Genomic DNA, 132,468 nt, shown 5'->3' on the forward strand with positions numbered 1-132,468 from the left:
TCTTGGGTAAAATATTCCGGAGGTAAAATAGTCCCCCATTCGGATCTCCGGGCAGGGACTACTCAAGAGGGTGTCTTAATCAGGAGAAAGAAAACTGGCGTTCTACGGATCGTAGCGTGGAATATCAGATCCCTTAATCGGGCAGGTAGGTTAGAAAATTTAAAAAGTGAAATGGATGGGTTGAAGTTAGATATAGTTGGAATTAGTGAAATTCGGTGGCAGGAGGAACAAGACTTTTGGTCAGGTGATTACAGGGTTATAAATACAAAATCAAATAGGGGTAATGCAGGAGTAGCTTTAATAATAAATAGGAAAATAGGAATGCGGGTAAGCTACTACAAACAGCATAGTGAACGCATTATTGTGGCCAAGATAGATACGAAGCCCATACCTACTACAGTGGTACAAGTTTATATGCCAACTACCGCTGCAGATGATGAAGAAATTCAAGAAATGTATGATGAAATAAAAGAAATTATTCAGATTGTGAAGGGAAACGAAAATTTAATAGTCATGTGTGACTGGAATTCGAGTGTAGGGAAAGGGAGAGATAGTAACATAGTGGGTGAATATGGATTGGGGCTAAGAAATGAAAGAGGAAGCCGCGTGGTAGAATTTTGCACAGAGCACAACTTAATCATAGCTAACACTTGGTTTAAGAATCATGAAAGAAGGTTGTATACATGGAAGAACCCTGGAGATACTAAAAGGTATCAGATCGATTATATAATGGTAAGACAGAGATTTAGGACTCAGGTTTTAAGTTGTAAGACATGTCCAGGGGCAGATGTGGACTCTGACCACAATCTATTGGTTAAGACCTGTAGATTAAAACTGAAGAAACTGCAAAAAGGTGGGAATTTAAGGAGATGGGACCTGGATAAACTAAAAGAACCAGAGGTTGTACAGAGATTCAGGGAGAGCATAAGGGCACAATTGACAGGAATGGGGGAAAGAAATACAGTAGAAGAAGAATGGGTAGCTTTGAGGGATGAAGTAGTGAAGGCAGCAGAGGATCATGTAGGTAAAGAGATGAGGGCTAGTAGAAATCCTTGGGTAGCAGAAGAAATATTGAATTTAAATGATGAAAGGAGAAAATATAAAAATACAGTAAATGAAACAGGCAAAAAGGAATACAAACGTCTCAAAAATGAGATCGACAGGAAGTGCAAAATGGCTAAGCAGGGATGGCTAGAGGACAAATGTAAGGATGTAGAGGCCCATCTCACTAGGGGTAAGATAGATACTGCCTACAGGAAAATTAAAGAGACCTTTGGAGAAAAGAGAACCACTTGTATGAATATCAAGAGCTCAGATGGAAACCCAGTTCTAAGCAAAGAAGGGAAAGCAGAAAGGTGGAAGGAGTATATAGAGGGTCTATACAAGGGCGATGTACTTGAGGACAATATTATGGAGATGGAAGAGGATGAAGATGAAATGGGAGATATGATACTGCGTGAAGAGTTTGACAGAGCACCGAAAGACCTGAGTCGAAACAAGGCCCCCGGAGTAGACAACATTCCATTGGAACTACTGACGGCCGTGGGAGAGCCGATCCTGACAAAACTCTACCATCTGGTGAGCAAGATGTATGAAACAGGCGAAATACCCTCAGACTTCAAGAAGAATATAATAATTCCAATCCCAAAGAAAGCAGGTGTTGACAGATGTGAAAATTACCGAACTATCAGCTTAATAAGTCACAGCTGCAAAATACTAATACGAATTCTTTACAGATGAATGGAAAAACTAGTAGAAGCCAACCTCGGGAAAGGTCAGTTTGGATTCCGTAGAAACACTGGAGCACGTGAGGCAGCACTGACCTTACGACTTATCTTAGAAGAAAGGTTAAGGAAAGGCAAACCTACGTTTCTAGCATTTGCAGACTTAGAGAAAGCTTTTGGCAATATTGACTGGAATACTCTCTTTCAAATTCTAAAGGAGGCAGGGGTAAAATACAGGGAGCGAAAGGCTATTTATAATTTGTACAGAAACCAGACGTCAGTTATAATAGTCTAGGGTTATGAAAGGGAAGCAGTGTTTGGGAAGGGAGTAAGACAGGTTTGTAGCCTCTCCCCGATGTTGTTCAATCTGTATATTGTGCAAGCAGTAAAGAAAACAAAAGAAACATTCGGAGTAGGTATTAAAATTCATGGAGAAGAAATAAAAACTTTGAGGTTCACCAATGACATTGTAATTCTGTCAGAGACAGCAAAGGACTTGGAAGAGCAGTTAAATGGAATGGACAGTGTCTTGAAAGGAGGATATAAGATGAACATCAACAAAAGCAAAACATGGATAATGGAATGTAGTCTAATTAAGTCGGGTGATGCTGAGGGAATTAGATTAGGAAATGAGGCACTTAAAGTTGTAAAGGAGTTTTGCTATTTGGGGAGCAAAATAACTAATGATGGTCGAAGTAGAGAGGATATAAAATGTAGGCTGGCAATGGCAAGGAAAGCGTTTCTGAAGAAGAGAAATTTGTTAACATCCAGTATTGATTTAAGTGTCAGGAAGTCATTTCTGAAAGTATTCGTATGGAGTGTAGCCATGTAGGGAAGTGAAACATGGACGATAAATAGTTTGGACAAAAAGAGAATAGAAGCTTTCGAAATGTGGTGCTACAGAAGAATGCTGAAGATTAGATGGGTAGATCACATAACTAATGAGGAGGTGTTGAATAGGATTGGGGAGAAGAGAAGTTTGTGGCACAACTTCACCAGAAGAAGGGATCGGTTGGTAGGACATGTTCTGAGGCATCAAGGGATCACCAATTTAGTATTGGAGGGTAAAAATCGTAGAGGGAGACCAAGAGATGAATACACTAAGCAGATTCAGAAGGATGTAGGTTGCAGTAGGTACTGGGAGATGAAAAAGCTTGCACAGGATAGAGTAGCATGGAGAGCTGCATCAAACCAGTCTCTGGACTGAAGACCACACCAACCAACCACCGTGATCAAGAAAGTACTATAATGTAACGTATTGTTGTGCTATTGAAAAGGCTGTCTCATTGTAGCTATACCACAAAAGTTACTACTGAAACATGTTTTACTTTCCAGAATAATACATAAAACTGTGCAGACATAAAACAGAAACACCACAAAAGCAACATTGTAAATTGTCACTCATTAGTAGTGTCGTGAGAAAATCGTTTAGCTGTCACATAAACTAACCACTGTGCCATCTGGTATCTCACAGAAAGTACTTTAAATCCAGAATGTATTTTCAAGTAAACCAAAATGTTGCATTAAAGTCTCATTAGCAGCACCAGTATATGTTCTATGTATGTAAGCCTTATAGTCGTTACGTAATCGTGCAACTAACAAGCAAGAATGTACACACACAATAACGCTGTATCGTCTGTTCACCATAACAATGCATTCGTAATTTCTGTTTAAATATGTTCTCTTGGTTCTTGACTGGATATTTAACTTCAAACACTGTTGCATGTTAACAGTTTCTTAAGTCTAACAAAGCATACTAGAAATGTGAAGTGAAAAATTTTATGGCAAAGACTAAATTAAAAAAAAATAGATTATCTCTCAATAAACGGTTTTACATGTGAAATGTGGGGCAAGCCTTTACTCTTACTACTATGCAGAGCTCCAGCTTCAACGGAATCATCGTGTGGTATATGTCGGTAAAGAATACTGGAATTTTTTTCAAGGTTAGCATCTATGTTATTTTTCTCTGAGCCAGCTGGCGCACGTGGCTGCCTGCGGTGCAAGTCATTGTCTGTTTCCTTGTTGGCGCGCGTCGTTATTTGGATTAGGAGACCTAACTTCTACAAATTCACCTTGTCGAGAGTGCCCTGCTCTGTTTGAATCCCGCCAGTTCTGATAAAATTCAGGTCTGTCGTTATGATTATATCGCCTGTCGTCATGTCGGTAGATTCCACAGTTTCTTTCTTGTCGGTCACGTGGTGGAGAATTTCTCCCTGAATCGTAACTGCGCGCTGAACTGTTTCGTCTGAAATTATTTTGTCTCCCTTGATAATAACAGTTCTGGTTAGCATATTGTCTGTTTCTATGATTGTCTCTGTCATATTCATTACTACGGAAATTCGAACTTTCTCTGTAACTATTACTCTGCCAGTGGTTGTCATATGGGTGGTGTCTGTTTTGGTCACGATTTGTGTTGTGAGAATAGCCTTGTCGTGTCCAGTTATTATTTCTTTCATCGCGGAATCGTGACGGATGTGACCTGTAATTGTTGTTTTCCTGTTTTCGCGTCCCTCGATTGTCAATGTCAATTTCTAATTCTTGTAAGAGTCCCTGAAAAGCTTCAATGTCGTCTTTGCAACGTCCTGCCAAAATAATATGTTGTAAACGTTCAGGTAATTTGATAAAGCAAATGCGGATGAGTTCTGAGGGGCTGTATGGGTTTGACAGGTACTGATTCTTGTGCAACATGTCTTCAAAATATTTCACAAGACTGGAGAATTCAGATTGTTCGAAATGTTTCATCATTATGATGCTATGTTTTACTCGGTCTTGTGTAGCTTGAGACCAATATGCTGAGAGGAAGGCATGATAAAATTCTCCTTCACTGTGACAATCGTGAATGACCGATTGCATTCTTACAGCTGGTTCATTCTCTAAGTAGCCACACATAAATTCTAATCTGTGCTGCAATGACCAGTTGGAAGGAAAACAATGAGAGAATTGATGAAGCCATGCTCGTGGATGAATGTTGTTGCCAGAATTCTTAAATGTTTTGAATTTACGTGTAGTAATGAACAGCTTATAGTCAACATCATCATGTCGGCGAGTAGCATATCGGTCATTGTTATGTGGTGTCGGCGGTTCCATCTCAAAATTCAGTGCACCTTGCCAATTTCTTTCATAGTTTCCGAAATGCCCTGTGTTATTATTTTGTGACTTTTCCGTATTTCCAAGCCCCTCTTCCCGTACTGGAGCGCGAGTGTCCTCTGAAGTATGTAATTCTTGTATTACTTGTGCCAACTGATCTTGCACTCCCCGGATTTCTCTTTTGCACTGTGTATTGATTTGATTTTGATTTTGTTTGAATTTCCTAATTTGTTCGCTCTCTTCTGCGTCATTAAAGACTACCGGTTTTGTGTCATTCAGAGTATCATCTACCTTCGTAGATAAATTATTTAGCTGATCCGAAAGTTCAACTACTTTCTCTGATAATGAACTAATTTCCTCCATGTGCCTTTCTCAACCAATTTTCAGAGTATCTACTGTGTCCTTTAAGTTTTCTTGAGTTTTTGCAAGTTGCATAACCGAATTGGTAGATGCAACTGAGTCAATTTTAGCTTGCAGGGTCTTATGATTTTGATGAACAATAGTTTGCAGTTCTTTTATGGCTGCTTCGTGATTCTGTAATGCATTTTCATGCCGTGAAAAAATAGGTTGAAAATGCTCACAAATTTGTGTTTTTACGTCATTACAGACTTTTTTACATTTCGATTCAATGTTATGTAACTCAGTAGTTAAATCTTCACGTGTTTGTTCAAGCATGGTGTCTAACTTTTGAAGATTTTGTTCCATTGTGTCTAACTTTTTAAGATTTTGTTCCACTGTGTCTAACTGTTGCTGTGTTTGTCTCTGGTGTTGTTCCATTGTGTCGAACTTTTGAAGATTTTGTTCGATTGTGTCTAACTTTTGAAGATTTTGTCCTATTTGTTTCTGATTTTGTTCACGTGTTGTGTCTAACTTTTGTAGCCTTTGTCCCATTTGTTGCATTAACTGTAATAACAGTGCACTGGTGTCTGAAACATGTTCCCCAGTGCTATTCGGCAGCGCATTTGAACCGGAAATATTCGCATTCTGAGAAGCAGAAAATGTGTCTTGATTTATTTGAGAAAACGGTGAGGACGCAAAACCTGAATCTACAGTATTTGCAAGATTGTGTCTTGTCATTGCGGAATCCTGAGGCGAGCTGTTGCCGACCGATCGATCGATAATGCTTCCTTGTTCACTAATTGTTTCACTGCCTACACCATTGTTTGACGCCCGCTCCATTTCCCTATGCACAGTTACTAAATTACTACTTTGAATATTTGTTAATTCATTACATGGTGGCGTTAACACACTGCTTTCGTCTTCACTGTTATTTCTCAGTTTACTTTGGAGCCTAGTATTACGTTTTTCACACGCCATTATTGTCACAATATTTCACACGACAACACAGAAAAACACAATTTGAAGAGCAAAAATAAGAGAACACATTAACACAGCACTGAAAATAATATCTAGTTAATTGTAAGCTGCGAAATACTTGGTGCAAATTTACATGCATGCCACAACTGTGTACAACAATGAAAAACTACAACTACAAAGGAAATTCTCTCTATAATTACGCGCTAGCATAAACAAAAGCTACTTTAATTACACAAACTACAAGAAAAACATCAGAAGATTCCAGTGAGGTATCCTAGGCTAAGGGTCGACATATGAAACGTCCCTTTTTAAAAATTATACAGGACTGTGCTTAACCTGACACACAATATTTTTAGCGCAACGCAATCTGACTTTCAAAAATCCCTACAAAAGAATGGCCCTGACTAACATTAACCTATACCTTTCACAAATCACTTACCTCAAAAAAAATCTTCGTTACTCGAACTACTGCACTACAGCGAGCGCCACTACTGCCAGCTAAATAAAAGATTCAAACTACGGAAGGCACTAACTACTGATAGGCATAGTTAGCAAATGAAAGATTTTAATAGAGAACAAACAATGTATTTACCTTAATAATCATAATATATATATCAGTTCATAACAAATTTCAAAACTCCGCCATCTCTCTCCCCACATCCACCACTGTTGGCGGCACACCTCCAACTGCGCCACGCAACGTGCTGTTAACATCCAGCTGCCCAACACTACAATGGCAGACAACAATGCAAACTAGCCATAGACTGCACACAGTACAGCCAGTGATTTTCATACAGAGTGCTACGTGGCGTTACCAATATAAAAACCTAAACAGCCTACTTACAAAAGTACGATTGTATATTTTGTTGGTTCTTGGGTCACCTACGTCAGTCAGCATTTTCAACGATGAACATAATGAAACTTAATGTACAAATAAACTGACTGATCCTCACCTTTCAGACTGCGTAAGGATGGTTCCGACCATTTATTCACCAAATTACAATAAACTTTGCAGTGATATGTAAACCCAAATATCTCACTGAACGTTTTTCAACATTCATGATGGTGTACGTTGTAATTTTTTCAAGTGTGTAATATTTGGAAAATCGAGTAGTAGGCCTACAATCTTTAACAGACAGAAAACTCCCCTTTACGTTTTTCGTGTAGTTAAACCTTTTAATTTTGGCTATGGTGTTGTTTTATGCTCAGACCTTTACGAATTTTCAAGTCAGCAGGTTTCTAAATGGACTAAGTTGTGTGCTATACGGCTGATGCCTAAAAAGGCTGAGCAGCATTGATTTAGTCAATGTGGCGATCTGCCTAAAAACCCACTCCAGATTGGCCCGCACAACAGCCCTCGTCGTTAATCCAACAAGCGAATTCGATCCGGGGACGGCGCATTTCTCAGAATACTGATTTGGCCGTGATAAAGTGTGTGGCTATCCGGCGTGTTGCTTTTGAATTGCATTCGTTGTATGTAATATCTTTTATAGAGAAGGTAGCAATTTACTATCAAGTGACTTTCTAAGCCGAAAACGATTGCCTAATATAAATTATGGCTTCAAAAATTCCTTTCTATACTCTTTATTGACAGGTAGCGTAATTTAATAAGCAACGAATTACAACCTTCATAACGTACGTATCGCTCCAGTGACCTCAGATACCAACGTATCAGTCATTGCCACTATGACCTTTGTTATCAGCTGTTTAGTTGCGTGTTATTCAATTATCACATCGCAAGTTGAGTGACCCAGCCTTCGGATGCAAGTAAGTTCTGTGCTTGCGCTGCTTTGCCATTGGTCAGTATCGTATCTGCAAGACATGTCTCAGTATCAAGTTATAAAGGCAACAACGAGGAAACAGATCTCAGCTTTCCTCATATTAAAGCGGAGGATTATCTGTTTATCAACCACATAACCAGAGGAGGTATACTTCTACGCAATAAGTAAATGAAATAGTTATGTTCAACTCATATCTACGCGAAAGAAAGGACATAGAAAGGTATCTTTTCAAAGTACAATGGTCAATCTATGAATAATGTTCCACAATTTCTTTTTTCAGAATACATTTGCTCGTAAGTGTCAGCGTTTCATGCCAGTATTAAGTGTACTGTTTTTCTACATAGTCACCATGATGTTCACCAACCTTATGCTAGCATTATGTAAGAGTATGTGTTGGCCTTTGTTAAACTCTCTTGATCTCTTTTCATTGCTTTAGTTACTCTGTGGATAGCTTCAAACTTTGCCTCATGTAGAGGATCCTGCAAAAAAAAAAATAGCATCCATGTTTCTCATGGTGCCAGGAGCATTGTCTATGAAGGTATTCCGAACGTGGCTGATGACCGAGCTGTCCTTCTGACACTTTAAGCCTTGTTATTCATCGCTCAATAGTGCAGTCAACTGTAATTACATACACTGGGCACCAACGTTTGTGGGTGCACTCCACGGTTTCTTTTTCAGTAATAAAGAATTCAGTTACAGCATTTTGCTTATAAAAATTGTCTTGCGCTGACGCTACTTCCACGGTACACCACAGTAATGCCATCCGACGAAACGGTTCATAACTTCGCACACATGCAGAAGAGATACAAAATTTGCAGCATTTAAAGGTTTTCTTTAAAGTTATCAGTCTTTTGATAGGTTTGACGTTGTCCGTCACCAGTTTCTCTCCGAAGTCAACATTCCTCTGCAGCATTACATTTCACATGTTTCTATTCTCTCCTATTTTGGTTTTCTCACAGTCCATGTCTCTCTGCCATACAATGCGGTCATCCAAACGTATAGTCCCAGAAAGTTCCTCCTTGAATGAAGACCTACGTTTTGTACTAGTAGACTTCTCTCAGCCACGAATGCCCTTGTTTGCTTTTTATGTACTCCCTGCTACGTCTCTCAAGTATTATTTAGCTGCCTAGATCGAATAATTTCCTTAATTTTACCTACTTTGTGATCACCAGTTACGCAGTTAACTTTTTCACTGTTCTTGTTTTTGCTACATCTCATTACTTCCTTCTTTCTTCCATTTACTGTCAGTCCTTATTCTGTGCTGAGGAAAGCAATTTCATCAGCGACTCTTATTATTGATATCCTTTCACCTTGAATTTTAATCCCACTCGTGAATCTATCTTTTATTTTAGTCATTGCTTCTTCGACATATAAACTGAAAAGCAAAGGCGGAAACTACATCCCAGCCTTACACCCTTCTTAACCCATGAACTTCGTACTTGTTCTTCCAGTCGTACTCATCCCTCTTGTTCTTGTACATATTGAATATTACCTGTGCTTCCCTACACTTCCTTTTTAGCTCATTCCTATGTGATTCGTTAATGAGTATTCGTGAACTTCCCTGAACATTTTTGCACTCCTTCTTTCATCGATCAACCGAAGTGCTTTTTCTGATACCTATGATTTCTTCGCCAAGACCTCCTTGTACCGAAGTGTTTCTCTCCAACTTTAGGGACGTCCGTTTCTCTTCAACTGAAATGCCTACCGGACTACTTAATATCGCAGTATCTATAGCCTCAGAGAACTTCAAGCGAATTTCTTCATTCTTTCTACTTTAATGTAGCACTTTTTCCGCATTATTTCTTATACTCACTAATAGTTCAGGCTAAAGTTCATCATTACCAACTTGTGATCTGAGTCTATATCTCTCCCTGGGTGATATTTACAGTGCAGTATCTCATTCTGGAATCTCTGCCTGACCAGGAGGTAATTTAACTTAAACCTTCTTCTGTCTCCTGGCTTTTCCCAAGTGAGTACTAGGTCACGCCAGTATCAGAATGTTTTGTTAATGCAGGCTGCATACAGCTTTTGATTGACAGGTCCCTAATCTATTGTTCTGCTAAGCGGATTATGGCCCTTTAGGGTTAATCTGTCCTTCTGAGATATCTTCCCTCCACCCCTCACCCTCCACCTTCTCCCCCTCCCCCTCATCCACCCCAACCCTCTGGCATTTCCCCTCGCTGATGCAACCACACCTTGACTTTTTATTGATCGACTAATCAAATAAGCTGATCAATTAATTAACCTATCCCCCTCTGGGAAACACTAGCTCTTCCCCTCTCCTCGCCCATCTGGAAACCTGCAGGAAAAAGGCTCAGTTGATTGGCTGTTGGTAGGGAATCGATTGCATTGTATGGAATATTGTTTACACAATTACTGATAGACAATGCAATACGTGGAATATTGTTTACATCAATGATTTATTGGATACAAGGTGGTGTATGGAACGTAGTTTATCCATTTATTTACAGAAAGTGCCGGGAAACTGTTTGCAATGCATGGAATATTCTTTGAACTATTTCTGGTAGGCAAGGTAATGTGTGGAATGACCTTTACCTAAACAATTTGTTGGATACAAGGCACATTTTGGAATACAGTGTATATAGTCATTTAAAAAAATGCAGGCAAATTGAATACAGAATGTGGAATACTGATTATTTAAATATTTTGAGGTTCGCAATGCAGTATGAAATATTTAAAAAATTTAGGCACTTTTTTTGTCCTGTTCATGCAAGGAATACTATCGAAATAACTCATTGCATGTAATTATCTGTTGATAACCTTTTGATAGCAAAGTACACATAATTTTCCATCAGCCGAGCAGGGTATAGTACCCTACTACTTCTGGTTAGTTGCAAATTAAATCTAGGACAGTGTTGCATGGTGGGCTGGTCAAAGACAGTATGGGGAGATTTTTAATCTCCGAATTTATCCTAAGAATGCGAGTATGCTGTGTGACTCCCATCCATATAGGGAAAGATGGGAAATCGTAATCGTAAATTACGCACTATGATCGAAGTGCTAGAAATGTGTAGATAACGTAACTGCATCGATAGAGGGCATCGTCTGGCATACTTAGGCGTATTTGTTTTTAGAATTAACCATAAATGGACGTACTGCACAATCATCTATCTACTTCAGCAACCTAGTATACAGTATACCGAAAGTAATGAAGGGATGGTTTAATGGTGGTACAGCCACTGGAAACCATGCTGTTATGTCACTGGTAAGCGTTGAAATCATGGAAAAAATGGTAAAATTGCTAAAATTGATAGCACGATCAACATTGGTGCCTATTGCAGTGCTGTTGATTACTACATGATGACTGAGTTATACCACTTCTCTGAGATGGAAGCAGTCTGGTGGGAGCAACATCTTCTGGTGATGGCCTGTATGATAAAGTGATTGCGCACATGACTGCCATATGAGTAACCAACCGAAGTGGAACACCTAGACATCTGCTACATGTCACTGTGAAAGATGAGATTAAATGTAGACCTTCAGGCAGCTGTTTGGAAACGCTTCAAAATTCCACAAACTCTTCCAGTTTCCATATGTTCTGATGCATTTCGCATTTTTTGTCGATAAGAAACATCGCCTCTGACTTTTGTTTCAACCATCTTGTGTGTTGTGGAAGCAGCGTAGTTTACACCATCGATGTCCAGCTTTTTATTAGAGCCAGTGGACTGGAATACGTTAATGTCAGTTTAGCACCTGAAACGGACCGCAAAATCATAATGGGGAAAAAATGGCAGTGTGAAAAACTGGATGTGTTATTGTGTCAAACTGCGTGTCAAAGAACAACACAGGGACCCCGTCATGCGACTGATAGTCTGTGGAATATGGTACTCCTACAACATGGGTGATGAAACTTTACACTGGTCTGTGCAAGCGATTATTATTATTGGCCACCTGCTCTAGTGGACCAATACCTGTGTATTTTACACGATCGCCACATATGTTTGATGTCAGCATGCAGGTGGTGTTTGTTTTCGATACATCAGAAGAGATGACTTCAATTTTATCAAGTGACAATAGCATAGTATTTATAGCTTTTAGTTTTTCACTGTTAGATGCTATAAAATAACAGGAATAGAAGGAACATTTGGGTGACAGACATGAATGCATCAGATGGATGCAGATGTACTTTGAGCTCCAGTTAGGTTAGATTAGTGTTGTTTAACGTCCCGTCGACAACGAGGTCATTAGAGACGGAGCGCTAGCTCGGGTTAGGGAAAGATGGGGAAGGAAATCGGCCGTGCCCTTTGAAAGGAACCATCCCAGCATTTGCCTGAAACGATTTAGGGAAATCACAGAAAACCTAAATCAGGATGGCTGGAGACGGGATGGGCTTCTGTACTTTTATGTAATTTGGAAATCCACCTCAATGCACTAGCTAAATCCTCGCCCTACTCCCAGTTCCAGTATGATGTGGTGTGGTCCTAATTCTCTTGATAAGAGACACCAGTGTCACTGCTCGAAATGTCTTATCTACTACCTTGTATTGTAGCAGAAAGACTCGACAGCCGCAGACCTTACACTTTGTACACAGTTTGTGGAGCTGCGACAGCATATTCCCATTCCGATCCTAATTTCTACCACTCTGATAATCCCCGGATGCCCTCCTTCGCTGGTAGTTGGTGCTCTCTCACATACACTGCGACAACTAGCACTGTGTGACACACTGTGCTGGGTTGCCGTGTCATGACATGGGTCATGAGTGCATGGCATGTACGGATGTTTCAGCGATATCCAACATCTATCGGTGACAACTACTCCTATGGGCTGGGTCGTGGCTTAAGTGTGCCGTGTTTAGTACTTGCCAATACACCTCGGTGGACTCTGTCTTGCGGCGGTATTCACTATTGTCTCTGCCCCATCGCACACCAGACCCTTCCTCCTCCTCCTCCTCATCCGTAGCCTTCCTACTCCTCATTCGTCGCCTCCTCCTTCTCCTCCACCCAAATGTAGTGGAGAGAATCAATTTAGGAATTCTATGGTGTTTTAAAAACCCGATCATAAATTCACTGCCGATTGGATCATGTTCCAAGTGTGTCACGTTTTTTTTTTGTCCATCAGTCTACTGACTGGTTTGATGCGGCCCGCCACGAATTCGTTTCCTGTGCTAACCTCTTCATCTCAGAGTAGCACTTGCAACCTACGTCCTCAATTATTTGCTTGACGTATTTCATTCTGTCTGCCTCTACAATTTTTGCCCTCTACAGCTCCCTCTAGTACCATGGAAGTCATTCCCTCATGTCTTAGCAGATGTCCTATCATCCTGTCCCTTCTCCTTATCAGTGTTTTCCACATATTCCTTTCCTCTCCGATTCTGCGTAGAACCTCCTCATTCCTTACCTTATCAGTCCACCTAATTTTCAACATTAGTCTATAGCACCACATCTCAAATGCTTCGATTCTCTTCTGTTCCGGTTTTCCCACAGTCCATGTTTCACTACCATACAATGCTGTACTCCAGACGTACATCATCAGAAATTTCTTCCTCAAATTAAGGCCAGTATTTGATATCAGTAGACTTCTCTTGGCCAGAAATGCCTTTTTTGCCATAGCGAGTCTGCTTTTGATGTCCTCCTTGCTCCGTCCGTCTTTGGTTATTTTACTGCCTATGTAGCAGAATCCCTTAACTTCATTGACTTCGTGACCATCAATCCTGATGTTAAGTTTCTCGCTGTTCTCATTTCTACTACTTCCCATTACCTTCGTCTTTCTCCGATTTACTATCAAACCATACTGTGTACTCATTAGACTGTTCATTTCGTTCAGCAGATCATTTAATTCCTCTTCACTTTCACTCAGGATAGCAAAGTCATCAGCGAATCGAATCATTGATATCCTTTCACCTTGTATTTTAATTCCACTCCTGAACCTTTCTTTTATTTCCATCATTGCTTCCTCGATGTACAGATTGAAGAGTAGGGGCGAAATGCTACAACCTTGTCTTACACCCTTCTTAATACGAGCACTTCGTTCTTGATCGTCCACTCTTATTATTCCCTCTTGGTTGTTGTACATATTGTATATGACCCGTCTCTCCCTATAGCTTACCCCAACATTTTTCAGAATCTCGAACAGCTTGCTCCATTTTATATTGTCGAACGCTTTTTCCAGGTCGACAAATCCTATGAAAGTGTCTTGATTTTTCTTTAGCCTTGCTTCCATTATTAGCCGTAACGTCAGAATTGCCTCTCTCGTCCCTTTACTTTTCCTCAAGCCAAACTGATCGTCACCTAGCGCATTCTCAATTTTCTTTTCCATTCTTCTTTATATTATTCTTGTAAGCAGCTCTGATGCATGAGCTGTTAAGCTGATTGTCCGATAATTATCGCACTTGTCAGCTCTTGCCGTCTTCGGAATTGTGTGGATGATGCTTTTCCGAAAGTCAAATGGTATGTCACCAGACTCATATATTCTACACACCAACGTGAATAGTCGTTTTGTGCCACTTCCCCCAATGATTTTAGAAATTCTGATGGAATGTTATCTATCCCTTCTGCCTTATTTGACCGTAACTCCTCCAAAGCCCTTTTAAATTCCGATTCTAATACTGGATCCCCTATCTCTTCTAAATCGACTCCTGTTTCTTCTTCTATCACATCAGACAAATCTTCACCCTCATAGAGGCTTTAAATGTATTCTTTCCACCTATCTGCTCTCTCCTCTGCATTTAACAGTGGAATTCCCGTTGCACTCTTAATGTTACCGCCGTTGCTTTTAATGTCACCAAAGGTTTTTTGACTTTCCTGGTTGCTGAGCCTGTCCTTCAGACAATCATATCGTTTTCGATGTCTTCACATTTTTCCTGTAGCCATATCTTCTTAGCTTCTCTGCACTTCCTATTTATTTCGTTCCTCAGCGACTTATACTTCTGTATTCCTGATTTTCCCGGAACATATTTGTACTTCCTCCTTTCATCAATGAACTGAAGTATTTCTTCTGTTACCCATGGTTTCTTCGCAGCTACCTTCTTTGTATCTATGTTTTCCTTCCCAACTTCTGTGATGGCCCTTTTTAGAGATTTCCATTCCTTTTCAACTGTACTGCCTACTGCGCTATTCCTTATTGCTGTATCTATAGCGTTAGAGAACTTCAAACGTATCTCGTCATTCCTTAGTACTTCCGTATCCCACTTCTTTGCGTATTGATTCTTCCTGACTAATGTCTTGAACTTCAGCCTACTCTTCATCACTACTATATTGTGATCTGAGTCTATATCTGCTCCTGGGTACGCCTTACAATCCAGTATCTGATTTCGGAATCTCTGTCTGACCATGATGTAATCTAATTGAAATTTTGCCGTATCTCCCGGCCTTTTCCAAGTATACCTCCTCCTCTTGTGATTCTTGAACAGGGTATTCGCTATTACTTGCTGAAACTTGTTACAGAACTCAATTAGTCTTTCTCCTCTATCATTCCTTGTCCCAAGCCCATATTCTCCTGTAACCTTTTCTTCTACTCCTTCCCCTACAACTGCATTCCAGTCGCCCATGACTATTAGATTTTCGTCCCCCTTTACATACTGCATTACGCTTTCAATATCCTCATACACTTTCTCCATCTGTTCATCTTCAGCATGTGACGTCGGCATGTATACCTGAACTATCGTTGTCGGTGTTGGTCTGCTGTCGATTCTGATTAGAACAACCCGGTCACTGAACTGTTCACAGTAACACACCCTCTGCCCTACCTTCCTATTCATAACGAATCCTACACCTGTTATACCATTTTCTCCTGCTGTTGATAATACCAGACACTCATCTGACCAGTAATCCTTGTCTTACTTCCACTTCACGTTTAGTGCTTCTCAATAAATCGCAGTGGACTTTATCTTGGAGAGGTAACAGTTGTTAAGATTGTCTCTATCTTACCATTCACTATACCCTTCCTCCTGCTTCTACTCCTATTCCTCCTCCTACTCCTCCTACAACTTAGGTGTTATAGAGTGCCTTAAAGACCCAATTACCACATCAGTTTCGCATGTCGTGTGGGTATGTTCCATCTATGCAACTAATTGAAGGCAGTTTCTTTATTGCCATACGTGTTTCGCTTCTTTTATTTATGAAGATTCTTCAGTGGTCTGTAAAGTAGGTTTATTTTTATACATACAATGAACGTATTATGTGTTGCTTACTGTATGCTACTGTGTTACATGCTGCCATGTTTTTCTCTTATTTTTTAGGTTAGCATCAACACCCGTAGCACAAATTTCGTCAAGTGAAATTATTGTTCGGTGTTGCGATTTCCAGCGCTGTTAGCCCATGTGTGTAGTCATCGAGACTTGTTCCATGGTCCAGTTAGCAGATTTCCCTGGTTCTTTCAGTCACGTTTGATTCAACACACCGCATACGTAACTTGCACTTTACCCTTTGTGTTCAGCATGTCTGTGTTTTCGGCGTGTAGTGTTGCTAACTGTCGTTGTGTGTTTGTATCTCGTCTTTTGATTGTGTTGTGTGTCTGGTCTTGTATTTGTGTGTGTTTGTGTGTGTGTGTGTGTGTGTGTTTGTATGACTGCGTGTATTTTGTTGTGAGTCAATGTGTTGTTCTGGGTGAGAGCGTGATATTTTTTAATGGATATGTGTATGTGTGTGTGTGTGAGAAAGAGAGGGGGAGAGAGAGAGAGAGAGAGAGAGAGAGAGAGAGAGAGAGAGAGAGAGAGAAAGAGAGACAGAGCGAGAGAAATGGCTGGCTCTGAGCACTAGGGGACTTAACTTCTGAAGTCATGAGTCCCCTAGAACTTAAAACTACTTAAACCCAACTAACCTAAGGACATCACACACATCTATGCCCGAGGCAGAATTCGAACCTGTGACCGTAGTAGTCACGCGGTTCCAGACTGTAGCGCCTACAACCGCTTGGCCACTCCTGCCGGCGGAGCGAGAGAGAGAGAGAGAGAGAGAGAGAGAGAAAGAGAAGGGGAGAGGATGTTTGAAAGTTTCGTAAATTGTTTATTCTTGTTATGTTTTGGATCTCTGACATTATATATGTGGTTAACATGTTTAGAGACTTGTTGCTTATATGAATTTGGACACTGAGTACATTTTGTTTTATAGCAAAGGCTCTATGTATGTGAAAGTTTTCCTGCAATATGAGGACCTTTTGTTGTGATTATTCACTCTAATAACTGTCATGTCATTTTCCATGTTGGATGGTTCATGTCTATGATTTATCAGGTTTTAGGCTATTTTCATATTTCTAATTCTCTGTGTGTTTTGTACATCTAGCTTTGAAGCTCCTGTTTCTCATCCCTAGATATACTGATTTATATTCTTGGCATTCTAACTGGAATATATCTGCTCCTTGATATTTATCTGGCTTGTCTGTTTGTATTTATTTATTTATTTATTTATTTCGAGTCAAAAACATTACAACAATATTTGTAAATGTGTTGCAAATGTGATTGGAGTGTGTTTCTTGTCCTGTAAGCAATAAGTCATCCCTGTTTTTTTAATATATTTACTATCTTGTGAGTGGCTTTGTGTTCGTATAACAAAGTGTACCATTATTTCTGTTATTCATATCATGACTGTTACAGTTCTGTGTTTTCGTGACTGGTGTAGTGTCTGTGCGGTTTTTTCGGTGTTTGCTACTTGATCTCATTGTTATTTAGTCGTTTTCTAACTATTTGGTTGAGTTTTTTTACTATGTGGGTGTTGTAATCATTGTTCGTGGCTGTTACTTGTATTGCTTATAATTATTTTACATACAATAATGGCCATTAAAATTGCTACACCAAGAAGAAATGCAGATGATAAATGGATATTCATTGACAAATATATTATACTAGAACTGACATGTGATTACATTTTTACGCAATTTGGGTGCACAGATCCTGAGAAATCAGGATGCAGAACAACCATCTCTGGCCGTAATAACAGCCCTGATACGCCTGGGCATGCGAGTAAGATGCCTGTCATCTTGACAGCTAATGATACGAGGCCCATGGGATCTAGCACGGCGTTCGGTATTGCCCTCCTGAACCCACCGATTATATATCCTGCTAATAGTCATCGGATCTTGACCAACGCGGGCAGCAATGTCGCGATACGATAAACCGCAATCGCGATACGCTACAATCCGACCTTTATCAAAGTCGGAAACGTGATGGTACGCTTTTCTCCTCTCTCTCTCTCTCTCTCTCTTTCTCTTCTTCTCTCCCACTCTCTCTCTCTCCCTCTCTCTCTCACAAACACACACACACACACACACACACACACACACACACACACACACACCGAAAATACACTCATGTTGAACACAATATGTAAAGTGCAATTGATGTATGTGCTGTGCTGAATGGAATGTGGCTGAAAAAACACCTGAAATCAAACAACTAGGACATGGCGACTAATGAATACATCTCCAAGAACACACACATGGGCTAACAGCACTGGAAATCGTAAGTAATATCAAACGATAATTTCACATCACGACATTTGTGCTACAAAAGTTAAGTGTAACCTAAGAAACAAGAGTAAAACATGACAAAATGTAACATAGTAGGATATTATAACTACCACATAATACATTTGTTATGTGTATAAATATGAAGATATACTACAAGCCACTGAAGATGCTTCACAAATAAAAGAAGCAAAACAAGCACGGCAATAAACAAACTCTCTTCCATTAATTGCATAGATGGAACATATGTCCACGAATTATGAAGCAACCAAGGAACGAGGGAAAACAGAAAAAATTATGATCAGTTCCCCAGTTGAACAATTTATTGTTTCTGACAATGGAATTTCAAGCACACGTACCAGTCCATCACCTCCACAGATTGTTTACAGACATATCATGCAATTCAGCTGATTTTGGAATTTTCATCTATTTCCTACCAAATGACCTATCAGTGCCACTATGCATCAATAGGAGGCCAGGGAAAAGGAAAATCTAGAGTTTAGAAACCAGGTGGCTGTAGAATCTAATCCCACCAGATACTCCAGTCCTTGTATCCACCAATATGATGCATGGAAAAAGTGGCCACACAAAGGGTGACGATGTAATTAATTACTCAATAAATCTGATACAGTGATGGAACATTTCCTGTGGCATCCTTGTTCACAGTACAAGCAGCCCTTAGTGGCTCTCCATCTCATAACTATTAATGATGTCGCCTTTCCAGCTTAGATCTTTTTTAATATGTTACTTGTACGTACTGCTTCTTACTCCAGTCAGTGCAAACTTTAATTTTATTAATGTATTTTATACCTAATATGTTTTAGAACAGTTAGTCTAATCCTGAATACGACGCTCGTAGTAGCGTCGAAACCTGGTCAATTTTGACTTAATATTTGTGGCCGAGGTCTTATTTGTTCTAATACATTTCCAAGATGTCCACGACTGAGGTTTACATGGTAAACGCTGCTTTGGTTACAGACGAATAAGATGGTGACCGATGGTGTGTGAAAGTCCAGCAATGGCACAATACAGGATGTGGTCCCTTGAGAGAGAGAGGGAAGCTGTTTTGACAGGAAGTTGTCAGCTAAGAAATATTAAAAGCTTGTCACAGCCTGAAACTTTTTTTGGGGATTAGAGTGACTTCAGCTCTACTAGGCTTGGAGCACAAGTCGGTGTAGTGCGGCTGTCCATGCGGGAAAATGCGATGCAGCCCTCTTGGCCGATGGAAGACTGTGCCTGCAACACGATCAAAAGATTTTGTACAGTTTAATTACGTGTGATGAGCTACATTGACGGCATTCCTAGCATGATTGGGACAAAAGTAGCTCCCCAATTGTTTAAATATTTTATACTGCCTCGTCATTGTGTTCCATACGTTGCATTTAACTTCGTAGCAAATTCTTTAGACAAGCAAGTAAACTGATTCAAAACACTTCCTTGTATTCAGTAAGTTTTTTATAATAAGCGATATAAGGGAGTGGGGGAGGTTTCTCAGAAGGAAAGATTATTCCTAGGGGCCATAATCCGATTATCGGAACGATATGTCCTGGATCTGTCAGTCAAAAGAAAGCAACAGGATTAGCCTTGAATGTACGCTCGCCGCTGGCGTATGCAACCTGCGCTAACAAAATGTGCTGACATTTGCTTTGCTCTACAACTCACGTGTACCTGACTCTCTTGTGATTCTTCAACACAGTAATCTCTATTACCATCTGAAATTTATGACAGAACTCAATTAGTCATGCTCCTCTCTCCTTTCCCCCTGCCAAGCCTATATTCTCCTGCATCTAATCTTCTGCTCCTTCCTCTACAACCACATTCCAGTCCAGCTACGTCTATTAAAATTCAATTTCGCTTCACGTACTCAATTACCTGTTCAAAACTCGCATAAACGTTTCTATCCTTTCATCTGTTGCTTGCGACGTCGGCAGGTATAACTGAACTAGTTTTATTGGTCTGGGTTTTGTGTCAATTCTGATGAGAACAACCCTGTCAATGAACTAATTAGAGTAACACATTCTCTGTCTCACCTTCATATTCATAATGAGTCCTACTCCCTTTATAACATTTTTCTGCTGCTTTCATATTACCCTAGTCTTGCCTGGTGATTAATTCTTGCCTCCTTCCAATTCACTTCCATGACGCTCAGCGTAGCTAGATTAAGTCTTATCATTCCCCTTTCCAGTCTTTTCTAGCTTCCTACCCACCGTCTCAGACAACACTAGCTTCTCGTTGGTTATTCAACCTCTTTCCCATGGTCACCTCTGTCTTAACAGTCACTCTCGCGGTTCCTTATTGGAGCTAACCAGGAAACTTTCGCCAATGGAGAAGTCATCACGAAACTTTTTCAGTTACAGATCGTATGTCCTGTGGATACGCTTTATGTGTTTTTAATGGAGCGGATTCCATTACCTTCTGCCGTCATGCCTTCGATCACTGATGATTCTTTCATCTTTTAAGGGTAGTTTGCCACTCCAAGAGCAAGAAAGTGCTAGAACCTCAGTCCGCTACTCCTCTCTCTTTGACAAAGCCGTTAGCAGAATGAGAGGGACTTCTTACGCCAGATATCTGATGAGCCTTTATTTAAAATTCAAACAGTGCTATGGTTCAACCCTTTGACCGTTTTGTTTACAATTAAAGATGCGACCCACACGCTACAGGTAGTGTACATATTAACCTCTGTAAAGAGTTTGGACCATTATTTATTCAATCACCCTTTTACATCCATCACTCTACGAGCAAGCTCCAAGATTACCGTTCTTATCGCTCCATGCCATGATATCAGAAATTCAGTTATATATAAAAATACGAAAATACAATTAGGAACGACGCTAAATTTTAGGATTTTGATCAATACAATAAACTGACAAAGCGGACCATTTTTAATGTTCATAATCCTTCTTGTTTACGTATATTTTCCCCATTGGGTCTACTATAACTAGATAATTTGAAAAAATTTCATATTTCACTTACAAAAATGGTACAAAATCATTTTACGGAGTAAACCATTTCTTTCTTCTTGCTATCCATTCAAAATATACTGCCCTAAACAACAGCTAGAAGTACGTGCGTGATATTTTAGTTTGATACACGGAAAAAATTGCTGAATTTAGCAATTCGAGAAATTTGAAGCCTAAAAACGTTGCAGTGCTGTCACCCGAAGACAGATTTCCAGGAGCTATTACTATTTGCAAACTACTACATTTATTTTATTGTTATATTTACAAATCCTAAAGAAATTATTGATTTTAGCGTTTATAGAGGCTACTATGAGTAATGTACTCCTCAAGCTTCGGAGAAAATAATATCATAGATAACAACATTAGTTTCATGGAAGATTTTGTAGGTTTTGAATTTATTGAAACAGAGGCCAGAGTAGTACATACTCGTATATGCAAGAGTTTAAAGCTACAACAAATCAAAATAAATCAGCTACCAACTAGACTTGCAGTCATCTGATTCTTGTGATCTGCCAGTACGGCAGATAAAGAGTCTGATGAGCTCGCATTATTTCAAATAAATTGAATCACTCTATAAAAGACCACAGTCACTTTTATTGCAATGAAACAAAGAAATGTTTACGTTCAGCTAATAGTGCAAATCGAGTGTAGCCCAAGTTCTGGGCAGAAGTAGCTACTGACTGTGTTCACAATACGATGTTGCTGAGCCTCTGTTTTTCAGAAGGACAATGCGAAGTTCGTTCTAAATGAACCTTGCATCGTCCTTGTAAACAACACAGGACCTGCAATACAGTTTCTAACCACCGGTACCGTGTAAGCGTCTATCAGTTAAAATGCCTCCCCTGTATAGCAATATACATAGTGAGTGTACGAGGGTAGTTTGTAGAAACACTGCTGGCGACACATGGAAGCTTGGGTTTGCCCAGAAATCTTGCTCGGATAGCCTTACGGTAAGGCGACCGCTCGCGATAAACGGAAAATCCTGCTTCGAGTCACGGTCCGGCACAAATTTTCGCTATCGTCGTTCCATTATATAGCTGATGGTGATCCGTATTATCAAATGCGTATATATTTCATGTATATGAGTTCGCAACACAGCCGTTCCCTATGGCACCCCTAAGTTCAATGCTGTGTATCATTCCGTGCCTACCTGCATGCAGATGAGGCATGACACAGCACATCAAAAAGTTTACGTACTCCTGAAAGTTAAAAGACAATTCTGAAGTGATGGACACGACTGGTTGCACACACAAAACTACATGTCATTTCGTGCGACAAAAGCGACTAACTGAGAGAAAAAAAGAGTTAATATTTACTTCACAACTGTCTGAATAGTAAATTATAACTGCAGTTTACGACCTTAAGGGAAACTGAATATTGTTACACTCACAGTGGATCTATGTGTAATTTATGGCTATTATATAACTAAATATTATTGCACAAATTCGAAACAATATTCATCTATAGTATTAATTTACATGTACAAATTCAATCAACATGTTGTCTAGGGGCGTATTTGATAAGTACCCGTCCTTGGTCCCGGGTTCGAAACCCACCACCACTTAAATTTAGATTAATAATCGGCATTGGCCACCGAACACTTCCAGCATAAGAGGTTAACCTCATTCTGCCAACGGCGTTGTCAAACAGGGCGGAGGAGCGGGCAGAGATTCAGCTAGCGCTCTTGTCCTTGTGGTGGGAAAATACCCTTAAAATTGGAAGAATCAGCAATGACCAACGGCACGAGGATACAGAAGGAAATGCAAACCACAACGTTAAAGACGCATAACCTGTATCTATATGACACGAAATTGAAAAAGCGTGATAGCGATCTCTCCATTAGCGAGCGATTCCGGAATAGTTATCCATTCGGAACTCCGAAACGGACCGCCAAAGGGGAGGTGACCACGAGAAACGGACTGAATAACCAAGAAAAGGATAACGTTCTACGAGTCAGGGCGTCGAATGTAGGAAGCTTGAACGTGGTAGGGAATCTAGAAAATCCGAAAGTGGAAAAGCAAAGGCTCGATCTTATATATAGTTGGCGTCTGTGACGTGAAATGGAAAGGAGACAAGGAATTCAGGAGTACTGGGTAATGTCAGCAGCAGGGGAAGAATCATGTAACGGGAGTAGGATTCTTTATGAATAGGAATCTAGGGTAAATAGTGTGTTGCTGTGAATGGAAATGAGCGTACGGCATTGTGGGCCGGGAGTCCCCAATTTGGGGAAGTTCGGCCGCTGAGGGCATGTACGTATTGCATTCGACGCCACGTTGGGCGACTTGCGCGTCGGAGATGGGGATGAAATGATGATGACAGCACAATACCCTGAGCGGAGAAAATCTCCTGGCCCAGCCAGGAATCGAATCCGTTCCCCTTGGCGTGGCACTCCGCCGCACTGACCACTCAGCTAACGGGGAAGACTGTTGCTGTGAACAGTTGGTTGATACGGTTGTCCTTATCGGAATCGACAGCAAACCAACACCGAAACGATAGTTCAGGTATACATGCCGACGTCGCAGAGGATGTATGAGGATACTGAAACGGTAATACATTACCTAAAGTAAGACGAAATTCTATATTTCATGGGAGACTAAATGCAGTTTTAGGGGAAGGAGCAGAAGAAAAGATTACAGGAGAATATGGGCTTGGGACAAGGAATGAGAGAGGAGAAAGAGTAATCGAAATATGTGAGAAATTTCAACTAGTAATAGCAAATACTGTGTTCCAGAATGGCAAAAGTAGGAGGTAGACTTGGAAAAGACCGGGTGATATCGGAAGATTTCAGTTAGACTACGTCATGGTCAGACGGAGATCAGATATTGTAAGGCCTAACCAGGAGCAGATGCAAATCACAATGTAGTAGTGATAAAGAGCAGACTAAGTTTAAGAGACTAGTCAGAATGAATCAATACACAAAGAAGTGAGAAACGGCAATACTAAGGAATGACAAGCTATTCTTGAAGTACATTAAGGCTGTAGATACAACAATAAGAAATAACCCAGTAGGCAGTACAGTTGATGAGGAATGGACATCTCTAACAAGGGCAATCATAGAAGTGGGAAAGAAAAACATAGATATAAAGAAGCTAACTGGTAAGAAGCTAGAGTAACAGAAGAAATACTTCAGTTGATCGACGAAAGAAGAAGGTACAGAAATGTTCAGGGAAATGCGAGAATACAGAAGTACAAGTCGCTGAGGAATGAAATAAATAGGACTTGCAGAGAAGCTAAGACGACATGGCTGCATGACAAATGTGAAATACCGAGAAAGAAATGACTGTCGAAGTGCTGATTCAGCATATAGAAGTAAAAATAACCTTCGGTGATATTAAAAGCAATGGTTGTATTTTTAAGATTGTAACGGAAATTCAATTGTTAAACGCAGAAGAGAGAGCGGAAAGGTGGAAAGAGTACATTGAAGGCCTCTGTGAGAGAAAGATTTGTCTGGTGGGGAAGAAAATGGAAGAGGAATTGATGTAGAAATGATAGGGTATCCTGTATTAGAGTCATAATTTAGAAGAGCTTCGGAGGCTTTAAAATCAAACAAGGCAGGAAGTATAACTAACATTCCTTCAGAATTTCGAAAATCATTGGAGGAAGTGGAAAAAAAAAACTACTCACTATAGTGCGTAGAATGTATGAGTCAAGCGACATATCATCTGACTTGCGGGAAAATGTCATTCACACAATTCTGAAGACAGCAAGACCCTACAAGTCCGAGCTTTATCATATCATCATCATCATCATCATCATCATCATTTAAGACTGATTATGCCTTTCAGCGTTCAGTCTGGAGCATAGCCCCCCTTATAAAATTCCTCCATGATCCCCTATTCAGTGCTAACATTGGTGTCTCTTCTGATGTTAAACCTATTACTTCAAAATCATTCTTAACCGAATCCAGGTACCTTCTCCTTGGTCTGCCCCGACTCCTCCTACCCTCTACTGCTGAACCCATGAGTCTCTTGGGTAACCTTGCTTCTCCCATGCGTGTAACATGACCCCACCATCTAAGCCTGTTCGCCCTGACTGCTACATCTATAGAGTTCATTCCCAGTATTTCTTTGATTTCCTCATTGTGGACACCCTCCTGCCATTGTTCCCATCTACTAGTACCTGCAATCATCCTAGCTACTTTCATATCCGTAACCTCAACCTTATTGATAAGGTAACCTGAATCCACCCAGCTTTCGCTCCCATACAACAAAGTTGGTCGAAAGATTAAACGGTGCACAGATAACTTAGTCTTGGTACTGACTTCCTTCTTGCAGAAGAGAGTAGATCGTAGCTGAGCGCTCACTGCATTAGCCTTGCTACACCTCGCTTCCAGTTCTTTCACTATGTTACCATCCTGTGAGAATATGCATCCTAAGTACTTGAAACCGTCCACCTGTTCTAACTTTGTTCCTCATATTTGGCAATCAATCCGTTTATATTTCTTTCCCACAGACATTACTTTCGTTTTGGAGATGCTAATCTTCATACCATAGTCCTTACATTTCTGATCTAGCTCTGAAATATTACTCTGCAAACTTTCAATCGAATCTGCCATCACAACTAAATCATCCGCATATGCAAGACTGCTTATTTTGTGTTCACATATCTTAATCTCACCCAGCCAGTCTATTGTTTTCAACATATGATCCATAAATAATATGAACAACAGTGGCGACAGGTTGCAGCCTTGTCTTACCCCTGAAACCACTCTGAACCATGAACTCAGTTGACCGTCAACTCTAACTGCTGCCTGACTGTCCATGTAAAGACCTTTAATTGCTTGCAAAAGTTTGCTTCCTATTCCATAATCTCGTAGAACAGACAATAACTTCCTCCTAGGAACCCGGTCATATGCCTTTTCTAGATCTATAAAGCATAGATACAATTCCCTGTTCCACTCATAACACTTCTCCATTATTTGTCGTAAGTTAAAGATCTGGTCCTGACAACCTCTAAGAGGCCTAAACCCACACTGATTTTCATCCAATTGCTCCTCAACTAATACTCGCACTTTCCTTTCAACAATACCTGAGAAGATTTTACCCACAACGCTGATTAAAGAGATACCTCTGTAGTTGTTACAATCTTTTCTGTTTCCATGTTTAAAGATTGGTGTGATTACTGCTTTTGTCCAGTCTGATGGAACCTGTCCCGACTCCCAGGCCATTTCAATTATCCTGTGTAGCCATTTAAGACCTGACATTCCACTGTACTTGATGGGTTCCGACTTAATTTCATCCACCCCAGCTGCTTTATTGCACTGCAATCTATTGACCATTTTCTCCACTTCCTCAAACGTGATCCTATTTCCATCATCATTCCTATCCCATTCTACCTCGAAATCTGAAACATTACTGATCGTATTTTCACCTACATTCAGCAACTCTTCAAAATATTCCCTCCATCTGCCCAAGGCATCCACAGGATTCACCAGCAGTTTTCCTGACCTGTCCAAAATACTTGTCATTTCCTTCTTACCTCCCTTTCGAAGACTGCTAATTACACTCCAGAATGGTTTTCCAGCAGCTTGACCCAATGTCTCCAACCTGTTTCCAAAGTCTTCCCAAGATTTCTTCTTGGATGCTGCAATTATCTGTTTGGCTTTGTTTCTTCCTTCAACATAACTTTCTCTGTCTACCTGAGTTCTAGTATGTAGCCATTTTTTATACGCCTTCTTTTTCCTTTTGCAGGCTGCCTTGACTGTGTCATTCCACCAAGCTGTTTGCTTCCTCCTACTTTTACACACTACTGTTCCATGACATACTTTAGCGACTTCTAGTACTGTGTCCCTGTACCTTGTCCATTCCTTTTCCAATGACTGTAATTGACTACATTCAACTAACTGGTACCTTTCTGAGATCGCTGTTATGTACTTGTGCCTGATTTCCTTATCCTGAAGTTTCTCCACTCTTATCCTCCTACATATGGACCTGACCTCCTGCACTTTCGGCCTCGCAATCCCAATTTCACTGCAGATTAAATAATGATCAGTGTCGTCAAAGAATCCCCTGAATACACGTGTGTCCCTCACAGCCTTCCTGAATTCCTGATCTGTTATTATATAGTCAATGACAGATCTGGTTCCCCTGCTTTCCCACTTATACCGGTGAATGTTCTTATGTTTAAAAAAGGAGTTTGTGATTACAAAGCCCATACTGGCACAGAAATCCAAGAGTTGTTTCCCGCTCCTGTTGGCCTCCATATCCTCTCCAAATTTACCCACAACCTTTTCATACCCTTCTGTTCGATTTCCAATCCTGGCGTTAAAATCACCCGTGAGCAGAACATTGTCCGTGTCCTTTACTCTAACAACTACATCACTGAGTGCCTCATAAAAACTATCCATTTTAGCTTGATCAGTCCCTTCACAATGCGAATATACTGACACAATCCTAATTTTCTTGCAAGACACTGTCAAATCTATCCACATCAGTCGTTCGTTTACATACCTTATTGCAACTACGCTGGGTTCCATTTCTTTCCTGATGTAAAGCCCTACACCCCATTGTGCTATTCCTGCTTTGACTCCTGACAAGTAGACCTTGTATTCTCCCACATCTTCTTCTTTCTCATCCCTTACCCGAATGTCACTAACAGCTAAAACGTCCAGCCCCATCTTACTTGCAGCCTCTGCCAGCTGTACCTTCTTCCAAGAGTAGCCCCCATTGATATTAATAGCTCCCCATCTCATTACCATTTGTTTGCCAAGTCGTATCTTAGGAGTCCCTGGTTTGTCAGTTAGAGGTGGGACTCCGTCACCTCCAAAGGTCCGAGGCATTTTGCTATGATTGTTGCCAGCATCATATTTAAAGTACCAGGGAAGCAGGTTGGTAGCCTTACTTGCCCCAAGTCCCATTGGGTTTTACCCCTAACGGCTGAGGGACTAACCGGTGGATTTGGTAGTCTTTGCCGTATGAGCACAAAGGTGACCACGACTCAGAATACGTCCGAGATGCCCAGCCTCATTCTAAAGTAACTGGTATCCCAACTGTCGGGACCACTTACTTGGCCACTCATACGTTGCCCGTGGTTCATGAACTAGGACATGACTACAGGAACCCACACCATGAACATACAATCAGATTAATAGCTCATGCATCCAAGTTGCTTACAAGAATAATATACAGAAGAATAGAAAATCAAATTGAGGTTGTAATATATGAAGATCAGTATGGATTTAGGAAAGATAAAGTCATCAGAGCGGCAATTCTGATGTTGTGGTTGATAATGGAGGCCAGACTAAAGAAAAATAAAGACACGTTCGAAGGATTTGTCAACCTAGAGAAAGCGTTCGAGAATAAAATGGTGCACGATCTTGGAAATTCTGAGAAAAGTAGGGGTCATCTACCGGTAGAGACGGGTAATATACAATACGAACACAAGCCAAGAGTGAATATTCAGGGTGGACGACCAAGTACGAAGCGCACGGACTGAAAATGGTGTAAGACAGAGATGTAGTCTTTCACCCTTACTGTTGTGTCTGTATACTGAGGAATCAATGACGGAAATAAAAAGGTTCAGCAATGGAATTAAAATACAAGATGATAGGATATGAATGATACGATTCGCTGATGACATAGCTATCTTGAGAGAAAGTGAAGAAGAGTTCCATCTACATCTACATCTACATTTATACTCCGCAAGCCATCCAACGGTGTGAGGCGGAGGGCACTTTACGTGGCACTATCATTACTTCCCTTTTCTGTTCCAGTCGCGTATTGTTCGCGGGAAGAACGACTGTCTGAAAGCCTCCGTGCGCGCTCAAGTCTCTCTAATTTTACATTCGTGACCTCCTCGGGAGGTATAAGTAGGGGGAATCAATATATTCGATAACTCATCCAGAAACGCACCCTCTCGAAATCTGGCGAGCAAGCTACACCGCGATGCAGAGAGCCCCTCTTGCGGAGTCTGTCACATGAGTTTGCTAAACATCTCCGTAACGCTATCCCGGTTACCAAATAACCCTGTGACGAAACCCGCCGCTCTTCTTTGGATCTTCTCTATCTCCTCCGTCAACCCGATCTGGTACGGATCCCACACTGGTGAGCAATACTCAAGTATAGGTCGAACGAGTGTTTTGTAAGCCACTTCCTTTGTTGATGGACTACATTTTCTAACGACTCTCCCAATGAATCTCAATCTGGTACCCGCCTTACCAACAATTAATTTTATATGATCATTCCACTTCAAATCGTTCCGCATGCTTACTCCCAGATATTTTACAGAAGTAACTGCTACCAGTGTTTGTTCCGCCATCATATAATAATACAATAAAGGATCCTTCTTTCTATGTATTCGCAATACATTACATTTGTCTATGTTAAGGGTCAGTTGTCACTCCCTGCACCAAGTGCCTATCCGCTGCAGATCTTCCTGCATTTCACTACAATTTTCTAATGCTGCAACTTCTCTGTATACTACAGCATCATCCGCGAAAAGCCGCATGGAACTTCCAACACTATCTACTAGGTCATTTATATATATTATGAAAAGCAATGGTCCCATAACACTCCCCTGTGGTACGCCAGATGTTACTTTAACGTCTGTAGACGTCTCACCACTGAGAACAACATGCTGTGTTCTGTTTGCTAAAAACTCTTCAATCCAGCCACACAGCTGGTCTGATATTCCGTAGGCTTTTACTTTGTTTATCAGGCGACAGTGTGGAACTGTATCGAACGCCTTCCGGAAATCAAGGAAAATAGCATCTACCTGGGAGCCTGTATCTAATATTTTCTGGGTCTCATGAACAAATAATGCGAGTTGGGTCTCACGCGATCGCTGTTTCCGGAATCCATGTTGATTCCTACAGAGTAGATTCTGGGTTTCCCAAAACGAAATGATACGGGAGCAAAAAACATGTTCTAAAATTCTACAACAGATCGACGTAAGAGATATAGGTCTATAGTTTTGCGCATCTGCTCGACGACCCTTCTTGAAGACAGGGACTACCTGTGCTCTTTTCCAATCATTTGGAACCTTCCGTTCCTCTGGAGACTTGTGGTACACGGCTGTTAGAAGGGGGGGGGGGGGGGGATGGCAAGTTCTTTCGCGTACTCTGTGTAGAATCGAATTCGTATCCCGTCAGGTCCAGTGGACTTTCCTCTGTTGAGTGATTCCAGTTGCTTTTCTATTCCTTGGACACTTATTTCGATGTGAGCCATTTTTTCGTTTGTGCGAGGAATTAGAGGAGGAACTGCAGTGCGTTCTTCCTCTGTGAAACAGCTTTGGAAAAAGTAGTTTAGTATTTCAGCTTTACGCGTGTCATCCTCTGTTTCAATGCCATCATCATCCCGGAGTGTCTGGATATGCTGTTTCGTGCCACTTACTGATTTAACGGAAGACCAGAACTTCCTAGGATTTTCTGTCAAGTCGGAACATAGAATTTTACTTTCGAATTCACTGAACGCTTCACGCATAGCCATCCTTACGCTAACTTTGACATCGTTTAGCTTCTGTTTGTCTGAGAGGTTTTGTCTGCGTTTACACTTGGAGTGAAGCTCTCTTTGCTTTCGCAGTAGTTTCCTAACTCTGTTGTTGAACCACGGCGGGTTTTTCCCGTCCCTCACAGTTTTACTCGGCACGTATCTGTCTAAAACGCATTTTACGATTGCCTTGAACTTTTTTCATAAACACATGATCTGCTGAATGAAACAAGACGAAAGTAATGAGACGTAGCAAAAATGAGTAAAGTGAAAAACTTAACATCAGGATTGATGGTGACGATGGAGATGAAGTAAAGGAATTCTCCTACCTCGGTAGGAAAATAACCAGTGACGGACGGAGCAAGGAGGACATCAAAAGCAGACTAGCACTGACAAAAAGGCATTCCTGACAAAGAGATGTCTAATAGTATTCAATGTAGGCCTTAATTTGAGGAAGAAATTTCTGTGAATGTACGCTTGGAGCACTGCATTATATGTTAGCGAAAATCGGACTGTCGGGGAACCGCAACGGAAGAGCATCGAAATTTTCGAGCGGTGGTCCTATAGACGAATGATGAAAATTAGGTGGACTGATTAGGTGAGGAATGACGAGGTTCTGCGTAGAATCTAAGAGGAAAGGAATATGTGGAAAACACTGACAAGGAGAAGGGACATGATGATAGGACAACTGTTACGACATCAGGAAATGTCTTCCGCGGTGCTAGAGAGAGCTGTAGAAGGCAAAAACTGTAGAACAAGACTGAGATTGGAATACCTCCAACAAATAATTGAGGAAGTAGGTTGCAAGTGCTACTCTGAGATGAAGAGGTTGGCGCATGAGTCTTCTCAAAACCAATGAGAAGACTGATGACTCAAACAAGAAAAAGATGATAGAATAAAACAAAAGTCTGAACAGCGCTGTATGAGAGCGATACGTGACAGTAAAGATATTGTAAATGAAGAAAGTAGACGTATATTAATTGCTAAATAACCGAAAGGTTTCAAAACTTAAGAAGACGTCAATTACGAATGTAAGAAGTAAGTATACACCGGAAAGATTGGTGTAACAAACCATTAATGTGAGAAAATTGTGGGTGGCTGAACGTCTGCCGAAGTATTCGCGAATAGTAATAGTGATTCTGATGGCGATAATGTTGTAAGCGATAAAAAGTGAAGAAATTATGATGTATCATGCAGCGTAGCTTGCTATGATAGTGCGAGAGAGAGAGACAAAGATATTGTTTATTACTCTGTGGAGGTCAGCGCTCACATAATTGTTCTTAGGATACAGAGCTTTTGTTCTTGTTAAGAGTAATTTTACTAGAAGAGAGCAATTCTTGCGATGTAAAAATCGACGCCATTGCGAGTTTTTGATTCACATTGTAAAATATATATGTATATGGAAGGAAATCAGTTAATAGAACAATAAAATATTGGCTCAAAATGTCTCTGAGCACTATGGGACTTAACTTCTGAGGTCATTAGTCCCCTAGCTCTTAGAGCTACTTAAACCTAACTAACCTAAGGACATCACATACATCCATGCCCTAGGCAGGATTCGAACCTGCGACCGTAGCGGTCGCGCTGTTCCAGACTGTAGCGCCTAGAGCCGCTCGACCACTCGGGCCGGCAATAAAGTATTGTTTATTTCAAAAAGGTACGTGTTATTCTACAACCAGCGTATTTTTATATTGTGATTTAATAATAAATACCAGATTGAGAACAGTTCCAACGGGAGCGTTCTGTTCTAGTGAATTAGTTCGATGCTTCCTTCGGAAAAGAAGTCACTTAATGGATCATTCAAATCCACGATTGTACCTGGACATTTCTCAAAACTGAAAGCAACCTGATTGCTATGCAACAGAGCCCCGAAGAATATTTCTCCGTACTTTGGTTACCACTTTCAGCTCAACGCGGTATCTGCAGGAGCTGGAGCAGATTTCTATAACAGCGGAAGCGTGTAATCGCTATCAGGTTCACACATCGCCCTGTGTATGCTGTATGTATTTACCCACAACAGTTAACATACAGTTACTCACACATATAGAAAGACGATACAAGGTGGTGTGGGAAACATTTCAGTATAAAGGTCCTGTAGAGATAAACAGTAATTAGCCTAGTAGTAGTAGTAAACAAATTTTTTTTCCAAGGAGTCTTTATAAAATGTAACCCAGACCTCAGTTCTCGTGTTTTAAGTACATAAAATAGTAAAATCCCTTGTGCCAAGAGGGAAAACTATACTAAAAGGACAATATAACTGGAGACATTAATTTTAAAATGTTCTCTCCGATCCGCGTCAAACTTCTGACAATGGTAATCATAGTTCAGATGAATTATGAGTCTCAAATATTAAATCCTTATTTTGATATACTGTAGTGTACTGAAGACAACTGTTGTAGTGTTGCCATGTCATTCAACCTATTCATCGATATTCATCCAGGCCTTCTGATAGTGTCGGGAGAGGCGTTAATCTATGCAGCAACGAAAACAACATCCATCCATGAACATATTGAGTACTTCACTAAAATAAAATAGGACTTCAGACGATTCATACACTGAGAGGATGCTACGTGATGAAGTATTAAAAAAAATGCCTGTTTTTCTTTGTCATTCACGGGCGTAAAACTGAACATTTACTTTGTTCGTCAGTAGGAGCGATGAGTTGTCAATATAGATTGAATGAACATGAAAGACATAACTCAATAATAGTTAATTTGTACGGAAAAGATATATTCTGACGAATCGCCTTACGTCGTAAACATCTTTTCCATTCAAGATTTATGTAGAGGTAACTGGCACTGTTGGTTCTTATGTGCAGGCTAGCAGAGATAAGAACTGATTGTTAAGCCTAAAACTCATCATAAGGGTAAAGGATAAAGAGTCCCATTAAAAGGAACGTTCATTACAGTTTTTGCACGTGACTCCAAATGGGAGTCGCTAAGAGCAGTTCAGTAGGTTTGGCAGGGATGCAGTTCGAATACTCGCTCGACCATTCGAGATTAGATGTTCCGCAGATTCTTTAAATCGCTACATGTGAATAAGGGTTTATTAGAGTAGGTTACCACCAGTTTTTTTTTCCAATCGTATTCATATGAACTGATGTTCCATTTCTAATGAGCAAACCTTCGAAGTGTCTTTTATTTCTACTATTGCAAGAGCGTAAGAGACGGTAACTACATTTAATATATCAACAAAAGTTTTTTACATTACTAATTAGCAGTACCTGTTTTAATAAAAAGTACTGTGCAAGTTTCCTTAGGACAAGCATGCTATTCATATGTGTTCGCCTCGCCTCTCAATAAGTGTCCTTCCTGTACAGGAATATACGTAGCGTACGAGTGAATGTTTTGGCACATGAACGACGACATATGAAATTTTGGGTTTCGGTGATTCGCACACAGTCAAAGTTGTTGGGCGACACTGTGCTTGAAGTGGTCCTGGTTCGACAAAAATGTTCACATTCGTCATCCCACTATACAGCCGGTGGTGGTTCATATTCGTAAAAGCGAATACATTTCCTGCATTTTTACAGTAATATTGTCGCCAAAAGCTGCTATTACTAATAGCATTTGTTGAGTTGGTCGGACAGACGGAGGGGTGTGAATAGCAACTATGAATGGTATTCGAATAAGAGTAAAGCTTTGTGTGGCACACCAGGTGGTGAATTTTTTACAATTACAATTTTTTTGTTTCGTTTACACGCCTTGTTTCATAAAGGAAATGCGACCAGCAAATCTCCGTTGTGATGAGGCGAATCAGTACATGTAATTAACGTCAGTAAAGTTAATAATAAATTAAATGAAATTTACGCTCATCGGGTGCAGATGACCATCTCCTGAATATGTATTAGCTTACTCAACAATAGAAATCAGAAATTTGCTTTTCTCCAGGAAATCTTGGAGTGGAAAACAGAAGCGACCAACATTAAAGCGAAAAAAGATGATTTGGCACCAGTACAGTGTGCTGCCTTAAGCATGGGTCGTTGCGATGGCAACACGAACTGAGCTTCTCCACATACTCTATTGCTCAGATATCAGAATACAACTGAATAAAATACATTGAACCTCTGTAAATGATATGCGGATTTCCCTGGACCTACACGGTAGAAATATGAAAAGGCATTTAGTTACACGATGACCGAAACAAACTATCAGCAACTCCTGTACAACTCATCAGCATTTCAGCCTGTACTGTGATAAAATTTTGGCATTATTTGAAGAAACAAATTTTGTTCATCGGGATTCTACCTCATTCGTGAAAAATGGATTTCTAAACGTTTTGAGTAACTTTTAGTAGTGCAGAAATACATTTTCTTCAGAGGATTTCATACTAACTTTACATATAACTGACTTCTGCGCTTTCCGAATTACCATTAGCAGTTTTATGTAGTTATGTAACACCAGCCAATTTCAATAACTGCCGCTAACACGTGTGGTACATCAACTCAGCAATACTGCAGTTCGCTGCGTTTGTTTTCTCTTGGCTGCTGAGTTGCATGCTACCACAGCACACAGAATACTAATTAAAAAGAATTCAAGCTGTACGATAACCTTCGATGTTACGAGCAGTACTTAAGACAACTGTTAGTGGTTATATATATATCGCAGGGAGCAGCAGTACAGCTTGCCGAGTACAATGAAGGTCGTTCTGTTGCTTGTTGTTGGTAAGTACTGTCAGAATGTATAGTATTAATATTCAATTACGATAAAGCCTTTTCTTTTTTTACCTCTTTCATTAAATAATTTTTGAAGTGATGATTACTCTAAAAGAAATAATTCTATCATCGTTGTAAAAATGCCCATTTTCACAGTCAGCGAAGTAATTGTTATAACCCAGCATGCTGCGTGTGTACTACGAAGACATTTCATTTACATATTCTACCAAATAGACCCAAACACCCATATTCTGGACAAGGCGCTGTCATTTCGTCGATATCAACAATTTTTGAGTGCAATTAAATGTGTGATTATGGTAGATTAAAGTGCTACCTGTCGTAGACACCCACGCTTGAAGGACATGTAACACTTTAAAGAATGGGGTCTGAATGAAGAATTTAAGAGACGACCTATTAGGCAGAGCAACCTATACATAGTGTTTGCTGAGGAATCAGCTGCTTGTGCAACACAGTAACTGCAAAACCTTCCGGTCGACATACACAGAACTATACTTTGTATATAGGGTGACATCTTGGCTTTCATACGAGTTTGTGGAAGGAGACGGGAGGCGAAAAACATTGTATGATGATAAAGAATTAAGAAGAGTCGTAGTAATTTCGTTAAAGTTGTTAACTAACTAAATATGAAACGTAATGAGCACATAAAAACGTGTTATATTAAGTGCGAACGAAAGTTTTCGTCTCCTGGGGAGAACCGTATGGAGAATAGCGCATCCGAAGTTAAAAACAGAATGTACCTTTCTGAAATTTATTTGCTAATCAATTCAGAGGCTAGTGTCATAGTCCAAAGGACGCCTGCGCAGATATTCAGGATGTTTGAGGAAGATGACGATATTCTCGTAAATAGCTGTTAGTTAAAATAATCATGATGTTCTTTTAAGATTATCGCTAAAGTGTCTTAAACAAGTATGTTGTATCTGGCAGTAGGCAGGCGAATGTCATGTAGCACAATTTGAGATTGCTCCGCAGAATCGATTTCTTGTTACTGGGGTAATACTTAATATAGACAACCAAATAAACCCGACCCCCCACACAGTACAAGCTACGTATATACGATTCCTTACTGCAAGATAATAGTGTTGTTTCGATGTCATGGTAGGAACTGTTCTTTTTCGTGCAAAGTAGAAGGCTTTGCTGGATATATAGCATCCATGAACACATAAAGAAAACGTGTTTCATTCACTAACTGGACGAGCAGGCTCGGTCTCTGAAGCCTTGTTGTTGTAGAGTTTGGTTCCCTTTCATTATTCTTTATATCATACATTTTATTCCGTATCCTGAAATGTGGGGGCGGTCTTTGAAACATCCGACCCATTGTAGAGCCAAGTTATTTTCTTCCACAGTCCAGAAGAGTTGATGGTGGAGCAGACGGATTACCATTTAGCAGGGTATTTCCACACCCGGTGTATGCCTTGAAAGCTAGGGAAACCTACTGAAACGTTGATCGGAAGTAGAGCATTGGAGCGATGTTCAGTTCTTTTTTCCTAGGACAGTACGTTCTGGACAAAATTTTCGAATCGTTGGCCGTGCTTAGTTTTTCATATGTGATTGCGAGAATACTCGATGGCTTGCTTGAAGCTTGCTATCGTCGATTCAGGTTGTAGTGGAAAGTGTATTATACTTCAGTTATACCGAATTCATGTGCAAAATTCAGGTGTCATGTGACGCTGTCTGCAGTGAAGAGTATCTTAATGGAGGTACCTACCCAGCAAACTGGAGCCCAGGAAGCCAGCAAAGGTTATGACATGTCATATTAGTCACTTCCAGTCCATAGAGAACATAATGCACCCAAAATGTGTGAAACAAAAGCTGCTACTTACTTCTATTATTTACTGTATATGTAACGCTACTACGTCGCATGCTAATTAGCTATTACACTTCTTTCTGGCTTGGTTGAAATAAAGGATTGAATACCGGGTAGGGCATTCGAATGGGAAGATTTTAAATATTCACACAAAACAGAGATTTAAACTAATTTTAATTATTTTCATGCATACCGTATAGACAAGTGGAAATTAATAGTTTACCTTGAAAGTTGTCTTTTTTCTGATTTTGCTATCACTCACATTGCATCCTTGGTATAGCACACGTTAACAGAGTCTGAGGTAAACCAGCACACGAAATTATGTAGTATCTGAAATAGAACATTGTTTGTTTTTTTGGAAAATTCACTAGTTCAAATCATTTCCGATTATTGTATGGTTTTCCTGGGAAACTTTGGACTGAGATAACTCCAAAGAAATAAGCCTGGAGCCGTTAAAGCTGGCAGACGGACGGCTACGGAATATCGCCATTCCTCCTAACGATGCATGCGCGTCTGGCCAAATCCAATGACACTGCGGTTTGATCCACCGTCCTACTGCTGGAAGAGTCGAGGTTCTGCACAGAACCGTACAGCTAATTTTCGCGGTCTCCTTCGTAAAGGCGACACACACGATCAATGATATCTTGCGTCCGTCTTGTACGTATTTACGTGAGCACCTCTTTTCTGTGTAGTGCTTCCAGTGGCTTCAGAGTTTGTCGCCCAAAGGCAGATAGCGTTTGGAGATGCCGCTACACCTCGTGGAGAGTAAGTTAAACTCCCGGTGGAAGACGCGTGTTCAGCTCCTAGAAAATATCCGAATTTTAGTAATATGCCAATCCAGCACACACCCGCAGAGCACTTGACCCAGTCCCATAATCCACATCAGGGAAACCATTTAGTTCCTACACCTTTCCGTTTGACTGCCTCACCCTGGATTTATATACTTGTATTCTTTTACGGCACTTCTCCAAATTTTATTTACTGGTTTACATGCAAGTCGCAGAAACTGTGAAAGGCCGCTGGTTCGAATCCTGCCTCGGGCATGGATGCGTGTGATGTCCTTAGGTTAGTTAGGTTTAAGTAGTTCTAAGTTCTAGGGGACATATGACCTTAGATCTTAAGTCCCATAGTGCTCAGAGCCATTTGAACCATTTTTGTAAACCTTTAGTTGTCACCTCTAAAGATGAATCTAAGATCGCGAAAAGTTGTCTTAGTCCTTTCCTGTACAGGCTGAGGCAAATAAGACAGATCATTCCAGAAATAATAAATACAGCAAGGTGTCGTTTGCGCCATGCTACAGCAAACAATGTGGCAAATTTTCGGACGTTCGAAAGCAATTTTTACTGTCCATAGTGGCAGAATTACGACATCGACTTTGCTTCTCACTAATGCAACTATAAAATTTTTTCTGAGTAATATGAGAGAAGCGTGCATGAGAACTTCAGTTACGTAACATGTATGGGACTTGATCTAATGGTATCAAAATAATAGCGTCGTGAACCTTTGTTCCACCACCATGAGAAGAGGTTCCACTAATGTCTGCCCTGTTATACCAAACGTAAGCAAACACGTAATTCAGGTGCGATTCGTATGTTCATTATCACGGCTGTCATACCAATTGTCTAAAATGTTGACCTTGAGCATTGCTAAACGATATACTCGTAAAAGCAATTCTGTAGAAACAATACTACAGATTGAATTTCATCTAGAGTTAACTGCAGCATTGGCCCATGTTAACGGCACTTCATACCTTCGGGAGTCACCGGTGTGTCCTAATTGATCCTAATATGTCACCAAGTGCTCTATTAAGAGGATTGATTACAAATGCCAAATGGGATGTCCCCCCTCTACTCGTCACTGCAATGAACGTAACGTGTGTTCTCATTCTTTTTAAAATGTATGCTATGTATTCAACAAACCCCTTTACGTTCCGTGAAAAATGGTAATTCATACCATTATTATTTCTTTGATTTCCTGTTATATCGAAACAAATCCAGTGAGAAAAGGGGATCTTGCACTTTTTGTTGATTTGGCGACAGAACCAAGTTCGATAGGTTAACTACACGTTGGTAAAACTTTTGTTTGTAGTTTGCTTTTAAAGGAGTACTCACATTTTAATCATAGGCAATGTCCTGATCTGCCGCAAAAATACATCATGAATAAGACCACTTCGGTCTAGGGCGCTGCAGTCACCGCTACAGTCATGGACTGTGCGGCTGGTCCCGGCGGAGGTTCGAATCCTCCCTCGGGCATGGGTGTGTGTGTTTGTCCTTAGGATAATTTAGGTTAAGTAGTGTGTAAGCATAGGGACTGATGACCTTAGCAGTTAAGTCCCATAAGATTTCACAGACTTCTTTTTTTTCTTTTTTTGAGTAAGACCAATTACAGGTTAAGTCATTTTCACAAGATCTGATGAAGGCAACAGTAATGTACTATTGAACAAACGTCATTATGTGGATAAAGGTAATGATTTCTTGAATACCATATACTTCCACGTCCTTCTTAAAGACTGTATTAAATTATTCAAAGAGAATCTTAAATGAGTAATCAATTCATGCAAAACCACATTCTATGATTTTTAAGGAAAACTGTTAAGTCATGTGATCCAGTGCCCATTATAATGTACGGGATTTCTAAGCAGCATAAACAAGGTGCTCCTATTCGTCCAGTTGTATGATCATAGACGGCAACATCTTACAAACTAGATACTAAACTGGACACCTTAATTAAGAGCAGGGCGAAATTTAAACCAAAGAATGCTATTTCATATTCTGTGGGCCTTCTAAATAATTTAAATGTTATAGCTGTCTCACAAAGTGATAAATTAGTATCCTTTGAAGTCTTTAGTTCGTTTTTCAACTACAAAATACAAAAGGTGTGTTGCATTTTCTAAGCGTTCTACCAATAAAAAATGTTCAAATGTGTGTGAAATCTTATGAGATTTAACTGCTATGGTCATCATTCCCTAAGCTTACTCACTACTGAACTTAAATTATCCTAAGGGCAAACACACACGCCCATGCCCGAGGGAGGACTCGAACCTCCGCCGGGACCACCCGCACAGTCCATGACTGCAGCGCCTCAGACCGCTCGTCTAATCAAATGCGGAGCTCTACCAATAAATCGCAGTCTTATATACCTCTCAACTGCCGTCGATGCTACTTCTTTGAATATCAGCTACATTTAGCACAATAAATAGCTTTCCAGTCAATTTACCATCCAGATTATCAATCAGTATATTTTTATACGAATGCGTTAAGGGCACTGACGTTATTTGTTTTTAATACAGCTCTCTTTGGATATCTACTTTGAAGGGTCCCTTTCACAGGCATTTCTTCTTCATATGGTGATTGCTCAGAACTGAAAACAAAATCCTTACTGAAGGGTGAGATAAGTTTGTTTATCTAATCTAGAAAGTTTCTTGCCTATTCCGCAGGTTGCTGTTCATCGACAATTTGAAGCTTTGTTTGAAATTTCGTTTCCTTGCATCTTCCAATTCTGTAGCACTGTTTGAGGTTATGCAACCATCGACTGCTTCTCTTGAAATCACCTGTAACCCGTGTTGCGGCCAGTTTGATGTGCGTAACGTAGTAGTCCGCTATCACGTACATAGTGTAAACTGTAGCGAGCACACTTAAAAAGCGCAGACACCAGTTTCTGTGACTAGTGCACTTTGTCCTCCCTTGAATATCCGTAGCTCTTCTGATGCTCTATATAGTCATACTGCTGTGGACTCATTCTAAATATGTTCATAATTGCTTTTTCACTGTGCTGCGGATGATCATCCATGTTGTTGTTGTTGTGGTCTTCAGTCCTGACACTGGTTTGATGCAGCTCTCCATGCCACTCTATCCTGTGCAAGCTTCTTCATCTCCCAGTAACTAGTGCAACGTACATCCTTCTGAATCTGCTTAGTGTATTAATCTCTTGGTCTCCCTCTACGATTTTTACCCTCCACGCTACCCTCCAGTACTAAATTGGTGATCCCTTGATGCCTCAGAATATGTCCTACCAACCGATCCCTTTTTCTAGTCAAGTTGTGCCACAAACTCCACTTCTCCCCAATTCTATTCAATACCTCCTCATTAGTTATGTGATCTACCCATCTAATCTTCAGCATTCTTCTGTAGCACCACATTTCGAAAGCTTCTATTCTTGCCTAAACCATTTATCGTCCATGTTTCACTTCCATACATGGCTACACTCCTTACGAATACTTTCAGAAACGACTTCCTGACACTTAAATCGATACTCGATGTTAACAAATTTCTCTTCTTCATAAACGCTTTCCTTGCCAGTGCCAGTCTACATTTTATATCCTCTCTACTTCGACAATCATCAGTTATTTTGCTCCCCAAATGGCAAAACTCCTTTGCTACTTTATCTCATTTCCTTTTCATGTCCCTCGACTCTAACAACTGCCATCTGCTTTCTGTACAAATTGTAAATAGCCTTTCGCTCCGCGTAATTTACACCTGCCACCTTCAGAACTTGAAAGAGGGTATTCCAGTCAACATTGTCAAAAGCTTTCTCTAAGTCTACAAATGCTATCAACGTAGGTTTGCCTTTCCTTAATCTTTCTTCTAAGATAGGTCGTAGGGTCAGTATTGCGTCCCGTGTTCCAACATTTCTACGGAATCCAAACTGATCATCCCCAAGGTCGGCTTCTACCAGTTTTACCATTCGTCTGTGAAGAAATCGCGTTAGTATTTTGCAGCTGTGACTTATTAAACTGATAGTTTGGTAATTTTCACATCTGTCAACACTGTTTTCTTTGGGATTGGAATTATTATATTCATTTTGAAGTCTGAGGGTATTTTGACTGTGTCATACATTTTGCTCACCAGGTGGTAGAGTTTTGTAAGGACTGGCTCTCCCAAAGCTGTCAGTAGTTCTAATGGAATGTTGTCTACTCCCGGGGCCTTGTTTCGATTTAGGTCTTTCAGTGCTCTGTCAAACTCTTCACACATATCTCCCATTTCATCTTCATCTTCCTCCTCTTCCATTTCCATAATATTGTCCTCAGGAACATCGCCCCTGTGTAGACCCTCTATATACTCCTTCCACCTTTCTGCTTTCCCTTCTTTGCTTAGAACTGGGTTTCCATCTGAGCTCTTGATATGCATGCAAGTGGTTCTCTTTTCTCCATCCATACACACAATTTTGTTTAGTAACCGCTCCATACGCTCCTTGGACAACGTTGGTCCTTTGTTATGTTTCGCTTGAGAAGGGAAGTGTCGGACGGGTTCCCTGTGCGACAAAGATAATGAACTACATGACTCGACATCTGTTTCAATATTTATTTCACTTATTTATCACGCATCGTCATCATCGTATTCCTCATGTACATTGCCCCCACAGTCGAGCGTATACGGCAACACGCGTTCCATTCAATCACCTTCCTCAACTGCTAATATTTCGTCTGTCACTTGTCCCTCACTCTCAGAAATTCCTTGGTTTTTTTTCTGGAAATGTCAGCTCCGGGAAATGTTGTTGTGGATACAATGCAGTGTTTGCTTTTTCTATCAACGACATTTCCCTGCTCTGGGACGTCGGCTAATCAGTTCAACTATGCTCCTTAGCCTCATGCTGGGCTCATCATTGGTTACCTTGAGTCCCGCCCCATGTGGCCATTAGGAGTTAATATTGTGGGTGCATGGTAGACAATGGATGCGGCAGCGAATGCCATGAACATCACTAAACTTTTCCGGCCTCACGTTCAAGGAGCTCAAAGTAAGTTCACGTCAGCAGAATTTGGGTTAAGGTATTAAAGTAGTTTCAGCATTCCAAGTATGGATTCATATGTTTTTTATTCCAGTCTTTGATCACAATATCATTTCTTTTGACGATGACCGGTTTCAGTCAGTTATGACTATAAGGCCATAGATATGGTGTGGAAAAGATCTGAGGATGGACATCATGTACTGAAACCGGTCATCGTCAAAAGAATGGATATTGTGATCAAAGACTGGAATAAAAAACATATGAATCCATACTTGGAATGCTGAAACTACTTTAATACCTTAACCCAAATTCTGCTGACGTGAACTTACTTTGAGCTCCTTGAACGTGAGGCCGGAAAAGTTTAGTGATGTTTATGGCATTCGCTGCCGCATCCATTGTCTACCATGCACCCACAATATTAACTCCTAATGGCCACATGGGGCGGGACTCATGAAAGACTGGAATAAAAAAAAACATTTGACAGTTTCGGATCACTGTTCGTATTCGCGACTATGTCGCAGTTGGTGCAAGTATGGATTTCCTACAGGAATTATAAAATACAGTTTCGGAATAGTTCTTCAGGAACAGTGGAATAAACAAGTAACAAGTGATGTTGTGCTGTTGTTATTAAAACCTCTATATAAACGTGCAATTCACTGAATATAAATTTTTTAAGGATCAAATTGTGTGTCAGGATCGGCGTTGCTTCGATAATTAATTTACATCACAACTGCCATCCAGTAGACGATATTCGCTACAGTGTGTGTGTTTTCTGGTCTCTGCAGCCCTGGTCGCCGTGGCGCATGCGCGCTACGGCCCTCGGGAGTCGCGTTACCAGCCCACGGAGGACCGGGAGCAGCCGTCATCGGCAGAGAGGCGGCTCAGTCCCAGAACGTTCATGCGCCGCTCAGAAGACGACGGTGCCGGCTCCTCAGAGTCGCAGGAAATGTCGTCCACGGAGCTACCGTGCCCTAAAGTTTGTCCACTTACCTACGCACCAGTGTGCGTCGAAGACATCAACCACGATTACCACTTGTTCGATGATGAGTGTGAGGTGCGCAAGTGCGCCTGTGACACAGGGTTCGGTAAGTTCTTGGAATTTAAATGAAGTTGTTTTACGTGTGTTATTGATGAGATATCGACGGACTGTGCATTTACTTAGCGCTGGATTCCAATGTCAGAGCGGATATACGAGTAACCAGCAATGGAACTCTACATATTTATGCCTGCGAAATCATTGAAGGAAGCACTGTTCCTCGTACTTTGCAGTGAAACGGCAGGAAGCTTTCTTCGCTCAGTCCACGACTTCCAATCTTATGGTTGAGCTTAGAACTCATTCGGATTATTCGCCAGAACTGTCTCTGGAACTCGCTGCATCTACTTAATCTACTTATTTTACAATACTTTATGAGCGCAGTAGATGTTTTTCATGGTACTGACATACCGCAACTTTGTATAAAATTATGTTTACTTAGGATTTGTTTTATATCCGACAGGAAAGACACTGTGAGGCTTAGGATCAATACTCTTGGAACAGGGTTATTTTAATCTTTTAATTTTTTTCTTACCGTTCTGATATCTGCCCCCAGTAGCTGACTAGCCAGCGCGACAGAGTGTCCATCCTAAGGGCCCGGGTTCGATTCCCGGTTGGGTCGGAGATTTTCTCAGCTCAGAGACTGGGTGTTGTGTTGCCATAATCATCATTTCATCTACATCGATGCGAAAGTCGCAGAAGTGGCGTCAAATCGAAAGACTTGCACCCGCCGAACGGTCTACCCGACGGGAAGCTCTAGTCACACGACATTTACATTTCATCGTTACGATAAATGCGTTAATTAGCACGCCATTTCCAAGATTCTGGGAGGCACTGGCCCCGAATCGAATACGTGCAGTGGTTACCGACGAGGGCCGGTGTGCGAGTCAGCCTGGTTGTAGTTTTTAGGCGGTTTCTCACATCCGAGTAGGTGAATACCTGCATGGTACACACTATCCACCTCATAGACACTACTGACAAACATTTAGAAAATGTTGACACACTGGCACACTTTTCTCCTGGATACCACCAGGTATAGACAGACTGGTTACACAAATTCCCTCACGAGGTTTGGGGGGTGGGGGCTGTCGGAGGGGGTGGCAACAGGAAGTGCGTCCCGCCGCCATTTTTCTGTACGGCTAATTTTCTTGTTATCTTCCGTCCGGAGAGTGGTTGGATGAGACTCTACAGGCTACCCTATCCTGTGCAAGCCTCTTCGTTTCCGAATAACTACTGACACACCAATTTAACATGAACTGTGATTGTGACATAACGTAACGCAGGAAGAGTGGAGCTATACTGAAAATTGATTTGAGTGATGCAAAACTGCTGAATTGGTGGCTGAATGAAATGCCACTAATGAAAAAGCCAATGACTTTATTTGATTCGTTTCGGGATATGCCAATCATCAGAGAGTCATGATCATCTAGCTATTCAGAGGATAAAGATATGCATAAAGATTGATACAGCCTTATCATGTCTGCCATGACAGCTGTATCAGTTATAGCTTCTCTCTATGCATGTGAATACCTAGATGACCATGATGATGGATATCTCTCGAAACGGGACCAATAAAGTCATTGGTTTCTTAACTACTGTAATTTCGTTCAGTGACCAATTCAACAATTTTGCAGTATTCATAATAATTTAATATCAGTCGAAACCTACGGGCTGTTCTCGTCTCTTGGTTCCCTCTCACACTTCCCTCCAGTACAACGTTAGTGATCTCTTGACGTCTCAGAATGTGTCTTATCGGCCGATTTCAGTACCTTCTCATCAGTTACATTATCTACCCGTGTAGTCCTCAGCATTTGTCTGTAGCATCATATTTCCAAAGCTTGCATTCTGTTTTTCTTTGAACAGCTCATCGCGCACTTTTCGGTCCCGTATGAGGCTACATTCCAGAGAAATACCTTCAGAAAACACTTCCTAACACTTAAATTTGTATTAGGTGTTAACAAATTTTTCTTCTTCAGATACGCTGTTCTTGCTATTGCCAGTCTACATTTTATATCCTCTCTACTTTGGCCATTATCAGTTATTTTGCTGTCCAGATAAAGGCGTTTTTAAGAATTCCTAAAAACAGACATTGGTGACGATCCTGCAGCAGTACTATATTTATAAAATCAATTCGGAATACAAGAATCTCTCTGACAACAGCTGAGTAAGGTATGGGGATATGACCTGCTACTGATAGATGAAAATTTTTACCGGATTGTGACACTAAACCATATTATGTGCTTGTCCCGAGCGCTTGCCTTTACCATTTCGTCAATCCGAGGGCGCTTCTAGGACCGACCAAAACTTCCTTACGTCATACTGTGTACGACCCTGTCTCTCGCAAATTTATTTATATTTCCGCCACAGTGTTCCAAAGACACAAACGTATTCATCGTCAGTGTTAAGATAGGCATTTTGCCAGTCGAGGCTTTTAATATCTTTTGGTTACGATGTCTGAAGGAACAGACGCTGGTGGAGATTTTGGAGCTCTACTAAATTTACGAAATTTATTCTAAATTGCGCAATCATTCTGACATTAGCTACGTTAGGAGTAAATATATGCCACATGAGAATTTGTGCCGGACCGTAATTCGAAACCGGATATAGCGCTTGTAACAAGCGCCCTTCTGAGATGACCCGAAGGGTCAATACTGTCTCGCTTATTCTCCTATTTGTCCAGAAAAATACTGTTCCACGGGATCGGCTTCTACCAGGTTTTCCATTCTTCCATCAGTATTGTGCAACGATGACTTATTAAACTGGTAGTCTGGTGACATATATATCACGAACAAGAAAATAGCATTTATTCCTCCCGATCTCTCTCAGTAAATTGTGAACAAGTGGCTAGAGAAGTGTGTGAATCATGGCGCTGACAGAATCTCTCAGTTTTGGTCACAGACTGATATTCGCTACAGCTGTGAAGAATTTTGTTGGAACTGACGCGACTTGAAAACTGATACGATTTTGTCTAGTCATGTAGCCGCGAAAGACTCGTTGTTTTCAGTAACCCTTCTCCGTATTTTAGAGGAATTTTCATACAGAAATTCTACTTTTTACCACATCAGAAAGAGACTAATTGTTTAAAAGTAGTTATTAAATCAGTTAGTAATCTCTGCGAATGACATGCATGTGTACAATGTCGAGATACAACGGAACCATCTTTCCTAAAGCAGATATACATGAGAACAAAGATTTATAAAAAAAGTTTCGTAATGTATCAAACTTTCTGCGCACATATTTTTTCCCCGAGTACTCCAAAGTTCTGACTATATTCACTTCGTGTTTTACAGTTAATGCTAATATTTTGAATTTCGCACTGGTAATAGGTTACTCTCCTGTTGTCTCGACTGTAGAATATACGTTTTTCTTAGTCATTTCGCTGATGTATGTGTACAGTAAAATCTTAAAAGTTTTGTGTGTACAGAAATGTGTAACTTTAACAAAAGACTTTGTTTATTTTTATAGCTGTAAACACATTTCGAATTGTAAGACGTGTTCTGTTACGATCTCTAAGACAAGCTTCGTTATTTGTATGGTTGGTTGTACAGCCTTATGATACATCTGTTCTCATGGTGAAATCGTAAATTAAGAAATCGAAGACCACGTTGTTCCTATATATTAGAATTACTTTAACCTAACTAACCTAAGGACATCACACACACCCATGTACGAGGCAGGATTCTAACCCGCGACGTTTGCGCTCGCGCAGTTCCAGACTGAAGCACCTAGAAACGCTCGGTCGCAGCGGCCGGCTATACCACTGAAGTGGGACGAATTCTACTGCTGGTACTTACTGACGAGTGCTTCGCTTTATCGACATGCAGTACATATTCAGGCCGAGTTTATTTTATAGAGGACCTATCTATCTCGGAATCTACACGGCTAAGCCACGATCCCCTCCCTTTCCCTTTGGCATACAACGTAGCAGCGACGAGCTCAACTGTAGTCCCTGAATCATGTTACGACAGTACGGCAGTACTGAAAAGGCTCTGACCCTTCATCCCTTTATGTGTTCAAATGTGTGTGAAATCTTATGGGACGTGACTGCTGAGGTCATCAGTCCCTAAGCTTACACATTACTTAACCTAAATAATCCTAAGGACAAACACACACACCCATGCCCGAGGGAGGTCTCGAACCTCTGCCGGGACCAGCCGCACAGTTCATGACTGCAGCGCCCGAGACCGCTCGGCAAAACCTGCGCGGCTCATCCCTTTAAATATCACCATAGACATTTTCAAGAGAAAATTAAAGTGAAAATTGGACACACAGACACCTATGAACAGTCATCGGCCTACGCTTCGTCCATGAAAGTAAGGGGGCCGACCAATCATATAAAGATATAAAGATCCCGGTGCACTTCCGACCTGTATACATAGCACAAGTGTAAATAATGAACCGACTTTGCACTAGCCTTCAAAACACAAGATACACAACAAGGCACACGTGCTAATATCCAACGCTCTTCAAACATTTTCGCTATGGAATAAACTTGAGAATGTATTTACCGTGCAAGCAAATTTGGACGACTAAAAGCTCAGGAACAAGCTAGACACAGTTGTATTAATGGGGATGTGGTCAAAGGAATTCTATATTTGTGACAAGCTCTTGGGCATGTGGGGAGCCACTTTTTGCTAATGAATTGCTAACTTTCTCTATAATTCGCATCCAGAACATGATCTGGTCATATTGCAACAACAGCTGTGCGTGGCGTTAAGGAAATGCAATAGGAGACATTTATGTAGTCGACAGTAAGTAATCAGACCGTTAGAAAAGTTTTTCACAGTTACTAGCGTTATTAACGTGTCCTTCCTTTTATTTGTTACAGTTTACAAGTTTGTACCAAGGGAGATGTGTAAAGGACCAATGTCACCCTGTCCACTGCAGCCAAAATCTTCCCGGCGTCTTGATGTAGAGGAAGACGCTGAAATTGAAGACTCGTCCTCCAGCGAGTAACGTCCGAGTGGCTGTCCTGACGACAAGGAATCTTCGTAAAGCAGAAAAATGATTAGTGTGCTTAGAGGTACCAAGAAAATACGAGAGCAGAAGAATTTACCTCATGTACTCGCAACAAAACTACCTGAATAACCTCAGCAACGTTTCTGCTATATTGATTCGACCACCAAATACAATAAATCAAATCAGATTTTATTTTATGTTACTTGCTATTTACATAAATTTTTGTGCCCTTTTTTATCAATTTCTTATTCTGTAATAAATTGGCTACAACCCAAAGGAAGTTTCATGTTAAGTGCTGTTACATTTTTGATTCCACAACAAATTTATCTGCCTCTAGCATCTGATACTGGAAAGTAATGAATTAGCATTAATAAAGTCAACAAAATTCGGCCCAGTCAAGCTATACATTCAAAAACGCTGATTTTATATCACAATGATAAACGGTTTCATTGACAACGTACTGCAAAATTAAAAATAAACCTGTTAGTAATAAGTAGAGCTTGTATTAATTTTCCTGTCTAAACCCTAACTAATGGTAAAAAGACTGAGCACACCTCTGAATAACACATACTCTGCAGGATGCGGTCTGCAAAACACCCTGGTGAAATGCGTTGACGCTTCGGTTGCGGCAGATACCTATATTGCTTTACCAAAAACCGTTTAAATAATTAAGTAAAGATGAAACATAGTTAGATGTCGAATAACGTTTATCAATGGATGAGATTTATATCTGAATGGCGTTAAATAACGCATGTCGAATCCAGGAGTATAGCCATTCTTGTCAAAAGCAGGCTTTTCTAGCGCTTTGTGGCGTTATTGCTTGGGCAACGTTTTTGTGTGACTACAGTAACTATTTACGTTTGTATTTCTTCAATCAGTCTTAAAGACCAGCACTGTTAGCCTCCAGCGTGGTTTTCAACAACTTCTTTTTTGCCTGGTTACTAGGTACGTACCGTACGATGATATGCAGAATTAACGGTAGCTACGGTGGCATCACTAGGTGTGTAGGTTTGAGGTTTCAGTTAATTACAAGCGAATTGAGAACGAAAATCTTACTACAGAAATATTTTATCTTAAGCTATCAAACTAATAATAAAAACATCCAACTGAAAATAAAATATCCGTCATTATGTGGCTACGATTTTGAGTGACTCTCAACTGGAGGTACAAAACATTCCAAATTAAAATTAATGTAGTACGTATATTTGATACTAAGAAATGAATGTGTGATTCCCGAAATTATTTTGTCAAAGAAACTGATTAATAGCATTGCGGTGTGCTATAATCAGGTAAGATAGACTCAATTTAATTCCATACATTTATAGAACCTCTTTAATATTCAATTCCGGAGCCAAAAAGGAGTAGAAAAAAAATATAAATTGTGCGCCTGGAAAGATCCGATAACGGCATATACCATCTATAGTATAGTAGTTGCACTGATAATAGTCCACCGACAGATAACGTAGTGGTAAATCTACCAGAGCAGCGCCGTATGTGTCTACCCTTTAATACGAAATGCTTACAGCAAGAAAGCTCAGTGTCGTTCAAACGTGTGAAGCAAGCAGGCAACCAAGCCACGGAGTCCGACTCGTGTTTCCTACAGCCAGCTGAATGAATTTGAAAGGGGTCCAACTGTGGCATTCGGAGTGACGGGATGGAACTTCCGAAGAATTGACACACAGGTTGAACGTGCAGCTTCAGTTGTGTAACGGTGCTGGTATCAGTGGTCACGTGACTATTCTCAGACCCTTAGACGAGATTCTCGACGTCCACGCTGCACAGATGCCCACCTTCATCGTCGTATTGGCTAGCAATGGCAGATCGTAGACTCACCACAGCACAGATAAGAGGAATTCTGATCCCAGATGTGTCAACACTAATTGTTGCGAACAGATTATTAGCATTGCGATTACAGGCAGCCACACCTCTAGCCCATCTTCCACTCACACCATAGCATCGATGCGCACGGCTCGACGGGTGCCGTCAGCTATACTTGGAGTAGCGTGCCATAGTCTTCAGAAGCTGATTCTGGTTGTATGAAAGTGATGGTCGTGAGAGCGCACGGCGTAGACTTGGTGAGCGGTGTGTCGTTGAGTGCTTTCGTACAAGGCAGGCTGGCCCCTACCTCAGGCCCTATGGTCTGACGTGCGACGAACTACAGCCTTTCGCGTTTACGGAGGGGACTCTAACCAGTGCTCGGTACGTGCAGAATGTTTCGGACCCGTTCACTTGCCGTTCTTGCATCAGAAAGGTGATGTATTCTTCTGGCAGGATAATACTCGCCCACACACTGCCCGTGAAAGTTAACGTGCTCTGCAAGACGTATAGCGACTTCCCTGGCCAGTCCGATTTCCAGACTAGTCTCCAGCCGAGCGTATGTGGAATATGATGGGACGGGAAGTGACACGTGAGACTCATCAAACGACAAATATTCCAGAACAGGCTAAGCACACATGGCATAACGTATCCCAGGACAGTATTCACCATCTGTGCAATCAACTGACTGGCAGAGTCACTGCCCGCTTTGCTTCCCGTGGAGGCCACGCCACGTACTACTGATATTAGCGTGGGTCGATACCTGGTACCTCATAACCGCTTGTGCTATTAATCTGTAAATGTAACTTCATTTATTCCATAAGCAATATTGCAACAACACATCTTGATTGAACTGAAAATCTCTAAAAGCGTGTTGAGCGGTGCGCGGCTCTTGTTCGTGCCATCTATTGCTTGACAGCTTGTCTTTGCGGTGCCGCCGTCTCGTTTCTTATTCGATTTACTGGCCTCACTAAGTTGCTGGCTTGCTTGGTAGTGAGTGGCAGCAGCAGCGCTTATCGATAAGTGCACTGTCGTACTATCTCTGGAGCGACCGCTAGTATTTCGGGTTCGTGGTCTGTCGGCAGTGGAGTTGGGACGGAGCACCAGTGAGGTGCGGACAGCCAGTACTCGCCGACCGCTGGCGACACACATGCACTGTCCGACGGAAGGAGACTGGAGTGGGATTGACCTTTGGTTGGTCGTTCGGTCGGTCGTCTCATCGGGCGACGTGTATTTGGTCTTTTGACCGTTTCTGGGCCTCGTCTGTTGGTAACTTTGTCGGATGTGGGTCGGTTCCTTCCTTGTGCAGAGATGTCAGGTGGCCAGTGGGCAAGCGTTACCTCTGCATGGTTGGGTCCGAGCCAGTGTGCCCAGGTCGCCGTTTCTCCGAGTTCGGAACGGCCATGGAGTTGAGTCAGGATGGAGCTCCAGGGAGGTCCGGATAGCTATGTCTCGCTCGACCGTGGCTGACAGGCATGACATGAGTGGAGACGATCTTGATTGTTCGTTCGGTCGGTCGTCACACCGGACGACGTATATCTGGTCGCCCGCTTCTGGGTTCTCTGTATGTGTCGACTTGTGATCCGTCCTTGTCGTTCCACGGGGATTGCTTTTAGCATTGTTCGAGTTATTGTTGAAGTGTTTTTGTGAAACTGTGTCTGGCTTGTGTGATTTCGACTGAGCAGTTGATTTTAATGCCGCTGCGTACTGGAGTATGCAAGCAGTTGTTGGGACACACCAGCAAGGAAGTCTCCGCGGTGAGGTCATCAGCGTAGTTTTCCGCAGTATGTTTTTCCTCGCCGTATGAGGCTGTCCGGCTCGGCGTGTAGTCCGACAGCTCTTGGTGTTTGTTCGTATTTTTGAGTGGTTATTGTGCTTATCTATATTTAGACGCCAATATTTGAAGACGTAGCGCAGCTGGTATCTTCGTCCTCACTGACATTTTCCGTTGTGGTGCCGTCGGTCGGCCGGAGGGGAATTGAATAAATTGTTGGTCGGTCCTTCAGGCGTCCCTGGGTTGAGTTGCCATATGTTTATTAATTTTATTCTTGGCTGCCTATCTCACCCAACCTTACGTTAGTTACCGCCTCAGGCTGACCCTTAGAGCACTTTTGAGCTCCATTGTTCTGTTGTTTTTAGATTGTGATTTTCTTTTAGTTCCAAGTACTGTTTTGGCCTTGAGATGTACTGTTTCTGAATTCTTTTAAGGACATGTGTGGTAACTGTTTTAGTAAAATAAAGCATGTGTCTTTGTGCAACTAACAGCAACTACTTTGGACTCCTTTCCACAACCTCATCCGCTCTGTCCTGTAATTATTTGGTATCGATATCTTTTAGACTAGTAGTATTGATAACCGTTCGTATCTGAGATTCAGCTTGTAGTCCACTGCAAGGAAATAGACTGAGCATATTCTACCCTTTTCTAAATATTTTCTGACCTCTCACTTGCACCAAGACACCCACAAAAGTTAAATGTAATGTGATGCGATTTTTAATTTGTACCCATTATCGATGTACTGATGAACGGCCGCATTGCCCTGAATGTATTATCCCACTACTTGTTATATTTTGTGATTATTTTGAAGTCAGAGCTAAAATTCCACGCCGGCCGGAGTGGCCGTGCGGTTCTAGGCGCTACAGTTTGCAGCCGAGCGACCGCTACGGACGCAGGTTCTAATCCTGCCTCGGGCATGGATGTATGTGATGTCCTTAGGTTAGTTAGGTTTAAGTAGTTCTAAGTTCTAGGCGACTGATTACCTCAGAAGTTAAGTCGCATAGTGCTCAGAGCCATTTTGAAATTCCACATTTCATCGATATATGTGTAACGTGTATCATTTGTAGGTTGCGCAAATGGAAGTGGACAGGTGCTCTTGGCCGGCTGACACATGTCTTTCGCCGACAGAGCTCTTCTGACTGAGTGTCCCAAGAGCGGCTGGCCAAATAAAAGCTTCTTTCCGTTCTCGCCCGCGTAGCGAGTACTGCGCGATGACCAGAAGTACTAATACCTCAAGACATAACACAGCCAACTCCCACGGATGCTGGACCCACGCCGATGTGAGAGATCTTCTGTCGATCGTGGAAGAAAGACAGACGAGCCACTGACGATGTTTTGAGCCCGTTAGCGAGACTCAAGGGAAACAGCACACCTAAGTGTGTGTACAGCAGGTCAATAAGCTTTAGCACTCCATAAAATCCTGATGTTCATCCTACGAGACCATGTATGTGAGAGAGATAAAATCCATATCCAAGTATTTTATCGTGCAGCAGCAAAGACGCCTTGAGAAACGACGAGGAGGTCATCAAAAACGGTGCACAAGCTCATACTGGATAAGACTTGGAAAGGAAATAGCCGGCGTCCGTTTGTATGGGTATCGATATCAGTCCTCTGGAAAGAGATTAACATAGGCTGATGTGACAAGGCTTGAGCGCCACTAACCAGAATGCCGTTTGTGACAAGTTTATCCATATTTCCGTTTAATTTTTAATTTCTCTTTTTTTGATCCTTCATGAGATAATCGGAGCCAAATTAACTTATTATAGGAACAATTTTCTCATCATATTATCCTCAGAATACTGATGGTGAGGTAGAGTGTGTAAGAGTACCTGAAAGGTGCAGTAGCCTGGTCAGGCGTAGGAGAACACCCGATGCCATCGAAAGGTATCGGAATTTAGTTAATACAGTAGCTGAACGCCTTGGAGCGGTATCGATTGGCCATAATACTTCAAATCTGTTATAGGAAGAGCGAATTCGGTTTGTTGGAAAACCTTTGAGAAAGTGTGGTGCATCTGAAAGGGATCGTGGTTTTAGGTCTGCGTGTTCTACGACCTCTCTGTGCTCATGATTCGAGGGATTTAAAATGTTAGAATACCAGTGTCAATGAGAACCAGAAAGCTTAACATTTATCATGCTAAGTACACGTGTGTGCGTACGGAACAGTTAGTGAGATGCGAAACATATGCCTAGCCTCCCTAAGACGTAATGTCTGTGCCTTTCATTTTACATTACACAGTGAGTGGTATAAAGCTTATTTCGTTAGAATATTATCTGTACTATATTAAAAGATACGTCTACATCTATACATCGCAAGCCACCTTAAGATGTGGGGCGGAGGGTATTCCGTACACGAGTGTCGGTTCTCCTTATCGTGTTCCAATCGGCAATGGAACGCGGAAAGAATTATTGCTGCCATGCCTCCGTGTGGGCTAAAATCTTCTAATTTTATCTTCATGGTTTTTCCGAGGCTTATACTTATATAGAGGAAGCAATATATTGGTTGACTCTAGGAAAATACGCTCTCGGAACTGTAACAATAAATCACATCGTGATGCAGGACGCCTTTTTTGCAGAATCAGCCACTTGAGTCAGTTGAATATCTCTTTAACCCTTTCGCGCACAGTAAATGGACCTGTAACGAAACGTGCTACTCTTCTTTGGACATTCACTACTTCCTCTATCAACGGTATCTCCTGTGAGTCCCACAGTGCTCAACAATATTCAAGTACGGGTCGAAACAGAGGTTTGTAAGATACCTCCTTTGTGGATTGACTATGTTTGCTGAAGATCACACGACCGGTTTCGAACTCTAATACGCCCATCTCCGGGTGTCGTTACTTGGTGCTGTGACTCCCGAGCGGCGCGGTAGACGTGTACAAAGAGCGTTGTGCTACCTACGAGCGCAGAGCATGTTATAGTACAACAATATGTATCTCTGCCTATTTTTGGTGGAGGTCAACTGGCCATCTCTTCACCGAATGACGATACTCTCCAGGTCTCCCTATATTTCTCTGCATTTTTCTAGAGTTGCGACTTGTTTGTATACAACAGCACCGTCCACGAAAAGCCAACATCTATCGGTGACAACTACTGCTATGGGCTGGATCGTGGCTTAGGTGTGCTGTGTTTAGTACTTGCACATACATCTCGGTTGACTCTGTCTTGCAGTGGTATTCACGACTGTCTCTGTCCCATCACACACCAGACCCTTCCTCCTCCTCCTCCTCCTCCTCCTCCTCACCCGCCACCTCCTCCTCCTGCTCCTCCATCCATATGTAGTGTAGAGAATCAATTTAGGAATTCTACAGTGCTTTAAAAACCCGATCACAACTTCACTGCGGATTGGATCATGGTCTAAGTGTGTCACATTTAGTGCTTCTCACTAAATCGCAGTGGACTTTATCTTGCAGAGGTATCTTTTGTTAAGGTTGTCTCTATCTTACCATTCAGTATACACTTCCTCCTCCTCCTCCCCCTCCTCCTACTTCTACTCCTCCTCCACCACTTCCTGCACATTCTTCATCCTGTTGTAGGTGAGAGAAACAACTTAAGTGTTATAGAGTGCTTTAAAAACACAATCGTCACATCAGTTTCGCATGTCATGTGGGTATGTTCCATCTACGCAACTAATTGAAGGCAATTTGTATATTGCCATAGGTGTTTCGCTTCTTTTGTTTATGAAGCTTCTTCAGTGGTCTGTAATGCAGTTTCTTTTTATACATACAATAAATGTTACTGTGTTACATGGTGTCATGTTTTCTCATATTTTTTAGGTTAGCATCAACTCTCGTAGCACAAATTTCGTCATGCGAAATTACCGTTCGGTGTTGCGATTTCCAGCGCTGTTTGCCCATGTGTGTAGTCATCGAGATTTGGTCACAGGCGTCCATGGTCCATTTAGCAGATTTCCCTCTTTCTTTTAGCCACGTTTGATTCAACACATTGCATACATCACGTCCACTTTACACTTTGTGTTCAGCATGTCTGTGTTTTCGGCGTGTAGTGTTGCCAACAGTCGCCGTGTGTTTGTATTTCGTCTTTTGTTTGTGTTGTGTGTCTGGTCTTGTATTTGTGTGTGTGTTTGTATGTCTGTGTGTGTTTTGTTGTGTGTAAGTGTTGTTCTCTGTGAGAGTGTGATATTTTTTTTATGGATATGTGTGTGTGTGTGTGTATGTGTGTATGTGTGTGTGTGTGTGTGTGCGTGTGTGTGTGTGTGTGTGTGTGTGAGAGAGAGAGAGAGAGAGAGAGAGAGAGGTTGAGAGAGGGACGGAGAAAGAGAGAGAGAGAGAAGAGAGAGAGAAGGGGACAGGAAGTTTCATTAATTATTTATTCTTGTTATGTTTCGGAACTCTGATTGTTATTATATTTGTGGTTAACATGATTAGAGAGTGGTTGCTTATATGGATTTGGTCATTGAGTATATTCTGTTTTATAGCAATGGCTCTACGTATGTGAAAGTTTTCCTGCAATATCAGGACCTTCTGTTGTGATTATTCACTCTGATAACTGTCATGTCATTTTCCATGTTGGATGGCTCATATCTATGATTTATCAGGTGTTATGTTATTTCCATATTTCTAATTCTCTGCGTGTTTTGTGTTCCTGCTTCTCATCCCTAGATATACTGATTTACATTCTTGGCACTCTAACTGGAATATATGTGCTCCTTGATATTTATCCGGTTTGTCTGTTGTTTGTAAATGTGTTGCAAATGTCATTGGAGTGTGTTTCTTGTCCTGTAAGCAATGTGTCATCTCTGTTTATTTAATGTATTTACTATCTTGTGTGTTGCTTTGTGTTTGTATATTAAAGTGTACCATTTTTTTCTGGTAGTAATTTCATGTTACTGTTCTGTGCTTTCGTGTGTGCTGTAGTGTCTGTGGGCTTCTTAGGTGTTTGCTACTTATATTCATTGTTCTTTAGTCTTAATCTAATTGTTTGGTTGAGTTTTTGTACTATGTGGGAGTTGTAATCATTGTTCGTTGCTATTAGTTGTATTGCTTATAATTCTTTTCCATAGTTTTCTTTGCTGAGTGGGATCTAATTTATTGTGTAGAACATGTAACGTAGGTCTAGTAATTTTTGATTTTGCGGGTGGTTGGATGAAACATGTATAATTCGGTCTGTTGGTATTGGCTTTCTGAAGATGTCAAATGTGTGTTTAGTGGTATCACTCTTTACTGATATATCCAGGAAACGTATTTGCTTTTGTGTTCCTTTTTCCATGGTGAACTGAATGTTTCTATTTTTTTATGTCTGTATGAAGTTTATAAGTTTTCTGTGTTGCTGCAACTACCATACAGATTTTGTCATCCACATATCAGTACCAGCAAAAAATCTTCTATAGTCTGTTTGTGACGACTGAATAAAGGATTTTGTTTCATAGGTGGTTGATGAATATGTTTTCCAACGTTTCTGCTATTGGGGATACCGATGGAAGCCCACCTTCATACCAGCAAAATTGTTTTCGTAATGTTAAATTATTTTGGGATGTGATTCATTTGAGTGTTTTATTTATTTCATTAATATTGTCTCCAAGTACTTTGTTGTATGTAAGTAAGTTTTCTTCAGTTGCTTTTGTTGTGTCTGCTGTCGGTATTAATGTGTGCATTCTGTGCACGTCAAAAGCGAAAGTGACGCTCTTTGTGGTATGATGGTGCATTCATGAATTTAAAAACACGCCTCAACGGAATAAGGGATCTGTGGACTTTGGGTTGGTTTCTGAGCGTTGGTGCTTTTCGGTCCTTCTGTGTGATGTGTTAGTTTTGTTTATCTCAACCAAAAAAAATTAAAACACAACTAAAGAAAAGTCAAAACAAGCAGAAATACAAACAGCAAAGAAGCCCAGAGAGAGTACTGTACACATACACACACGAAAAAGTTACACTCATGATATGACTAAAAGAAAAATATGGTATACATACAAACGCAAAACAACACATAATATAGTAAATATATTAAAGAAACAGGAATTACATATTGCTTAAAAATCAGATAAATACCAAGGAGCAGGTTTATCCCAGTAAGAGTGCCAAGAATGTAAATCAGTAAATCGGGCAACGACTGGTAGAAACTTCAAAACTAGATATAAGGAACATATAAAACATTGGAAATATGAGAATGGCCACCAAAAACATAACCAGAATAAATAATTAATGTATCTTTCTTTCCCCACCTCTTATCTCTCTTGCTCTGTCTGTCTCTCTCTCTCTCTTTCTCTTTTTCTCTCTCTCTCTCTCTCTCTCTCTCTCTCTCTCTCTCTCTCTCTCTCTCTCTCACACACACACACACACACACACACAAAACAAATGAAAATACAAAACCAGATTCTCAACACAAACAAAAGATGAGAGATAAACACACAGCGACGGTTGGCAACACTGCACACCGAAAACGCACTCATGTTGAACATAATATGTAAAGTAAAACTGATGTATGCGGTGTGTTGAATCAATGTGGCTGAAAAAACACCTGAAATGGGACAACTAGGACATGGAGACTAATGAATAAATCTCCAATACCACAAACATGGGCTAACAGCACTGGAAATCGTAAGTAATATCAAACGATAATTTCACATGACGACATTTATGCTACAAAAGTTGAGTGCAACCTAAGAAACAAGAGTAAAACATGACAAAATGCGGCATAGAAGGATACTATAACTGCCACATAATAAACTTGTGAAGTGTATAAATATGAAGATATATTACAAGCCACTGAAGATGCTTCACAAATAAAAGAAGCAAAACAGGCATGGCAATAAAAAACCTCCCTCCAATTAGTTGCATAGGTGGAACATACCACCACGAATTATGAAGCAACTAGAGAACGACGGAAAACAGAAAAAATTACGATCAGTTTCCCAACTGAACAATTTATTGTTTCTGACAATGGTATTACAAGCTCACATACCGGTCCATCACCTGCAAAGATTGTTTATGGACATATCATGCAATTGAGCTGAAATTTGGAATTTTCTTCTACATCGAATGTAATGGACTTTCTACCGAATGACCTATCAGTGCCAATATGCATCAATAAGAGGCCAGGGAAAAGGAAAATTTGGTAGGTTTTAGATACTAGGTGGCTGTAGGATTTAATCCCGCCAGATACTCCACTCCTTGTATCCACCAATATGATGCACGGAAAAAGTGTCCCACACAAAGGGTACCGATGTAATTAATTACTCAATAAATCTGATAGAGTGTTGGAACATTTCCAAGACGTCCCAGCTGGCGTTTACATGGTAAACGCTGCTTTGTTTGCAGTTGAATCCGATGGTGATCGATGGTGTGTGCAAGTCCAGCAATGGCACAATACAGGATGTGGTCACTTGAGAGAGAGATGGAAAGCACATTTTTTGACAGGAAGCTGTCAGCTAAGAAATATTAAAGGGTTGTCACGACCTGAAACTTTTTTGGGGTTTAGCGCGACTTCTGCTCTACTAGGATTGGTGCAAAGTGGGTGTAAGCCGGCTGTGCATGCCGGAAAATGCGATGCGGCCAACTTGGCCGATGGCAGACTATGCTTGCAACACGATCAAAAGTTTTTTAACAGTTTAATTATGTGTGATGAGTTACACTGACGGCATTCCTAGCATGATTGGGACGAAACTAGCTCCCCAATTGTTTAAATATTTTATACTGCCTCGTCACACTCAAAATGTTTAAATAAAAAGTGTTCCATACATTGCATTTAATTTCGTAGCAAATTCTTGAGACAAACAAGTAAACTGTATTCAAACGACTGCCTTGTATTCAATAAATTTTTTAAATAAGCGAGGTGCTGCATACTGTCTTGCCTGTCAGAAATTGTTTACACAATATTCCGTAAACTGTAATCGATTTCCTACAAAATAGCCAATATAATTGAATCTCTTTCCCACCTGTTTGCTGGTGGGGGAGGTGAAGGGAGGTCTATGAGTTTCCTGGAGGGGGGAATAATTAATTCATCCGTTTAATTAATTAGTCAATTAATTTGATATTGAGGTGTGCTAGTATCAATGAGGGGAGTTCCCAGAGGGGACAGGAGGAAGAAGGGAAGGGAGAGAGTGATGGGGGAGTGGGGGAGGTTTCTCAGAAGGAGAGATTATTCCTAGGGCCATAATCCACTTAGCAGAACGAACGGTTCAGGACCTGTCAGTCAAAAGAAAGCAACAGGTTTAATCCTGAATGTATGCCCACCGCTGATGTATACAACCTGCAGTAACAAAATGTGCTGACATTTGCTTAGCGCTACAGCTCACGTGTACCTAACCCTTTTGTGATCCTTCAACACAGTATTCTCTATTACCATCAGAAATTTATTGCAGAACTCAATTAGTCAAGCTACTCTCTCCTTCCCCCCTGCCAAGCCTATATTCTCCTGTATCTTTTCTTCTGCTCCTTCCTCTACAAACCACATTCCAGTCCAGATAAATCTATTAAATTTCCATTTCCCTTCACGTAGTTAATTACCTGTTCAAAACTCTCATAACCGTTTCCACCCTTTCATGTCGGCAGTTATAACTGTACTATTCTTATGGGTCTGGGTTTTGTGTCAATTCTGATGAGAACAACCTTGTCAATGAACTAATTAGAGTAACTTATTCTCTGTCTTACCTTTGTATTCATAACGAGTCCTACTCCATTTATAACATTTTTCTCCTGCTTTCATATTACCCTAGTCTTGCCTGGCCATTAATTCTTGTTTCCTTCCAGTTCACTTCCATGACGCTCCGCGTAGCTAGGTGAAGCCTTAGAATTCCCCTTTCCAGACTTTTCTAGCTTCCTATCATGTTCAAACTTCTTACAGTCCACCCACCGTCTCAGACAACACTAGCATCTTGTTGGTTATTCAACATTTCTCTCATGGCCACCTCTGCCTTAACAGTCACTCTCAGGGTTCCTAATGAGGGCTAATCTGGAAACTTTCGCCAATGGAGAGGTCATCATGAGACTTTCTCGGTTACATATCGTATGTCTTGTGGATACGCTTTATGTGTTTTTAATGCAGCGGATTCCATTACCTACTGCGACCTCACGCCTTCCACCTTTCAAGGGTAGTTTTCCACTCCAAGAGCTACTACTCCTCTCTCTTTGACAAGGTAGTTGCCAGAATGAAAGCGACTTCTTACGCCAGAAATCTGATGACTCTTTATTCTAAATTTAAACAGTGCTAAGGTTCAAACCTTTGACCGTTTTGTTTTCAATTAAAGATGCTATCCCTACGCTAGAGATAGTATACATATTAACCTCCGTAAAGAGTTTGGAGCATAATTTAATCACCCTTGTACATCCATCACTCTACGAGCAAGCTCCAAGACTACCGTTCTTATCGCTCCATGCCCTGATATCATAAATTCAGTTATTTATAAAAATACGAAAATACAATTAGGAACTACACTAAATTTTAGGATTATAATCAATACAAGAAACTGACGACACGGGCAATTTTTAAAGTTCATAATACTTCCTGTTTACGAAAATTTTACCCATTGGGTCTACTATAACTAGATAATTTGAAATAATTTCATATTTCACTTACAAAAATGGTACAAAATCGTTTTACGGAGTAAACCACTTATTTCTTCTTGCTAACCAATCAAAATATATTGCCCTAAACAACTGCAAGAAGTACGTGCGTGATATTTTAGTATTATACTAGGAAAAAATTGCTGAATTTTGCAGTTCGAGGAATTTGAAGCCTAAAAACGTTGCAGTGCTGTCACCCAAAGCTATTACTATTTGCGAACTACAACATTTATTTTATTGTTATGTTTACAAATACTAAAAAAATCATAGATTTTTTTTGCATTTATAGAGGTTACTATGGGTAGTGTAGTTCTTAAGCTTCGGAGAAAATGATATCATAGACAGAGATTATAGTTTCACAGCAAATTTGGTAGGTTCTACGTTTATTGAAACAGCGGCCAGAGTAGCACGTAGCCGTATATGCAAGAGTTTAAAGCTACAACAAATCAAAACACATCAGCTACCTACTAGACTTCCTGTGATCAGTCAGTATGGCCGATTGAAAAGTCCGATAAGCTCGCACTATTTCAAATAAAGTGAGACGCTGTACTAAATACCACAATCAATTTGATTGCAATGAAACAAAGAAATGTATACGTTCAGCTAATAGTTCAAATCAAGTGTAGCCCGAGTTCTGAAGCATGAGTAGCCTCTGACGGTGTTCACAGTAGGATATTGCTGAGCCTCTGTTTTTCAGAAGGACAATGCAAATTTCTTTCCAAATGAATCTTGCATCGTCCTTGTAAACAATACTGGAACTGCAACACAGTTTCTAACCACCCATACCGTGTAAGCCTGTATCAGTTAAAATGCCTCCTCTGTATAGGAATATACATAATGAGTGTACGAGGGTAGGTTGTAGAAAGACGGTTGACGACATATGGAAGCTTGGGTTTGCCCGGAAATTGTGCTCAGATAGCCATAGGGTAAGGTGACCGCTCGCGATAAACGGGAAATCCGGGTTCGAGTCACGTTCGGGCAATTTTAGGGTAAGGTGACCGCTCGCGATAAACGGGAAATCGGGGTTCGAGTCACGTTCGGGCATGAATTTTCGTTATGTTCGTTCCATTATATAGCTGATGGTGGTCTGTATTAAAAAATGCGAATTTATTTCATGTATATGAGTTCACAAGACATTCGTTCCCTATGACACCTCTTAGTTCAATGCGGTGCATCATTATATGACTACCTACATGCAGGTGAGGCGTGACACAGTACATCAAAAAGTTTACGGACTCCTGAAAGTCTAAAGACAACACTGAAGCGATGGACACGACTGGTTGCACACACCAAACTACATGTCATTTAGTGGGACAAAAGCGACTGACTGAGAGAAAAAAGATTTAAAATTTACTTCACAACTGTTTGAATAGTAAATTATAACTGCAGTTTACGACCTTAAGGGAATGGATGTCTGTGAAATCTATGGCTATTATATAACTAAATATTGTTGCACAAATTCGGAAGAATTTTCATATATAGTATTCATTTACATGTCCAAGCTGATTCAACACGCGGTTTAGGGATAGCGTGTTTGATAATTAACCGTCCTTGGTCCCGTGTTCGAATCTCGCCACCACATAAATTTTGATTAATAATCAGGACTGGTGCCGAGCACTTCCAGCATAAGAAGTTGCCCTCATTCTGCCAACGGCCTTGTCAAAGAGGTCGGAGGAGCGGACAGATATTCAGCGAGCGCTGTTGTCCTTGTGGTGGGAAAATACCCTTGAATGTGGAAGAATCAGCAATGATCAACGGCATAAGGATACAGAAGGAAATGGAAACCAGAACATTAAAGACACATAACCTGTATCTGTAGGACATGTGGACTGAAATTGAAAAAGTGTCATAACAATCTCTCCGTTAGCGAACGATTCCGGAGTAGTTTCCCATTCGGCACTCCGAAATGGACCGCCAAAGGGGAAGTGACCATGAGAAACAGATTGAATGTCGAAGATAAGGATAACGTTGTGCGAGTCGGGGAGTCGAATGTAAGAAGCTTGAACGTGGTAGGGAATCTAGAAAATCTGAAAGTGGATATGGAAAGGCTCAAACTTATGTATAGTTGGCGTCTGTGAAGTGAAATGGAAAGGAGACAAGGCTCGAAAATGGCTCTGAGCACTATGGGACTCAACTGCTGAGGTCATTAGTCCCCTAGTACATGTACGTATTGCATTCGACGCCACGTTGGGCGACTTGCGCGTCGGAGAGAGGGATGAAATGATGATGAGGACAACACAACACCCTGAGTGGAGAAAATCTCCTACCCCAGCCAGGAATTGAACCCGAACCCCTTGGCGTGGCACTGTTGTGTGAACAATTCGTTGATACGGTTGTTCTTATCGGAATCGACAGCAAACCAACAACGACGACGTTAGTTCACGTATATATGCCGACGTCGCAGGGAATGTATGATAATAATGAAACGGGAATACATTACCTAAACGAAGACGAACTTCTATTATTCATGGGGAACTGAATGCAGTCGTAGGGGAAGCAGTAGAAGAAAAGATTACAGGAGAATATGGCCTTGTGACAAGGAATGACAGAGTAATCGAATTCTGTGACAAATTTCAGCTAGCAATAGCAAACACTGTGTTCCAGAATCAGTAGAGGAGGAGGTAGACTTGGAAAAGACCGGGTGATATGGGAAGATTTCAGTTAGATTACATCATGGTCTGACTGAGATTCAGAAATCAGATATTGTAAGGCCTAACTAGGAGCAGATACAAATCACAATTTAGTAGTGATGAAGAGTAGACTAAGTTTGAGAGACTAGTCAGAAAGAATCAATATACAAAGAAGTGAGAAACGGAAATATTAAGGAATTAAGGAATGACGAGGTACTCTTGAAGTACACTAAGGCTGTAGATACAACAATAAGGAATAGCCCAGTAGGCAGTACTGTTGATGAGGAATGGATATCTCTAACAAGGGCAATCATAGAGGTTGGAAAGAAAAACATAGATATAATGAAGCTAACTTCTTAGAAGCTAGGGTAACTGAAGAAATACCCCAGTTGATCGACGAAAGAAGAAAGTATAGAAATGTACAGGTAAATTCGGGAATACAGAAATACAAGTCGCTGAACCATGGACCTTGCCGTTGGTGGGTAGGCTTGCGTGCCTCAGCGATACAGATAGCCGTACCGTAGGTACAACCACAACGGAGGGGTATCTGTTGAGAGGCCAGACGAACGTGTGGTTCCTGAACAAGGGCAGCAGCCTTTTCAGTAGTTGCAAGGGCAACAGTCTGGATGATTGACTGATCTGGCATTGTAAAAATAACCAAAACGGCCTTGCTGTGCTTGTACTGCAAACGGCTGAAAGCAAGGGGAAACTACGGCCGTAATTTTTCCCGAGGGCATGCAGCTTTACTGTATGATTAAATAATGATGGCGGCCTCTTGGGTAAAATATTCCGGAGGTAAAATCGTCCCCCATTCGGATCTCCGGGCGGGGACTACTCAAGAGGATGTCGTTATCAGGAGAAAGAAAACTGGAGTTCTACGAATCGGAGCGTGGAATGTCAGATCCCTTAATCGGACAGGTAGGTTAGAAAATTTAAAAAGGGAAATGGATAGGTTAAAGTTAGATATAGTGGGAATTAGTGAAGTTCGGTGGCAGGAGGAACAAGACTTCTGGTCAGGCGAATACACGGTTATAAATACAAAGTCAAATAGGGGTAATGCAGGAGTAGGTTTAATAATGAATAGGAAAATAGCTACTACAAACAGCATAGTGAACGCATTATTGTGGCCAAGATAGATACGGAGCCCACACCTACTACAGTAGTACATGTTTACATGCCAACTGGCTCTGCAGATGACGAAGAAATTGAAGAAATGTATGATGAAATTAAAGAAATTATTCAGATAGTGAAGGGAGACGAAAATTTAATAGTCATGGGTGACTGGAATTCGATTGTAGGAAAAGGGAGAGACGGAAACGCAGTAGGTGAATATGTATTGGGGCTAAGAAATGAAAGAGGAAGCCGGCTGGTAGAATTTTGCACAGAGCACAACTGAATCATAGCTAACACTTGGTTTAAGAATCATGATAGAAGATTGTATACATGGAAGAACCCTGGAGATACTAAAAGGTATCAGATAGATTATATAATGCTAAGACAGAGATTAAATTGTAAGACATTTCCAGGGGCAGATGTGGACTCTGACTACAATCTATTGGTTATGAGTTCTAGATTAAAACTGAAGAAACTGCAAAAAGGTGGGAATTTAAGGAGATGGGACCTGGATAAACTGAAAGAACCAGAGGTTGTACAGAGTTTCAGGGAGAGCATAAGGGAACAATTGACAGGAATGGGGGAAAGAAATACAGTAGGGGAAGATTGGGTAGCTTTGAGGGATGAAGTAGTGAAGGCAGCAAAGGATCAAGTAGGTAAAAAGACGAGGGCTAGTAGAAATCTTTGGGTAACAGAAGAAATATTGAATTTAATTGATGAAAGGAGAAAATATAAAAATGCAGTAAATGAAGCAGGCAAAAAGAAATACAAACGTCTCAAAAATGAGATCGACAGGAAGTGCAAAATGGCTAAGCAGGAATGGCTAGAGGACAAATGTAAGGATGTAGAGGCTTATCTCAGTAGGGGTAAGATAGATACTGCCTACAGGAAAATTAAAGAGACCTTTGGAGATAAGAGAACCACTTGTATGAACGTCAAGAGCTCAGATGGGAACCCAGTTCTAAGCAAAGAAGGGAAAGCAGAAAGGTGGAAGGAGTATATAGAGGGTCTGTACAAGGGCGATGTACTTGAGGACAATATTATGGAAATGGAAGAGGATGTAGATCAAGGTGAAATGGGAGATACGATACTGCGTGAAGAGTTTGATAGAGCACTGAAAGACCTGAGTCGAAACAAGGCCCCCGTAGTAGACAACATTCCATTGGAACTACTGACGGACTTTGGAGAACCAGTCCTGACAAAACTCTACCATTGGTGAGCAAGATGTATGAAACAGGCGAAATACCCTCAGACTTCAAGAAGAATATAATAATTCCAATCCCAAAGAAAGCAGGTGCTGACAGATGTGAAAATTAGCGTACAATCAGTTTAATAAGACACAGCTGCAAAATACTAACACGAATTCTTTACAGACGAATGGAAAAACTAGTAGAAGCCGACCTCGGGGAAGATCAGTTTGGATTCCGTAGAAATACTGGAACACGTGAGGCAATACTGACCTTACGACTTATCTTAGAAGAAAGATTAAGGAAACGCAAACCTACGTTTCTAGGATTTGTGGACTTAGAGAAAGCTTTTGACAATGTTGACTGGAATACTCTCTTTCAAATTCCAAAGGTGGCAGGGGTAAAATACAGGGAGCGAAAGGCTATTTACAATTTGTACAGAAACCAGATGGCAGTTATAAGAGTCGAGGGACATGAAAGGGAAGCAGTGGTTGGGAAGGGAGTAAGACAGGGTTGTAGCCTATCCCCGAAGTTATTCAATCTGTATATTGAACAAGCAGTAAAGGAAGCAAAAGAAAAATTCGGAGTAGGTATTAAAATCCATGGAGAAGAAATAAAAACTTTGAGGTTCACCGATGACATTGTAATTCTGTCAGAGACAGCAAAGGACTTGCAAGAGCAGTTGAATCGAATGGATGGTGTCTTGAAGGGAGGATATAAGATGAACATCAACAAAAGCAAAACGAAGATAATGGAATGTAGTCGAATTAAGTCGGATGACGTTGAGGGTATTAGATTAGGAAATGAGACACTTAAAGTAGTAAAGGTGTTTTGCTATTTGGGGAGCAAAATAAATGATGATGGTCGAAGTAGGGTGGATATAAAATGTAGGCTGGCAATGGCAAGCAAATCGTTTCTGAAGAAGAGAAATTTGTTAACATCGAGTATAGATTTAAGTGTCAGGAAGTCATTTCTGAAAGTATTTGTATGGAGTGTAGCCACGTACGGAAGTGAAACATGGACGGTAAATAGTTTGTACAAGAAGAGAATAGAAGCTTTCGAAATGTGGTGCTACAGAAGAATGCTGATGATTAGATGGGTAGATCACATAACTAATGAGGAGGTATTGAATAGGATTGGGGAGAAGAGAAGTTTGTGGCACAACTTGACCAGAAGAAGGGATCGGTTGGTAGGACGTGTTCTGAGGCATCAAGGGATCACCAATTTAGTATTGGAGGGCAGCGTGGAGGGTAAAAATCGTAGGGGAAGACGAAGAGATGAATACACTAAGGAGATTCAGAAGGATGTAGGTTGCAGTAGGTACTGGGAGATGAAGAAGCTTGCACAGGATAGAGTGGCATGGAGAGCTGCATCAAACCAGTCTCAGGACTGAAGAGCACAATAACAACAACGAGGAATGAAATAAATAGGACGTTGCAGAGAAGCTAAGACGACATGGATGCATGGCAAATGTGGAGTACCGAAAAAGAAATGACTGCCGAAATGCTGATTCAGCATACAGAAGGTCAAAATAACCTTCGGTGATATTAAAAACAATGCTGGTCTCATAAAGATTGCCATAGAAATTCAATTCTTAAATGCAGACGAGATAGTGGAAAGGTGGAAAGAGTACATTGAAGGCCTCTGTGAGGGGAAGGCTTGTCTTGTAGGGTAGAAGATGGAAGAGGAATCGATGTAGAAAAGATAGGGTATCCAGTATTAGAATCAAAATTTAAAAGAGCTTCGTAGGCTTTAAAATCAAATGAGGTAGGAAGTATAGCTAACATTCCTTCATAATTTCGAAAATGATTGCCGGAAGTGGAAAAAATGACGATTCACTTTAGTGTTTAGAATGTATGAGTCAAGCGATATATCATCTGACTTTCGGAAAAATGTCATCCACACAATTCCGAAGACTGCAAGAGCCTGCAAGTGCGAGAATTATCTTACAATCAGCATACATCCAAGTTGGTTACAAGAATAATATGCAGAAGAATAGAATCTAAAATTGAGGATGTGATAAATGATATCCATTTTGGCTTTAGGAAAGATAAATACATCAAAGCGGCAATTCTGATGTTGTGGTTGATAATGGAAGAAAGACTAGAGAAAAATCAAAACACGTTCGAAGGATTTGTCGATCTAGAAAAAGCGTTCGTTAATAAAACGGTGCACGATGTTCGAAATTCTGAGAAAAGTAGGGTAATCTACAGGTAGAGACGGGTAATACGCAATAAGTACACAAGCCAGGAGAAAATTAAGGGTGGACGACCAAGTACGAAGTGCACGGACTGAAAAGGGTGTAAGACAGAGATGTAGTCTTTCACCCTTACAGTTGTGTCTGTATATTTAACAATCAATGATGGAAATAAAAAGGTTAAGGAGTGGAATTAAAATACAAGATGAAAGGATATCAATGATGCGATTCGCTGATGACATTGCTATCCTGAGTGAAAGTGAAGAAGTGTTGCATGATCTGCTGAATGAAACAAGACGAAAGTAATGAGATGTAGCAAATATGAGTACAGTGAAAACCTTAACATCAGGACTGATGGTTACGATGCAGATGATGTTAAGGAATTCTCCTGCCTCAGTAGGAATACAACCAGTGACAGACGGAGCTAGGAGCACATCAAAAGCTGACTAACACTGGCAAAAAGGGCATTCCTGACAAAGAGAAGTCTGATAGTATTCAATGTAGGCCTTAATTGGAGGAAGAAATTTCTGTAAATGTACACTTGGAGCACAGCATTGTATGTTGAGGCGTTACTTTCGTTTTGCCTCAGGTTACAGTAGGAAGTAATTATGTTTTCTATATCGAGATATATGTTTTTCTTTGATTGCTAGCAGGTTCAATACTTTGCTGGAGGAAAGGAATATTTGACGCATTTGTTTATTTTTCATCAGTTCACAAAGAGGTCACACACCGTTTACATGTAACTCCTTGCTCCATCCTGTATGAGTGTGCATGGGAATGAATGGATGTCAAATGTAGCGGGAGAATGGACCAGAGGGAACAGTTTATGGGAGTAGCAGTCATTGCCAACATTACAAGAATAACGGCAGGTAGGCCAGAGCAGCAAGCAAAGCTGAAAACAGGCACGACGGTAGGTTACAAAGTTAGTGCGGGGGTGACGTGAGTCTCCCCGTCATCGCGGTTGAATGGGAACGTTGGTCGGATTTTGGCGGGTGGACGGCACTGTGGTTCTAGCCATGAGACGGACCGGACGTGGGAGCACAGCAGCTCGCAGATTTGGTGAGACAAAAATGAGGTAATATGGCTAAAAATTCACGACAGGGTTTGCTCATAGCACGCATTCAACATACCTTCATCGGCACAAGTTATGGTTTTAATTTGTTTGCAGTAGTTTTCTCTGAAATGTGTTTGTGAAAATTTGCTTTGTGGTAGTGAGCATGCGACAGGAAACAATAGGTTGGTGTAGCTATTTCCCGAGTTATAAGCTTCACTTTTAGCTCAATGAGTGCAGATTGCGTATCGAATGGTAGATCGAGAAATTTCTATCTCGAAATTTAATTATTTTTGGTACTTTCTTTGTTAGTTTATTTCGTACTTCATTTTGGGGCCAATAGTACCAAGTTATATAATGTGGTCAATTCTCGAGTTTCAGTATGCTTACAGCTGTCTCCAGTGACATATTTAACCGTTATTACTGTGCTACTGTGCTTTTACCTAAATATTTTATGAATTTGATGTAGTTTCTTGGATCTCATATGATCGACCACGTATTTGCGGCCTCAGCGTAGCACATGCTAAAACTGAAGCTACCTGTGTTCATTGCATAGTGCATTCAATTGAAACAGACAGCGGCGTATAAATATTGTAAAATCTACAAATTTTTTATTAACATTTTACCCAGAATCTTTTCTTTGGTTGAGATTTTCTACCTTAAGCAATGGCTGGCTTTAAATTTCTATTGTGTAATTCATGCATGATAAAACGTGAGTTTTAAGGAATGAATGACGATTATCCCGCTAAGAAACGGTGTGACCCACTTATGTATTTTTTGTGTAATGAGACCACTGTCCTACCCATGATAGGTTTAACGCTCATTCAGACATATGTTTTGTAACTAAAGAAAAATTCTAATGTGTCGTCTTCTACAATATTTTCATCAGAGTAGAAAACAAATGTATTAAATGAGGGTCAGCATTTCGATTAAGAAATATTCCCCCAGTCACCTGATACATGAAATGGATAGGATGTATCTTATTCAGTTCAATTAAACCTGGCAAGCCTTTTCAGTTCGATCTTCTAAAGTTAATAAGAGATAGAAATAATCTGCAATTTGAATTTAGGTAGGCTACCAGCTGCTATAGTGACGGCTTTGAGTTCAACCACCCCATAACGTGTTATCTTAGAGAAACTCGCTTCTTATGGGCCTGATATATTAGCAGCCAGAACGCAAAGTTGAGTATAATTCTCTAAGGTAACGCGAGAAGTTGGTCACACAGGTTCAATATAAATTAAAAATATATAAAGAACCAGTACACAGCCAACGAGCAGTCATATAGCAATGTTAGCGAAAATTTGACTGTCGGGGAACCGGAATGGAAGAGAATCGAAACTTTTGAGCGGTGGTCCTATACACGAATGATGAAAATTAGGTGGAATGAAAAAGTGAGAAATGACGAGGTTCGGCGTAGAATCGAAGAGGAAACGAATATGTGGAAAACACTGACAAGGAGAAGGGACAGGATGATAGGACAACTGTTACATCAGAAAATGTCTTCCGTGGTGCTAGAGAGAGCTGTAGAAGGCAAAAATTGTAGAGGAAGACAGAAATTTGAATACCTCCAGCAAATAATTAAGGAACTAGGATGAAAATGCTACTCTGAGATGAAGAGGTTGGCACAGGAGTCTTCTCAAACCAATGAGAAGACTGATGACTCAAAAAAGAAAAAGAAAATAGAATAAAATAAAATGTCTGAACAGCGTTGTATGAGAGCGATACGTAACAGTAAAGATATTGTAAATGAAGAAAGTAGAAGTATATGAATTCCTAAATAACCGAGAGGTTTCAAAACTTAAGAACACGTTAATTACGAATGTAAAAGGTAAGTATACGCCGGAAAGAATGATGTAACGAACCACAAATATGAGAAAATACTGGGTGGCTGAATGTCTGTCAAAGTATTCGAGAATAGTAAACGTGATCCTGATGGTGACGATGTTGCAAGAGATAAAAACTGAAGAAACGTCTCCCAGACCACAGTTATGATGTTTTAAGTACATAAAACCGTAAAATGTCTTGTACAAAGAAGGAAGACTATACTAAAAGGACGATATAACTGGAAAAATTAATTTTAAAATATTCCATCCGGGTCAGACTTCTGACAATGGTAATCATAGTTCAGACGGATTATAAATCTCATATATCAAATCCTTATTTTGATATATTTTGTGTACTGAAGACAACTGTTGTACTGTTGGCATTTCATTCAGCCTATTCTTCGATATTCATCCAGGTCTTTTGATAGTGTCGAAAGGGGCGTTAATCTATGCGGCAACGAAAACAACATCCATCCACGAACATATAGAGTACTTCGCTAGAATAAAATAGAACATCAGATGATTCACACTCTGAGAGGATGCTATGTGATGAAGTTTCCAATAATGCCTGTTTTACTTTGTCATTCAAGTGAGTAAACTTGAACATTATTCGTCAGTAGGAGCGATGAGTTGTGAATATAGATTGAATAAACATGAAAGACGGAACTCAATAATAGTTACTTTGTACGGAAAATATATATTCTGAAGAATTGCCTTACGCCGTAAACGTTTTTCCCATACAAGATTTAATTAGAGGTAACTGGCACTGTTGGTTCTTATGTGTAGGCCAGCAGCGATAAGAACAGATAATTAAGCCTAAAATTCATCACAAGGGTAAAGGATAAAGAGTTCCAATAACAGCAACTTTCATTACAGTTTTTGCATGTGACTCCAAATGGGAGTTGCTAAGAGAAGTTTAGTAGGTTTGGTAGAGATGCAGTTCGAATACTCGCTCGACCATCCGAAATTAGATGTTCCGCAGTTTCTTTAAAACGCTACATGTGAATAAGAGTTTGTTAGAGTAGGTTACCACCAGTATCTTTCTCCAATCGTATTCATATGAACTGGTGTTCCATTTCTAATGAGCAAACCTTCGAAGTGACGTTAATTTCTACTATGACAAGAGCGTAAGAGACAGTAACTGCGTTGAATATATCAAAAAGTCTTTAATTACTAGTTAGCAATGCCTCTTTTAATAAACAGTACGGTTCCTTAGGACAAGCATGCATTTCATATTTGTTCGCCTCGACTCTCAATAAGTGTCCTTCCTGTACAGGAATATACGTAGCGTACGAGTGAATGTTTTGGCACATGAACGACGACATATGAAATTTTGAGTTTCGGTGATTCGCACACAGTCAAAGCTGTTAGGGCGACACCTTGCTTGAAGTGGTCCTGGTCCGGCACAAATTTTCCCTTTCGTCATTCCACTATACAGCAGGTGGTGGTTGATATTCGTAAAAGCGAATACATTTCCTGCATTTTTACAGTAGTTTTCTTGGCAAAAGCTGCTGTTACTAATAGCATTTGTTGAGTTGGTCGGAGAGAGGGAGGGGTGTGAATAGCAACCATGAATGGTATTCGAATAAGAGTAAAGCTGTGTGTAGAACACCAGGTGGTGAATTTTTTACAATTACAATTTTTTTGTTTCGTTTACACGCCTAGTTTCACAAAGAAAATGCGACCAGCAAATCTCCGTAGTGATGAGGCGAATCAGTACATGTAATTAACGTCAGTAAAGTTAATAATAAATTAAATAAAATTTACGCTCATCGGATGCAGATGACCATCTCCTGAATATATATTCGCTTACTCAACAATAGAAATCAGAAATTTGCTTTTCTCCAGGAAATCCTGGAGTTGAAAACACAAGCGACCAACATTGAAGCGAAAAAAGGTGATTTGGCACCAGTACAGCGTGCTGTCTTAATCATGGGTCGTTGCGATGGCAACACGAACTGAGCTTCTCCACATACTCTATTGCTCAGATATCAGAATACAACTGAATAAAATACATTGAACCTCTGTAAATGATATGCGGATTTCCCTGGACCTACGCGGTAGAAATATGAAAAGGCATTTAGTTACACGATGACCGAAGTAAACTATCAGCAACTCATGTAAAAGGCATCAGCATTTGAGCTGTACTGTGTTATAAATTCGGCTTTATTTGGAGAAACAAATTTTGTTCATCAGGATTCTGCCTTATTCGTAAAAAAATTATTTCTAAACGTTTTGAGTAACTTGCAGTAGTGCAGGAATACATTTTCTTCAGAGAATTTCTTACTCACTTTAGATATAACTGACTTCTGCGCTTTCCGAATTAGCATTAGCAGTTCTATGTACGTATATAACACCAGCCATTTTCAACAATTGCCGCTAACACGTGTGGTACGTCAACTCGGCAGTACTGCAGTTCGCTGCGTTGGTTTTCTGATGGCTGCTGAGTTGCATGCTGCCACAGCACACAGAATATAAATTAAAAAGAACTGAAGCTGTATGATAACCTTCGGTGTTACGAGCGGTACTTAAGACAACTGTTAGTGGTTATATATATATCGCAGGGAGCAGCAGTAGAGCTTGCCGAGTACAATGAAGGTCGTTCTGCTGCTTGTTGTTGGTAAGTACTGTCAGAATGTATAGTATTAATATTCAATTACGATAAAGCCTTTTCTTTATTTACCTCTTTCATTAAATAATTTTTGGAATGATGATTACTCTAATAGAAGTAATTCTATCTTCGTTGTAAAAATGCTCATATTCACAGTCAGCAAAGTCATTGTTGTAACCTAGCATTCTGAGGATGTACTACAAAGACTTTTCATTTACTTATGCTACCAAATAGAGCCAAACTCCCATATTCAGGACTTGGCGCTGTCGCGTTGTCCATACGAAGAATTTTTGAGTACAATTGAAAGTGTGATTTAGGTAGATTAAAGTGCTACCTGCCACAGACATCGTATCCTTGAAGGATGTGAAACACTTTAAAGAATGGGGCTGAATGAAGAATTTAAGAGACGACCATTAGACAAAGCAACCTGTACATAGTGTTTGCTGAATAATAAGCTGCTTGTGCAACAGAGTCACTGCAAAAACCCTCCGGTCGACATACACAGAATTATACTTTGTATATTTGATGACATCTTGGCTTTTATACGAGTATGCGCAAGGAGAAGGGAGGGGAAAACGTTGTATGATGTTAAAGAATTAACGAGAGTCGTTGTAATTTAGTAAAAGTTGCTAACTATCCAAATATAAAGTGGAATGCGCACATAAAACCTGTTATAGGAAGTACGAACGGAAGTCTTCGTCTTCTGGGTAGAACTGTATGGAAAAATAGCGCATCAGAAGGGAAAAAAACAGCGTATACTCTTCTGAAATCTGTTTGCGAATGAATTCAGAGGCTAGTGTCATAGTCCACACGACAGCTGCCAGATATTCAGAATGTTTGAAGAAGATGACGATATTCTCGTATATTGTTGTTAGTTAAAGTCATCATGAAGTCCTTTTAAGATTGCCGCTAAAGTGTCTTAAACAAGGTATCTTGTACCTTGCAGTAGGCAGGCGAATGTCATGTAGCACAATTTCAGATTGCTCTGCAGAATCGATTTCTTGTTTCTTGGGTTAGTACTTAATGTAGACTACCAAATACACCTCCCCACAGTACAAGATACGTATATGCGACCAATTACCGCAAGATAATGGTTTTGTTTCGATATAACAGGACGCCAAAGAAATAACAATGGTACGAACTATTCTTTTTCGTGCAAAGTAAAAGGCTTTGCTGAATATATAGCATCCATAAGGAACAGAAAGAAAACACGTTTCATTCACTAACTGGACGAGCAGGCTGGGTCTCTGATATCTTGTTATTGTAGAGTTTGGTTCCTTTTTATTCTTCTTTTTATTTTTCATTTCATTCAGTACCCTGAAATGTGGAGTTGGTGTCTGAAACATGCAACACATTTGAGAGCCCAGTTACTTTCCAGGAGAGCTGATAGTGGAGCAGATGGATTACCAGTTCGCAGGGGATTCCAATACTCTGTGTATGCCTTGAAATCTAGGGAAACCTACTGAAACCTAGGTCGGAAGAAGAGCGTTGGAGCGATGTTCAGTTCTTTTTTCTTAGGACAGTACGTTCTGGACAAAATTTACGAATCGTTGGCCGTGCTTAGTATTTCACATGTGATTACGACAATACTCAATGGCTTGCTCGACGCTTGGAATTCATGTGTAAAATTCGAGTGTCATGTGACGCTGTCTGCAGTGAAGATTATTTTAATGGAGGTAGGTACCCAGAAAACTGCAGGTCAGAAAGCCAGTACAATTGAAGACATATACTGTTATTCACTTCCTGTGACTAAAAAGAATACATAATGCACCCAAAACATGTGAAACAAAAGCTGCCACTTTTGCTAATTAACTATTACACTTCATTCTGTATTGGTTGAAATAAAAGATTGAATACTTTGAATACTTTCGTCTTGTGTCACAGTATATCGTCAAATACCGAGTAGGGCATTCGAATGGAAGATTATAAATAATAAAAAGGCGTCAATTTAAACAAATTTTAATTTATCTTTCATGCATACAGTCTAAACGAGCGGAAATTAATACTTTACATTAAAAGTTCAATTTTTTTCTCTGAATTTCGTATCACTCACATAGCGTCCTTGGTCTCGCACACATTATCAGAGTCTGATATGAACCCGCCCACGAAATTACGTAACATCTCCAACAGAATACTAATAATTTTTTTGCAAATTCAACCGTTCAAATCATTTCCGATGCTTGGATGGTTTCTTCGGAAAACTTTGGATTGAGATAACCCCAAAGAAATAAGCCTGTAGCCGTTAAAGCTGGTGGACAGACGGCTACGGAATATCGCCATTTCTCCTGATGATACATAGAGAAACTGTGCGTCTGGCTAAATCCAATGACACTGCAGAAGTCCAGTTTGTTTCAACGTCGTACTGCTGGAAGAGACAAAGTTCTGCACTGAGCCGTCCAGCTGATTTTTGCGGTCTCCTTCGTAAAGGCCACAGACGCGGTCAGTATTCTCTAGCGTTCGTCTTGTACGTATTTGTGCCACAACCTCTTTCCTCTGTAGTGCTTCCAGTGGCTTCAAAGTTTGTTGCCCAAAGCCAGATAGCGTTTGGAAATGCCACGGCACCTCGTGGAAGGTAAATTAAACTCCCGACGGCAAAAGCGTGTTCAGCGCCAAGAAAAATCCGAATTTTAATAGTATGCCATTACAGAAAACACCCGTTGTGCACTTGACCTACGTTCCTTGGGTACTAAAACTTTAATCTCTCTACATGCTCGAGGTCAAATCCCCAGTCCCATAATCTACATCAGGAAAGTCATTTAGTTCCTACACCTTTCCTTTGGACTGCCTCACCCTGTATGTATACACTTCTATTCTCTTACACCACTTTGCCAAATTTTATTTACTGGTTTACATGCAAGACGCAGAAACTATGAAAGGTAGTTGTAAAGCTTTACGGTGGCAGGATCGAATCCTGCCTCGGGCGTGGATGTGTGTGATGTCCTTCGGTTAATTAGATTTTAGCAGTTCTAAGTTCTAGGGGACTGATTACCTCAGATGTTAAGTCCCATAGTGCTCAGAGCCATTTGAACCATTTTTGTGAACTTTTAGTTGTCACCTCTACAGATGAATCTAAGATCGAGAAAAGTTGCATTAGTCTTTTCCTATACAGGCTGAGACAGTTAAGACAGACCAGCGCAGAATTAATAAATACAGCGAGGTGTATGAATGTAACGTGTGTTCTCATTATTTTTAACATGTCTGCTATGTAAACAGCACATCCCTTTACGTTCCTTGAAAAATGGTCATTTAGACCATTATTATTTATGTGATTTCCTGTTATGTCGAAACAAATCCAGTGAGAAAAGAGAATCTTGCACTTTCTTTTTTATTTTGGCGACAGAACCAAGTTCGATACGGTAACTACACGTTGGTAAAACTTTTGTTTGCAATTTGCTTTTAGAGGAGTACTCACATTTTTAATCATAGTGTAATGTCCTGATCTGAAGCAAAGATACATCATGAATAAAGCCATTTATAGGATGACGGACTTCACAATCAAAAATGTCAAACACACATGGGTGTAACGTGGATGTGATAGCCGTTGGTACCACTTTTAGGCGACTGCATACATTGTCACGAGCACAATACCATTACTATCGAACTTGGTTCTGTCACCAAATGAATAAAAAGCTCTTGAGAAAGGTTTTAAACTTGCCCCTTCCCACTCTCCGTCAGAAAAACAACACGATATAACGAAAGTAGGTACTGAGTATGCTCTAATGAAGATATCACTGAAAATATTTAGTTGGCAACGAACTGAACAAATAAATCAGATCTGAGTGTAACATCCCACGGGATGTTGATTTTCACATCCTTAAGTAATAAATAAAAAGCACCAGTTTGCTTTTGTTCTACAATATTACTTTTATTGCTAACCGGTTTTCGGCTTACTAGTCCATCTTCAGACATTGACTGAGTATTATCACCAAAGAAGTTAAATGTTAGTAGGCAACATTGGAAGAGAAATAACACATCTAGAGTGAAGTAGAAACATACAGTAAGTAACATCTTTGCAATGAAATAGTAAAAACTGAACAGTACATAAATAACAATGGAGTTGACAGGAAAACCTTTAGCACAAAATAGGAATAGCATGCCTATATAACAGTTTCTATTAATAAACAAAACTAATAAAATAAGATAAAATTAGTACTAGACAAGGCTGCATCAAGAGGTGTGAAACATAGAGAGTGATACACAACCAATAAAAAAAAGAGAGATAGTTGTCAACGTAAATACAGAATACAAAAGAAACTTAAGCAATATCAATAAGATAAACTGAAATTAATAAATGCAGAAAAATGGTGGTGTTTCAGGGAACTTACAGTCTGAGAGTGTGGTGGTACTGCATTTTAACATTAAGTTCATTATGTATTCTGTATTTACATTGACAACTGTCTTTTTTTTTAATTGGTTGTGTATCACTCTCTGTATTTCATACCTCTTGATGCAGCCTTGTCCAGTACTAATTTTATCTTATTTTATTAGATTTGTTTATTAATAGAAACTGTTATGTAGGCATGCTATTCCTATTTTGTGCTAAAGGTTTTCCTGTCAACTCCATTCTTATTTATGTACTGTTCAGTTTTTACTATTTCATTGCAAAGATGTTACTGTATGTTTCTACTTCAGTCTAGATGTGTTACTTCTCTTCCAATGTTGTCTGCTAACATTTAACTTCTTTGGTGATAATACTCAGTAAATGACTGAAGCTGGACTTCTAAGACGAAAACCGGTTAGCAATAAAAGTAACATCGTAGAACAAAAGCAAACTGGTGCTTTTAATTTATTATTATAATGTTGTTCTACCAAGAACCGACGGAAGATTCTGTTAACATCCTTAAGTCCCTATAACAGAAATTGCAACAAGATGAAGTCATTTTCACAAGATCTGAAAAAGGCATTAGCAATGTACTATTGAACAAACGTGATTATGTGGATAAAGTTAATGATTTCTTGAAAACCATGTACTTCCACGTCTTATTAAAGACTGTACTAAATTCTTCAAAGAGAATGTTAAATGTGCAATCAATTCATGCAAAACCATATTATCTGATTTTGAAGCAAAACTGATAAGTCATGTGAATCCAGTGCTTCCTATGATGTATGGGATTCCTAAACTGCATAAACAAGGTGCTCCTATTCGTCCAGTTCTATGATCATTGACGGCTCCAACTTACAAACTAGATAGTAAACTGGGCACCTCATTTAAGATCAAGACGAAATGTAAACCAAAGAATGGTAATTCAAACTCTGTGGTCCTTGTAAATAATTTAAATGTTATTCTGTCTCACACAATGATAAATTAGTATCCTTTGAGGTCTGTAGTTTATTTGCCAACTACAAAATACAACACGTCTGTTGTACTTTCTAAGTGCACTGCCAGTAAATCGCAGTCTTATTAATTCAATGGTGTAGCTCTCTCAATTGCCGTTGATGCTATCCAACTACATCTAGCACAATATATAACTTTCTAGCCAATCTACCACCCAGATCAACAGTCAGCATATTTTTATACAAATGTGTTAAGGGCATTGACGTTAGTTGTTGTTAATACAGCTCTCTTGGTATATCTACCTTCAAGAGTCCCTTTCACAGGTATTTCTTCTTCATATCGCGATTGTTTAGAATTGAAAGTATATTCCTCACTGAAGGGTGAGATGAGGTTGTTTATCTGATCTACAAATTTTCTTGCCTATTCCGCAGGTTGCTGTTCATTGATAATTTAACGCTTTGTTTGAAATTTCGTTTCCTTGTATCTTCAAATTCTGTAGCACTGTTTGATGTTATGCAACCATCGACTGCTTCTCTTGAAATCACCTGTAACCCGAGTTGCAGCCAGTTTGTTGTGCGTAACGTAGTAGTCCGGTATCACGTACGTAGTGTAAACTGTAGCGAGCACACTTAAAAAGCGCAGACACCAGTTTCTGTGACTAGTGCACTTTGTCCTCCCTTGATTATCCGTAGCAATTCTGATGCTCTACATAGCCATACTGCCGCGGACTCATTCTAAATCTGTTCATAATTGCTTTTTTACTATGCTGCGGATAATCTTCCATACACACAATTTTGTTTAGTACCCGCTCCACACCCTCCATGGACAACGTTTGTCCTTTGTTATGTTTCACTTGAGAAGGGAAGTGTCGGACGGGTTCCCTGTGCGACAAGGATTATGAACTACATGATCGACACCTGTTCCAATATTTTTTCACTTGTTAATCACGTATCGCCATCATCGTACACCTCATGGAGATTGTTGACACAGTCGAGCGCATACGACAACGCAGATTCCATTGAATCATCTTGCCGAAATGCTAATATTTCATCTGCCACTTCTTTCTCACTCTCATAAATTCCTTGGGCTCCTTTCTGAAAATGTCGGCTTCGGGAACCGTTGTTGTGGATATAATCCAATGTTTGTTTATCGTTGATATTACTCTGGTAATATTTCGTCTGCCACTTCTTTCTCACTCTCAGAAATTCCTTGGGTTCCTTCTGAAAATGTCGCCTTCAGTAACTGTTGTTGTGGATATAATCCAATGTTTGTTTATCGTTGATATTACTCTGCTCTTTATCGACACGACTAGAACTGTAGCACTATTGTGAGCTACTCGTCGGATAATCAGTTCAACTATGATCCGTAGCCTCGTGCTGTGCTCATCATTGGATACCTGGAGTCCCGCCCCCTGTGGCCATTAGGAGATAGTATTGTTGTTCCATGATAGTCAATATACGCGGCATCGAATGCCGTAAACATCATTAACATCAGTATTGGATCACTTTTGGTATTCTCGACTATGTTGCAGCTGGTGCAAGTGTGGATTTCCTACAGGTATTATAAAATACAATTTCGGAATAGTTTTTCAGGACCAGTGGAATAAACAAGTAACGAGTGACCTTGTGCTGTTGTCATAAAATTCTCTATAAAATACGTGCAATTCACTGAATATAAATTTTTAAGTTGTCGGTAATTAAGTGTCAGGATTGGCGCTGCATGGGTAATTGATTATTAAATTTCATCTCAACTGCCATCCAGTAGACGATATTCGCTACAATATGTGTGTTTTGTGGTCTCCGCAGCCATGGTCGCCGTGGCGCAGGCGCGCTACGGCCCTCGGGAGTCGCGTTACCAGCCCACGGAGGACCGGGAGCAGCCGTCATCGGCAGAGAGGCGGCTCAGTCCCAGAACGGTCATGCGCCGCTCAGAAGACGACGGTGCCGGCTCCTCAGAGTCGCAGGAAATGTCGTCCACGGAGCTGCCGTGCCCAAAAGTTTGTCCACTTATCTACGCACCCGTGTGTGTCGAAGACATCAACCATGACTACTACTTGTTCGTGAATGAGTGTGAGGTGCGAAAGTGCGGCTGTGACGCAGGGTTCGGTAAGTTCTTGGCATTTAAGTGAAGTTGTTTTAAGTGTGTCATTGATGAGATATCGACGGACTGTGCGGTTACTTAGCGCTGGATTCTAATGTCAGAATGGAAAAATGATTAGCCAGGAATGGAACTTTACTTATTTATGCCTGCGAAATGAATTAAGGAACCATTGTTCCTCGTACTTTACAGTGAAACGGCAGGGAGCTATCTTTCTTCGCTCAGTCCATGACTTCCCATCTTGCGGTTGTGCTTAGAATTCGTTTGGATTATTCGTCAGAACTGTCTCTGGTAGTTGCTACATCTACTTAATCTGCTTATTTTACAATACTTTATGAGCCCAGTAGATGTCTTTCATGGTCTTGACCGACCATAACTTTGTGTACAAGTACATTTATGTAGGATTTGTTTTATATCTGCCAGGAAAGACGCCGTCAGTCTTAGGCTCAGTATTCTTGGAACATACTTTTCTTAATCGTTTAATTATCCTCTTATCGTTCTGATGTCCTTACCCGGTAGGTGAATGGTCAGCGCAACAGAATGCCAATCATAAGTTCTCGGGTTCAATTCCCGGCTGTTTCGGAGATTTTCTCCGCTCAGGGACTGCGTGTTGTGTTCTCCTAATCATCATAATTTCATCCCCATCGACGTGCAAGTCACGGAAGTGGTGTCAAATCGAAAGACTTGCATCCGGCGAACGGGCTACCCGACGGTAGGCCCTGGTCACAAGACATTTAAATTTTACCATTCTGATAAATGGGCGCATTAACATGCCCTTGGATTCTGGGAGGCACTGACCCCGAATCGAATACGTGCAAGTCACAGAAGTGGTGTCAAATCGAAAGACTTCCACCCGACGAACGGTCTGCCCGACGGGAGACCCTAGTCACACGACATTTAAATTTTACCGTTCTGGTAAATGGGCGCATTAGCACGCCCTTTCCAAGATTCTGGGAGGCAGTGGCCCTGAATCGATTCGACGAGCGCCGGTGTGCGAGTCAGCCTGGTTGTAATTTTTAGGCGGTTTCTCACATCCGACCTTGTGAATACCGGCATGGTACACACTATCTACCTCATTGAGACTATTGACAAATACTTAGAAAATGTTGGCACAGTAGCACACTTTTCACCTGGATACCACTAGGTGTAGACAGACGCATTACACCAATTCCCTCACAGGGGTTGGGGGGGGGGGGGGAGGGTGTGGCGACAGGGGACGAACGTCCCGCCGCCATCCTCTACCACTAATTTTGTTGTTTTCTTCCGTCCGGAGAGTGGTCGTGTGAGACTCTACACGCTACCCTATCCGGGTGCAAACGTCTTCGTTTCCGAATAACTACTAACACACACATCAATTTCGCATCAACTGTAATTGTGACATAAAGTCACGCAGTATGAGTGGAGTCATAATGAAAATTGATATGAGTAATGCAAAACTGCTGAATTGGTGGCTGAATGAAATACCACTAATGAAAAAGCCACTGACTATTTGACTCGTTTCGGGAGATACAAATCATCAGAGAGTCTTGATCATCTAGGTACTCAGAGCATAAAGATATGGATAATGATTGATACAGCCTTATCATGTCTGCCATGACAGCTGTATCAGTTACAGCTTCTCTCTGTGCATCTGAATACCTAGACTATATGAGGATGGATAGCTCCCGAAACGAGTCCAATAAAGTTATTGGTTTTTTAACTACTGGAATTTCGTTCACTGATCAATTCAACAATTTTTTAGTACTCGTATTAATATCAGTTGAAACCTACCTGCTGTTCTCGTCTCTTGGATCCCCTCACACTTCCCTCCAGTACTACGTTGTTGAACTCTTGATGTCCGAAAATGTGTCTTATCTACCGATCACTTCTTTTAGTGAAATTACTACCTCAAAATTATTTCTCCACGTTTTATTTCAGTATTTAATCGTGTAGTCTTCAGCATTCGTCTAGCATCACATTTCCCAAGCTTGTATTCCTTTTTCTACGATCTGCTTATCGACCACGTTTCACTCCCGTACGAGGCTACAAGAAATACCTCCAGAAAACACTTCCTAATACTAAACTTTGTATTACATGTTAACAAATTTTTGTTAACAAATTTTTCTTCTTCAGAAACGCTGTTCTTGCTGTTGCCAATCTACATTTTATATCCTCTCTACTTTGGCCATTATCAGTTATTTTGCTGTCGATATAGAAGCGTTTTTAAGAAGGTCTGAAAGAAACAGACATTGGTGACGATCCTGCAGCAGTACCAAATTTATAAAATCAATTCGGAATTCAAGAATCTCTCTGACAACAGCTGAGTCTGGTATGGTGATATGACTTGTTACTGACACAGAATAATTATTACCAGATTGTGACACTAAACCATATTACGGACTTGTCCCGAGCGCTTGCCTTTACCATTTCGGCAAATCGAGCACGTTTCCAGGACCAACCAAAACTTCCATACGTCATACTGTGTACGACTCTGTCTCTCGCAATTTTAGTTATATTACCGCCACAGCGTGTCAAAGACACAAACGTATTCAACGTTAGTGTTAAGATCGCTATTTTGCCAGTCGAGGCTTTCAGTATCTTTTGGTTACGATGTCTGAAGGAACAGACACTGGTGGAGATCTTGCAGTTCTACTAAATTTACGAAATTTGTTCCAAGCTGTGCATTCATTCTGACATTAGCTGCATTAGGTATGAATATATGGCACATGAGAATTTGTGCCGGACTGGAATTCGAAACCTGATTTACCGCTTGTCGCGAGCGCCCTTCTCAGATAAGCCGAAGGGTCAATATTGCCTTGCGTATTCTTACATTTCTCCAGAAAAATAATGTTCCACGTGGTCGGCTTCTACCAGGTTTTCCATTATTCCATGAGTATTGTGCAACGATGACTTATTGAACTGATAGTCCGGCAACATTAAAATCTGTCATCACTTGCATTCTTTCGATGAGAAGTTGTTATATTCTCCTTGAAGTTGGTGTGTACTTTCCGTGTCTCGTATATCCTGCACACCAATTGTAATAGTTTCGTCATACATGTAGGTGCCTTGTCAAGTATATCGCAGGTTTTAGAAGAATGTCGCCTACTCCAGGACCCTTCTTTCGGCTTGCATTTTCAAATCTTCCTGCAGTTTTATATCTCCTGTGTAATTTTCATCTGCTTCCTTTCCCCTTTCTATAAATTCTTGTCATCTCCCTTGCATAGCCCGTCTACATATTCCTTCTAAGTGTCATCTTTACTTTCTTTGCTTAGTACTGGCTTTTCATCGGAATTCTTAATATTTATACAGTTACTTCTTTCTTCTACAAATGCAGTATTTATCCTTCCCCTAGATACACAGGCTTCTGTAGACTTATATTTGTCCTGTAGCCACTCCTGCTTGCCATTTTGCACTTCATATGAATCTCATTTTCATACAATTGTATTTTTTTGTCATATTTTCTACCTTTTTATATTGTCTCCTTTCATCAGTTGAAATCAATGTCTCCTGCACTATGCAAGGATACTTCCTAGTCTTTTCATAATCCTCTTCTACATGCGCTATGTCGTCTCTCTAAGCTACTTCTCTAACACTAATAATGCCATAATCCAAAACTAATAAAGCTGATACCGGGATGATGCGGGATAAAGGGTTCTGAAAAGTAGTTTCTGGGAAGAGATATTTCAGCAAGCAATTGATGCTGGCACGAATGCCATGACTGGTAGTTGACGGATGCTGCGTTAGAGGTCCAGTGCCTGTGCCCGTGTTCGGCAGAGCTGAATGAATTTTTCATCTTAACGCGTTGAAGTCATTAACTAGCAATAGCGTGCGGAAAGACTGTCCGTAATTAAAAAAGTGAAATAGGCGTATAAGATAAAGGAAGTTCAGGATAAAGAGCCCAGACGAAAGATAGGTCATTAGCGACGAAGGAGTAGATTGGATCGGACAATGCTGACGAAACGTACCGGCCTCTGCCTTATGGGATAAACCTTACTGCCATGAATTTTATTCATGCACCGTATCAGTAATCAGCCGTGAATACCACGCAAAACTGATCTCGAGTTTGAAGATCAGTCGTGTTTACATAATGTTTGGAACCCAACCAAGTTCGAAATCAGAACTGTATAATGGAAAGCTACCTCAGTTATACAAAAACAGCTACCGAAGCAATTTTAATGCAATGCAGATTGGCAGAGCAGTGCGACTAGCTCAGTGCTGTGTGTGCAGCAGTGTTGATTTTGACAAGAATGACCGCTAATAATAAGTTAAAATTTGTAATTGTGTCTTCCAAATTCATTTGTAAATGTAACTGATAGTTTCATGAGAAAACATTTGTTCATTAGTACATCTGCTTCCTAGACGTTCAACAGCAGCACAGTAAATTTTGATCTCCTCAGAAATAACTCTGGAAAATAAAAATTTCTGCTGAACCATTATAAGGTATTTTCCCTTAAACTTTGTAGAACTTATAATTTTGGGTTTACAAATGCAAGAAATATATCAGATTCGTTGTAGGCAAACAAATATCAACATTTGTGGAAGTTGTTCTAGAGACTGCATTAATGATCGTGATTTAGTTGTAAGAGCAATACGCTGCGTGACAGGAAGTATCCGGACACCTGGCTGAAAACGACGAGTTTGTGGTGCCTCCATCGGTAATACTGGAATTCAATATGGAGTTGGCACATCCTTAGCCTTGATGACAGCTTTCACTCTCGCAGGCTTACGTTCAATCAGGTGCTGTACGGTTTCTCGGGGAATGGCAGCCCATTATTCACGGAGTGCTGTACTGAGGAGAGATAACGATGTCGGTTAGTGAGACCAAGAAAAAGTCGGCGATCCAAAGCATCCCAAAGGTGATCTATAGGATTCAGCTCAGGACTCTGTGCAGGAGAGGTCATTACAGGGATGTTATTGTCGTGTAACCACTCCGCCACATGCCACACATTAGAACAGGTGCTCGGTCGTGTTGTAAGATGCAATCGTCATCCCCGAATCTGTCTTTAACAGTGGAAAGCAAGAAGGTGCTTAAAACTCCAATGTATGCCTGTGCTGTGGTAGTGCCACGCAGAACAACGTGAAAAACACGACCACACCATAACACAACAGCCTGCGAATTTTACTGTTGGAACTACACACGCTGCCAGATGACGTTCACCATGCATTCGCCATACCCACAACCTCCCATCGGATAGCCACGTTGTGTACCGTGATTCGTCACTCCGCACAACGTTTTCCCATTGTTCAATCGTCCAATGTTTGCGTTCCTTACACCAAGCGAGACGTCGTTTTGCATTTACCGGCATAATGTACAGCTTATGAGCAGCCGCTCGACTATGAAATCCAAGTTTTCTTACCTCCCGCCTAACTGTCTTAGTAATAGCAGTGGATCCTAATGCAACTTGGAATTCCTGTGTGATGGTCTGGATAGATGTCTGCCTCTTACACATTACGATCCTCTTCAACTGTCGTCAGTCTCTTTCAATTAACAGACGAGGTCGGCCTTTACCCTTCACGTTTCCACTTCACTATCACATTGGAAACAGAGTACCTAAGCATGTTTAGGAGTGTGGAAATCTCGCGTACAGATGAATGGCCCAAGTGACACCCAATCACCTGACCATGTTCGAAGTCCGTGAGTTCCGCGGTGCGCCCCATTCCTTGTCTCACGATGTCCAAAGACTACCGGGATCGCTCATATGGAGTACCTGGCAGTAGGTGGCAGCACAACGCACCTAATATGAATAATCCGTATGTTTTCTTTCTTTGGGGGGGGGGGGGAATCCGGATACTTTTGATCACATTGTGTAGATTACATAGTCGGATATCAATGTAACTTCATGCACGTGAACACTGTCGGCGTTAAATGCAAATGATTACGGTTGCAGTGCTCTGTGACCGGTATAGCGGCCTGAGCGCATTAGAGCTGTTCGTGATCACTGTTGTTTCCTGGCTTGGTAAGGTATGTATAACGGGCTTGAAAAAAAATGTTCAAACATGTGTGAATTCCTAAGGGACCAAACTGCTGAGGTCATCTGTCCCTAGACTTACCCATGTCCGAGGGAGGTCTCTAACCTCCGGCAGAGGGGGCAGGGGGCGGCACTTCGCGCGGCTAACGAGCTTCAGTAGTGCTGAATGTTCAGTGATTACTGTGAAGGACATGACATGTAGCTTATTCTAAGGAGACAGCATTTTCAACACCTGACGCACTTTCAGAGACATCGTTTTGACTCTCCATCTCGTCTCTTGGTCAATTCGTCCAATATCCAGACATGTGGGGCATTTGCATGTGACAGTGGCCCAATGTTACACTGCATGCGAACGTGGGGGCAGGCATATTCTTCGTCAAGGTTCCTGTCGTCATCGTCTGGCTACCAAAAGGGAGGATCAGTGTATTATGCACCAAGTACCTCGTAACCTCTTCAGAATCATCCCTGAACATGTCACTAAAATATCATCACGTACCCACTTAATTCGTGAACTTTCATTTCGATTCCTCCTTCCCTTCTGGGTGGTACAGATTTTTTTTTATTTTTTGAGGCAGTGTGACAGTGAATTTGGAAATGACTACAAAATATTTTTGAAGTTTTCCTAGATTTGTGAGATTTCTGTGATGATTCAGGGTTGGAACCGGATGACATTGATGCCTTGACACGATTCTCCGGATGGCAACCGATCAGCCACCCTTAGGTTTTTGACACTTGGACGTTGGTAGTGTACACCACTGAGTTTGCACTAATAACTGGCGCATAGTTTACAATTGCATGCGCGCCCTGTGTTGAGTTCAGCGCGCTTTCAAATGTTGCTCCATATGTGGAGCGCAAACGCAAGCGTAAAGCTAATGTTGCATGCAAGTCTTCTGAGGGAACGCGGGTCCACGGTGTTAAAATCCATATGTCAAGTCATTAAAATCAATTGTGGCTAGGCGTGTAGTAATGCGTAAAGTTTTTTTTTCTTTTTTTCTGAGAATATTAAAACATTGGGTCCAACGCCTGATCTAGTTGAGTCGCCAACACGTTTTACAAGAACTTCCACGTAACTTATTTCCACAGATTCCTTAATAACTGACATCCAATAGGCTGTCGTTGGGGCCAAGGTTTCCGTGGCGGAAGTATGAGTAGAATGTCCTGTGGAGATACAATGCTCGGTTATGGCTGACTTACTGGGAAACTAAAGACGAGTCTGGGTGAAGCATATGTTGATTATGATCGCCCACCTCAACCGTAACGCAACGCAGCATTAGTCTTCTCTAATGAAACCATAATTGGAGCGAATAGAAACTAGGACCACAATCTTTATGACATCGTCTCAGTTGTGAATAACGACCAATGGATTTACTTCTGAAAATTTATAATCCTCATATTAGATGACAGTATTATTCTCTAAATGCACTCATTTCTATTGCACATGGGCTTAATTGTCAACGAACCGTAGTTGTTCCCTCAGAATCCACGATAACCTCAAAGACCTGAATGATAGTCTGTGTTACGTGCTCCTTGGAGAGCAATACAGATTGCAAAATTGGAGAAAATTACTAGTTGAATCCCGAAAAGCAATGCAATTTTATTAAATTACCACAGTAAGGCTGGTCTGATTAGTCGTGGAGGGAGCAGGCAGACATCACGCCTCCAACATCACTGTCACTTGTGGAACTGAAGCAATATCAATGAATATTGGTTCCGAGTCTGAAGCCGTATGTGCTAATACGTCATTTGGTGGAAACACTAAACACATGGAAGAAGTCACAGCGTGGACTTGTCGATGATTTAACGCCATCATACACGACCTTAGCCACATATTTTAAAGTAACATCAGTCTGGCAGTACTGTATTGGTCTATTGGAGACGTATCTCTAAGTGCCATAAAGACATCAGATGCTTTCTACAGGATTTTTATCAGTGCTGTCTAATGTCTGTGTGTTTCTTTTATTGAGGTTACTGCCGATGTGTACCATCGTCTGTGTGAACTAGCTTTGTATCTGAAATGATCGTGATGTCGGCAGTCCATTGTGAACTTAAGGCAGCCAGATTGACTGAATAAAATATTTCTTTCTACTGAGTTGTTACTACGTGCTAACTAACGTCAAGCAGTCACAACCGGTTAACACGCTCCTCTTTTTTTCCTTTATTGAGATATGATTCCCCCAGAAGAGGGCGGACTAGCAGCAGCTTAGTACAACGAGCTTCAGCCTACAGAATTAAAAAGAAATTAAGATAATAAATAATAAAAGCAGGCGATAAAGTCGGTGACTTAAATGGTAATATGGCGGAAAATTGTGGAACTTAAAACATAAAACAAAGGATTGGCGATGCTAATAATATACACTGGAAGCAGACAGGTAAAATAATAGACAGACAATTAGGTTTCTGTTCGCAAGATATATAAAAATCCCAGCGACAGCATGATTTCTGTTCGCAACACTTTGGAAAAGACGCACAACACTGAACGCACACTTGAACACTGCACTAAAAAGTTAGCACAAATATGACACACCACTGTCGAGGGCAGATGGGGAGAACCTGGACAGATGATGGGAAACAAAATGCGGAAGGAGAGGAAAACGAAGTGGGGGGGAAGGAGCCGATGGAGGTCGACGACTCATAAGAAGGGGGGGGGGGGGGGGAGCAGACGCGAGAGGGAGTGGGGAAAGGCAGAGGAGAGTTTATACGCCCGTAGACGACTGACATATAAGTCTCGTGTATGTGCTTTCCCGAGATGAGTTCCTGTCATCGTCGAGCTATATCAGACTATAGACAGTGTGGCGGTGTTTTGTTGTGTAATGACATCAGAAGCACACCTTGAAAAAAGTGGTCTTGGAATATCTTGGTCGGATAAGCTTGAGCTTATAGGTAAGTACCTTTACAACAGAGACAGAGCCACCTGTCGGGGAACGCATAGGGCAGCTCCAAATAACAATGTTTGCATTCCGCTGTATAAGGGTTCAGAATGTTATAGATACAATAATTTGTCACCAATGTCTAATGTGCTTCATGTTACAAATGTAGTGTTCTTTCTACGTACCACTGTGAATTGCCAATGATTACTTGTAGGACGTACCACCCTCGCCAGTGAGGTACGTCCATTCGTTTGGAAAAATCCCAATCAATGTGAAGAGCTACTTTTGTTATTACATACATTGCACTCCACACGATACCATAGGATTTTCAGCAGTTTGAACATGATAGTAAAGCGGTGCTACAACGGATTCTCCCAGTTTCCATGTCCAGTGTGAGTAAATGTTCCGACTCACTTCCCTGTAGACACGAAGGGAAGGAAACTTTTAATGAAATTGGTGGTTAGTTCCCTGAAAGAAGTAGTTCAAGATGTTTATGTGAAAGGAATACATTTAGGAAATTAATGTTTTTCTGTGAGTTCCGCACACTATGCGGAAATGAATGTGTTACTAATGCTTGTGTAGAAATGTTACCGCCTAAATGTGTGATCTATTACAGAACAGTAGGTAAGGGGTCAGTTGCGTTCGAGATCTGTACATAACAATATCCCTCAGATACTTCACTAACGTCACGGACAAGAAAATAGCATTTATTCCTCCCTATCTCTCTGAGTAAGTGGTGAACAAGTGTCTAGAGAAGTGTGTGCATCATTGCGCTGACAGAATCTCTCAGTTTTTGTCACAGACTGAAGTTCGCTACAGCTATGAAGCCTGAAGTTGCTAGTGATGCTGATGAACCATAGTGTCGGATAAACAAACTCTGAACGAGGCCAAAGCGATAGAAAATAGGAGACAATCGTCGTAAATCTAGTCAAGGCATATTTGTAGAGATAACGTATCTAGTGTGAAGACAGCATAGCTTACGTACTTCACAGGAAAACTCTACCTGCTAGACGTAATATCATGCTAAATTTCGTTATATGCATGGACTGTATTAAAGAAGATTGTGATCGAACTACTGCCCGGAGGTGATGGCTAGGCTTAATAGCTTGCAGAGGATAATGACAATGAAACGAGTAGGACAGGAACTGCAGAAAGAAGAATTTCATGGCACTGCTGCAATTATTTCACCACGGTCAGACCCATCGCAGCACGCGTGCCACAAGGATCGGTGCTGCGTCACACCCTACGCCCACGATAGTGCTCTCTTCACACGAAGCAGATGGCCGCAAGCCATGTTCAGTCGTCTTCAGGATGTCTGCAGTGCAGGAAGCACGAATGACTGAGAATATTTTGAATATCGTGAGGTTGAAAATAGTCACATCTGAATATTAACGAGTCATTTTCATGTGCAGTGCAATGGTAACAGCTGGCCTTATGGTCGTCCCACACATCTATGAAGTAGTTCCTTTGCGAGAGATTGTAAAAAGGGCGTATTGACTCATGTGTCAGACGTGTGTGAATCGATACCCAGAGCAATCAGAGCTTTTCTGCCTGCCAAAGGAACTTCTACACAGTATTGAGTGCACTGTATATGCACTATGCCATCTTTAGAACAAACAACGCTCTTGCATGCAATTTACAATAGAAAAAAGTTGCTCTGAGCACTATGGGACTTAACAGCTGTGGTCATCAGTCCCCTAGAACATAGAACTACTTAAACCTAACTAACCTATGGACATCACACACATCCATGCCCGAGGCAGGATTCGAACCTGCGACCATAGCAGTCCGCGCGGTTCCGGACTGCGCGCCTAGAACCGCGAGACCACCGCGGCCGGCACAATACAAAGAAGTTAATGCGCTAAAACAAATTTTAAGATGCAGTCACAGAACACAGTATCTTATAGTAGATCGTCACTCTCTAATACTTCTTATCATCTCTTAGGCCATAAATTTTAGCTGCAATAATATGTAGCAAAGGCAGTCATATAATGGGTGTAAACACATTTAAATTCTTATTGCTAAAGTGCATTATTAATACGAGTAACAAGACTATCAACAATCTTGATCATGCTGAGACTTATACATGATGAAATTTAATAGGTAATGATTAGAGCCTTATCTGTATAGCGCCTTAGCTGTTAGCTAGCTCAATAAATATGTAACTATACAGCTGAGATGGTTTTCATTAATCTAAAGCTTTGAAAATAGCTGCTAAGGTTGAGTGACCGTGTCAGAATTATATTGGAACAAATAAGCCCTCGGTCACAAATATTAAGTCAAAATTGACCTGGTTTCGACGCTAATATGAGCGTCGTCTTCAGATTTAGACAAACTGTTCTGAAACATATTAGGTGTATAGTACATTAGGCGACGTCATGAACAGTTGTGAGATGGTGAGCCGCTAAGGGCTGCTCATACTGTGAACAAGGGTTGCAATGTGACTGACCTAATATGTTTTAGAACAGTTAGTCTAATTCTGAAGACGATGCTCAGAGTAGCGTCGAGACCAGGTAAATTTTCACTTAATATTTGTGACCGAGGGCTTATTTGTTCCAATATTTTCGTTAATCATTGAAAAGACTGTCCCTGCACAAAATGTTCTCGGTTTCCAATCCGCATCAGTTCCTATTAAACTCTCGAGCTCTCGATGATTAGCTCCGCGTTGTTGTCAGAAGTAAAACTACCGACTGCCGGGACAGCGTTTTTTCCTTTCTTTGTTGTGATTTCATTCCCATACCCCATAGATGAAGCTGGGCTGGGGAGGACTGGCAGCGGCACAATCCGTCGCTCTTCAGCCGTGTGTTAATAAATAATAATAACAATAATAATAATAATAAAAAGGTGAAAACAATACATATGAAAGGCGATGAAGAGGAACATAAGAACCGAATACGTGGGGGTTAGAAACGCACGTACGCGGAGGCCTTAATTGTGGGATAGTTAAAAAAAAGTCCACATAAAGTTAAAAAAACACAGCTGGTGATTTGTTTAGCAAATAAAAACCCTGAAGTCACACGCACAAGCTGAAGGTTGGCCACAGTATTAAAACATACCAGAAAGATTACACTTTAAAACAACTGTACGAGACGGAGCACACACGAAGAAAAGCAAAAACTGCATGGAAGGACATGCCGAGGGAGGGGAAGCCTCGGGACTGCCACTATTACCCGCTTTCGTACGAACGATTACGGCCTCTGGCACCAGTCAGAGGGGTCGAAACGAGGGGAAGGCTGAAGGCGAGTTGGGCAGCTCATAGCAGCTCCGCCACGCTGCAGGACCGAGTGGCGCCAGGTGGCGTGATGGGCCGGCGCCACGTTTGAAACTGCTGCTCCGCCTGCCTTCAGCATCCGCCGTTGCTTCCTTTCGACGTCCGAAGCCCGCCACCATGCCCTACTTAGTGTATATCCCTGGTCTCTGTTGCAATTACTTTTGAATACATTATGGGAAAGGCAGTGATCCATGTATTATAAATATTTACTATTAAAAACAGTCTTCATCACGATATATTTATCAAGGAGACCAGTTTCGACCACAACTGTGGTCATCTTCAGACCATTGAGTAGGAACCTCTAGCTGTTGGAGAATCACTACTACCATTCTCCAACAGAAAAAGGTCCCTACTCAATGGTCTGAAGATGACCACAGTAGTGGTCGAAACCGGTCACCTTGTCAAATAAATCGTGATCAAGACTGTTTTTAATAGTAAATATCTGTTGCAATTGTTGCTGTTCAGTCTAATCTCGGCAGCTCTTTTATAACTGATTCCCAGTATGTTGACCCATGAGCTAAGGCTCTTTTGTTCTCATACAGTATTTTGTGTCCGTTTTTGAGCCAATGCTCAGCTATGACCGACTTGTCGAGCTCCCTTTGCTTAGTATGTCCCTTGTACACGGTACAACGCACCGCTACTGTGCTGATTGTCAAGGTTATATATAGATGCTGCCTCACTCGCAAGGGACACCATACACACCGGAGACAAGGCAGGGGGATGACATCACAAACAACAACAGTCCTGGCAGTCAGTAGTTTTACTACTGTCGACGATGGCGGAGCTAGCCATCGAAAGCTCCAGAATTTTGTTGGAAATCATGTGGCTTGAAAACTGATACGATTTTGTCTAGTCATGTCACCGCGAAAGACTTCGAGGACACAAGACTGTTGTTGTTTTCCAGGAATTCTCTGTATTTTAGAGGAATTTTCATACAGAACTTCAACTTTTTACTACATCAGAAAGAAACTGATTGTTGAAAAGTAGTTATTAAATCAGTGTGTAATCTCTGCGAATGGCTTGTTTGTTGGCATGTTACAATGTCGAGATAATCATACTTATATACAACGCAACCATCTTTTTTAAAGCAGATATAGAAGAGAACTACGATTTATATAAAAAAAAACTTTCGAAATATAGGGAACATTCTGTGGATATTCTGTTTTCCCCGAGTACTCCAAATACGATTATTTTCCCTTAGTGTTTTGCAGTTAATACTGATATTTTGTATTCCGCACTGGTAATATGTTACTCTCCTGTTGTCTCGACTGTAGAGTGTATGCTGCCCTTAGTAAATTCACGGATGTACGTCTACAGCAAAATCTTCAAAACTTTTGTGCATATAGAAATATGTAACTTTAACAAAAGCCTTTTTTTATTTTTATAGCTACAAACACATTTCGAATTGTGAGACGTGTACTTTTACGATCTCTAAGACCAGCTCCGTGGTTTGTATGGGTGGTTGTACAGCCTGATGATACATCTGTTCTCTTGGTGATATCGCAAATTACGAAATCGAAGACCACGTTGTTCCCAGGAACAGCAAGGGGTCTGTACAGTCCACTGCAGCAGAAAGCCTCTTGCCTGCATATTTTTTATACTACAGAATAGTTCAAATGGCTATGAGCACTGTGGGACTTAACAACTGAGGTCATCAGTCCCCTAGATCTTAGAATTACTTAAACCTAACTAACCTAAGGACACAAACATCCATGTACGAGGCAGGATTCTAACCTGCGACCGTAGCGGTCGCACAGTTCCAGACTGAAGCACCTAGAACCGCTCGGCCGCAGCGGCCTGCTATACCACTGAAATGGGACAAATTCTACTGCTGGTACTCACTGACGAGTGCTTCGCTTTATCGACATGCAGTACATATTCAGGCCGAGTTTTATAGAGGACTGTATCTACCTCGGAATCTAGGCGGCTAAGCCACGATCCCCCTTTCCCTTTGGCATACAACGTACCACCGAAGAGCTCAACTGTAGTCCCTGAATCATGTTGCAACATCACAGCAGTACTGCAAAGGCTCGGACCTTTCATCCCTTTACATATCAGCATCAACATTTTCAAGAGAAATTTAATGTGAAGATTGGACACACAGACACATATGAACAGTCATCGGCCTACGCTTCGTCCATGAAAGTAAGGGGGCCGACCAATCATATAAAAATATAAAGAACTCGGTGCACTTCCGCGCTGTATACGTAGCACAAGTGTAAGTAATGAACCGCCTTTTGCACTAGCCTTCAAAATACAAGATACACAACAAGGCACACGTGCTAATATCCTACGCCGTTCAAACATTTTCGCTATGGAATAAACTTGACAATGTATTTACTGAGCTAGCAAATATGGACGACTAAAAGCTCAAGAACAAGCTAGACACAGTTGTATTAATGGGGATGTGGTGAAAGGAATTCTACATTTGTGACATGCTCTTGGGCATGTGGGGACCCACTTCTAGCTAATGAATCCCTAACTTTCTCTAAATTGCGCATCCAGAGCAAGATCTGGTCACGTTGAAACAACAGCTGTCCGTGCCGTTAAGGAAATGGAATAAGCGACATATATGTTATCAACTATAAATAATAACACCTTTAGAAAAGTTTTTCACTGTTACTAGCGTTATTAACATATCCTTCCTTTTATTTGTTACAGTTTACAAGTTTGTACCAAGGAAGATGTGTAAAGGATCCAGGTCACTCTGTCCAATGCAACCGAAATCTTCCCGGCGTTTGAATCTAGGGGAAGACGCTGAAATAGAAGACTCGTCCTCCAGCGAGTAACGTCCGAGTGGCTGTCCTGACGACAAGGAATCTTCGTAAAGCAGAAAAATGATTAGTGTGCTTAGAGGTACCAGGAAAATACGAGAACAGAAGAATTTACCTCATGTACTCGCAACAAAACTACCCGAATAACCTCAACGACTTTTCTGTTTCATTGATTCGACCACGAAATACAATAAACCAAATCAGCTATTATTTTATGTAACTTGTTATTGACATAAATTTTTCAGTCCTTCTTTATCATTTTCTTTTTCTGTAATAAATTGGCTACAACCCAAAGGGAGTTTCATGTCATCTGTTGTTACATTTTTGATTACACAATAAATTTATCTGCCAATAGCATCTGATACTGAAAAATAATAAATGCGCATTAATAACGTCAACCACATTCGGCCCAATCAAGCTATACATTCAAATCGCTGATTTTCTATCATAATGACACATGGTTTCATTGACAACGTGCTGCCAAATTAAAAATAAACCTGTTGGTTATAAATCGAGGTTGTATTGCTTTTCCTTTGTAAACCTTAACTAATGGTAAAAGGACTGAGCGCACCTCTGAAGAACATATTATCTGCAGGTTGCGGTCTTCAAAACGCCATGCTGAAATGCGTTGACGCTTCGGTTGCGGAAAATACCTATATTACTTTACCAAAAACAGTTTAAATAATTTAGTAAAGATGAAACATAATTAGATGCTGAATAATGTTAATCGATGGATGTCACATATATCTGAATGACGTTGAGCAACGTACGTGGAATCCAGGAGTATAGCCATTCCTGTCAAAAGCGGTCTTTTCTAGCGCTTTGTGGCGTTATTGCTTGGGCAACGTTTTACAGTGACTACAGTCACTATTTATGTTTGTATTTCTTCAATCAATCTTAAAGACCTGTGCTGTTAGCCTCCAGCGTGGTTTTCAATAACTTCTTTTTTCCCTGGTTACTATTTAAGTACCATATGATGGTATGCGGAATTGATGGCAGCTAAGGTGGCATCACTGTGTGTGCGCAAGTTTGATGTTTCAGTTCATTACAAGCTAACTGTGAGCGAAAATCTTACTACATAAATATTTTATCTTAAGCTATCAAACTAATAATAAAAACATCGAACTGTAAAATAAAATAGCTGTCATTATGTGGCTACGATTTTGAGTGACTATCAACTGGAGGTACAAAACGTTTGCATTTCAAATTAAAGTTAATGTAGTACATGTATTTGATACCAAGAAACGAATATGTGTTTCCAGAAATTATTTTGTCACACAAACTGATTAATGTTATAGAAGCTTTATTACGTATTGTTGTGGTATAATCTCGTAAGACAGTCTCCGTTTAATTCCATATATTTATACAGCTTCATTAACATAGAAAAAAAAGATATTGTGCGCCTGGAAAGACGAGTTGATTTTGATCTGATAACGGCATATGCCATCTATGGTGTAGTAGTTGCACTGATAATCGTCTACGAACACATAGCGTAGTGGCATAACTACCAGAGCAGAGCCTAATGTGTCTACCCTTTAATACGAAATGCTTACAGCAAGAAAGCTCAGTGTCGTTCAAACGTGTGAAGCAAGCAGGCAACCATGCAACGGAGTCCCACTCGTGTCTCCTACAGCCAACTGAGTTAATTTGAAAGGGGTCCAACTGTGGCATTTCGAGTGACAGGATGGTACTTTCGGAGAATCGGCACACAGGTTGAATGGGCAGCTTCAGTCGTGTAACGGTGCTGGTATCAGTGGTCACGTGAACATTCTCAGACCTGTAGATGTGATTTTCGACGTCCACGCAGCACAGATGCCAAACTTGATCGTCGTATTGGGTAGCAATGGCAGATCGCAGAGTCACCACAGCACAGATAAGAGGACTTGTGATCCCACATATCCGCATGGCTATAACAGATTGTGCAGCCACGTCTCGATCCGTGAGTCAACAAATGGGGACGTTTGCAAGACAACAACCATCTGCACGAACAGTTCGTCGCCGTTTGCAGCAACTTGGACTATCAGCTCGGAGACCATGGCTGCGGTTACCCTTTGACGCTGCATCACAGACAGGAGCGCCTGTGATAGTGTACTCAACGACGAACTTGGGTGCACCAATAGCAAAACGTCATTTTTTCCGATAAATCCAGGTTCTGTTTACAGCATCATGATGTCGCATCCGTGTTAGGCGACATCGCGGTGAACGCACATAGGCAGCGTGTATTCGTCATCGCCATACTGGTGCATCAGCCGGCGTGATGGTATCGGGTGCCATCGGTTACTCGTCTCAGTCACCTCTTGTTCGCATTGACGGCACTTTGAACACTGGACGTTACATTTAAGATGTGTTACGATCCGTGGCTCTACCCTTCATTCGATCCCTGCAAAAACCTACATTTCAGCAGCATAATGCACGATCGCATGATGCAGGTCCTGTACAGGCCTTTCTGGATGCAGAAAATGTTCGACTCCCGCCCTGGCCAGCACATTCTCCAGATCTCTCACCAATTGAAAACGTCTGGTCAATGGTGGCCGAGCAACTGGCTCGTCACAATAGGCCAGTCACTACTCTTGATGAACTGTGGTATCGTGTTGAAGCTGAATCTGCAGCTGTACCTGTACACGCCATCCAAGCTCTGTTTGACTCAATGCCCAGGAGTATTAAGGCCGTTAATGCGGCCAGATGTGGCTGTTCTGGGTACTGATTTCTCAGGATCTATGCACCCAAATTATGTGAAAATGTAATTACGTGTCATTTCTAGTGCAATATATTTGTCCAATGAATACTCGTTTATTATCTGCATTTCTTCTTGGTGTGGCAATTTTAATGGCCAGTAGTGTATAGTAGCCAACTACTTACTATATTTTGTTATTATTCTGAAGCCAGAGCTGATATTCCACGTTTCATCGATATATATGCGTAACATGTATGATTTGTTGGTTGCTCGAAAGGAGGTGGACAGGCGCTCTGGCCCAGCTGACACATGTCTTTCGCCTAATGAGCTCTTCCGACTGAGCGTCCCAAGAGCGGCTTGCCAAATAAAAGCTTCTTTCCGTTCCCGCCCGCGTACGAGTATTGTGCGAAGAGCAGAAGGACTAATACCTCAAGGTATCATATAACCAACTCCCACGGATGCTACTCCCATGCCGATGTGACGGATCCTCTGTCGATCGTGGAAGAACTAGAAACGAGCCACTGACAAGTTGAAGTTTTGAGCCCGTTAGCGAGACTCAGGCGAAGCAGCACACCTAAGTGTGTGTGCAGCAGGTCAATAAGCTTTAGCATTCCACAAAATCCTGATGTTCATCCTACGAGGCCATGTGTGTGTGAGAGAGCTAAATTCCATATTCAAGTATTTTGTCGTGCAGCAGCAAGGACGTCTTGAGGAAAGACGACGAGATCATCAGAAATGGAGCACAACCTCAGATTGGATAAGACTGGGAAAGGGAATAGTCGGCGTCCGTTTGAAAGGAACCATACCGCAATGCGGTTTAAGCGAGATACAAAAACCTTAGAAAATTTAAAGCACTTTAGCCAAACGGTATAGATATCTGTCCTCTCGAAAGAGAACAACATAGGCTGATGTGACAAATCTTGAATGCCACAAATTATAATGCTGTTTGTGACAAGTTTTCCTATAGATGACAATCAGATGTTATCACGACCATATGTTTGTTTAATTTCTAACTTCACTTCTTTTTGATGCTTTGTGAGATAATGGGATTCAAATTAACTTATTAGGGGAACAATTTTCTCATCATATTATCCTCAGAATGCAACGGCCTTGCCGCAGTGGATACACTGGTTCCCATAAGTTCACCGAAGTTAAGAGCTGTCGGGCGTAGTAGGCACTTGGATGGGTGACCATCCTGGCCACCATGTGCTGTTGCCATTTTTCGGAGTGCACTCTCTGTTTAGGCCACGTTGATAACCCTCAACGATTCTTGAGTTAGCAGTAAATGAAGAGCAGCCAGATCAGCACTTTCGCTACTTAAATCTTAGGGCTGCCTGTCCTCTGTTGGTACTGCTCAGCTGCGAGTCAAATTAATGAGGTATCTTCTTGTGATGGTTTCAGGTAAATTCTTTCACTACAGTGAACGTAAATGTGTCTAGGGGTTCTACATATTACATTGTGAGACAAAGTTTACCGACTACAGGGTTCTACGTAGCACTTGACGTTGGCGGGCAGTTTATGCCAAGGTTTGGAGCTATTTGACAGGATACGTCGTACGTGGAAAATGAATGAAACGTCTGAGAGATTGCCGTCTGCTTCTGCTGATTAAAATAAAACCACTCCTGTTTGAGTGGCGAGCTGTTCTTCAGCGAAAACTTGGTAAGACAAGAATGGAAGTGGATTCTGAAGTGTTGTTAGTTACTTGAAGTTTTAATGTGAGGCACTTGATGCCTTGGTAGGTACAATTCCACTGGAATAAAAACTTTTCTCTCTCTTTTTGTAGATTAAAAGAAAATTCAACCTTGGGTATATCCTCCCGGTACTGAAATCAACTTTTATTATGTATTCAACATTAAACGTAAAGAAAATCAGAATATTAAAATGCTAGAAACTAAGGGAGACTTTTATTTCCCAAATATCGACTGTGAAAGCTGTGCTTTCAACTACATGTCACTAGATACATCCCATAGATTTAAACTTGCTACTGTGTGACCAGTCTATATTATCACGGAACTAGCGCTATGAAAGATTCTTTAGATACGAACACCCACCTAAGGTCGTATTTCAGATTTTCGCCTGTATCGAAGTGTATAAATCTTTAAAGACAGTGACTAGGACTTTATGTTATTATTCGTAATGAATCGATGACCACTTCTGGAGAGAGGCTTTAAGAGGTAATAAAGCCAGTAATTCGTTCTCCAACGCACACCACAATTGCTATATAACATTCCTATCTAACAACTATCAAAGCTTCTCATATCAGTCTTCGACATTTGTAGCATTTTATGTGGAGGTGTGATCGTAAGAAAAATCACTCCGCTGCTGGAAACAACGCCCACGTCGCTGGATGAACATTGTTACCTAAAATGGTTTCACAGAACTTGGCATAAATTTGTAATTTGAACACTACCCACTGATAACTGCAAGATGGACACCAAAACCTTCACAAGGTATCCATATGTTTCACTGCTAGTATTGTAGACCGCATCCACTGATGTACATCTAATCTTGCACAGCGACGGGAAAGGATGCAAGGACAGACTCGTTGCACCAAATGTTTTTATCCAATAGTCGCTATTCCAAGTATTACCCTCCTTGTGCTACAAAAGTCTTTCTGCCATTCACCTGGTTTACCTGTCACTGAAAGAGAATTAAGTCGTTGTAAACTTCTTTTATTGGGATTAGACTTAATGTTCTCTGTAACCTGTGGCTGAATCATTCGGAACTATTGGCTGCATCTGAAGCTGCTACAGTTTGTGATAAAGGCAGCTCTATCGCCGGACTAATCGACACATGACTTCGTGAATACGATGTATATGATGCTACTTGAAATGTGAATTATGATCTTGCTCGGTTTGGAAGCTCCTGCAGACTTCTTCTGTGTTCGCTAATTAAATTCGATCTTTTAAACTCCGCATTGTGCAAAACAATATATACTATTTTTTTATGTATCCTGGCATGTTTCGACACCTATATTTCACATTTTGTGAGTCTCTATTTACTTCAGGTGAAAAAAACCGTGCAACGCTCATGGTAGGCTGCTGTTTTAGAGATATAAACTATAACATGTGAATTTTATCTAATTTGTTTCGAATGCTCATCTGGAATAACATCTCTTGTGAGAATGGATTTTTGCAACGTCAGCTTTCTTTGTGTATTTTTTTACATTTAGCAGTATGTCATCTGCTACGTACTCATGAAGAAGTTCGCTTATTTTTGAAACATTTTTTTCGCACTTACTCAACCATCACGCACGAATAACTAACTCAAAAATAGCCAAATTTCTCCATGACTACGCTGCAAATAATGCTGCCAAAACGATAAAAACTCACAAATAAAGCCAACCAGAAAACATCCATTTTCACAAGCAATATAATTCGAGGTTAGCAATCCAAACAAGTTAAACAAAACGCAAATGTAGATTTTCGGGCTAAAGATATTACTGTTGTGACTGATACGTAATTTTTTGCATGTATTGTTCCCTGGACATGTGTAAGAGAAGGCACTGAGGTCCTAATACGTTGAAGCTAAACACCAATAAATAAAGCAGGAAGACAAAATGGCTCAAATGGCTCTGAGCACTATGGGACTCAACATCTTAGGTCATAAGTCCCCTAGAACTTAGAACTACTTAAACCTAACTAACCTAAGGACGTCACACACACCCATGCCCGAGGCAGGATTCGAACCTGCGACCGTAGCAGTCCCGCGGTTCCGGACTGCAGCGCCAGAACCGCTAGACCACCGCGGCCGGCGCAGGAAGACAACCTTCAACTTTGTATGATATTTCACATAAATAAATCGAGACTAACAGGAGATGAGAGATAGATGTCAAAATATATTTGGGTGACTACAGAGAAGTACATTGTTTTTTGTGTAAGGCGTAGTTAAAAAGAGACCCAAAAAACGTGGCCTAAGGTTTGTGAATGCCAAATGTGTTCTTTGCGTAGCGATATCTGTGCTTGCTACATCCGTATCCCTGGACACGGTCGAAGAGAGCTGCCCAGGGAATTGTCCCGAGGAAACTCTTTATGACTGCAGACAGAATACGGCCACCAGGAGGTACTACAAATTCAGCCATCCATGTAGTTCATGGCAATGCGAGTGCAAAACTGGGACACGTAAGTGTTTTGCAGGCAGCTTATTGTTGACTAGTTGCTTTCTCAGTTTTCATACTTTGAAATGAAGCATCGCGTACACCTGATATTTAAAGTGCGGCTAAACGGTTGCACTCCAAACCCACGTGGTGGACGGGGTTTTCACGGTCAGCATTTGCGGGAAATGGTAGCAGCAGTGTGACGCGTGTCTACAAGATGAGACAGCCAAACTGCTTACCTCAGATATTTGCTGAAATGTTTAAGATGGAATCCTCCGTCCAGTTTAATTGTGAGATTCTCAACAAACGCCATATGGTTTCTTCTCATAGACAGAGTAAATGCAGAGCTATCAGTAACAACACATATTGAAATGGAACTATAGGAAATTGTGCTGCGGCCATGGTAGGTCTCTCTGAGACATGTTAAGCATCATTTAAGCCATCAAAGTTCGAAAAGGAGTTGTCGGAATAGTTACAATATATAAAACTTAAAATAAAGCAGTTTAATGCATGAAAGCAATTGTCGCCTAATGCGGAAGTTCGTCATACCAAATGAGAGTAAATAAATATATCACGTCAAATAGGGAGGAAACAGTGAGTTACACCGCACGATTCCGATATAAAAGAGATATTGAGGAAATGCTGCTTTTATTCCATCACAAAACAGAAACTTGACGTTCTACTTCCTTACGGATGACGCAAGAGGAGCACAAAGAGAACGGTTCAGTCGCACGCACAAAGCAGTGTCGAGTAACAACATCCAACAAGAATGAAAATTCTTTGATTGTACCAAAAAGTAATTGAAACGACACTGGAATTCTACACAGGTGTAAGGAGCAATGCTGCAACGAGTGGAGCAAGAGAAACAGACGGTCAGGCAGTTGTTGCTCATAACCCACATGTAACTGCAGAGAAATTACGACTGCTTCTGAAGTAAGTCAGCCCAGAGTTTTTCGTCTTTTGCGTGCAAGCAGCTTCCATCTGTGTTGTTGCCACTTCAGCAGCATATTAAACAGCGAAACTATAATAACTGTGGAGGTTCATCATTCGGTTTTGATGCAAAATCAAGACAAACGGGCCTTTCTTCAAAGAACTGCCTTTACCGGCTAAGCTATTTTTATCAATCATGGAAAGCTGGAAGTTTTAAATATACGTTACTGGGCAGCCGCTGACAATCCGCACTGACTGAGACAACGTCATCATCAAAGGCAGTGATATGTGAACTTTTGGTGCGGAGCTATTATAAACTACGTAATTGTTCAATACTTCATTGAAACAATCCTTAATCGGTAAAATGTATGCGTAATATCTTACCCAAGTGCCACCAGTTTCTCTAGAGGAAGTACTACTTAGAGCTCGTAGACACGTGTGGTACCAACACGATGGGAGCACGGCTCAGTGACCGCTTGTGGCTAGGAAAGTTTCCAGTTAGCTCTTTCCTGGTCAACCGTTATCAGGTGGCCAACACTTTCACCTGATTTGGTGCTCTGGAAGGACCAACGACGGTTTAAAATATCACAATGGTGCAGCCTATCGAACGATGTCGAACGGTGCCTCTTCATTCCAGAAGTCCTTAGAAACATGTAATGCTGTAGGCTTGGTGTGTCGGTCCAACGACACGAAGCCTGCTGTGATTGGTATCAGTTTTAAATTGAACTTTTCTGCACTACAATGCTTTCCTAAGTAAACTCTCCTAGTGGGAACAAACTGGATTGCCCCATCAGGCTGACGCGTCAGTACCCTGTACCGAGAAGGTCTTCTATGTAAGACAGGCAGTGATCTCATTTTAAAAAACCAGTAACTATTGTATATTAAATTTCGTAATCTCCTGGAAACTACTAACAGCATTTTGAAGAGTGAGACATTCCTGAATTCGTCTGTTTTGTAACTAATACGAGCAGTAATAATTTCTACATTTTCCATTTGTAAAAGATGAATTCGATACGGATAACTCTGTAACTAATATAGCTATGAAAATACAGTTTTTCGCTGCTTAAGTGAAAAGAGAATTACGATATGGTAAGGGTTCAAGAAAAATTATAGGTGAACATCTTAGCTGATTCAACCTGTATAACACTTAGAATGATTAAATACATCAGCTCTGTAAGTTTTTCAAACAGCTTATGGGAATTCAGCCAGGTAATATTTACAGCGACCGCCGATATTGCCGGCCACTGTGGCCGAGCGGATCTAGGTGCTTCAGCCCTGAACCGCGCAACTGCTATGGTCGCTGGTTCGAATCCTGCGTCGGGCATGGATGTGTGACGTCCTTAGGTTAGTTAGGCATAAACAGTTCTAAGTCTAATGGACTGATGACCGCAGACGTTAAGTTCCACGGTGCTTAGAGCCATTTGAACCATTTGAACCGCCGATATTTAGGCGGGGGCAATCACCCCCCCCCTCTACCAATTTTCAAGGCACAAACTGGCAATGATGGGGTGTACTCCCTCCGAAATATCGGCGTCATCTGTATATATTACCTGGCTGAATTGTCGCAAGTTCTTTGAAAATTGTACACGCCAGGAGAAACTTAGGTCTCACAGTGATTCAACTTAATTAAAACATTTATTTGACCAAGATCGCAATGTAGAAAGCAGTGAGTACTAGTTCAAACCACTAAAACGGTCATCTTCTAATCTGTAAATTATTAAAAAAATGTTACAAGTCAGTAATATTTAGGAGTACAATAGCATTAATAAAAATCGTTGTGCAAAAGCTGTTAGAAATTCATATGAGGATACAAACAAGCGATGTTCAAATCAAAAGAAGATACTTAGTCATTGCAGAGTTAACATCCATAAGGAGATATCAGTTGTTGAACAAAACAGAATAAAACTACATTGGTGTAATCCAAATCCAATGGCAAGTAGTGACATACAACAAAACTTCCAGTGAAAACATACCTCATAGCCGTATTTACAATATACGTATGCAAATCATGTTGTAAAAACATCGGTGTAGTAACCTGGATATGACATACGATAAGAGATAATGTTTAGTCACAGTGTCAATCAACGTTAGCCACATCTAGGTAGGAAGTAAATTGACTGGCGCTGTGTAGATGGGCTCATAAGTCAGCGAAGATGCCACTAGGAGGCAGAACAATATAATGAAGTGGAATATAATGCATTACAATAATTAAAGGGGATGCTAGAATAGTAACTTATAAAACAAATCAAATACCAAGTAGTTGTAGCTATAAAGTTACAAAAATTTGTACCTAATGAAACTGAAGCTGCACAGATAGAAGACATTTCCAATCTTATATATGTGGTTTAAGAGTTACAAAGCGCACAGGGTTATTCTAAATGATAGACTCAATTTCAATAAGTCGTTTGTAGTCAAGTACAAATTCAAAATGAACAATTTCTATACCAATGAAGAGAGGAAGTTTGAAAGCTTGTGGCGGCCGGGAGGTGATGGTTTCGGAAGCGGCCGGTAGAGGTTTTCTGCGTTATTGAGTTCGCGAAAAGTGAGTTGTAGATTGTAGTGCAGCGGGCATTTCGTACCAAATTCGGTATTCAACCACCAACTAGCAAAAGCATTAAGCGATGGTTTAAGTAATTTAAACAGATTGGAAGTCAGAGGACGATGTCCGACGGATTGAAGATTCTGTGCGGACCCAGTAAGTCTACCAATATACCCAGTCCAGAATGTGGAATACCCAAACCAACTGTATGGAAAGTTCTGAGACGGCATTCGCGATACAGACACTAACGGTTACAACTTCTCCACGCTCTCAACCCCAATGACAAAGAGAAGCGTCTCGCATTTTGTAGTTATGCGCTAGCAGAGATGGAAGATAATGAATTTTTACAGCGTGTAATTTTTAGCGATGATTCTCCGCCCCACTGGCACCGTGATGTACGAGGCTTTTCTATTGGCTCCCTGTCTCAACGCTGGATCGGTAGGAGGGGACATGAAGAACAGGATCTGCACTTCTGGCCTCCAAGATCTCCTGATCTCACAGTCTCCGACTATTTCTATGAGGTTATGTGAAGGCACCTGTTTACGTAAAGCATCTACGAACCACTCTGAAGGATCTGCGGAACCGGATGACTGGTGCCGTACACTCAGTAACAGCAGATAAGATTTCGCGTGTGTGGAACGAGTTTGGCTACCACGTCGATGTTTGCCGTGCAGCCAAGGGTGGCCACATTGAACATTTACAACATTTATCAAATTTCTAATTATTAAATAATTATTAATAACTAAATAATTACAAGTTATTAAATTTACTAAATTGATATCAAACATTATGAAATAACTTGTCAACTTCCTCTTTTAATTGGTATAAAGATTGTTCATTTTGGATATTTGATTGAATAAATACGAAATTTTGAAAGTGCGTCCACTATTTAGAACACTTCCGTATAATAATTGATGGGTACTTGAGGGTTTCATTGTGTCTGTTCAGCCCACAGTTTACTGTGTAATGTGTTCAGGTTCATATATTTGTGCACAGAAGTTCAATTTCACTACCCCTCCCAATTTCTTTTTTAATAGATTATTTGGTAATAGACTGAAAGTGGTAATGTTACCTTCCATGTGAGCTGAGGCTGAAATATGTGATAATGATAACAATATCAATGATTAAATGTGTGTCTGATCTAGTCAGTAGATGGTGATGTGAAGCAGAACTGAGAAGAATGTGATTTTAAATTAATCATAGGAGTGTGTGGCGTGTGCAACAGACGAAATATTCTGATATACCAGAGTCAGATAAACAAGCTAAAGTAACAACGTCCTACAATTTTAGCTGTTTCAGTATTTCTCAAATAGCTATACACTATCTCACCAGAATAAGGAAACAGAAGTATTTAAAACCAGATACATCTATGAATGAATGAACACTTGTTCCTTAATTTGATTGTTGCAGTTTTCAACTCCGTGGATCCTCATCATTGCGATGGTAGATACTGTCCAACTGGAGAGGTCCTGCTCCAGGGGAACTCCAAGAACGGGAATGAAAGCGCAGAAGCTCCTACACTCGCAATGAGCTTTCAGTGCACTACTTATACATATCACTTTATACTCTACTTTGAAGTGGATCTACCCAACATACCGCACAAAATTTCTCAGAGTAATTACTTAGTTAAAATGATACCAAAAAAGTGAAACTCTTCTCATATGAAACGGAAACCAACTTCCATGTTACGCATATAATTGCAATGGCATTAATAAATATTTAAGAGTATGTGTAAATTTCAAAATCTTTGTAATTAACAGCGTTTGCTGTTGAGATGCTGTCAGTGATCAATCTGTTACTGCAGAGCTGGGAAAAAACGTTGCGATTCATTATCTACAAACACAGGAGGGGCGTGTGATACAATTTTACTATGCTACAACCAAAACTTTGCACGAATAACTTCATACAAACTCTCTCTGAATATATGTCATGCAACTCATACTGTTTACGGGTGTAAAATAACTATTTATCAGTAAACTTGTTTGACATAGAAATTAATCAAAAGTTCTTATTTGTCCGCGCTAGGACAGATCCAATATCTATCGTAAAGTTAAGTCGTTGTTGGCGTGTTATTCAAAGAAAAGACGTTATGGTACCTAACAGTGTGTGTTGTTGTGAGGCTATTTATGCTCGGTCTGCTAGTGCTGTGCTAGCTAAGACGCAGTGTTCCATTTTCTACAATCAGTGGAGAGGCATAAAGGACGTTTCAGTACATTACACACTGATCTCTGGAATGTTAATTTGAAAAAATAATCGTTCAAAAATCTTCTGTGTAACTTGTGCTTCTTACAGATATACAACAAAAACATTTTTTATACTTTTTGTCATCACAAGAAAGTCCTTACTGGCGTCGGTTAGCACAGAAGTAGCCTGTGGGAATAATAAGTCTTTGTGGATACATTCCTCTGGAAAAACAGACACTCAATTTCTCGAGATGCTCTTCCCCCTACAGATCATTATAAATGTGTAATATTTAGATCTTTAAATCGTGTAAACTAAAAGCTGTTAACATTAATAAACGAGTTTCATTTCGAAAGGTACTTTCACAAGTTAGGAAGAATATCTACAAATGAATGAATATGAATTCACAGAACTTACAAGTGAAATTTGCCTTCTGTGTAATCAAAAGGCCACACAGAAAATAATAATATTACATCCCAAACCATTAAAGATTTCAATAACGCTCCACAATTTAGTGCAAAATAGTTTCACTTACATCTTTCTCAGCTGATAAGGGAGCTGCACTGAAGCTAGCATACTACAATGAGATTCCTTGTGGGACTCTTCTTTAATTCCACTTACCTTATAAGGTGTTCGTAAACAGTAGAACTGCCATGAATGCCAGTTTTATACAGTTCCCAATTGACCATTTACCCTCATACTGTAATCTCTAGACGAATCTTAAGCTCAGCAAAATATTTCAAGGAAGTATTGTTCAAATTATAAATGAGACACTTGTTTTGTACCTAATTCTCCATTAATTTTCTTCCATCGCTGTAAATGGCAGATGAAGTTTCCCATGAACTATTTATACCTCTATGATCATTGTTATCACTGTTGTACCAAGAGGACGCTTTGACCTTGCCTTCAATTAAAGGACTGACTTCCCGTTCGAACGAGCGTCAAGGTCTGTTACAAACTTAGTCCATCAGAACAGTCTCAGATACGTCGTAAATCGTAGCAGGAATTGGAACAAGTGACCTGTGTATTATAGATTAAATAGACAAAGACATTTTTGGAACGTCATACTTATCCAAGAGTATTTATACTAGACTAGTGGAAAATACGCAAATAAGTCCTTGATGACGTGACCACATGAACATTATTGCGGACTACCCTCATCCCCTCACATTTTACTTCTTTCTCCTCGATGGCGGCATTTTTCAACAGCATAACTGTCCGTATTACAAGGCCACAATCATGCTACAGCAGACTCAGGAGAATGGTAGTGAACGTTAACGACTTGACCATCAGATTTGCTTAATTTTAACCCGATAAAACGCATCTACAGCGCTTTCTGGCACCAGCTCCTCGCGAGCAAACTATGGAACCATCATTCATGGGGACGTCTTGAGCTATGCGCAAGCATCTGGTGTCACATATCTCCGGAAACCTACTAGTTACTTCTCAAATGAATGTCTCGCCGAGCTAATGATGTATAGGTTTCCAAAGGTAGATCAAGATATTATTAATTAGGTGGTCACAATGTTTCGGCTTCTAAATGTATTTCCAAAATTTAGGAAGACAGTTAAAAGATATTGCAGTGGTTTAAATAGTACCAGATATTCGCTTAATGGTGAAGTGCTATGAGCTGTCTGTGAGTATTTGTTTTACAGTTCTACAACACTTTGGGACGACTCCTACGGATATCATGTCGAAATTGAATTGGAATATTATTCTACTTTAAACGTTTAGTGTTTCATCTACAATTATAGCACTGATTACACGAGGGGCAAGAATGCGTTACACATGTTGACATAACTCCTACATCATCAAGTATGAACTATTTCTGTTGTGTATAAGCGAACGCTTGCGTAGGTAAACCACTATGTTATCGGCGCTTTATTTTTTTATTAGTTCTATGTCTACTTATTTAGCAGGTTCCGAGGGACAATGAGTGTCAAAGCTAACTGAAATAGTTAGTACATAGTTAATAGGAATCTGATGAAAAATTTTGTAATCAAAAGAATTAATGAGTTATAAAATCACAAAAAATTGAGAGAATACAAATAAATAACTCCTGGCCACTACGAATAGCTCTCGCACGGAAAGAGACGGTGCTACGAGAAAAACTGCTGTTCAGAACGGAACACTTAGTGCTTATGATTCGAGTTTTTAGATTTGCAATGCGCACCTTTCCATAAAATGCGCCAGGAAATGTTATCCTAGTGGAGATCGTTTTTGCGTCTGGTGTTTACTGAATGGCTGTAGTCCTTTATTTTCCAACAGTAAATATTGTCAACAACAAATCCCATGATTGAACATTTGTACAGGGATGACAGGATCAGAATTCCGAGGTATCATAACAACGGACAACACGAACTGCCAAAACAGATTTAACTGATCGCCATTTTCGCTGAGAATTTACTTGATGACTGTGCAGAAGTGCTCAGAAATGTGATACTAAAGGCGACAGTACAGAGGAAGGAAGCAAAGTAAACAGGCCAGTGTCAAACACAGTCGAGAGCATTCTTAGAGTACACGTAGCGGCATTCGTTTTCTTCGCAAGATTTTTAACGCGATACAAGAAAGTGTTTCATCTACTTTCAATCCTTCACTGTTTCTTCGGCCATCTTAGGACAACAAAATTTTGCTTTCACATTAGTCCCGTGTCATAAATTGTACACATTGCTACTCCTCCTTAGGAACTCGTTGTTCCCATGCTTGAGTAGCGATTGGAATGCTAACGAACAATAACATTATCCTCCAGCCACACGCAATACAGAACGCCTTCCTTACCGAACAGTTTGGAGAAATCTGTTAATCAAACATGGTACACTGTAGGCCATTAAAATTGCTACACCAAGAAGAAATGGAGATAATAAACTGGTATTCATTGGACAAATATATTATACTAGAACTGACATGTGATTACATTTTCACGCAATTTGGGTGCATAGATCCTGAGAAATCGGTACCCTCAACAACCACCTCTGGCCGTAAAAACGGCCTTGATACGCCTGGGCATTGAGTCAAACAGAGCTTGGATGGCGTGTACAGGTACAGATGCCCATTCAGCTTCAACATGATACCACAGTTCATCAAGAGTAATGACTGGCGTATTTTGACGAGCCAGTTGCTCGGCCACCACTGACCAGACGTTTTCAATTGGTGAGAGATCTAGAGAACGTGCTAGACAGGGCAGCAGTCGAACATTTTCTGTATCCAGAAAGGCCTGAAAAGGACCTGCAGCATGCGGTCGTGTATTATTCTGCTGAAATGTAGGGTTTCGCAGGGATCGAATGAAGGGTAGAGCCACTGGTCGTAACACATCTGAAATGTAACGTCGACTCTTCAAAGTGCCGTCAATGCGAACAAGAGGTGACCGTAACGTGTAAGCAATGGCACCCCATACGATCACGCCGGGTGATACGCGAAAATGACGATGACGAATACACGCTTCCAATGTGAGTTCACCTTCATGTCGCCAAAGACGGATGAGACCATCATGATGCTGTAAACAGAACCTGGATTCATCCCAGAAAATTACGTTTTACCATTCGTGCACCCAGGTTCGTCGTTGAGTACACCATCGCAGGCGCTCCTGTCTGTGATGCAGCGTCATGGGTAACCGCAGCCATGGTGTCCGAGCTGATTGTCCATGCTGCTTGAAACGTCGTCGAACTGTTCGTGCAGATGGTTGTTGTCATGCGAACGTCCCCATCTGTTGACTCAGGGATCAAGACGTGGTTGCACGATCCGTTACGGCCATGCGAATAAGATGCCTGCCATCTCGATTACTAGTGATACGAGGCCGTTGGGACCAGCACGGCGTTTCGTATTACCCTCCTGAACCCAATGATTCCATATTCTGTTAACAGTCATTGGATCTCGACCAACGCGAGCTGCAATGTCGCGATACGATAAACCTCAATCGCGAAAGGCTATAATCCGACCTTTATCAAATCAGTAACGTAATGGTACGCATTTCTCCTCCTTGGACGAGGTATCACAACAACGTTTCACCAGGCGACGCCGGTCAACTGCTGTTTGTGTATGAGAAATGGGTTGGAAACTTTCCTCATGTCAGCACGTTATAGGTGTCGCCACCGGCGCCTACCTTGTGTGAACCTAGTGTGATGAATGCTCTGAAAAGCAGGTCATTTGCATATCAGAGCATCTTCTTCCTGTCGGTTAAATTTTCCGTCTGTAGCACGTCATCTACGTGGTGTAGCAATTTTAATGGCCAGTAGTGTAATTAGCATCACGTGGTTGGAAACATAACACCGAACGTTCTTAAGCCATTATACAATACCGTGTCACTTTTGCGTTAAAAAACGCGTCACGGTTTCCGAAGAGACTTGTTGCGAATACGCCTGAAATATAAATAAAAGAATCGATCATTTGTGGAAGGTGTAAGTGTCAGAAACTTTATAAGTTTCTGTTCGTTTCATTCAAATCCGTTTATTTGTTTTCTTGCAATGTAACTCCTGTAGTAACTGAAGAGATAAGAAGTACTTTTCCATTCAAAGGTAACAGATGATAGCCAAACCCAGTGAGCATTTGTAGCAAGCTACATATTTTAAAAATGGTGAAAAACGTACAGTTTTCTTCTTCGACTTATCTGGAATAACTTTAAAAGGACAAGGAGAAAAGTAAATTTATATAGTGGTTCACAGTAGATAAACGAAAATGAATAAAATAGTGTGAAGCAGGGTGCATTGAGGAAGACGATCCGCAGATATTAATCGAGAACGTAACAGCTCAATGATTAGTTGACAAATGGCCAGTTGCCCACTTGCAGCTTTTAAGTCGGCCCGTAGTCTATGCGCTTAGCGACTCCTCTTCGCCTTCGGCGTCCGCTGGCGTCTGCACAGCAGCCACGCGAAGGGGGCACTTGTCTCTGAGAGCGTCCCGGCACAAGCTCATGTCCACCTGGGTCAGGCCAGCAACCGCGCCTTACCGAAAGTGACATCTCCTACAAGCAAATTACACAACAGCGTGCCGTATGTCTTACCGTACTTTGTATTATTTTTGTATGCTGTTAATTCATTAGGCAAGATATTCTTAGTGAGAGGACATTGCAATGTGTGCAGTTCACGGGAACACAATGATAATAAAACAGTAGCAATATTAATAATAATAGATTTCGTAATGGGTATGGGTAGTATAAGAAATTTATATCTTATTAAAATTATGATAAACGATTTCTTCATTATGAGATCGAATGTGAGGTAATGGCACCTACCGGAAATCAGGTTTGTTCCAAGTTGTTCCCAGGAAATGGAGGAAGGTTTTGTGTTATGCCAAGATGATGGGCGTATCAGACTTAGAGTTCTAGTTATGAAATAACGATGGATATTTAACACACAGGAGAGGTTTGAGGGCACTAGCGACTAGGAAAGTGATGGGGAAAACAGTTGTTGTTGTTGTTGTAGTTGTTGCTGCTGCTGCTGCTGCTGCTGCGAATCAGTCTGGTATGACGCCGTTCTTTGCATTAGCCTAACTTGTGCAATTCTCTTAATCTGTGCATTACTATTGCATCATTCGTGCCCTCTAAAAATTTTAAGCCTCTCCACCATACAGTAACTTCCACCTTTACGAAACTGACAATTTCTTGACGTCTAACGAAGTGTCCTATCGACGAATCCATGTTGATCAATACGTTTATCCCTCCTGCACATTCAATAAGTCCTCAATGGCGATCGCCTCCGTAACCGAAAGGTTACCGTCGCTGCCTCAAATGGCTCTGTGCACTATGGGACTTCAGTTACGAGGTCATCAGTCCCCTAGAACTTAGAACTACTTAAACCTAACTAACCAAAGGACAACACACACATCCATGTCCGAGGCACGATTCGAACCTGCGACCGTAGCGGTCACGCGGTTATAGACTGTAGCGCCTAGAAAAGCTCGGCCACCCCGAACGGCCCGCTGCCTCAAGTGTGGACACAATGGAGTTCGAGTCCTGTTACCTCAAGTTATTTTACTCAGGCTGGGAGCTTTCTAGTGGGCTCCCGTCAACACTGTGAGGCCAAATGTGGTGTTGCTTAGATGGATCGACAGCACCCATCTAAAGGCAAAAGCGGCTTGAAGGACTGATGACGTGTCGATCACAGGTCCAACGATCGTACATTGCCCGTCATACCGTCTTGTACACAGCAGGTGGGAAACTGGAAGATGGCGAAGGCCTGCTTCGCATGTTTACGTTTATCTCCTTGTTCCACGTACACAGTAAGTATTCTTCCTCTGACTCTTCTTTCCAAGGTATCTCTTAATATGTAAACTTCTTTTCGTTCACGTTTCACTTTAGTGCAAGGGTGGATTAGAAATAAATATCTTCACAAAACACTTTCATTCATCAAAGTTCATGTTTGATGTTATCAGACTTTTCGTTTCAAGAAATATGATTGCTGTTGCCACTGTGCTTCTTATATCTTCCCTCCTTCCGCCGTCATTAGTTGTAGCAAAACTCCTCTACTATCTTTATTTGTCTAATTTCTTAGTCTAATTCCATCAGCATCGCCTAATTTAGTTCGAAAATGTTTCATTACCTTGTTTCACTTTTGTTGATGTTCAACTCTTTGTCAATACAGTAACAATTCCTTTCAGCTGATCTAAGTCTTTTGTCATTCCTGGCATAATTACAGTGCCATCATAAAGTGCCATCAAAATTCCCTTTTCAAATTTTTTCTTGGTTTCCTTTACTACATGCTTAATGTACAGGTTGGATAATATCGGGAATAGGCTAGAGCCTTGTCTCATTCACTTGTCAATTACTGTTTCTCTTTCATGGGCTTCTACTATTATAACTACAGTACGGTTTCTGTACAAGTTTTGAATAACCATTCTCTCCCTATATTTGCTCCCCTCAAGCTTCAGCTTTTCAATAAATGTTGTACAGTTAGCGTTGTCAAAGGCTTTCTCTAATTCTGCGAATGCAACAATTGAGAGTTTACATTTTCCGGAATTCTAATCGATCTGGTTCGTTGTCGGTCTCTACCGGTCCTTCCATTCTTCTCCAAGTAATATGTGCTAGTATTTTAAAAGTGTGAATTATATCACCACTAGTAGCATTGTCAGCACTTAATTTCAATGGGTTTAGAATTTTTGCATTTTAACAATAACTTTCCTCTCATATATATAGCTGAAAGGGTAGAACAATTTTGCCACGGTTCTATCTCCCAAAACCCTGTGAAAATCACGTCGCATATCCACTCTCAGCCATTCTAACTGAGACCCTCCGCCAGCAGAAGTTACGAGATTGAAATGATTCCTGGCAGAAATGCGACGGCATTGCAGTGACGCAGTCGTCATTCTTCTGACAGGTCTTACGCAGCCCATTACGAATTATTCTCCTGGGCCAACCTTTTCACTAGAAAGTACCGCTTACAAATGACACCCTGGACATGTTAAAACTCTGAATCCCCCTCTAGTTTTACCCTCTCCAGTTCCCTCTACTGCCTTGTAGGTTAGTACCTGATGTCTTTACAAATATCCTGTCACACTGTACCTTCTTCTTGTCAGGGTTTCCATACATTCGTTCCTCCGCCAGTTCTACGGAAATCTCCACTTTCTTTACCTTATCAGTAATAGCGAGAAACTTAACATAAAAATTGACGGTAGCGGCATCGACGAAATTAAGGAGATCTGTTACCTTTGAAGAAAAATTACCCATGATCGACGAAACAAGAAGGACACAAAAAGCAAATTAGCAAAGACAAAGACGGCATTCCTGGCCAAGAGAAGTCTGGCCTAGAAGTTTCAACATTCTTCCGTGGCACCACAGCACAGACGCACCACACCTCAAACGCTTCAGTTCTCTTCTGATTTTACTGATATCTATTATTCACTATCATCAAAGCTGTGCTCTAAACACACATACTCAGAAAGATCTAATTTTGACACCGAGAAAGTTCTCTTGGTCAGGAACTCCCTCTTTGCTTGTGCTAGTGTACTTATTATTGCCGGCCGGAGTGGCCGAGCGTTTCTAGGATCTAGTGTATGGAACCGCGGGACTGCTACGGTCGCAGGTTCGAATCCTGCCTCGGGCATGGATCTATGATGGCCCTAATTAGGTTTAAATAGTCTTAAGTTCTAGGGGACTGATGACCTCAAAAGTAAAGTCCCCTAGCGCTCAGAGTCATTTGAACCATTTTGAACTTATTGTGTCCTCCTTGCTTCGTCCATGGTGGGCAATTTTCCTCCAAAGGTAGCAGAACTCTTTAACTTCATCGATGTCCTTACCGCCAGCTTTTGTGCGAAGATTGACGCTATTACTCATATCTGCTACTTCTCACTACTTCCGTATTTTTCCATAGTCAACGTCATTTCTAATTCCGTCATTGCCTCTTCGATTTTTAGACTGAACATTAGCGGCGAAAGACTGTATCCCTTTCTTACACACTTTTTTAATCCGAGCACTACGTTCTTGGTCTTCCCTCTTGATTCTTGTACATCACCAGTTTTCCACACGGCTTACTCCTAGTTTCCTCACAATTTCGACATCTTGCACGATTGAGTAACGTCGAACGCTTATCCTACATCGACAAATCGTACGAGGTTATCTTGATTTTTCTTGAGTCTATTTTCCATTATCAAGACCAATATGAGAACTGCCTTTATGTGCATTTATCTGTCCTAAAGGTAGACAGTTCGTCATCTAACAGATCCTAGTTTTCGTTTTCCATTCTTCCGTGTATTATTATTGTCAGCAGCTAGGATGCATGTGATGTTAGGCACGCATCGTCCCTTGCTATCTTCGTACTTGTATGGATGACATTTTTCGAGTCTGATTGTTCGTCTCATAGATTCTACACACCACTCTGTTCAGTTGTTTCCTTGCCATTTCCCCTAGTCGTATTAGAAACTCTGATGAAATATTATTTATCATTTCTGCGTTATTTGAACTCAAGTCCTTCAATGCTGTTTTTCATTTTGATCTACACTGAAGCGCCAAAGAAACTGGTACAGTCATGCATATTCAGATAAAGAGGTATGTAAATAGCCAGAATACGGCGCTGCGGTTGGCAACGCCTATACAGACAATACGCGTCAGGCGCAGTTGTTGGTTCGGTTACTGCTGCAGTTATCCAGATTTAAGTGAGTTTGAAAATGGTGTTATAGTCGGCGCATGAGCGATGGGACACAGCATCTGCGAGGTAGCGATGAAGTGGAGATTTTCTCGTACGCCGGCCGAAGTGGCCGTGCGGTTAATGGCGCTGCAGTCTGGAACCGCAAGACCGCTACGTTCGCAGGTTCGAATCCTGCCTCGGGCATGGATGTTTGTGATGTCCTTAGGTTAGTTAGGTTTAAGTAGTTCTAAGTTCTAGGGGACTAATTACCTCAGCAGTTGAGTCCCATAGTGCTCAGAGCCACTTGAACCATTTTTCTCGTACGACTACTACACGAGTGTCCCGTGAATATAAAGGATTCGGTATAACATCAGATCTCCGACATCGCTGCGACCGGAACAGGATACCGCAAGGACGGGACCAACGACGACTGAAGAGAATCGTTCAACGTGACAGAAGTGCAACCCTTGCGCCAGTTCCTGCAGATTTCAATGCTGGTCCATCAACAAGGTCAGCGTGCGAACCATTCAACGAAACATCATCGATATGGGCTTTCGGAACCGAAGGCCCACTCGGATACCCTTGATGACTTTACGATAGAAAACTTTACGCCTCTCCAGAGCCAGTCAACACCGACATCGGACTGTTGATGCCTGGAAGCACGATGAGTGGTCGCACGAGTCTCGTTTCAAAGTATATCAAGCGGATGGAAGTGTACGGGAATGGAGACAAGTTCATGAATCCATAGACCCTGCCTGTCAGCAGGGGACTGTTCAAGCTGTTGGAGGCTCTGTACCGGAGTGGGGCGTGTGCAGCAGCAGCGGTATAGGACCTCGAATACGTTTACATACGACTCTGACATTTGACACATCCTTAAGCATCCTGTGTGATCACCTGCATCTATTCATGCCCATTGTGCATCCCGACGGAATTGGGCAATTCCAGCAGGACAATGCTGGACACACGTCCTGAATTGCAACCGAATAGCTCAAGGGACACTCTCCTCAATTTAAACACTTCCACTGGCCATAAAACTTCCCAGAAGTGTACGTTATTGAATATATCTGGTATGCCTTGCAAAGTGCTGTTCGGAAGAGATCTTCAGCCCTCTCGTACGCTCTCGGATTTATGGACAGCCCAACAGGATTCATGGTGTCAGTTCCGTTCAGCACTATATCTGACATTACTCGAGTTCATTCCACGTCTTGTTGCGGTATTTCTGCGTGCAATTGGTGGCCCTACATGATATTAGGCTGGTGTACCAGTTTCTTTGGCTCTTCGGTGTATTAGAGGATCACCTATATCTTCTTTATCCACTCCAGGTTCTTCGTCTGTCATGTCTTTCCCCTCACAGAGTCCTTCAATGTATGCTATCCATCTATCCGCTCTTTCCTCTGCGTTTTACAGTGGTGTTCTCGTTGTCGTCATTATGTTACCACATTTGCTTTTAAACTCACCGAAGGTTGTTTTGACTTTTCTGTATGTTGAGTTAACTCTTCTCATGATTATTACTTTTTCTACTTCTCCATATTTCTCCTGCTGCCAATTCTCCTAGCCTGCTCTGCAGTTGCTACTTACGTGATTCCTAAATGATTTATACTTTTGTCTGCCCCTGAAAATATTTGTACTATTTTCATCCATCAATCAACTGAAGCATTTCTTTTGTTTCCTAAGATTGTTTCATAGTTTCCTTTGCTTGTCTGACCAACATCCGCGAATGCCGTCTATGACACGTCCATTCCTTTTCAACTGAACTGGCTGTTGCAACGTTCCTTATCACAGTATCTACACCTTTAGCGAACTTCAAGTTGTACCCCCATTCCTCAGTACTTCAGTATCCTACTTGGCCCTACACTGTTTCTACCGTATGATTTTCATAAGCTTCTGCCTACTCTTCATCATTGCAAAGTCACAATCTGTGTCTATATCTCTTCCTGTACATCCGATATCTTATTTCCGAATCTCTGTTTGAGCGAGATAGAATTTAACTTGAAGTCTTCCATGTCTCCGTCTCCTTTTCCAAGAATAACACTACCTCTTAGCATTCTCCAGCTGTGTATTTGCTGTTACCAACTTAAAATTATTGCAGAACTCAATTAGATTCATTTCTACAGCGTAGCCCATACTATCTTGTGACTCTTTCATCTATTTCTGCTTCTTTAGAACCACGTTCCCATCCTCCAACATCACTAGACTTTCACCTCCCCTTACATCCTGCACTTTACTTTCAATATCCTCACACAACTATTCTGACTGTTGATCTTCTGCTTGCGACGTCGTCGTGTATGTGTGGACTGTCGTTGTCGGCGTTGGTTGGGGCGTTGTTTAGACGTCGAAGCTGATGTTCAGATTAGCACACTCTCTGCCATACCTTCCTATTCATAACGAATACTACTTTCGTTACACCATCTTCTGCTGCTGTTGATATCCCCCCCCCCTCCCCCATGTATTCGTCCAAACAGAAAAATTCTTTCCATTTCACTTCACTCACCGGACCGCGCTATATCTAGATTGAGCCTTTGCATTTTCCTTTTCGGTTTTTGTGTCTACCTACTAAGTTCAAACTTCGGACATTCCAAGCTCCAGCTCGTACAACGTTATTCTATCGTTGGATTTTTTCCCATTGTCACTTCCCCTTTACAGCCCCCTCCTGGAGATCCAAATGGCGGACTAATTCGGAGTCTTCCGCCAGTGGAGGTATCATCGTGACACTTTTTCAATTACAGACCACATGTCCTATGGATACTCATTATGTGTCATTAATGCAGTGATCGACATTGAATTTTGCACCCTTAAGCTGTTGATCATTGCTGATTCTTTCACCTTTCTGGGACACTTTCCCATCTGATGCTGAACGTCTTCCGTCTTTCGAAAGTCCTTCGGCAGAGCGTTGGTGACTGATTTTTCCAGAAGTTTTAGGCCACCGTTGGCGATGTTCCTTTTTCGAAACCTAAGCAAAACTTGGGTTTACGGGCGTAATTCTCCTCATTTGCGGGAGGTGTTACTGTTTTGCTTCAGTATGAAGATAACATATGCTGAGTCTCATCGAATCCTCTTAGTTACGTGTGGTAAGGACGCTATTAGTGAAAGAACATGTCGTGAGTGGTTTCAACGCTTCAAGATCGGTGATTTTAACGACATACACCGGCACAGTGGTGGAAGAGAGAATGTTTTCGAAGATGTAGAATTGGAGACATTGCTGAGTGAAGACTCGCGTGAAACTCAATAAGAATTGGCACGATTAATGGGAGTGACACAGCAAGCCATTTCAAAACGTCTCAAGGCTAGGGGCATGATTCAGAAAGAAGGGACTTGGGTCCAGTGTGAGCTGAAATAAAGAGACGTTGAACGGCGTTTATGTGTTTGTGAATAGTTGCTTCAGAGGCAAAAGCCGAAGGGATTTCTGCATTTCATTGTGACTGGGGACGTAAAATGGATTCGTTACGATAACCTTAAACGCAAAAAATCATGGGGATATTCCGGCCATGCTTCCACGTCGACGGCCAAACCGAATATTCACGGCTCCAAGATCATGCTCTACATTTAGTGGGACCAGCTCGGCGTCGTGTACAAATAAGGTGTTAAAACCAAGTGAAACAATCACAGGTGCTCGTTATTGAACGCAATTAATGCAGTTGAGCTGAGCATTAAAAGACAAACGGTCGCAATACAGTGAGCGGCACGATAAAGTGATTTTGCAACACGACAACGCTCGACCCCACGTTGCAAAAGAGGTCAAAACGTACTTGGAAACGTTAAAATGGGAAGTCCTACCACACCCGCCGTATTCTCCAGACATTGCTCCCTCTGTCTATCACGTGTTTATATCAATGGCGCGTGGCCTGGCTGACCAACACTTCCGATCTCGTGAACAAGTCATAAGTTGGATCGATTCGTGGATCGCTTCAAAAGATGAACAACTTTTTCGATGCGGGATTCGTACACTGCCCGAAAGATGGGAGAAAGTAGTGGCCAGCGATGGAAAATATTTTGACTGATACATGTGTAACAAAATTGTTTCATCAAGGCCTCAAATGTTGGGAAAAAACGGTGAAAGCAAAGTTGTACATCTTTTACGTACATCTCACGCAAAGTTTCATGACTTGTTCGAGTTGTCTAGAGTTTCCACTGTTGCATCGGATTGAATCACTCCACGGAAACACAGATTTTGTTTGGGTAAAAGTTAGTGTGTTATGTAATATACTGCCAATAGGTTGTAACAAAATTTATCTTGCCCATGCTTCGACACTCACTAAATGTCTTCATCAGAAAAAAGTAAAAACAATTACGTATCAAAGATTACAAAACCATTACTATAGAGGAAAAATCAAGATTAGATGGTTAGTACACTCAACAAGTTTATGAGGTAACATGTAGTAACAGTTGAAAACAAACTTATGAGCAAAATGCTCTTGACACATGAAACCTCTTAAAGTCATATATAGAACCATATGAAAATTACAGGTATTGGAACTGATATAACATTGGTAGACGGCGACAATTATTGAGCCATATGATAAAAAAGCCTAAATTAGATACAAAATACGGAGTGCTCACACTTTATTCAACGTGTAGACGTCACTACAGCTACTCGGACTTAGATTATGACATGTTCGATATGTCTTCCATCCACGGCAATGATGTGGAATAGACGAATAGCTAAATCTACATGATCCGCTGAAAAGCCAAAACATCGATCCTGTCGATGACCTTCTGAATGGCTGTTTTCAGCTCAGAAATGGTTTTGGGTTATTACTGCACACCATATATTTAATATAGTTACACAAAAGGATGTCGTATGTGTTCAGATTTGGAGAATATGGCTGCCAATAGAGGCCCATGCCAGTGGCCTCTGCGTATCTCAGAGACAGAATGCCGACCCCAAAGTTCTCCTCCCGGATATCACTCTCCTGATTAGATGGGGTCGAGCTCCGTCATGCATGAACCACATCCAGTCGAAATCAGCGTCACTTAGGCTAATGGGGACGAAATCACTTCCCAAAACCTTCATGTACCGTACGGTAATCACCGTGCTATGAAAGAATATTGCACCGATTATGCCGGGACTAGACATTGCCCACCACATAGGATGAAGAGAATTCTCGATCACGAAATACGGATTCTCAGTCCCCGAAGTGCGCCAATTTAGCTTATCAACGAACCCATCCAATTGTCGCTAAACCAAACCCTACAAGCGCAAGCTAATTCCCATCATGCCCCGCGGCATACCATGCAGTTTGAAAGTCCTAACGCAAACCGTTGAGAAATTATGACGATTTCATTTTATTTAGTTCAATAATTGTCACCTTATATTTCCCAGTACACATTAAACCTAAATGGCATAGCACGCTGTATGTCTCTAAGAACCGTACTGGGAAACATGCACTGGAAGTGGCATCAGACTTAGCGGCTCACAAGCCAAGGTTGCACAACATGGGCAAAATACATGTCTCGCTATCTATTAACAATCGAAGAAATCACTACCATGGCAGCTGATTAACATGAAACCTAAGCCTCCTAAGTTTCGTTCTCTGTTTGAAGTCTAATTTGTGGACTTCAAAATATATTCTCCGATTTGCCCAATTTCGAATGGTTTAAACAGTGCTTTCACGATCTAGCGAAGGTTCTTACGACAAGTTTAAAAATTTTAAGTTTTTCAAAATAATTATTCAATTTCTAACAGTTAGGATCTCGTTAGTAAACTACACTCCTGGAAATGGAAAAAAGAACACATTGACACCGGTGTGTCAGACCCACCATACTTGCTCCGGACACTGCGAGAGGGCTGTACAAGCAATGATCACACGCACGGCACAGAGGACACACCAGGAACCGCGGTGTTGGCCGTCTAATGGCGCTAGCTGCGCAGCATTTGTGCACCGCCGCCGTCAGTGTCAGCCAGTTTGCCGTGGCATACGGAGCTCCATCGCAGTCTTTAACACTGGTAGCATGCCGCGACAGCGTGGACGTGAACCGTATGTGCAGTTGACGGACTTTGAGCGAGGGCGTATAGTGGGCATGCGGGAGGCCCAGTGGACGTACCGCCGAATTGCTCAACACGTGGGGCGTGAGGTCTCCACAGTACATCGATGTTGTCGCCAGTGGTCGGCGGAAGGTGCACGTGCCCGTCGACCTGGGACCGGACGGCAGCGACGCACGGATGCACGCCAAGACCGTAGGATCCTACGCAGTGCCGTAGGGGACCGCACCGCCACTTCCCAGCAAATTAGGGACACTGTTGCTCCTGGGGTATCGGCGAGGACTATTCGCAACCGTCTCCATGAAGCTGGGCTACGGTCCCGCACACCGTTAGGCCGTCTTCCGCTCACGCCCCAACATCGTGCAGCCCGCCTCCAGTGGTGTCGCGACAGGCGTGAATGGAGGGACGAATGGAGACGTGTCGTCTTCAGCGATGAGAGTCGCTTCTGCCTTAGTGCCAATGATGGTCGTATGCGTGTTTGGCGCCGTGCAGGTGAGCGCCACAATCAGGACTGCATACGACCGAGGCACACAGGGCCAACACCCGGCATCATGGTGTGGGGAGCGATCTCCTACACTGGCCGTGCACCACTGGTGATCGTCGAGGGGACACTGAATAGTGCACGGTACATCCAAACCGTCATCGAACCCATCGTTCTACCATTCCTAGACCGGCAAGGGAACTTGTTGTTCCAACAGGACAATGCACGTCCGCATGTATCCCGTGCCACCCAACGTGCTCTAGAAGGTGTAAGTCAACTACCCTGGCCAGCAAGATCTCCGGATCTGTCCCCCATTGAGCATGTTTGGGACTGGATGAAGCGTCGTCTCACGCGGTCTGCACGTCCAGCACGAACGCTGGTCCAACTGAGGTGGAAATGGCATGGCAAGCCGTTCCACAGGACTACATCCAGCATCTCTACGATCGTCTCCATGGGAGAATAGCAGCCTGCATTGCTGCGAAAGGGGCATATACACTGTACTAGTGCCGACATTGTGCACGCTCTGTTGCCTGTGTCTATGTGCCTGTGGTTCTGTCAGTGTGATCATGTGATGTATCTGACCCCAGGAATGTGTCAATAAAGTTTCCCCTTCCTGAGACAATGAATTCACGGTGTTCTTATTTCAATTGCCAGGAGTGTAAATGACTTACATTATGATCAAAATACCAAGTTGCTGTCGTTCGACTGTAAAAATCTTTACACGAATACAACTGTGCAAATAGCTTTACACACATAAGAAAAAAAATACAGCGGCAAAGAAAAAGGATTTCTGATGACTAGATTACTTCCTTTATGAATGTAATTCAAACTGTAGTCAGATTTAGCTATTTACAGTTCATTGAGCAATTGTATCAACAATCCGGTCGTCTTGCAGTGAATAATCCAAAAGCTGGTATTCTTACAGACGTATTAAAGTTCCTTAGAATTTTCTCTTTCTTTTTTTTTTTTTTTTTGCCCACCACTCTAGCCATTCTTTCATAATCTTGATATGTAGATGACATTTTCATTATTCACAGAGGATATAGTAACGACATTCATCATCTCCTCAAAATATTTAACGAGGTTTACAAATAAACCACTTTCACACACGAGGTCGAAAACGAATTTCGTCATTTAAATGATTAGGATCTAACGTTAACAATAGATCACAACGAAATTTCTGCGTCATGTAGCTTCGTTGTTTAATAGCAAGGAAAAACTTTATGTCAGTTCCAACACCTTTAATTTTTTTATGGTTTTAAACATGATATTGAAAAGCTATTTTACTAGAAGAGAGTATTTTGCTCCTAAACCTGTTCTAAACTGCTACTACATGTTACATCATGAATTCGTTCAGTGTAATAATCATCTATTCTTGGTTTTTCAGCTCCATTAACGGTTTTGTAATCTCTTACAGATAACTGTTTTTAGTTTTTTCTGATGAAGACGAAGATAGTCGATGTCGGTAGCAGGTTAGGTTTAAACGTGTGCCACCCGACTGGTCGTATAACACAAATACTATTCTTTTATGGCTGATGACTCACTGCCATGTTTGTAATTGTAAATGTTAATGTCAAAATTTTTGCATCTAATGTCCGCAAGAAAGAGATTTTCTGCACGCTGTACTTCCCAATAAAGCATTATGCTGGAATCTTTTACTATTTACAGATAGGATGATGTCGGGCCAACTGCTTTACAAAAATGACTGCTGTTCAACGTTCGGTTAAATATGAGGAAGACCTGTGACTTCCTAGTGCTTATTTCGACACTTTGTTTTTAGTCTGTCGTAAGGCGAACAATCAGTAATAAGATTTCATGTCACACTGCGCAGAATTCACTGTGAAAATCAGAAACTTGACAGGGTCCCTTTAAGAGGTGGTACTCACTTCTATTGAGCATACACTCGCACATGCGCTTCATGCATGCGCCGGAGTACGTGATGTACCTTCCGGGAGAGACCACAGCGCAGACGAACGGCTGGCCGGCGATGCACATCCTGGGACAAGGCGTCTCTGTCGTCGTCGGCACGCTGCCTGCTCGCGCTGCAGAGCACACGACTGCCGCCAGCGTGCCAACAGGTAGGGAACAGCTATCTTGAGCGGTGGAAAGCTTGTGTCCACATTCCCAATGACTGAATATGAGGCTTAAAAAACACATTGAAACTTTTTAAAAATGCATTGGCCCTGATTTTTAATGTGTGAAATCCATTCTCTTTATCACGGCATCTTGTTTGCAAGTCACTTATAACGTCCTAATCACTACATTTACGACACGGGTTTCTGCCAAAGAGAACACATCAAGTGTGTGTGTGTGTGTGTGTGTGTGTGTGTGTGTGTGTGTGTTATTGGTATTCTGATTAATTTGATGCGTCCTGCTACGAACCACAAAATCTCTTGTGTCTGGGCTTTCACCTCATTGAGGCCTAATTATTCAATTACTTCGTGTATGTATATCAGTCTCCGTCTTTTCCTACAGTTTGTAGACCCTACAGTTCCCTCTAGTACAATCGATGTTATTCCCCGACATTTTATGATATGTCCTTGCATCCTGTCCTTTATTCTTGTCAGTGTTCTGCATACAAGCCTTTCACTGTCAATACTGCGCAGAACTGCTTCAGTTCTTATCTAATCAGTAAATCTAATTTTCAGCCCCCCCCCCCCCATGAACCATGAACCTTGCCTTTGGTGGGGAGGCTTGTGAGCCTCAGCGATACAGATAGCCGTACCGTAGGTGCAACCACAACGGAGGACTATCTGGTGAGCGGTCAGACAAACGTGTGGTTCCTGAAGTAGGTCAGCAGCCTTTTCAGTAGATGCAGGGGCGACAGTCTGGATGATTGACTGATCTGGCCTTGTAACACTAACCAAAACGGCCTTGCTGTGCTGGTACTGCGAACGGCTGAAAGCAAGGGGAAACTACGGCCGTAATTTTTCCCGAGGGCATGAAGCTTTACTGTATGGTTAAATGATGATGGTGTCCTCTTGGGTAAAACATTCCGGAGGTAAAATAGTCCCCCATTCGGATCTCCGGGCGGGGACTACTGAAGAGGATGTCGTTATCAGGCGAAAGAAAACTGGCGTTCTACGGATCGGAGAGTGGAATATGAGATCCTTTAATCGGTCTGGTAGGTTAGAAAATTTAAAAAGGGAATTGGATAGGTTAAAGTTAGATATAGTGGGAATTAGTGAAATGCGGTGGCAGGAGGAAAAAGACTTCTGGTCAGGTGACGACAGGGTTATAAACACAAAATCGAATAGGAGTAATGCAGGAATAGATTTAATAATGAATAGGTAAATAGGAATGCGGATAAGCTACTACAAACACCATAGTGAAAGCATTACTGTGGCCAAGACAGATACGAAGCCCACGCCTACTACAGTAGTACAAGTTTATATGCCAACTAGCTCTGCAGATGACGAAGAAATTGAAGAACTGTATCATGAAGTAAAAGAAATTATTCAGATAGTGAAGGGAGACGAAAATTTAATAGTCATGGGTGACTGGAATTCGGCAGTAGAAAAAGGGAGAGAAGGAAACGTAGTAGGGGAATATGGTTTGGGGGTAAGAAATGAAAGAGGAAGCCGCCTGGTAGAATTTTTCACAGAGCACAGCTTAATCATAGGTAACACTTGGTTCAAGAATCATGAAGGAAGGTTGTATACATGGAAGAAGCCTGGAAATACTGACAGGTTTCAGGTAGATTATATAGTGGTAAGACAGAGATTTAGGAACCAGAATTTTAATTATAAGCCATTCCCAGGGGAACATGTGGACACTGACCACAATCTATTGGTTATGAACTGTAGATTAAAACTGAAGAAAACTGCAATAAGGTGGGATATTAAGGAGATGGGACCTGGATAAACTGACTAAACCAGAGATTGTTCAGAGTTTCAGGAAGAGCATAAGGGAGAAATTGACAGGAATGGGGGATAGAAATGCAGTAGAAGATGAATGGGTAGCTTTGAGGAATGAAATAGTGAAGGCAGCAGAGGATCAAGTAGGTAAAAAGACGAGGGCTAGTAGAAAACCTTGGGTAACAGAAGATGTATTGAATTTAATTGATGAAAGGAGAAAATATAAAAATGCAGTAAATGAAGAATGCAAAAAGGAATACAAACGTCTCAAAAATGAGATCGAGAGGAAGTGCAAAATGGCTAAGCACGGATGGCTAGAGGACAAATGTAATGATGTAGTGGCTTATCTCACTAGGGATAAGACAGATACTGCCTACAGGAAAATTAAAGAGACCTTCGGAGAAAAGAGAACCACTCGTACGAACATCGAAAGATCAGATGGAAACCCAGTTCTAAGCATAGAAGGGAAAGCAGAAAGGTGGAAGGAGTATATAGAGGGTCTACACAAGGGCTATGTACTTGAGGACAAAATTATGGAAATGCAAGAGGATGTAGATGAAGATGAAATGGGAGATATAATACTGCGTAAAGAGTTTAACAGAGCACTGAAAGACCTGAGTCGAAGCAAGGCCCCGGGAGTAGATAACATTCCATTAGAACTATTGACGGCCTTGGGAGAGCCAGTCATGAGAAAACTTTACCATCTGGTGAGCAAGATGTATGAGACAGGCGAAATACCCTCAGACTTCAAGAAGAATATAATAATTCCAATCCCAAAGAAAGCAGTGTTGACAGATGTGAAAATTACTGAACTATCAGTTTAATAAGTCACGGCTGCAAAATACTAACGCGAATTCTTTACAGACGAACCGATAAACTAGTAGAAGCCGACCTCAGGGGAGATCAGTTCGGATTCCGTTGAAATATCGGAACACGTGAGGCAGTACTGACCCTACGACTTATCTTAGAAGCTAGATTAAGGACAGGCAAACGTACGTTGCTAGCATTTGTAGACTTAGAGAAAGCTTTTGACAATGTTGACTGGAATACTCTCTTTGAAATGCTGAAGGTGGCAGGGGTGAAGTACAGGGAGCGAAAAGCTATTTACTGTTTGTACAGAAACCATATGGCAGTTATAAGAATCGAGGGATTTGAAAGGGAAGCAGTGTTTGGGAAGGGAGTTAGACAGGGTTGTAGTCTCTCCCCAATGTTATTCGATCTGTATATTGAGCAAGCAGTAAAGGAATCAAAAGAAAAATTCGGAGTAGGTATTAAAATCCATGGAGAAGAAGTAAAAACTTTGAGGTTCGCCGATGACATTGTAATTCTGTCAGAGAAAGCAAAGGACTTGGAAGAGCAGTTGAACGGAATGGACAGTGTCTTGAAAGGAGGATAAGATGAACATCAACAAATGCAAAACGAGGATCATTGAATGCAGTCAAATTAAATCGGGTGATTCTGAGGGAATTAGATTAGGAAATGAGACACTTAAAGTAGTAAAGGAGTTTTGCTGTTTAGGGAGTACAATAACTGATGATGGTCAAAGTAGAGAGGATATAAAATGTAGACTGGCAATGGCAAGGAAAGCGTTTCTGTAGAAGAGAAATTTGTTAACATCGAGTATAGATTTAGGTGTCAGGAAGTTGTTTCTGGAAGTATTTCTATGGAGTGTAGCCATGTATGGAAGTGAAATATGGACGATAACTAGTTTGGACAAGAAGAGAATAAAAGCTTTCGAAATGTGGTGCTACAGAAGAATGCTGAAGATAAGGTGGGTAGATCACGTAACTAACGAGGAGGTATTGAATAGGATTGGGGAGAAGAGAAGTTTGTGGGACAACTTGACTAGAAGAAGGGATCGGTTGGTAGAACATGTTTTGAGGCATCAAGGGATCACAAATTTAGCATTGGAGGGCAGCGTGGAGGGTAAAAATCGTAGAGGGAGACCAAGAGATGAATACACTAAGCAGATTCAGAAGGATGTAGGTTGCAGTAGGTACTGGGAGATGAAGAAGCTTGCACAGGATAGAGTAGCATGGAGAGCCTGCATCAAACCAGTCTCAGGACTGAAGACCACAACAACAACAACATGTAGACTTTGTCTTACTAATGCTTACTGGCTACATGTCTTGTCGATACACGTAGCGTGTCATTAATTCCGTGGTTTACACTGTCATCCGAATGCTCATGCCATTTTATCACTGTTCCCTAAGTCTTCCGCCATATATTGGAAAGCTCTGTCATTAGACAGTTATTTCAATCAGTAATACTGCCGCTCAGTTTAATTCCTACTCTGAACTTTCCAACTCGTGTACGTAAATGCTCTGAGGCCCTTACTGACAATATCTTTGCAGACAAGTCTAGGGATTAATCCAACAGTAAAACCAATAGTAAATTGGCTCTCTGATCATGTCATGCAACACCTTATATTAAACGTTGGAAATTATCACGATATAAAATTTATTATATATGAGTGCAGGAGGGTAATAAATCAGTTAAAAATTTTGAATTTTAGTCAATTATCCGAAGACATGAACTCGATAGATGCCTACAATACTTCTGACTCAAATGAAAAATACAAAGCCTTTATTAACAAAGCTACTTCCTCATTTGAAAATTGTTTACCTCTAATGGTAGCTGAAATCACACAGAAGTCTTAATACAAACAATGGATTACACAAAGAATAAAGGTATCATGTGGAGCAAAGAGGAAACTACGAAGAATATTATAAAATACCCAGATATCTAAGCAGCATTATTGTGAGATATAGATAATTACATCAGGCAACAAAATAAACTACATGGGGTATCGTGACGACAAGGCCAGGTGCGGGCAGAAAGGAAGCGCACTCAGGGCTCCAAAAATAAATGAGACATTGGTAAGAACGGTATGTAGTATTGCAAACCTCTTAAACAAGTACTTTGTTTCTGTTACTGACTGCCTGAGGCTGTCTGTTTCAGTAAAGGGTAGTATGGAATATCTGAGACCAGTCTCAACAAATGACTTCAGTAAAAACCAAAGACGTAGCATCCATCATAAAACCCTTAAAATCAACGAATTGTAGTGATTATGATAACAAATCAACGAAGTTAATCAAAGGGTGTTCATGCGAGTTGAGTCCTATCTTCTGTGATAGTTGTAATCAGTCTCTAATCAGCGGAACATTTCCAGCCTCGCTGAAGTTAAGGCACTTTCGAAGAAGCAGGAGAAAGAGACACGGTCAAATCATCGGCAAATTTCACCTATGAAGGCTTTTTCAAAAATATTTGGAAAAGATGTGTTCAAGCGTCTTCGTATGCATCTGATTGCCAGTAATATATTGTCCAAGTCACAGTTTGGGTTCCTTAAGGATTTCGATACAGAGAATACCATTTGCACATACATTGAGAATTTCCTTAATTCCGTACATAATTGGAGGCTACTGGAATTTTCTTTGAGCTATCTCACTGTGTGAACCACAGAATTGCCTTAAATGAATCAGAATATTATGGTGTCACTGATAGTGATGCAAAATGGTTCGAGTCTTATGTAACTAACAGGAAACAAACGGTATCATTGTGAAATATCTGTGGAGTGAACAGCTTGTCTTCATCTGGTTGGGAATTAATTATATTCCTCAAAAATCCATCTTGGGTCCGTTGCCTTTTCTGGTGAACATTAAGAATCTCTCGTCTGTGACATTTCCAGATGATACAAACATAGCAATAAGTAGCACGTCAAGTCCAGATTTAAATACGGCTTCTAATAAAATTTTCACCGACATTAAAAGTAGTTTAATGCTAATTCACTGTCATTAAACTTTGAAAATACGTACTATATG

At 41.1% G+C, this 132,468-nt stretch overlaps 1 protein-coding gene across 1 annotated transcript; it reads left to right on the top strand.

Annotated features, from left to right (window-relative positions):
• Nucleotides 1–7,960: 7,960 nt before the first annotated feature.
• Nucleotides 7,961–49,132, top strand: LOC124777627 (greglin-like). The gene is made up of 3 exons (XM_047253101.1): nucleotides 7,961–8,054; nucleotides 43,702–44,001; nucleotides 48,778–49,132. The coding sequence occupies exons 2-3, from the start codon at nucleotides 43,815–43,817 to the stop codon at nucleotides 48,903–48,905; spliced, it is 315 nt and encodes a 104-aa protein (XP_047109057.1). The 5' UTR covers nucleotides 7,961–8,054; nucleotides 43,702–43,814; the 3' UTR covers nucleotides 48,906–49,132.
• The last annotated feature ends 83,336 nt before the right edge of the window (nucleotides 49,133–132,468 follow it).

The sequence above is a fragment of the Schistocerca piceifrons genome, chromosome 2 (assembly GCF_021461385.2).
Source record: "Schistocerca piceifrons isolate TAMUIC-IGC-003096 chromosome 2, iqSchPice1.1, whole genome shotgun sequence".
Lineage (NCBI taxonomy): Eukaryota > Metazoa > Arthropoda > Insecta > Orthoptera > Acrididae > Schistocerca > Schistocerca piceifrons.

Excerpts from the sequence above, each read along its gene's own strand:
- LOC124777627 (XM_047253101.1), top strand. The coding sequence starts at position 43,815 with ATGCGCCGCTCAGAAGACGACGGTGCCGGCTCCTCAGAGTCGCAGGAA. Across the intron at positions 44,002-48,777 it reads CGCCTGTGACACAGGGTTCG|TTTACAAGTTTGTACCAAGG; the intron begins GTAAGTTCTTGG and ends TATTTGTTACAG.